The 117,675-nt window shown below is 41.6% G+C and overlaps 5 protein-coding genes across 9 annotated transcripts in view; 4 read left to right on the top strand and 1 right to left on the bottom strand.

Moving 5' to 3' along the window:
- Positions 1–5,387: 5,387 nt before the first annotated feature.
- Positions 5,388–11,364, top strand: rx1 (retinal homeobox gene 1; the record flags this gene model as incomplete). Its single annotated transcript, XM_083767018.1, has 3 exons — positions 5,388–5,697; positions 8,628–8,881; positions 10,016–11,364. 3 exons carry the CDS (start codon positions 5,388–5,390, stop codon positions 10,499–10,501), a joined length of 1,050 nt encoding a protein of 349 aa, XP_083623144.1. The 3' UTR covers positions 10,502–11,364.
- A 9,024-nt stretch (positions 11,365–20,388) lies between these two features.
- fzr1a (fizzy/cell division cycle 20 related 1a) lies at positions 20,389–29,435 on the top strand. 3 transcript variants are annotated; one of them, XM_083766348.1, is made up of 14 exons: positions 20,389–20,538; positions 22,466–22,535; positions 22,698–22,829; positions 23,021–23,084; positions 23,213–23,343; positions 23,696–23,778; positions 23,943–24,126; positions 24,419–24,484; positions 24,587–24,689; positions 25,179–25,363; positions 26,104–26,337; positions 27,834–27,938; positions 28,575–28,667; positions 28,785–29,435. In XM_083766348.1, the coding sequence occupies exons 2-14, from the start codon at positions 22,467–22,469 to the stop codon at positions 28,824–28,826; spliced, it is 1,491 nt and encodes a 496-aa protein (XP_083622474.1). In that variant the 5' UTR covers positions 20,389–20,538; position 22,466; the 3' UTR covers positions 28,827–29,435. The 3 variants fall into 3 exon arrangements, with proteins under 3 accessions (XP_083622474.1, XP_083622473.1, XP_083622475.1); XM_083766347.1 differs by having other exon boundaries at positions 22,440–22,535; XM_083766349.1 differs by lacking the exon at positions 22,698–22,829 and having other exon boundaries at positions 22,440–22,535.
- An 18,280-nt stretch (positions 29,436–47,715) lies between these two features.
- Positions 47,716–56,313, top strand: haus5 (HAUS augmin-like complex, subunit 5). 2 transcript variants are annotated; one of them, XM_083768182.1, is made up of 20 exons: positions 47,716–47,730; positions 48,152–48,250; positions 48,507–48,569; positions 48,926–48,958; positions 49,342–49,366; positions 49,660–49,801; positions 49,941–50,100; positions 50,186–50,282; positions 50,378–50,469; positions 50,961–51,015; positions 51,103–51,230; positions 52,385–52,466; positions 52,993–53,144; positions 53,330–53,492; positions 54,319–54,399; positions 54,517–54,662; positions 54,786–54,882; positions 55,078–55,216; positions 55,381–55,513; positions 55,789–56,313. In XM_083768182.1, the coding sequence occupies exons 1-20, from the start codon at positions 47,717–47,719 to the stop codon at positions 55,889–55,891; spliced, it is 2,004 nt and encodes a 667-aa protein (XP_083624308.1). In that variant the 5' UTR covers position 47,716; the 3' UTR covers positions 55,892–56,313. The 2 variants fall into 2 exon arrangements, with proteins under 2 accessions (XP_083624308.1, XP_083624309.1); XM_083768183.1 differs by lacking the exon at positions 47,716–47,730 and having other exon boundaries at positions 48,149–48,250; positions 48,926–48,945.
- A 429-nt stretch (positions 56,314–56,742) lies between these two features.
- On the top strand, positions 56,743–85,752 carry sin3b (SIN3 transcription regulator family member B). 2 transcript variants are annotated; one of them, XM_083767724.1, is made up of 19 exons: positions 56,743–57,246; positions 58,628–58,734; positions 58,991–59,144; positions 59,415–59,777; positions 63,660–63,815; positions 64,186–64,314; positions 64,544–64,633; positions 64,762–64,880; positions 65,295–65,508; positions 65,665–65,781; positions 65,881–66,119; positions 69,612–69,795; positions 71,591–72,482; positions 74,361–74,530; positions 75,041–75,214; positions 77,381–77,473; positions 77,557–77,651; positions 81,283–81,481; positions 84,355–85,752. In XM_083767724.1, exons 1-19 carry the CDS (start codon positions 57,136–57,138, stop codon positions 84,589–84,591), a joined length of 3,843 nt encoding a protein of 1,280 aa, XP_083623850.1. In that variant the 5' UTR covers positions 56,743–57,135; the 3' UTR covers positions 84,592–85,752. The 2 variants fall into 2 exon arrangements, with proteins under 2 accessions (XP_083623850.1, XP_083623851.1); XM_083767725.1 differs by lacking the exon at positions 64,544–64,633.
- Positions 85,753–99,494: 13,742 nt separating this feature from the next.
- xpr1a (xenotropic and polytropic retrovirus receptor 1a) overlaps positions 99,495–117,675 on the bottom strand; it is a 99,114-nt gene continuing 80,933 nt past the window's right edge. The window contains exons 12-15 of the mRNA XM_083767780.1: positions 107,142–107,308; positions 106,624–106,763; positions 105,538–105,759; positions 99,495–103,484 (exon numbers count right to left, since the gene is read on the bottom strand). Of these exons, the coding sequence (XP_083623906.1) occupies positions 103,427–103,484; positions 105,538–105,759; positions 106,624–106,763; positions 107,142–107,308 (587 nt within the window). The 3' untranslated portion in view covers positions 99,495–103,426. The remainder of the gene's footprint in view (positions 103,485–105,537; positions 105,760–106,623; positions 106,764–107,141; positions 107,309–117,675) is intronic.

Genomic DNA, 117,675 nt, shown 5'->3' with positions numbered 1-117,675 from the left:
AGGTTAACACAGACATTGCTGTTCCTTGGAGTGGTTGCACCACTCAAAAATAGGGTTTTTTGGGGGTTTGGTTAACTTTTTTACAGGGGCCAGTTTCGAATTGCAGCCCGCAAGTGCTCTTTGAAAGCGGTTTTGAAGGAGTCTAGGGATTCACGGTCGGCTCATCGGTCTCCCGTTCGCCGTTGTTTGTTTGTTTTTTTCCAAGTGTGCCCTTGTGTGCAAACTGAGAGGGAGAAGAGGATCACAAGAATATTCTTTCTTCATCTCACAATATTTCACCTTGCCATTCCACACACAAAAACACAAAAACCTTGAGTATTAATTTAACTCAGAAACTGTAAAAACACCACTAATTTTACGGTGCTCCCCTCCCCCATCACTGTCTTTAGCTCTCTCTACTTGTCTTACCATTGCTGATTGCTCTCTCTTTCTACCCCAGCCTTCCCCACCTGCCTCAGTAAGCTGACACAGCGCATTTACACGTTAGCTGCTTTCGTCTCTAATAGGATCAGGGGGACTTAAATTGTCATCTGATAAAACTAAGCAGCTTGATAACTGAACTGTTCCTTCTTAACCAATTTATACTCAATTAGGATAATGGAGAAACAACAGTAGAAGTACAAAAATGAGGAGAGGATATACGCTATGATCACCTTCTAAGCCAGTTGGCAGTGAGAGTCTTTTACAGTCAAACTTTGACTAGAGGGTGGCACAGTCGGTAGCAGTCGATTCCCGCCAGGTACGCTGTGGGCGCTGGGGGGCGTGTTCTCTCATCAGCGTCCATACCCTAGGTGGGTTGGCGAAAGGGCCTTTCTGTGTGGAGTTAGCATGTTCTTCCCTCACGAAACATGCTGTAATCCTGGTCTCTGTACTGCCTCCCCCTGGTCAGCCGAGGCACCTGATGGAAGGGAAAGGAACTGAATGGAACAACGTGTTCCACTACTTCCATGCGCTACATCCTACCAGGGAAAATACTTTCTAATTTCTATGCTTTAAGTAGCATGTGCCGTTTCAAACTAGGGGTTATTCATGATTCTGAATCCATTTCAAGCATTCGTTTTGCACGAAAAACACTCCTTGGGGTAAAAACGGCATAATTTAGCCCAAGGAGTGTTTTTCGTGCATAACCCCTAGTTTGACACGTCACATGCTACTTAAAGCATAATTAAAATTTTATTTATTTTACTTTTAGGTTTTTAATGGTACCCCAACTTTCAACCCCTGAATTTACCATGGTCCCAAAAAATTCGATCCATCAATTTTTTATGTTATTTGGATGACCCTAAGGATCACAAAAAACCTTGAACGATTACTATTACAATTTCTTTCGGGTCACGCCTCTTTTTAGCTTAGATTGACTGGCCTAGAGAGTAGCACCCATGATTGCAGTTTAGGCATTGGCCCCAGATGAAAAAAGGGTTACGATGTCGTGACTCGTGGGATATATATATATTTTTAACTTTGACTACAGTATATACAGTACGTTATAATATTTTGCTCCGGTTTATGGGTCTCAAAGGATACATTTGCATGCCACCCTGAGGCAAGTCTGACAGTTTTACATGAGTCCTCAACCCATTCCAGTCCGGTCCTTACCTGAATACATTCATACAAACCCAAAAGAGATACAATTTCTCGCCAATATAATCTTTCAAAGTTTCACAGTCTTGCTGGGAAAATGGGAAATTATTGGGAGTAGATTTTGAACAATAAATAATTGGCTAAGAGTTGTGCATAGTTGAACCAGAACACCCTCTGGTGGACAGATCTGTGGACAGAGTGACATGCATATATGCAGACAAACAGGCAGACTGACAGCCTCATTACCATAGTTCACCAGCAATAGAGCGGTAGAAAGTAGAAAGTAGAAAAACAACAACAAAAGTGTTGTAACCTGCCGTTTTTTTCTACTTTCTAATTCTTTGTTTGGCCCGAAATATTGTGTGTGTTGTCATGATTTGTCACGACAAGAGTTGGCTTCGTACGACGCTTAAAAGGTCTTTAAATAAATTAAATAAAAACTGCCTATGGGGAAATGCATTGCGTTTTCATTTCCTGGGCCGTTCGTTGTTCTGAAAGGGGGAGGGACTGCGCCGCTCTATAGCTGCATCTAACCCATGACCAGTTTAGGCCTATAAAAGCAAAAATCTATTAAGGTATTAAATTAATCTGGTAAAAATTGCAGTACCTTTTCCTCCTAGAAATGAAGACCACGACTGAATCAACCTGCTGTTTCTAACACGATCTGTTTGTATTGAGGCCAGAGGAAATCTCTTTAACATAATTAGATACATGCTTGATCTCTGTCATTTACCTCACTAAGCCAGGATGAACCTTGGTCTATGGCCTTGACCGACTGTAAGCTCCCAGCTGACATTTCTGTGCCCCAACATAAAACTCTATGAACAACTGTATACTGTACATCGTGTTGCACGATGTATACAGTTTAAATTGGATTCTAATTCAAATAAATCAAGGATCATAATGGAAATGTCTATAATATAATTTTTATTACATAATTCAGTCAAAGCTAGAGCGGGTGAGCTAAGCTTATAACAGGTTTAAAGTTAAAAGGATCCATAACCATATTGAGTTCTGACGTATGATATTGTAGAGCTGCTATTTTCACAGAATGATTCCTAATATGAGGTGACCACAACAGGGACGCTAGGGTTCGTGTTGTTGAAGTTTAGATCTTTCAAATTAAGATGAATAAAGTTTGCTCTTGTAGTTGTAACCCAATTTTCCAAGTTATTTTGTAAAGGATTACCTAAAAAACGTGTAGTCCAGAAATGGCTAAACGTGACCACCTCAATGTGTCAAAAATGTAAAATGTATTGAGTTAAATATTACTGTTAAATACTGACGTTTTTGGCACAAATTATCATGGATGTTTTAAAAAACAAGTTTTGTGTAACCAATGACAGCACTTGAAACATTAAGGCAGCCTGTTGAGTCTTGCATTAGGTCCTAACTTGTGGCTATCTCTACATAGTTCTGTTGAGTCTTGCATTAGGTCCTAACTTGTGGCTATCTCTACATAGTTCTGTCGAGTCTTGCATTAGGTCCTAACTTGTGGCTATCTATACATAGTTGGTGATTTTCATGGTGGTATTGTCCTCACATGAATGATGGGGGGATTAGTGAAAACTTTCAGTGGTGCTTTTGTCTCTAAAACAATAAATATATGAAAGAAAGATTTGTTGAGGCTTCATTAGCCCGGGCCTCCTCCTGTGGGTGTGAGTGGAAACCCACATTTAAAACAATTACTTGACCAGAAAACAACTGCCAATCATTCTTAAAGGGGAAGGATTCCAATTAATAAACCTCTGCTAATCCCTTCATTTTCCTTCCATTCCCCAGTCTTGTCGCGTCTCTCTCTCTCTCTCTCTCTCTCTCTCTCTCTCTCTCTCTCTCTCTCTCTCTCTCTCCCTCTCCCTCTCCCTCTTCCTCTCCCTCTCCTCTCTCTCTCTCTCTCTCTCTCTCTCTCTCTCTCTCTCTCTCTCTCTCTCTCTCTCTCTCTCTCGTCCCACTCACTTCTTCCTCTTCTTCCTCCTGTCTCTCTGTGTGTGGCATGTGAACTTATGCTTGTAAAGTGTGTTTGCATTTGTCTGGGTTATTGTGCACTTATTATACAAAGGTTTTCTATGCAGATTGATCCATCATTGCATCAAGATATAACTTAAAGACATGCATAGTAAGCAAAGCCAGCTGAGCGGGTGCGAGCGGTGCACATAGAGGACCGGGGCGGGTGCACACGGGTTACTGTACCACAGCAGTCACAGAGCAATCTGCTGAGAGGAACAGGTGGAATACTGGCATCAGCAACTTCAACAGCTCAACTCATTCATTCTGTAAAGGTAGGCTCCTTTTATTTAGTTTATCATACTTAATAGTGAAGGCAAATGATATGTCCTTCATGATGCTGCATGTGAAATTAAATAAAGTTTTGTCAGTTACTCAACCAGTCTATGAAGACATCGCAGGGCCTTATTGCTATCATGTTTATTATGTTGTTGTTGGACATTCTGTGGTACATTTTGCTGCACATAATTTCATTTGGATAATATTTGTTTTCAATAGTAACATATTACAATAACTTATATCTGATATATTTAATGAGGAACTTAGACAACTTGTTGAATTTAAGTAAAAGCCCATACACCACAGTGTGTCAGTATCATTGCCAAACGTATTGATCTCCATATGCTATCTAGTTCTTACATTATAATAAGCAGCTGGTTCATTAATTTGGTTTTACTTAATTGAATGATCAACCATGTCTGTTTAATGAGTGTAATATACATTTAGCAGAGATGAAAATCCCTTATCTCAAACACGTTTAGCAAATGTTTAACCATACAAACTCTAGCATCCCTATTCTGGGGAGAACATTCGGAAGAAATAGCAGATTCTCACAACACATCATGTTGTGACAGGTTATGATCTTGTAGATTGGCTATTTTCAGTGAAGCAACTTGGTGTAGAGAGAAAAAAGGAGCGTAGAGTGTAGACAGAGGCCTTGAACTCAGAAACGTGATTATTATTATTATTTTTTTTGATAACCATAAAGCAGTGGTTCCCAAACTTTTTCATGTCAAGGACCCCCAAATTGACACTAATTAGCCTGCGGACCCCCCATTTGAAAAGACACGCCAGGGACCCCCATAAGAGAAGATCTTTATGTCTCTAGCAGTGATTTTCAACCCGTTTAATTTCAAGGACCCCCAGTTTGACATGAATTAGTCTACGGACCCCCATTTAATAGCATTTATATCTCTGGGACCCCAATTTATATTGTAAAGTCAATGCTAATTTAACTCTGAGAGTGTACAAATGGAACCAAATGGGTTCCATTTGTACACTCTGAGTTACAGACCCACAAGGGTCCATTTGGTTCCAAATTATCATTTAGCTGGGTCCCCCCTGGAACTCCCTCAAGTACCCCTGGGGGTCCCCGGGCCCCACTTTGGGAAGCACTGCCATAAAGAATACTAACAGTGATCTGTGTATTTTGAATTGTTGGTTCTCACTGATAACCTAAGCTATGAATAGTCCTCATGCTTATCAATTGTGAAATTGCCATTGTTTTGGGTCGTTGAAAAGGGGAGATTTTCCCTGTATAGATTAGATTTACAACAAAGTCTCAAACTACTGTGAGATTTTCTGTTCCTGTATTACATTTTATTAAAGCGTCTCAAGACACTTTACATGTAGAGCAGAGACCTGACATTGTCCCACCCTAGGTTAGGACAATGACAACTATGTGCTACAGAGGAATCAGCAGACTGCCATCTATGAAATTCTCTGACCTCCTCTTGTATCCCTTCTCCCTCACTTGAACACTTTCCCCTGCTTTAGGACAGGCCGGGTGCCCAGACGCTCTAATGCATTTATCACTGGATACCATGAACATGGTGGACGACAGCTGCCTCTCGCCCAGCAACTTCCACGAAATGGGGAAAGGCGGAGGGGCAGCTTCAGGGGGCCGCGTCCACAGCATTGATGTCATTCTGGGTTTCAGTAAAGACCAGGAAACCCTGCTCAGTTCGGCCGGCGATCCGGGGCCCCACAAGGTGGGCATGGACAGCCTTGGAGAGCCTGGTAAGCAGCAGGAGCCCTCATCAAACGCCTCGTATGGTGGCCACCTTTCCTCTCTGAGAGACAGCAGCTCAGAGCAGCAGCCAGCATATCATGGTATGTCATCGACCAGACTGTCAGTGGTGTTCAGAATGAATAAATACTTGATCACTAACCATGAATTCATCCAGGCACGTGCATTTGACATTAACACTTGACAGCACTCGTTTGCCCCTCAAAAAAGATGTTACAGTGCATGCAGATCTCACAGGTGTGGTTATTATAACCTTTCATAACATTTCTTGACTTAAATTCTTAACTTCAAAGGCAGTAAATGATGCTGATGCTGAATGAAGTGAATAGTTTGGAGCTTTTAAGATGGTGCACACCTTAATCATAAGATGATTGTACACAGGCTCAGGCTGGGTGTTATCACCAGTCTCTAGCAAATACAATAGGCTACTGTTTCCATGATTAGAACCATAGCCACTTAAATCCTATACTTTGTTGACTGAAGTCCACCAAGGAGTATTTGATTGATTGATTGATTACTTTATTAACAGTTTGAGAGAAGAAAAAAGCATAGAATAATACAAATACAATTATAAAAGGATTGAACACAAGAAAGCACTATGGCTTGTTTCCATTGGGATCCTGAATATTTCATAGAATTCTATCTACGTTTTTCACCAAATGTTTGCCTATTCTGAACTGCCCAGAAAAGGCACGTTCATGTGGTTAAACATCATTTTATTGTGAACTGTGTGGGCTGAGATTGAGAGAAAGATAACAGAACAAGATAGTGTGAAATTCCCCCAAATAGTCTCTTCACTGCAACCTAGCCTGTAGCACTTGCCCTAGCATCGACGACCTTCCAGGCTTATGCAAAGGCTAAAAATGTCATTTAGATAACATGTTATGTAGACATATGCCAGGTCATTATTGATCTGGTATCCTATAGTGTTTATAGTTTCAATGTATGCCGCATATTCTACGGATGATAGGTTCTTATGATCCTAGATGACTATTTCTATGCAATTGATACCTTATCTTGTTCTTGCTTACTGTAAATCGCTCTGGATTAAGAGCATAGATGCTAAATGCCTAAATTGAAAATTGTAACCTAGATTGATTGTGGCGTTAACTGTCATTCTTCAATTCCATTCCATTCTCCACATCTAATTTATCATGTGTAATCTGTAGTTAGCAGAAGCCCTGTGACAAACCCATATTTACACACACATAAAGTCATTCAGGAGGATCCAGTCACTGCATCCGAAAAGGACGATATGTGTTGTTGAGTCAACATAAATCACCACATATGTCAATTCTCTTTTGTAGATGTCTATGCTGTTAAGTCAGGCTTGTTCTCCCTGAATGGACACTACCTTGCGCATGGCGTCACTCATGTCCCCCACACCCCACCCGACTCCCCCTGTATTGAGAACCGGTGCTGGCCAGTGAACAGTGGCAGCCTTCAGATCGGTGGATGTGACGGGCTGACAGGCAGAGAGCTGGTCACTGAACCAGGCTTGACCTCTGCCATTGTGAAAGCCTAGGCTTTGTCATAGTTGCTTAATGAGAGGTAGATAAATGAACCCCCAAAATCCTCCTCTGCCCTAGCTTCTGCTCATGTTTGGTAATTGAAAGACTTGCACCCCTCCTTCTCCTCCATGTGCACACATGGACGCATGGGCACACTCTGTCCCCAGTTACACTGAAGCATTAAGTGGAACATAAAGTTTTGGAGTCCTTGGCAATTGGCATCATCATCATGTGTTGACAACCGTTGTCAAATCTTGGATCCCAAATGAGTTGACATACCCTCTCTATGAGGTGAAATGGCCTAAAATTAGAAAAACTCAGTAATCTTACAAGTCGTTCTTCTTTTTTATGCTGTTTATACTACTAAGTATAGCATTTTATCCTGTACTGTTATGAAATCCAAAGTCATGGCCAAAACTTGTCCAAACTGTAGTTTCCAATACTTTTTGTAATCCTCAAAAAGTATATCAGATGCCAGATGAGTGTAATTTGCCACAAACATGGGATATATATATACAGTATATATATATATATATGCGCATATAATATATTGTATATTTCATAGTATGTTTAGCTTGCCTTTCTGTGTGGCTGAGAACTTACCTGACACCATGTGATTTGCACAGACACAATAAAGGGCTACTAATTGAGTCTGATCATGACAGAGACACATACTGGTGTGATCTAATCATCATCTTTGTACTTAAATTAATTAAATTACTTGCTAGTTAGTTAGGCAAAGGCTAATTCATCCAACGGGCTGACAGTGTTAAGGACTTTCCCTCAGGGTTTCTGTAGGCCTATTTCTTTGCTGCTGCACGTATTACACACACACATTAGCTTGTTAGCCTATAGGTAGATTAGAAATATGAGGAAGGCAAGGAGGGCTTATCAGGTTGGCATCTGTGCCTTCAGAGATTTAAAGTATATACCTGCCGTGGAGCACAATATGGCCTGTCACAGTGTCTGCTAAAATACAATGTTCACAACAATATAATACACTAGCAAGAAAGGATTATTATATGCATTAAATACATGAAATGGATAACAATCATATTAAATAAAACTATACTAAGATTATAGACATATTCTCAGAGCATGGTATTATTTTGAATACTCACTACAATGAGGTAAAGTATGTAATGTAACTTACAGTTTGAGTGACACAAATCATCTCCCTGAAGTCCTCTTTCTGAGGATTGCTTATATATGCAGTTGCAAAATTATATTAAAAACCTCTCAAAGTGAGAGTAGGGGTGTTTTCAATTTCAAGCTTCAAGCTTCAGGAGTCTAATGTTGCAGGTGTCTCTACTGGAAAGTGGCCGTTGCATTACTGTAAGTCAATGCAAGACTTCATTTCACCTTTGTGCTGCCTTTTGTTTATGTTCTAAAATGTGTTATTTCTCACAGATTTCATCTAGCCATACAATATTATGTTCAGGACAAAAAGCCAAACAAACACAACACATTGATCTCTCTCTCTCTCTTTCAATGTTGGACAGAAGTGGGCCTATTCACAAACAAGTGTGATGGGGAACTAAGTGAACTGACAAAGAGTATAGACAGCGATGAAGGCAAGTCCCCAGAGCTATGCAAGGACGATCAGCCCAAGAAGAAGCACAGACGCAACCGAACCACCTTCACCACCTACCAGCTTCATGAGCTGGAGCGTGCCTTTGAGAAGTCTCACTACCCCGACGTGTATAGCCGCGAAGAGTTAGCTATGAAGGTTAACCTCCCAGAGGTCCGGGTTCAGGTAGGCTAGACCTTGGCATCAGAAAGCCATTTCCTAATGTGAGCCTAAGCACGTTATTGTATTCTATGTTGGATTCTCAATAGAGAGCTACAGGGGTCAGGGATGATGTATTTTTCTATGCCAAACTAATTGACTATGGGAGGGAAGCCAGGTGGGGAGGCCGATCTTTCACTGCACGTACTCCTCCGGACTAGGGTGGCACCTGTCAACAGGGAATGTTGAACGGGAGGAGTAGGATGGAGGTGCTAAGCTATGTTTATGTTAACCACACGCCTTGTAGTTTGGAAGTACTTTTCCAAAAGGTTTTAGGACTGCAAACTCGCTGGCACTCTTTTTCCAGTTTTTCCAATAACATACAGGTGTAACAGGTAGAACAAGTGAACAACTACTTAAAACATCAGTTAGAAAGAAAACCCCTTTGAAATGAGAAAAATGATATTGTGTCTTGATATTCTTCTAGCAAAGCATATTGGTGAAGTTAAAGGTATATTCAGTGATTTCACTCAAAAAACCTTAGGTTTCGTTTTTGGCTGTGGGACCCAGCCTTTCGTCCAATCAGGATAGAGAGTCAAAAACGAAACCTAAGGTTTTTTGACCCCCAGGGGTTAACTGGGGACAGGGAGGAACTCCTTATATGGCCAGCACACTCTATAGTAGGGAGGATTATCACAACAAAACAAAAAAATAAGTGATATTTGAATTAAGTGAAATCACTGAATATACCTTTAAGTAAGCAAGTGCCCAAAATGTTATTTCTGGGGATAGGCTTAGACTTAGACTTTTTACAGGGGCCAGTTCCGAATTGCAGCCACATGTAAGTTCTCTTTTAGAGCAGTTTTGAAGGAGAGTAAGGAGTCACACCTTTTTATGACTGTTGTTGGTATAGATTTACATAAGTGAATGTATTAATTTCCCAGATTATGGCATACCCTCAACAGATTCCAAGCCACCGGCTTGGCTTTCTCACTATTCAGGTTGTGAGATTATTCAAGACAATTACGATAGCAAACCCTGTGATGCACAGTAAAGTAGCGGGAGGGCACAGCTTTAAAATAGGACAGGCCCTTTCGAGGGATAGGTTACCAACTTACCATATGACAAGCTTACCACTAATAACTTTGTTTTATTATCTAGGTGTGGTTCCAGAACCGCAGAGCTAAATGGCGTCGCCAAGAGAAGATGGATGCCAGCAGCATGAAGCTCCACGACTCCCCAATGCTTTCCTTCAACCGGCCACCACCTGTGCACACTAATGTAGGACCAATGGCCAACTCCCTTCCTTTGGATCCCTGGCTGACGTCTCCTCTGTCCAGTGCCACACCGGTCCACAGTATCCCTGGCTTCATGCAGGGACCGGCCCAGGGCCTCCAGCCCAGCTACCCCAGCCACAGCTTCCTAACCTCCTCTCCCCATCCTACCCATCCTCCTCATCCTCATCCTCACCCCTCCATGGCCCAGGGGATGCAGAGTATGGCTCCTCCTCCGTACCAGTGTTCAGCTCCTTTTCCTGAGAAATACCCTTTGGAGGATGTGAACCAACGCAGCTCCAGTATTGCTGCGCTGAGAATGAAAGCCAAGGAACACATTCAGTCTATGGACAAGACATGGCACCCAATGTGACTATGCCATCCTGGCCACCCATGTGATTAACAATTGACAAAGGGAGATGTTCAAGTTGTGTTGCAATCCTCATTCTATCGGACAACGTAGATGACATTACGTTCATGTCCTTGTTCTACAGCACATAAAGGACATGGAGGTTAAACAAACTGGAAAACAAAATGAACACTGGAGATAGGATACATGGTTTGTTTTTCTACAAACACTTTTTCACCGAAGACAGCAAGTAAACAGATTGAGTCAACAGCCTGGTTAAATTAATTGTGTTTCTGCTGAATAGCAATCTTGTGGTCAACAGATAGTTGATGATGCCTTGGCTGCTATTTAAGGGATATTTCACTTTCACAAAAACTTTTGCTCATTTTATCATCTACTCAGGCTGTGAGCACCCAGACAGTTTTTAAGTTGCTCGATTCAATATTTATATATTCGATATTCAATCAAACTCAATTTTAACCATGATAGATTCATCAAAAACACCCGTCCTACTACTGTTTTCATTTATTTTTTATAATTATTTTCGATTTTTTTGTCTCATCCGGCCTCCTCCTGGAGGAGGTTCTTTACCAAAATAATTAAATGAAAACAGTAATTGACAAAACACAGCCCCCTCACGTATTAGAAGGACAATATCAGTCACCAGAAGAAAAGAAAACGGGCGTTTTTGATGAATCTATCATGGTTCATCAAGGGGGCGGGGTAGCTAAAATGAATATCAAATATCTAAATACTGAATCAAGCAACTTAAAAACTGTCTGGGGTGTTCACACAAGCCTGAGTAGAAGATAAAATGAGCAAAAGCTTTTTTGAAAGTGACAAAATATCAACACACATCATCAGCTTATACCCCAGGAGCTACTAAAAACTCCTGTGCTCCATTGATCGTGTTCCACTGATTAATGAAACTTTTCAATAGAGTTCAAACTTCAAATGATCATAATATCACAATACCCTAAAACAAGCATTCCTTTTGATCTATTTTTGTTTTCTGTCCCCATTATTTTACTTTTGAAGAAAGTAATTTTGTTTGCATTGCAATTTGCATTGCATTGCAATTTAAAAATGCCTGAATGCTGTGCTGATTTATGCCAGACACAGACATAAGCACAGCTTATGTCAGCTTAATGTTTTAAGGTGAAATCTTGTTTTAATTGTTGTTAGGGTTTTCTCCTCTATCACCCAATGATGATCACACATTTAAGTGTACACTCATTACCCTTCCATTTTCTTCCTTAAGTTTGTGATCTTACTAATTAATCCAATTGTCCCACTTTCATGGGTCAGCTAATCAGTAGCTCCACATATTTTGTGATGAGGGGCTGATCTTACTTTCACGTGACAGGAGCTTTTTTAATTAAATGAAGGATGAAGTGAGTCTCTGTGTAAATGCAATCTATCTTATTGATTTAAAATTGTCATGTACAATTTGCTCATATCTCCTGTTTTCATACATAATTGTAGAATGGGCTAGACTAGAGTACCCATTCTCTTTACTTAATTCACAGACACATGAGCTGTTACTTTAGATTTCATCCTGATTCAAGTTCTTAGCTGACGACCAGTAAACCTAGTTGCTGCCTATCATGAGTTTGACTGTGAATCAGCTGTGAATACACAACTGTAAACTGCACCGTCTTTGCGGATTATGGCTGAATTGATAAAAGACACTCTTTACTCCATTGTGTTCTGTAAACCTGTTCATGACGAGATGCTTATATTTTATACAATGTATGAGAAGTAGCCAGTACTAATGAACAGGGCTTCACTACAGGGACTTACATTTGTCACATGGAATTGAGAGGAAGAGAGATGTTATGAGTGAAGTTACGTTTTTTTCCTTTTTTTTGCTTCAACGACTCTGAGAGTAGAAGAGCTGCGAGCAGCTCAGTGCTGGGTAGCTGTGGTTACGTGCAGAGCAGCAGAAGGTAGTCCTGTCTAATGTGTCACCCCCTATAGTTTAGTCTTTGTTCAGCACAATTGATCCAAGCCTATCCTCTTTGTCTAAAGTTTAAAGAGGGGAAACGGTCACAGGCTGCACTAAATAGGCCCTTGTAACCATCTTTGTTGCAGACGTCTTTTTCCACTCTGTGTCAAAAGCAAGGAGACATGGGCTGTAGCTACTCAGGTCATCTGGTACAGTATCGGTAATTTAGGGTCTGTTGTGGAGTCTGTTCTAAGTAGGCGTGTCAACTATAAAGAAAAGTGCAGATAAACTTCTTTTGATATTGAAAATGGCAAGTAGGGATGGAGCTCGATAACCGATACCTGAAAAATCTGATAACAATTAAGCTTATTGAGTACCCGGTATCAATAAGCTTTGGGTTTATCAAGCCTGTTATCGAGCATAGTATGGCCCATGATGTCATGTTTAAACAATCAAGACAAGGCGATCAAGAAACAAATGTAATCATCCATGGTGGCACAAACATTTCGGTCTAAAAGTGTATTGATACCTGCCAACCAGCGCTGCTCGGGTAAACAAAATTACGCTTTAAAAGTGACGGTACACATATTAACCAGTTAACAGTTTCTATAATATTATTTTATTGGTAAAAAGGTAAATTACCTTCCATCTAGTAGTCCCTAGTAAAAGATACTGGTTCTCTTCCGAATGTATGTCATCTCCCGTCTTTCCACAAAATAATAGAAAATGCTCGATAGTGGGCTCGATAAGCCTGATCGATAAGGTGATCGTTATCAATAAAATGTAACAAGCTCCATCCCTAATGGTGAGAGTCAGACAAAATGTACTATTGCAACTTTGCAAGTTAACTGTGACGCGTGGATCAGTATTTGTATTGCCTATAACATCAAAACATCTCACCAATACACAGCATCTGCTGATGGAATAGAATTGAATGTGTTCAAAAAGGATGGTATGTATGGCAATCCATTTGATTAACCCTGAAGGTGGATTCCTTCAACAAAAAAGTGCAATTACAGCATTCTCTACAGTTTGTTTCTCTGTAACTGTCAATGTCATTGTACTGTTTAATTTAAATGTCATGCAATAGTTCACTCTTATCTCCTGTTGTTTAGTTATATGCGCTCAACGATAACCATAATTGCTGTCATGAGAACAGCAGCAACAATAATCAGTTATGTGGTTATTGATATAGTTCAAAATACTTTGCATCTTCTGATCGCATCTGTGTTATGTTGTGGGTTCGTGGTGTTTAGCTATAGAATTATATAGTTTTTAAATCAAATTAAATCTTGGAGGACCTCAAACAGTACAAAAAGAATGCTGCACAAAGGTGTTGTTTATAAATGTGATTTTGGATCAAGAATAAGCCAAAGGTTATAGATAATGAGCAGAAATGCACTAGAAGCAAGACACATTTTTAGAATTTATTTTAAATGTGAAAATGTACAGGATTCACCTTGTTTTCTTTTTCCTGTACAGCCATTTTGTTTATTATGTTCTAGTTCTGTCATTGTTTTCTTTTATCTCTTTTATCAGAACCATGATGGATATTCTGGAAAAATGAATACTGATAATAAACACATCTAGTTTAATAGAATAATCATCTCCTTATCCTTACTATCTTCCACATGTACACTTGCAGACAACAAAATCCTGAGTATTATATTATAACTCTGACAGCATTTGTTGCGTGGCCTTCACACTCATTCCTGCAGAATAGTTGTTTTTTAACCCAAATAATAAAATGAAACAAAGTTACTACACAGTTAAAACCACAATGTTTTATTTATCTATTCAACTCAGAGTGTAATGGACCTGTAATGATTTTATAGAGTACATTATAGAATTTACAATTAACAAGATAGGCATTTAGCAGATGCTTTTATCCAGACTTACAAGTGCAAGAGCATGAACCGTAGTCAACAAAAGGCACAGTAAATGGTCACATAAGTAGAGTGCAGACTGCAGAGAGAAGAATGCAGTGTCTCAAAGAAACTACGGTACCAGGTAAATGAATCTAGCATCTGTCTATAACAACATGCAATCTAAATCATTCTAGCATTTATGGTCAAGCAATAATGTCTATAATATCATATAATATATGATGTTATAGACATTATTGCTTGACCACATATTATGTGAACAACATATATAAGCATCTATCAAAAAACGAGAAGGGACAGAAGGAAATGGTGAATTCTGAAGAGGTGAGTGCTAAGGTGAGGTAGAGTCTGAAGAGGTGGGTTTTTGGACTGCAACGAAAAGTAGGGACTGAGTCTGCAATCCTGACTGAATCGTTATAATCTGATATACATGGACACTTTTCTCGCTAGTTCCCCATTACTTTCTGGCCTTGATGTAAGCACTCTTTCTCGCACTCTACCCCTCCCTTTCCTCTCTCCCAGTTCCATGGCTGGTGGCAGGGTGCCAGCCTGTTAGGAAGATGAGACTCCAATCAATCAGGGCTTCCCAGGGGGGCCTCGGACCACAGGGCCCAGCTCCTTAATTGCCCCCAGGCAGGCAGGCACGGCCGCTGCAGCACATGTTCACAGAAAGGCCGGTGGTGCCGCTGTGCTAGCTGGTCTCCTCAGCATGTGAACCACTTTTTCTTGGACAGATGGAGGCCTGGACGGACCGCACTACATGGGGCCACATGGGTAGAGCAGAGAATCTAACAGGGAGGCATTGTAGTCATGGTTGGTTTTTATTCTACATGCTGGAACTGTGTGGAAAGCTGCCGCAAATTGATGGTAGAATTTTTCTTTTAATTCTTGTAATTTACATTCAGACATGAGCCTGTGAGAATACAAACAAAATAATGATGAGTTCAGTTACCTTTTCACCATGAATGTGTTACTACAGAATATGTGAATATGTACACTATACTGTAGTGTGTCAGTGTCACAAGTGGACTGGTGAGGCTGGACAGCTTTTCAGAACCTTGATCAGATGCTCATTTGGGGTTTCCATGTCACTAATAACACAGTGTGTTAGATAAGATGAAAGAGAAACTACAGTCAGACGATGGGAGGAAGAACGACTAACGACGATATAACTTAGTAAGGAGAGAGAAAGTAACATATATATATACATAACATGTAAGTAAGATGAGAGAGCGAGGAGATGAAAATGGGAGAGGGGGAAACAGTGATGAGAGGGATTAATAAGGAAAAGTGTGGGAGAGGAAGGGAGAGCAAGAGAAGAAAGGATAGAGAGTAGCAGTGGAGAGAGAAATAGGAGTGTGAGAGGCAGAGAGAGGAGGGGTTAGAATGGCTGCTCATCAGAATTAATGATGTAGAAAATCCCCCAATTAGAGCATTTTCCTGCGTTGCAGGATGAGTTCAGAGCAGGGTCCCCTGACAGCCTGGGGATTAGTGCCTAGGCTGGACTAGGCCAGGCTGAGCTGAGCTGGGCCGGGCCTAAAAATACATTTTGTGACTGCTACACAGCTTGGCACAGCTCAGTCAGCGCTAGGATGGGTCCCTGGCCACAGCCAGGGGCCGGGGTAGGCATGCGTTGAGTCGGAGTAAGTGGTACAAAGCAAAAGCATGGGAAAAAGAGCAGCAGATCAACAGGAGAAAAAAAACGTTTTGTTGGGGAATTTTGCTCTACTGTGCGAAATCTTTTGTTTTGAGAATAGGTCATACGAGTTAGCCACCATACCTTTGTACAGAAACGTACTCTTTTGCTGATGATTAACTGACTGAACATCTAAAAGACTCAATTAATAGACTTAAATTATTGAATTCCAAAGCAAAACCATGTGTTAGGGTGTGAAACTACTGCCATTCTATTCGACTGTTGATTGGAACAACATTTCTGGTGCAGCACTATTACACATGTGTTCTTTCAAAAACAAAACCTAATCTAGTTCGGACATATGGATTGTTGAGAAAATCAATCTTGTCCACATGCTACTTTGCCTTCAACCATGGATAGAAAGTTGGCATGCAAGCATGGTGTGTTCTCTTGCTGGTGGTAAGAGACAGGAACAGGAGTTAATCCTACAAACCTGGCAACCAGGGACATTGGAGATTAATATCTCATGGCCTCCTCAACAATGACAGGATTATTACTTGCAAAAAGTTAAAAAAGTTGCAAAATTATTATAAAATGACTTAGATGTTGAATAAAGATCTATATAAAGAGATAATCTATTCAATAACTAGACTAACGAGAACACAACTGCCTCACATGAGAAAGAAAGGTAGCAGAACTCAAAGCCACAGGTTGCTGAGTAGCTGAATACCCACTAAAGCAAAGACAAATGATTTAGAGAGAACCTCTAACTCACTACAACCCCGTGGTTATTGTCTTCATTAAGAACAATTAAGTTACTAACGACTAATTGATTAATTGTGTGATCTATTATTTCGCTCCCGCAGCCCAGTGAATCTGAAAGGGCCACGGCTGGAGTTAACAGTCTTAATGGAAAGACGCGTTCCTTTCTGAGGATAATAAGGGAAAAGAGCGGAATTAATTGGTTTTGATTAAGAGAGCTTTTCAATGGGACACAGCTTTTTCGCATGACATAATTGGAGGTCAGTGAGTGAGGGGGTTGTGAGAGGGGGATTTGCTGGCTGGCGCCACTGTTGGTGTGTGTGTGTGTGTGTGTGTGTGTGTGTGTGTGTGTGTGTGTGTGTGTGTGTGTGTGTGTGTGTGTGTGTGTGTGAGAGAGAGAAAGAGAGAGAGAGAGAGACTAAAAGCAAGAAAGATAGAGATAGAGGAACTCTCCACTGCACTCTTGTATAGTATAATAATTGAACAGAAGACATAGTGAACTTCATTGTCAGTGCATAGCATATCCTGTCAAACACACCTGGTATTCAGAACATTTCACGGTTTCGCATAATAAATGTATAATAACTAAAACCATTGTAAATCTGTAATTATTTCAATTAGTTCATGACAAATTAAATTTATTTATTTATTTTTCCATCTGTAGTCCCTGAGCAGGCTCTTAAAAATAAAACTATCCATCCATACAAAAACACGTACAATACAATACAATGAAAATACATTGCATGGATGCACCTGGGACGTATCCTCAGTGATGTATCCCAAGGTCATTGGGGTTTCGGGTCTCGCGAACATCATACCCCTCACTCGGGTAGCTACCCTCGATCAGACCCTATAGCGAAAGACCAGGGCCACACAATCCATTAGAACCACTCCGGAACTACTCTGCTGGACTGGGAGGCACAATTCTGGCATGTGGAGGGACTAGGCTCTGTGAGTTGACTCATGTCCAGGCCCCTCCTACGTCTCACCAGGTCCACTCCTGCTCTCACCAGGAGTACAGCCAGGACCTGTGCGTTGCACCAGACTCCCAGCACCAGACAATTTAAAATTTAGGCATTTAGCAGACGCTCTTAATCCAGAGCGATTTACATTAAGCAGTAACAAAAAGCATGGCATACATCACAAATACATGATGGCATACATCACTTCATTCAGGAGTGGTGGATTCTTGAGCCGCAATGGTTTGGCAGGCTCCACCTGGGCAACGGTGGTACTGCATGGAGTGCAGGCTCCACTTGCGGCTCGAATGGCCCTCCTAAAGGCATCACCGAAGGTATTTTGGGCTTCCTCCTCACGGAGGATGCAGGCCAACCCATACTGCTCCCGGGGTGCCGTCTACATTCCGGCTGTCACCCGTCTCTCCGGTGGTCACCAGACTATACCTGTTGTCACATAGTCTATTCCTATGAGTCACTATAAATAGTATACCTCAGAACGAAAATACATCGCATGGATGCACCTTGGACGTATCCTCAGTGATGTATCCCAGGGTTTCGGGTCTGGCAAACATCATACCCCTCACTCGGGTGACCCAGCCGGGGTGATCAAGTCCCGACTATACAATAATACAAGAACAAATAAACATGGTACCGCAGAGTGGTGTGAGAAGTGACTCCAGTGATAAATAGAGCTGAAAATTACTCATGATTACAAATTTGATCTGTTTTTAGCCACCTCTTAAGGTTGAATTTGAAGGTCAAATAGTTGGAGGTCTCTCTTACTTCTGTACGGAGACTGGTCCAGTGATGGGAGGCTCTAACAGAGAATGCTGTTTTAATACCAAACACACTACATCTGGTTGGCACTTCGCAGTCCCCTCTGGTAGTGGCTCTTGTTGCTCTGTCACCACTGTCCCTTCCATCTATGAATCAACGATCAATTAATAAAATAAAACATACTGTACAAAGAACAGAATAAACTACCAACCCACATAAAATACACAGCATTTATAAACCCCATTCATACACACATGACGATATAGCATTCCTGACCTCACACACCAAAACAGCAACGCACGCACGCACGCACGGTCGCACGCAGACGCACACACGCACGCACGCACGCACGCACGCACGCACACACACACACACACACACACACACACACACACACACACACACACACACACACACACACACACACTTTTGTGAGTCTGATGAGAGGTTTGATTGGCAGTGAGAAGTTCAAAGATGTATTCATGGAGCTGCTGCACGCCATTATCAATAAGTAGTAGCCTATACTTTGGAACGGATTATTTCAGGAGCCAGTGAAGTAACCTAGTACAGTCATTTGTTGCTTTTCTTGTCCTAGTGAGCACTCTGACTGGAGAATTTTGAATGAGCTGGATCCAGCCTATCTAAAATAGGAGTAGCCTATGAATCGGCCCTTTGGCATGAGGGGATCAGATCAACATATGGAATGAATTCTGTACTGGAGTCAGTGTACAGGGTTTGATGAGGTCAACATGTGGAATGTCAGAACAGAGGTCAGATGTAGAGTTGCTGGCCGGCTCCATATATATGCAGATCTAGGTGATGATCCAGTCTTCTCCATTTATGGTAGTGATGGGAGATTAATCGGCAAACACATCGGTATCGGCCGATATTGGCCTTAAACCAATTAATCGGGAATCGGTATCGGTAAAATAATATATCGGATTTAGCAGATATTTAATTTTATTATAATTATGTTGAAAAATACATTTAAAAAAGCCTGAAAAAGTATTTTGTGATGATGAAGGCTGCAAATTATATCAGCGTTTTCTGGGGAAGCTTTCGAAAGAGTCAACAGTTGGAACATTATTGGAGTTTATGTTGGGATATGAGCAAACATTTCCCTAGTTTTGGAATAAAGAGGCATTGCTTTTTTCAAATTCAGCTTTTTTTCAGAATGGACAAAATAATTATATATTTTTAATACAGAATGTATTCGACATCGGTTATCGGCAATACTAGCAATGAATTATATCGGATATCGGCCAAATTGTCTTACATATACATCCCTAATTTATGGTTATCCAGGGTTAGATGAGGTCAGTGTCGTGATCTTCATATGGCCATATATGGTGCCGTGATGTGTCAAGACTCACGTGGCGTGATGTCACGAGGCGTGACGGTGACCATATATATATGGAGCCCGACGTGGAGATGCAGGATTTCATAGTAAATGCGAGTCTGCGACCTCTGGTCCTCTGGTTGCATTTACATTTATACGCGCGCACACACACACTCACACACTCACACACACACACACACACACACACACACACACACACACACACACACACACACACACACACACACACACACACACACACACACTCACACAACATCACTGGAAATAGAGCTATCACGCCATCTATGTTTGGCACGTATAACTTTCTATTACTATACTTCTATCTTCAATTTTCGCTATTCCGGAAGGTGATTATAATAATAAACCTAAACTTACGGGAAGCCTTATGGTTGATCAAAGACATAAAAGTGTGTTTCTAGAGTTGACCACGCAACGTGTTAGGTTTGCACTGCAGCTCCTTGTTCCCTTGGCAACAAAAAGTGGCATTTCCTTGTTTTGATTATAAAAGCACGTCACGGATGTTCTCAAAGAATGTCCCACAATGCATTGCGTAATTTTGTCAATAACCAGTCAGCCCCTCAGATATTAAAGCTACTACTTTATTTCCAGCAGTGATTAAACACGCTGTTTGTCATCCATACATTTTCCAGCTAGTACCGTTCTCTTGCGACAATTTGGTGTCTGCTGTTGGTTGGCGGTATTCGTATTCTGGGTGCCACCCTGCTTGCTGGAGGTATGTAGTATGCAACTATGCAGATCCCTTGCCAAACATTAGCTACAGTTTGCTAACGCCAGTAAGGCTGCCATAGCCCAAGATTTAGACTCTTCTGATCGTCAGAATCTAAAAAAACTCTACGAGAGTCTAAATCTTGGGCTAAGGCTGCCATAGGGCCAGGCTATCTATCAGCCACTTGCCCACTTATCTACTGTACTCAGTGTACTGTCTGTACTGGCATTTCTTACCATGACGATAAGTATTTACACAGTGTCAAAGTGGTGTTCCTAATAGCACAAACGTTTCTGTGAAGTGGAGTCTATGGGGAACACTATCTGTACTCACTGTGAGTCTAGCCCCTTTCGGGACCCTACGTAAAACTTTTCTGATATTTTGTTGAGCTTTACGTTGGGTCCCTGCTCACTACTGTATTTTCGTATGGAAATTCCTATATGCGGATGTGGAGATTCTCTCTAAAATAGGACCCGCGGCATGTGACGCCATTATTTTCCTTGAGTTATTCTGAATTCGGTAACTTTAAGTAGCTATACATCCAGCTGCGAATATCTCCTGTGGCGCGGAAGCCGTTAAGTATTTTTAATCTTTGTTTGACCGATTTGGTCGCTTTATTTCTTCTTGTTTGTTTACCGTTTATTGTACCGCCTCCCGGTGTGCGGTTGGCTTGTGAGGCTACGTCCCTGCCTCTGATCTGCTGTGTCATAGCTATAGCGCCACTAGCTAGCCAGATAGGCGGTACAATGAGGTGTCAATAAACAAGGAAGGAAAAGAAGAATCCAAGCTTCCAAATCGGGCAAACATATATTAAAAATACTTAACGGCTTCCGCGCCACAGGAGATATTCGCAGCGGCATGTATGGGTACTTATACTTTACATATTCAGAAAGCCTCATACTGAAGAATATCGTCAAAGAGCGCGGGGAGGCGGTAAACATGTAAACATGAGCCAGTAAATGTTTTAATCAGGTGGCATGGACGACGTGGAACAGGACCCAATGCACTGGGTCGAACAAATGTCAGAAACTTCAGTAGCATTTGGGTTCTGCTTGGAGGGCTACTGTGAGTCCTGCATCATCAACATATGGTTTCATTTCACCTAAAGTTAAGTCAAACAGACAGCACACGATTCTTGACTGTAATGTACCCAATATTGTTGCATCGAATCAATATCATTCTTGTGTAATCAGTTAACACCTAGCTGCAAGCAACAGTTTCAACTATTTTGACAGCCCATTAATTGAAACCAAAAAGTCCTATCAACACTATCAAGACCTGACAACACTCACTAAGATTGCAGCTGTAGTGCTGTATGAAAAGCTTGGGTTATTCTCTTTCACTTTTTATCTCTCAAGTCTTTTTTATTTTCATACAAATCCACCGTAGACATCTTGAGAGTAATAAGGTGGCTTACAATGATGCTCTCAGGATTCTCCTGAAGAAGCCTAGTAGTCAGCTATTGATGATATGCACACGGCTGCCATCTTTCCAGCAAGGTGCTACCTACCCCCTTTCGGGACCCTTGGTTACCTTTTCTGACTTTTGTACGGCGGTACCCTAGGGTCCCTGATCGGTTATATTCCACTCTCCATAGGACGCAGATTTACATAACCGCTTTAGGAGACCGCCACAACATGTGCAAAACGGCATTAACCGCCGTTGCGTTAAAAGTTTTAAAAGTTTAAAAGTTTTGCTTCGCTGAAATTCTCTCTTCTTCACTTCCCATGTCCCGCCTCCCACGACAGCATAATTCACATTTTTCATATGTTTTGTGTGTGCAAAGCTTTCCATACAGCTGCAATATTAGATAGGACTTTTTGGTTTCAGTGAATGGGCTGTCAGTGTCTTCGATGCCAGATAGCATTAACATCTAAGTTGCTTGCGGCTAGCTAACACTGTCCCAGCCTGTGTCTGTGTGATCCAAACATAGCATGGATCCAGAATATGAACGGCGCCTCCTTCGACAGATCAACATTCAGAATGACAACTCAAGTCCCACTGTGAGTCCTAGTTTACTGTTCCACTCTTCTCATTTTGCTTTTGTCTAAATTTAAAGGAATGCTTTTCACTGAAGTATTATAGTGATTAATGTTGAGCTCATCGATTGACTAATGATAACAAAGAGAGAATAGTTTAACAGCCTATGCCTTTCTATGACGCAGAAAATGACCAACGTGGTGCGTGGTGGTCTCACACCAACTAGCTCCCCCCTGTCATCCCCAAGTAAACACGGAGACAGGTTCATCCCAGCAAGAGCAGGGGCCAACTGGAATATCAACTTCCACAGAATCAATGTATGAACACGTTACAAATGAATGGGTGCCGGTATGTGCGTTTGAGAGAGAGAGAGAGAGAGAGAGAGAGATGCCCTCCACCTAACATGCATCATCTTGGTGCTTACATTTTGTTACAGTATTGTTGTTTTGTTTGGAACAAGTCTCCTATTGTCAGACTTCTAATGTCGTTTTTGTGATTTTTCAAATAGGAAAATGAGAAATCACCAAGTCAAAATAGAAAAACAAAGGATGCATCTTCTGATAATAGCAAAGGTGAATTAACAGTTTCAAAATAAGTTTTAATAACATTAACAAGTAGATTGAAACAACACCTAGTCTGCTGTCCTCTGAACAGATCCTAGTAACCCAACTTTATCAATATGTCAAATGTCTGTGTGCAGCGGATGGGCTGGCCTACTCAGCTTTGCTGAAGAATGAGCTGCTGGGAGCAGGCATAGAGAAGGTCCAGGACCCACAGACGGAGGACAGGCGGCTGCAACCGTCCACCCCTGAAAGGAGGAGTCTTTTTCATGTAAGAACCCTAGCAGATGGCATACCAGACGAGATAAATTGTCAGTCAGAGAAAATTGTAATTTTAATTAACTGATCTGAACTCTGCTCTTAAATAGATGATACTTGAATAGATTAGCTACTTCTACCTTTATAATTTTTGTCATTTTAATCAAGCTTCGCTCAGAGAGTAGCCTCTCTATCTAATAAAGTTCCTATTGGGAGCTGTTATACAGTGTGCTGACTTCCCTTCCTCTTTTTATGTATGTATTTTGTATATTTGACTGTGCTGTTGATGAACATTAATGGTACTGCCTACAGCTAGAGGCCAGTATATCTTATGTCATTGGTCTATACTTTTGTAATATTTGCAGTACTCCCTCAGTGCCAAGAGGTCCTCACCAGATGATGGAAACAGCATCTCTCCCTACTCTTTATCACCTGTCAGTAGTAAAAGGTACAAAATAAGACAATCGATTGCACAGATTTAATTTATTATAATGTCAAAACTACTTGAGTTAGTTGACGGAGTAAAAAAGTGTTGTGTGTAATTCTTCACTTTGATATCTGGAAGGAGGCAATATTTCATGACATCTGAGTATCTGACCCCCTCTCATTTAGTCAAAAATTGCTGCGTTCGCCAAGGAAACCAACCCGTAAGATCTCAAAGATTCCCTTTAAGGTTCTGGATGCTCCTGAACTGCAGGATGACTTCTACCTCAATTTGGTCGACTGGTCCTCTCTTAATGTGCTCAGTGTTGGCCTGGGCACTTGTGTCTACCTCTGGAGTGCCTGCACCAGCCAGGTATGGTTTGTTTGTGTACATGCATGTGTGTGTCCATAATGTGTGTTTGTTTGTACCAGGATGTTTTTTTTAATAATATGCCAACGTGCTGTCAAACTATGGGATATATGTACATTTATTTGAGGTGTTTTCTATTTTTGATTGGCCAATAAAAGGCCTTATGGTGTGTTCACACGGGCAGACGCAATGATGCATGTAGCTGCTCCAAATGATACTCCCATTCGTCTTTGCAACTGCCCATGTGAACGCAACATTACAAGAGAAACTCTTACTTTTCTGGCCTTTTCCTTAGGTAACAAGGTTGTGTGACTTATCAGTGGAGGGAGACTCGGTCACGTCAGTTGGCTGGTCAGAAAGGGTGAGTACTGATCCTGTGCCGTGTCTTCATGTCTACAACGGTACATGATGTGATATGGGTTTAGACAGACATTTTGGTTGTTGTTGTTGTGTTTGTCTCTAGGGTAACCTGGTGGCAGTGGGAACTCATAAAGGATATGTACAGATTTGGGACGCTGGTGCTGGGAAGAAACTCTTTGCCCTGGAAGGACACACAGCCAGAGTTGGTGAGGCAGTTTCCAGTAGTAACACATTTGACATGGCCTACATTTCATATAAATATATTTTACAGAAATGCTCATTTCATTTTCCTCTCTCTCACTAAAACACAGTCTCTTTCTCTCTCTCTCTCTCTCTCGCTCTTTCTGCCAAACCCCCTCTCTCGGTGTGTACTCAGCACAAGGTTGAGTAATGTGTGTCACTTTGTTTAATTAATTAATTAATTAATTAATTATTATTACTGCAATTCACATTATAGACACTATCGCTTCTTACTATTCCAAAAATTGCCCACAAATGAGCTGCTGGGAGCAGGCAGTATAACGCCAAATACTAGGGTTGACCCTGCCTTGATTACAGAAATGTTCACAGTCTTAAAGACACAATGATAATTTTTTACTTATTTTATTTATTTTTATTGGCATTTATGTCTGTCTTTTATTCTATGTTTTATTGCTATGTTATTAAATAAAGCAAACTTGTGTATCCGTCTGCAGGAGCGCTGGCGTGGAATGCAGACCAGTTGTCGTCAGGTAGCCGCGATCGTATGATTGTTCAGAGAGACGTGCGGACCCCTCCGTTACAGTCGGAAAGGCGGTTGCAGGGACACCGACAGGAAGTGTGCGGCCTGAAGTGGAGCACTGATCACCAGCTGCTTGCCTCGGGAGGGAACGACAACAAGGTAGAGTCATTGGTGGAAAGGAATTTCCCTGTTATTTAATTGTGTTCAGTGGTGTGGAAAAGAGTTAAGCTCATCATATATATATATTATCATTATCATGGAGGGAAATTACATGACATTTGTTGCAGGGCGAGGCCTGCAACAAATGTCATATCATATTGATATTTTTTATTTTCAAATCTTTCAAATACCTTGATATTGAGATTATAACAATGTTATTGTATTCGTGAGAATATCAATTATCTTTTTAATTTTAAAAGAAAATAACCGATCAAAATGTCTGTAACAGTACACAATATAATAATATTGCCGAGCTTATAGCTCGGCAATATTATTATATCGTTTTTTTATATAAAGGTTGTGATTGAAGCCAAGAAAAGACAACACTTATGCCATAACATGACATAATATCCAAAATCCCAGACAATATGCTTTTTTACTTTACTCTATTGGTTTATTTAGATTGGACAATGCACATTGACTACTGAAGGCAGTAGTCCCGTAACACGTAGGTGCATTTTAATTGGTGCATTAGCCACTTTATTAAAGGATTTTTGCTTTTTTATAAGAGTGCCTTGGTCTCATCCTTTTTCTTTTCATCAATTGTCACCCAGCTGTACCAAGAGCACCATGTTGTAGATTTTTACTTCGGCCAAACTGATGCCCTCCTTCCTCTCTCTCTTTTTTCCACATCGATATAATATTGATACAACACCTGTCTGTGCTCTTAACCGTCTCAGTTACTGGTATGGAACCACTCTGCACTGAGTCCAGTGCAAACGTATATGGACCACCTGGCTGCTGTGAAGGCCATTGCTTGGTCGCCACACCAGCATGGCCTGCTGGCATCTGGGGGCGGCACTGCCGACCGCTGCATTCGCTTCTGGAACACTCTAACCTCACAACCTCTGCAGTGTATGGACACAGGCTCACAGGTCTGCAACTTGGCCTGGTCCAAGCATGCTAATGAGCTGGTGAGTGCCTTCACAAACATCACATCTTGAGGAACAGCATTTAAGCACTTCTGTCCCAATACATTTTTTTCCTATTTGAAAATAGCATATCTACACATTGCGACGTGTTGTGAGCTTGTATATTTTTTTATAATGTTTGACTTGATTTTTGAACAATGCTGACAAATATTGACAAATCATCTCTTATGGGGTTTGCTGGCACAAAAGCTTCTTAAACGATGGTCCAGTAAACGGATGCATATACATTTGGGGGTAAACAAATGGATCTACATCCTTGACATGAGAATGCTTCAGAACCACATACTAAATTACATTACATTCTTGTAGTTGGTGTTTGCACACAGTGAGAATGCTCTGGATTAAGAGCGTCTGCTAAATGCCGAAATTGTATTGGTAGTTAGAGAAAATTAGCGAAATATGTGGCAAATCTGCAAAAGAAATGCTTACCGCTAGCTTTCTTCACAAATGTGTTCATAAAGGTGGCTACTATAACATATACATTTGTTCCAACCCAACTCCCTTGTGAAACTTTGACAGCTGCTGAAAGTTGGTGTACCATTAACAACCAATATAAGGCATGTCCATAGCCACTTGCCCAAATGTGCCCAAATGTGCTGACCTCATCACATTTGTGATGACGGCTATGGCCATTTTTAGACGAAGGAGTGTTTTTTTGTGCAAAACTAATGCTTGAAATGGATTCAGAATCATGAAAACCCCCTACTTTGACATGTCGCATGCAACTTCAAGTATAATGAGTTGTTCAATGGTACCCCAACTTTCAGCAGCTGTCACAAAGTTTCCCAAGGGAGTTGGGTTGGAACAAATGTATATGTGATTGTAGACACCTTTTATGAACACATCTGTGAAGAAAGCTAGTGGTAAGCATTTCTTTGCAGATTAGCCACACATTTAGCTAATTTTCCCTTATTATGGAGGCGACCAGGCTTTTCCTCCCCGATATCACACACAATTGGCGACGCCCCCTTCTGTGCCTGTGTGGTACATAACTCGAACGGCGTTGAGTCTGCTCTAGCGTTCAGTATGGCCACTCGCTCGTCTAACGGTTCGCTCGGCAGTGCCTCTCGTTGCTCAAGCCCGCAAGAGAACTGTTTTTTTGCTACTGCTAAGTGCTAACTGCTGTAGTCTTTTCTCACTAAGTGAGCCGAGTGGCATTAAGTGGCATATGCCTAAACCTAACCTTAAAAAAAAAACACTGCGATGAGTGAGAAGAAGGATTCGAACCTGAGGCACTGGGATTGAAAGGATAATGATTAACGGCGATTCCACAGTGCCATCTGGTTTAGCAGTGGTTTTGGGAGTTATTTAATGTAATCTACTCATGTGAGAGGCAGTTCGCGTACATCACAGAAGGTGGCGTTGCCAATTATCGCTGAGGAAAGGCCAATTCATGTATCTGAGACAAAGTTATTATCATAATCGTGAAGTTTCTGTTGACAAAGGCTGTCTGTCTCAAACACACTTTCTCTTTCAAGGTGAGCACCCATGGCTACTCTCAGAACCAGATCCTAGTGTGGAAATATCCAGCCCTCACTCAGGTGGCCAAGCTCACGGGACACTCCTACAGAGTTCTCTACTTGGTCAGTGTTTTCATATTTACAGTGGTGAAAAGTACATTTACTCAAGTATTTTGAGCAATTTTCAATACTTGCACTTCCACTACATCTCAGAGACAAATATACTTTTTATTCCACTATAATTATTTGACAGCTTTAGTCATAGTTACTTTGTAGATTTAGATTATTATCACAAAGCATTTTCCACTTCAGCCATATATACATTTTGGCCATTTGAAAGTAGCTGATCTATATGTCACAAGCTCACAATGTTTTGCATTGGGAATTATTTGTGAGCTTGTAGATCTGCTATTTTCAAAATATTTTTATACATGATATAAATTTGAAAACTTGTGAAATGGGACATTCTGCATAATTAATGAGTACTTTTACTTTTGACACTTGTATATTTTGATGCCAATGCCTCAAGTAGATTTTGAATAGTGAACTTGTACTTGTAACAGACTATTTCTACAATGGCGTATTGATACTTTTACTTGAGTCTGTTTTATTTGTATCTTGCTTAAAGGAAATGCTACCTGTTCATACTTTGGGAAGAGCGCAAGCTTTGGTGCGTGTCATATTGTGCACTGCTTAGTTTTCACACCACTCCTGCAGTTTGCAGCATTATAAATTAAACGGCATATATTTTTTCTTAAGGCCATGTCTCCTGATGGTGAGGCCATCGTCACAGGGGCGGGAGATGAGACCTTACGTTTCTGGAATGTATTCAGCAAAACACGATCGACCAAGGTAAGAACGCTAGTTGATAATGAGAGGTAGTTAGAGAAAACTTAATTGATGTAACGTAATTGAAAATTTATCAATTAATGTTTTTTTCCAATGTTTCTTTTCCTTCTTGTCCCCCAGGAGTCTGTGTCAGTTTTAAACCTCTTTACCAGGATAAGGTAATTGAGCAAATAAAATGCTTTGTTGTTGACAGACACAGTAAATCCCAATGTTAGCTTGGATATTCAGGATGGTGCTAAAGACATGCAATCCATGCAATCTCTTGATACGTTTTACAGAGAACAATGAGCAATGACAGTAATGTTTACTTTTACTTGCTTACAGCTGATGGTAGAGGAATTCTTTGTGTGTACCTTCAAAATGAATGTATTTTCTACATTTATTTTTTAAATGTATGTATTTTCATGTGTTTTGATGTTGTACTCGGTACTATAAGAAATCATACGCCTTACTTACAATATATTTTACTGTATGCCATTTACATTAATGTGGAGTTTGAAATGTGGAGCCAGTGTTGTTACTATAGTTTGTTATTCTCAGGTCTAAGTTATTTGCAACATTTATAACATGATCAAACTGGGGCAAGATCAATGTGATAGTTATTCCTAATCCAAGGTTTTGTGGCTTCAAAACACAAAATCAAAGATATAAATGCCATACATGCCATGTTTTCCTAACTAGAATGACTTATTGGGATGCAGCACTGTAACCATCGGGAGACTACACTGAGTGTAGGGTAGCTGAAACATTGCGAGAGTCTAATGCTGTGCATCTAGACATCTTCACTGTGTAGTGAACAAATTAATAAAAAGTGATGGAACTGAAGAACCAGCAGTTCAATTGATTTATGTGTCCTGTTAGGCCAGTGTTTCTCAACCTATGTACCGCTGCACTTTACTATGCCGTTTGATATGTCCAGTGTGCTGCCTGATTTGTCAGAAAGTAACACTAAGTTAGTGTTACTTTCTGTCAAAATCAGGCGGCACACTAACCCTCCCCCGAAAGCAATATTATAGCTACTGGGCTGCAGGCTTCCTATTGTTGCGTTGTCACACGTCTAACCATTAGACGTGCGATAACAACAACACTGAACAATAGACTTTAATGACCCTCGGCCATTGAAATGTTAATGCTTAGATGCATGCAGAAGAGGCTACATTACGCTCCCTCCAGAAAGACTGGAGCGCGCAGAGCGCATATGCAATAGACAGCAGACACATACAGTCCTACATGCCTAACAGTTAGGCAATGTTACTCTGGGGAGAAGGAAAGTCATCATTGTCTCCCTCTAGTGGTTGGTTTCATGATCATCAAAGGGCATTGAATTAAATGTGAAGGGATGGATTCCATTGCCATCCAGAGCTATTACTCATTAGAGTCCTTGCCATTTGGTGTAAAAAGTAAGTAGCCTTGCTGAGCCTGTTTCTGTCCTGTTTCTGGGTCCGTCTTTAGTATGACCCGGCCGGGGATTGAACCTCGACCTCCCATTCTCGCACACTAACCACAAGTCCACTGAGATGGCAATTTGGTGTGGTTTAATAAAAAAATAAATGTATAGACATTTTATTGCTAGAAATGATAAACATTGCACCTATATGTTGTTACAAACTGTCTCACGAGAAAGGGAGAGTAACAAAATATAAATCTAATTTAGAATAAAGCCGAACCAAAATATCAGTCAATGTAGACGAGGAACATGTGTGTGGGTGGGTTTAAGTTTTTGTGCACGTTAATGTAAACATTACTCGGTGTTGTAATGTGTAAACCTAAAAGAAGGCCTTTGAAACAAACACATCTCGGGGTGAAGAGATAGAATGAAGGGGCTTTATACGCTGGATACACTGTGCCCAGCTATGTCCCATTCTCCCTGACAATCCCTCTGCCCACCCTGGATACACTGTGCCCAGCTACGTTCCATTCTCCCTGACAATCCCTCTGCCCACCCTGCCCTCGCCAACCAGACCCAGCAGCATCAACCTCAACAGGCAAGGTGGGAGAGGGTTGGCACAGAATTTGTAGGTTTAGTTCATGATCATCAAATGTTTAATCACACTTCATAGTAGACGAGTCATGTCTGTTTAAAAAATAAAATAATCATAATCTGTAGCAGGTTTAAAGGTTATAGGCCTACACTGGAGTATGGTGGAAATTGACATAATTGTATGTATTTGATTAACTTTTCTAAAAACCTAGCACAGTGGTTTTCAACCAGTGGTCCGGGGACCACCAGTGGTCCTTGGGGGGTTGTTCCAGGTGGTCCCCAGCTATAATGATGGAAAGTTGGTAACCATTGGTTTCATTTAACACTCTCAATTAAGAGTTAAGTCTACAGTACACAATTAGAGAATGTAGAAGAGTTGTTATTTTGACCAATGTTTGCCTGTTATCTCTCCTAATGTCACCATACCGAGTACAGACATCAATACAGCATGGAATTGTGGACAAAATCTTATCCAACAGCAAAATATATTTTAGTTTTGGGTCTTGGAGACTACATCAAATGGTGGTCCGTACGTGGATCAAATGCCGAATAAATAATGAGCCTTGAATTGATATGAAAAGGGTTGAAAACCACGCACTGTCCTAGCAGACTGGACATTGTAGGAGTTCAATGGCTCCAGAAGGTGGCAGTAATGCAACATTATGGAGGAGCCTACTACTTTGAACAGCGGAAGAACGTGACCTGACCGGACATTGAGGGCTCCGTCTTTTGAGCTAATTTAGAACTTCCTGTCTGAGAGCTAGCTAATTTAAGACATCCGGTTGCCTTCAGAATAAAATAAGGCTATTTAATTAATAATTATTACATTACATTATTAGTATTATTATTACATTACAGTTATTGTAAAGACACACATTATGTTTCTGTGTAAAAATAAGTAATTAAATAACATCAAAAAGTTATCTAAATGGATAAATGCTATTCACTGGAGTGAATATTCTATTATATTCTAAAAACGACTTATAAATCCTAAAGCCTTGTTTATACTTCACTGTGCAACGGTCCTATGCTGGACAATAGCAGATATGCAAACTCACAGCACATCTCATTCAAGACACTGAACTTGCAGATCTGCCATTTTTGAACACACTATAAAGTTAACCATTTATCATGCTGCTCTACGTGGCACTGCATTCTGTGACATTAAACCAAATGGCATTTTCCACTCTATGACACTACTGTTCTACATTTTTGTCTAATAAAATAGGCTATTAATTTAATCAATCAAACTGCATTAACTAACAGAGATACTACTAACCAAGCTATCCATGTCAACATGCTCTATAGGAGTCTCAATAACAGGTATAAGTAACGTTTAATGTTTAGTAATTTTTAATGTAGCAGAAGAGGCCATTCATTGAACAGAGTTTTGCACAATTTTAACATCCCAGATCGATTGAAATATGAATCTACTGTGCTGTGCTACACCATGATATATTAAGAGTACAATAACATTCCATTGTGAATAAAAACGTATTAACCACAGTGTAATGCTAAAGGTTTCATCACAGGGCTGTCTGCTTCATGTAATATCATTAAAAGTGTTGTTGGTGACAGTTATATGAGTTGGAAGCATTAAGACCCATTTTAACCCTCAATGGCTTCCTTTCTGACAAATAACGTTATTGTAAAAAAAAAAAAAAAAAAAAAGATTCATATGTAGTTATTTTGCATTAGAAGCGGATGGGACCAAGGGACCCGGATGTAACGTAGGAGGACTACAAATTATGACTACAATAGATTCGCGGTTAAATCTCGCGGGCGTGGCCTCACACCGGAAGGAAGTGCCGCCGTCCTCAAATACGGAAGAGACGCGTGGAGGTCGGCTTGGTCAGTGTTTGTTTGGAAGTGCCACGTCACCATCTTCCGGGTCCGTCTTCGGAGCAAGTAAGTGATTAAATGTTATTTAATACTTAACGCTGTTGTTGTATGTGTGTTCAAACGTCTATCACTTGAAGTTACTTGTTATGATGTTTATATATGATGTTTGTACATTACTGTTGAAGGTTTATAAACAACGGCCCGTCGATGACCGAGTGTTTTTCCTTCTTACCAAAACAAACACAATTGTTTTTCCATCTAGTCGAGGTCCATTATTCATTAAGTATTTGAGCCACGGACCACCATGTTACATTTATAGACTCACATTAGAAATGAGCGAGTTATGATTAAAAGAACGTATAAGACGTATGATCTTGGCTCTTTGCTCTTTAACACACGACACAGACGGCTAGCTAACTAGGCTAGCTAGCTTCTAGCCTGTTGTTTGTTGGTGAAAGACTCCAAGCTGGGAAGTGTATTTCAGCGAGTAGCTATACGTGGTTTTGTTTATTTTCTGTAAAGTATAACCCTCGCTGCTACTCGCTGAAATACACTTCCCAGCTTGGAGTAAATAAACAAAACCACGTATAGCTACTCGCTGAAATACACTTCCCAACTTGGAGTCTTTCACCAACAAACAACAGGCTAGAAGCTAGCTAGCCGTCTGTGTCGCTCATTTCTTGCTCAGTTATATACTATGTAAACTATGAAATGCAGGCTTTCATTTGGTATATAGAACGTTTGTGTAGGCCGTCTCTATGAAACGGTATCAATTGAAAAGGAAATGTCGGGAAATCGCTTGATTTTTTCCCTCGCGCACCCAGCGCCAAGATCACGCGTCGTGTAGGCCGTCTCTACGAAACGGTATCAATTGACTAATGATCATTATGACTTGCTGTTTGCTGTATCTGTTTTTTTTTAAATAGCAAAATACTGGGTCAATTGTCTGACTTTGATTGCTTAAAGTAGACCTGCATAAAATTCTGTACTGCAGCTATTTACAACCAGGTAGTGTATAAGTTAAATTGAATTGTTGTACTTTCAAAAGGGTTTATTGGGGCACCTAAGGTGTTAGATCTCATTCTTCTGCCCTTTGTTTCATTGCACACATGTTAAAGCATTGGTCTAAAACTACATAGCCTATATCCATTGAAAACTCTGTTAGCCTACTAGTTACTTTTTAGATTGTATTATTACAAAATATACACTAAACAACTTCAGTCCTATATTTCTTTACTTTTACTTACTTTTACTTTAACCTAGTGGGGGAGTGGTTAGTGGGTGGGGGAGTGATTATGCAAGAAATTAGGGTTGTGGACAAGTATCTATTGTCACACCCATTCAAGTGGTGCTAAAATTTCAGGATTCTTTGCATGGCTTATTCTCTGCTTTGGGGTTTCTGTTTCAACAAGTTTTAGATGGTCATATCTCCTTCAATTATTGTCCAATTTCATTGAATGATACATCATATGAAAGCTTACATTCTGTACTTTAATAATTTACTGTAATCTGTAAAAATCGAGTTGAGGCATATTCTGCTGGCACTGGTCACAGATTCTAAACACAATAAGTAACTTAAAAAGTGATAACATGTTTGAGCCACGGACCACCATTTCACATTAATAGACTCTCAATGGTGGTCAGTGGCTCAAATGGGTCTGAGAGACTAGATGGCGTCAAATGTTGGTCCGTGGTTCAAACGCTGAATAAATAATCGACTAGAGGTGAGAAGAGTATTGTTTGGTAGGTAAAGGACACACATTCTGTGAAAATTGGCGCGAAGCAACAAACATTCTTTGAAATTGGTGGGAAACGATCCCGGGCACTCATGTTAACAAAGCTCAGTCACTAACCACTATGCTACAATCAGCATTATATAATTAAAGGATCAAAAGTAGCAATCTTCTACATTCTCTAATTGTGTAGTTTTTTGGAAATTAAGCAGATGCTTAACAACAATTGAACTATTGAGAGTGTAAAGATCTACTATTGGGGTCAATTTGGTTACCTAAATTAAATTGCTCTGTATTGTGACAGTAATCATTGCTATAGAGTGTGTTCAGTAACAGTGTTAAATAGCTCTATAGTGTGACAGAAATCATTGCTATAGTGTGTGTTCAGTAACAGTGTTAAATAGATATTGTGACAGTAATCATTGCTATAGTGTGTGTTCAGTAACAGTGTTAAATAGCTCTATATTGTGACAGTAATCATTGCTATAGTGTTTGTTCAGTAACAGAGGTCTCCCGGTCTCTCCAGCTTTTTGTTAAACACAGTCCCATAGTCACAGTACCTCCCATTCACTCCCACTCAGTCCCATTCACTCCCATTCACTTTTATTCACTCCCATTCAGTCACATAGTAACAGTACATCCCATTCAGTCCCATTCACTCCCATAGTATCAGTCCCATAGTAACAATACCTCCCATTCACTCCCATCCACTCCCATGCACTCCCATAGTATCAGTCCCATAGTAACAGTACCTCCCTTTCACTCCCATTCAGTCCCATAGTATCAGTAACTCCCATTATCTTGCAACACAGCAGCCAAGTATATGCAGAACACGTATACACGCATTTGACATAACACAAACAACAAGACAATTTACATACATAAAGACATGAAGACAAGAGCAATATCCACCGCTTTGATTATCCTGTGGCTACTACAACTCCTGATTAAACCCTTTTCTATTTATTAAAGAGCTGGAGAGACAGGAATATTCCTGTTACTGAACACACACTATAGCAATTATTACTGTCACAATAACTTTGTACTTTTGCTACTGATGTTTGTGTGCAACATTTGAGCTGGTGTCAAGTCACCTTAATTCAAGTGATAGATTATATACAGGGGCATGCCATATGGTCTACCTGCACAGCCTTTGTGATTACTGGTAGATCACGATGTACCTTTTGGGCACCCCTGCAATACAGGATTCCTGTCCAGAATTGTTTTTTATTAAATATAGAGGGTTTAAGTGTAGGGTTTGTCATGTTGGTGTTCTCTATAACTTTTCGTCCTGGGCATGACGTTAAACTGTCCAGTGTAACTCCAAGTTATATGGGGTGGGTATGGTTTGAGAGTTTGTGATGCTCAGTTCTTTTTTTGCGTCTCGGTTCCTCAGGTGGAAGCGGCATAGTTGGGTTTTTGATGGGTTGGGTTTCAAGTGGCTGGTCGTTTGTTTAGATATTGAAAAGGAGGGGGGCGAGCGCGCTACCTTGTGGGAGGCCGTTCTTTTCGGCTTTCCATTTACTCCTCTGGTCATTTAACTGAACATAGAAGCGCCTGTTGTTGAGGAGGCTTTTCCTGACCATTGTGCGGTGTTGGACAGTGTCGTAGGCAGCAGAGAGATCTCTGAATGCTGCTCCAGTTATTTGTTTCCCCTCAAACCCATCCTCAATGTGTTGGGTGAGGTTGAGCTCTGTCCAGCACAGGAGCGGCTGGGACGGAAACCAGCTTGGTCTTTAGTCAGCTTGGTATCTATGAGTGGCAACAAGGCGTTGGAGTAGCAGCTTCTCATATAGCCTTGTAGGTGATGCAGAGGGAAATGGGTCGGTAGCTCTTTGTGGATAATGGGTCTATGCCAGGTTTAGGGATTGCAACCACGTTGGCCTTTTCCCAGACAGAAGGGATGGTTTTCTGTGCTATGCATGTGTTCAGCATCCCCACAAGCCAGGTCTTTGCGTTGGGTCCCAGGTGCTGTAACATTTCTGCCAGTAGGTCATCAATCCCTGCTGCTTTTCCGGGTTTCAACTTTCCCATTGCAGTTTCAAGTTCTTCTAGGTCGAAGGGTTTGGTTTGAGGGCTGGCTGATTGTGGTTGGTCTGATACCACTGTGCGATGGTATTCTCCTGTGGGTCGGTGGCGGTCTTGGTCACAACTGGTGGCCAACAGTTGTAACCAACACCGCCACCGACCCACATAGAATACCATCGCACAGTGGTATCAGACCAACCACAATCAGCCAGCCCTCAAACCAAACCCTTCGACTTAGAAGAACGTGAAACTGCAATGGGAAAGTTGAAACCCGGAAAAGCAGCAGGGATTGATGGCATACTGGCAGAAATGATACAGCACCTGGGACCTATCGCAAGGACCTGGCTTGTGGGGATGCTGAACACATGCATAGCACAGAAAACCATCCCTTCTGTTTGGAAAAAGGCTGGAGTAGTTGCAATCCCTAAACCTGGCAAAGACCCATTATCCCCGAAGAGCTACCGACCCATTTCCCTCCTCTGCATCACCTACAAGCTCTATGAGAGGCACTACAATTTCTGAACAGACTATATTTACATCAATATGTCTGGGTCCCCACCTACTCACTCAGGGTTGACGTGTCACACCTGCAGTGATGGGAGGGGCACCAAAATGTGGTATTTTGATTGTTTAATGGGGGCACTCCCTTAGTATAAAAGTGTATGTTTTGTGTACACATGACCTGATGAAGATCAAATGGATCGAAACGCTGTCAGTATTTCAACAAAGAACGTCTTTCTTATACCTGTGGTGTGCGGGCTCCATCCAATACCTACACCAGTTGTGATGCAACAGAGTTTGCTGTGACCGTTGTGAATTATGGGTGGTGTGGTTTTTGCCAAGACGGTGGATTGTGGCCCATGCCTTCCTGCTGTTATTTGACATGTTGGTGTTCTCTATATCTTTTCGTCCTGGGCATGACGTTAAACTGTTCCGTTCGAGAGGACCAGCGACCCTCGAATGTAAACGGCCACGAAAGGAAATTATGTGTGTGTGAGGTGTTCTCTATAGGTTGGGTTTCAGGTGGTTGTATTGTAGTAGCTTGACATTTCTTGGAGGGCACTTTCAAGGACAGACTCAATCTTCTGGAAGTCTGCTTGTTGGGTCGTAATGCAGAGGTTGTCGGCGTAGATGAAACGCTGGCATTAGGCATTGGGTAGTGGCTGGTCGTTTGTGTAGATATTGAAAAGGAGGGGGGCGAGCACGCTACCTTGTTGGAGGCCGTTCTTTTGGGCTTTCCATTTACTCCTCTGGTCATTTAACTGGACATAGAAGCGCCTGTTGTTGAGGCTTTTCCTGACCATTGTGCGGTGTTGGACAGTGTCGTAGGCAGCAGAGAGATCTCTGAATGCTGCTCCAGTTATTTGTTTCCCCTCAAACCCATCCTCAATGTGTTGGGTGAGGTTGAGCTCTGTCCAGCACAGGAGCGGCTGGGACGGAAACCAGCTTGGTCTTTAGTCAGCTTGGTATCTATGAGTGGCAACAAGGCGTTGGAGTAGCAGCTTCTCATATAGCCTTGTAGGTGATGCAGAGGGAAATGGGTCGGTAGCTCTTTGTGGATAATGGGTCTTTGCCAGGTTTAGGGATTGCAACCACTTTGGCCTTTTCCCAGATAGAAGGGATGGTTTTCTGTGCTATGCATGTGTTCAGCATCCCCACAAGCCAGGTCTTTGCGTTGGGTCCCAGGTGCTGTAACATTTCTGCCAGTAGGTCATCAATCCCTGCTGCTTTTCCGGGTTTCAACTTTCCCATTGCAGTTTCACGTTCTTCTAAGTCGAAGGGTTTGGTTTGAGGGCTGGCTGATTGTGGTTGGTCTGATACCACTGTGCGATGGTATTCTCCTGTGGGTCGGTGGCGGTCTTGGTCACAACTGGTGGCCAACAGTTGTAACCAACACCGCCACCGACCCACATAGAATACCATCGCACAGTGGTATCAGACCAACCACAATCAGCCAGCCCTCAAACCAAACCCTTCGACTTAGAAGAACGTGAAACTGCAATGGGAAAGTTGAAACCCGGAAAAGCAGCAGGGATTGATGGCATACTGGCAGAAATGATACAGCACCTGGGACCTATCGCAAGGACCTGGCTTGTGGGGATGCTGAACACATGCATAGCACAGAAAACCATCCCTTCTGTTTGGAAAAAGGCTGGAGTAGTTGCAATCCCTAAACCTGGCAAAGACCCATTATCCCCGAAGAGCTACCGACCCATTTCCCTCCTCTGCATCACGTCTTTCTTATACCTGTGGTGTGCGGGCTCCATCCAATACCTACACCAGTTGTGATGCAACAGAGTTTGCTGTGACCGTTGTGAATTATGGGTGGTGTGGTCTTTGCCAAGACGGTGGATTGTGGCCCATGCCTTCCTGCTGTTATTTGTCATTATGGTGTTCTCTATATCTTTTCGTCCTGGGCATGACGTTAAACTGTTCCGTTCGAGAGGACCGGCGACCCTCGAATGTAAACGGCCACGAAAGGAAACTGTGTGTGTGAGGTGTTCTCTATCATTTCATTCCAGACTTCACTGTGTTTTCCATTCATCTTGAGCGTTACACAGTCGTCTGATGTGCGGGGGGAGGTGCCGGCTAGCGCATAAAGGCACGGACGGGACAGGTGTTGTCTTGACCCATCCCGTGATGATGCGACAGGTGTCATTTAGGGCTGTGTCGACCAATTTGGTGTGACGTGATCGGCTCCAGCTTGAGCAGGCATACTCTGCTGTAGAGAAAGACAGGGCCATGGCAGTTGCACGGATTGTTTGTGGGTCTGCGCCCCACTTGGGAGTTCACTAGTTTTCACAGGATGTTATTGTGGGTGTTGACCGTGGCTTTTGTGTTCTCCAGGTGTTTTTTTGAAGAAGAGTGTCCTGTCCAGTGTAACGCCAAGATACATGGGGTGGGTATGGTTGGAGAGTTTGTGACCATCCCAAGTGACGCTCAGTTCTTTTCTCGCGTCTCGGTTCCTCAGGTGGAAGCTGCATAGTTGGGTTTGTGTGTCTTTCTTTTTCTGTCTTTCTTTCTTAGGACGGAGATCAAGGTAGACGCCATAGGAAGGCTCAACACTAGCCGATGCCCCTAGAGATCCATCCCAAAGCTTCCCTCAGGGAGCACAGCAAGCCAGCTAGCCAGCAAGCCTGCCCAGTCAGCCAACGCAGCCAGTCAGCTCCGCCAGTCAGCCAGTGTAGAAAGTCAGGCTGCCAAGCCAGAGCATATCAGCCCTTGCAGTCAGCCATTGCAGCCATACCAGCCTTGCTCAGTCAACTCAGCCAGGCCTCTCTTGAGGCCTGGCTCTCTGTCTGCCTGGCCCGGTCTGCCCTGCCCTGCCTTGCAGCAACAGAACCAGCCTTTCTGGAAAGCCAGCCAGCTCAGAATGCGAGCTGAGCAAGCCAGTGCAGCAGCAAGCCCAGACTAGGTTACCGCAGCCTTACTGTGCAGCCACAGCCACTCAGTCTAGACCAGCAGGAGCTGGCCAGGCTCCAACCCTTGCAGCGCAGCCTTAGGCCGGACAGTCCCCCTGCCTGCACTTTGTTGCCTTCCTGGCCTGTCTGCCTGCCTAGGCGCCTCGGTCTTCCTGTCTGTCTGCCTTGGCCTGCCAGTCTGAAACTGGTTTAGACTAACTGCGTGCTTGCCAGCTGCGCTGGCTTGCTGAGCTCGTATTCTGAGCTGGCTGGCTTGCCAGCAAGGCTGGTTCTGTTGCTGCAAGGCAGGGCGGGGCAGACCGGGCCAGGCAGACAGAGAGCCAGGCCTCGAGAGAGGCCTGGCTGAGCTGACTGAGCAAGGCTGGTATGGCTACAATGGTTGACTGCAAGGGCTGATGTGCGCTGGCTTGGCAGCCTGACTTTCTACACTGGCTGACTGGCGGAGCTGGCTGGCTGCGTTGGCTGACTGGGCGGGCTTGCTGGCTAGCTGGCTTGCTGGACTCCCTGAGGGAAGCTTTGGGATGGATCTCTAGGGGCATCGGCTTGTGTTGAGCCTTCCAACGGCGTCTACCTTGATCTTCGTCCTAAGAAAGAAAGACAGAAAAAGAAACACACACACAAACTCAACTATGCAGCTTCCACATGAGGAAGGCAGGCAGGCACGCAGGCAGGCACAAGCTGCCTGCGTGCTTGCTTCGCCCTCCAGTTGCTGCTCCAGTTATTTGTTTTCCCTCAAACCCATCCTCAATGTGTTGGGTGAGGTTGAGCTCTGTCCAGCACAGGACGGGACGGAAACCAGCTTGGTCTTTAGTCAGCTTGGTGTCTATGAGTGGTATGAGGCGTTGGAGTAGCAGCCTCTCTTGTAGGTGATGCAGAGGAGGGAAATGGGTCAGTAGCTCTTTGAGGATGATGGGTCTTTGCCAGGTTTGGGGATTGCAACCACTTTGGCTTTTCTCCAGACAGAAGGGATGGTTTTCTGTGCCATGCATGTGTTCAGCATCCCCACGAGCCAGGTCTTTGCGTTAGGTTCCAGGTGCTGTATAATTTCTGCCAGTATGTCATCAATCCCTGCTGCTTTTCCGGGTTTCAACTTTCCCATTGCAGTTTTGAGTTCTTCTAGGTCGAAGGGTTTGGTTTGAGGGCTGGCTGATTGTGGTTGGTCTGATACCACTGTGCGATGGTATTCTCCTGTGGGTCGTGGCGGTGTTGGTTACGACTGTTGGCCACCAGTTGTGATGCAACAGAGTTCGCTGTGACCGTTGTGAATTATGGGTGGCTCCCTGAGGTCCATTGGGTCCAACAGTGGTCATTGAAGCGTGCACACACATGCACACATGCACCTACACACACAGGGGCACATGCGTATGCACACCTGGACCTTTAAATGAACAACAACACAAAAACTACGGCACTGGTGTCGGACTTCTGGTTTACCGGAACGGGGTTCAACTCCCTGCAGTGCCCTGCTCAATGTGTTGTATTTCATTCATTGGTCCATGGTCTCAGGTCATTGAGCGGCGCGCTATAGTGTGCGATTCTTCATCATTGTTGAGGATTTTTTAAAGGTGAAAATCAAGGAAAAGCAAAAGGCTATAGTCCATGGTCACGGACCGCATACTGGTCAAGGTCATTTATACTGGTGAAGATCATTTACTAGTCTTCTAAAGGTCATTTATACTGGTCAAGGTCAATTACTAGTCTCATGAAGGTAATTTATACTGGTCACAGTCATATACTGGTCACGGTCATTTCTACTGGTGAAGGTCATTTATACTGGTCAAGGTCATTTGTACTTGTCAAGGTCATTTATACTGGTCAAGGTCATTTACTAGTCTTATTGAAGGTAATTTATACTGCTCAAGGTCATTGATATTGGTCAAGGTCATTAAGTGGCACGCTATAGTGCGCGATTCTTCATCATTGTTGAGGATTTGAAAAAAGGTTAAATTGCAGAAAAGCGAAAGGCTAAAGTCCATGGTCACGGAGGGCATACTATAGTATGTTGTTTTTCTTTTTTTTGGTGGTGTGCGGGCTCCATCCAATAACTACACCAGTTGTGATGCAATAGAGTTTGCTGTGACCGTTGTGAATTATGGGTGGTGTGGTCTTTGCCAAGACGGTGGATTGTGTCCCATGCCTTCCTGCTGTTATTTGTCATGTTGGTGTTCTCTATATCTTTTCGTCCTGGGCATGACGTTAAACTGTTCCGTTCGAGAGGACCGGCGACCCTCGAATGTAAACAGGTGTTGGGACAGGGTCAGGTGTTGTCTTGATGCATCCTATGATGATGCCACAGGTGTCATTTAGGGCTGTGTCGACCAATTTGGTGTGACGGGATAGGCTTGTAGGTGATGCAGAGGAGGGAAATGGGTCGGTAGCTCTTTGGGGATAATGGGTCTTTGCCAGGTTTAGGGATTGCAACCACTTTGGCCTTTTTCCAGACAGAAGGGATGGTTTTCTGTGCTATGCATGTGTTCAGCATCCCCACAAGCCAGGTCTTTCCGTTAGGTCCCAGGTGCTGTATCATTTCTGCTAGTAGGTCATCAATCCCTGCTGCTTTTCCGGGTTTCAACTTTCCCATTGCAGTTTCACGTTCTTCTAGGTCGAAGGGTTTGGTTTGAAGGCTGGCTGATTGTGGTTGGTCTGATACCACTGTGCGATGGTATTCTCCTGTGGGTTGGTGGCGGTCTTGGTCACAACTGGTGGCCAACAGTTGTAACCAACACCGCCACCGACCCACATAGAATACCATCGCACAGTGGTATCAGACCAACCATAATCAGCCATCACTCAAACCAAACCCTTCGACCTAGAAGAACTTGAAACTGCAATGGGAAAGTTGAAACCCGGAAAAGCAGCAGGGATTGATGACCTACTGGCAGAAATGATACAGCACCTGGGACCTAACTCAAGGCCCTGGCTTGTGGGGATGCTGAACACATGCACAGCACAGAAAACCACCCCTTCTGTCTGGAAAAAGGCCAAAGTGGTTGCATTCCCTAAACCTGGCAAAGACCCATTATCCCCGAAGAGCTACCGACCCATTTCCCTCCTCTGCATCACGTCTTTCTTATACCTGTGGTGTGCGGGCTCCATCCAATACCTACACTAGTTGTGATGCAACAGAATTTGCTGTGACCGTTGTGAATTATGGGTGGTGTGGTCTTTGCCAAGACGGTGGATTGTGGCCCATGCCTTCCTGCTGTTATTTGTCATTTGTCATTATGGTGTTCTCTATATCTTTTCGTCCTGGGCATGACGTTAAACTGTTCCGTTTGAGAGGACCGGCGACCCTCGAATGTAAACAGCCACGAAAGGAAACTGTGTGTGTGAGGTGTTCTCTATCATTTCATTCCAGACTTCACTGTCTATCTCCTGTGTTTTCCATTCATCTTGAGCGTTACAGCGTTCAGCCAGGCCTCGAGAGAGGCCTGGCTGAGCTGACTGAGCAAGGCTGGTATGGCTACAATGGTTGACTGCAAGGGCTGATGTGCGCTGGCTTGGCAGCCTGACTTTCTACACTGGCTGACTGGCGGAGCTGGCTGGCTGCGTTGGCTGACTGGGCGGGCTTGCTGGCTAGCTGGCTTGCTGGACTCCCTGAGGGAAGCTTTGGGATGGATCTCTAGGGGCATCGGCTTGTGTTGAGCCTTCCAACGGCGTCTACCTTGATCTTCGTCCTAAGAAAGAAAGAAAGAAAAAGAGAAAAAGAAACACACACACAAACTCAACTATGCAGCTTCCACATGAGGAAGGCAGGCAGGCACGCAGGCAGGCAGGCACAAGCTGCCTGCGTGCTTGCTTCGCCCTCCAGTTGCTGCTCCAGTTATTTGTTTTCCCTCAAACCCATCCTCAATGTGTTGGGTGAGGTTGAGCTCTGTCCAGCACAGGACAGGACGGAAACCAGCTTGGTCTTTAGTCAGCTTGGTGTCTATGAGTGGTATGAGGCGTTGGAGTAGCAGCCTATCTTGTAGGTGATGCAGAGGAGGGAAATGGGTCGGTAGCTCTTTGAGGATGATGGGTCTTTGCCAGGTTTGGGGATTGCAACCACTTTGGCCTTTCTCCAGACAGAAGGGATGGTTTTCTGTGCCATGCATGTGTTCAGCATCCCCACGAGCCAGGTCTTTGCGTTAGGTTCCAGGTGCTGTATAATTTCTGCCAGTATGTCATCAATCCCTGCTGCTTTTCCGGGTTTCAACTTTCCCATTGCAGTTTTGAGTTCTTCTAGGTCGAAGGGTTTGGTTTGAGGGCTGGCTGATTGTGGTTGGTCTGATACCACTGTGCGATGGTATTCTCCTGTGGGTCGTGGCGGTGTTGGTTACGACTGTTGGCCACCAGTTGTGATGCAACAGAGTTCGCTGTGACCGTTGTGAATTATGGGTGGCTCCCTGAGGTCCTTGATCCCCATGGGGTCCAACAGTGGTCATTGAAGCGTGCACACACATGCACAAATGCACCTACACACACACAGGCGCACATGTGTATGCACACCTGGACCTGTAAATGAACAACAACACAAAAACTAAGGCACTGGTGTCGGACTTCTGGTTTACCTGAACGGGGTTCAACTCCCTGCAGTGCCCTGATCAATGTGTTGTATTTACATGGTTCATCGGTCCATGGTCTCAGGTCATTGAGCGGCGCGCTATTGTGTGCGATTCTTCATCATTGTTGAGGATTTAAAAAAAAGGTGAAAATCAAGGAAAAGCAAAAGGCTATAATCCATGGTCACAGACTGCATACTGGTCAAGGTCATTTATACTGGTGAAGATCATTTACTAGTCTTATGAAGGTTATTTATACTGGTCAAGGTCATTTACTAGTCTCATGAAGGTAATTTATACTGGTCAGTCATATACTGGTCACGGTCATTCATACTGGTCAAGGTCATTTGTACTTGTCAAGGTCATTTATACTGGTCAAGGTCATTTACTAGTCTTATTGAAGGTCATTTATACTGCTCAAGGTCATTGATCAATATCAATGACCTTGATGACCCCAAGGTCATTAAGTGGCATGCTATAGTGCGCGATTCTTCATCATTGTTTACGATTTGAAAAAAGGTAAAATTGCGGAAAAGCGAAAGGCTATAGTCCATGGTCACGGAGGGCATACTATAGTATGTTGTCTTTCAAGATTTCGGAGGATTTGAAAAAAAGGTGAAAATCACGGAAAAGCTAAAGGCTATAGTCCATAGTCTCGGAAAGCATACAAAAATGTGTGGTGCTATACAGGCCGTTCTGGAAAATTTGGGACAGAGGTTCATCGTTGGCATCCAGGGAGTGTGTGTGCAAAATTTGGCATCGACCGGGTTAATGGTGCTGGAGATTAGCTGTTAACAAACTGACGGACACACACACACACACACACACACACACACACACACACACACACACTCACTCAGAGTGCAAAACATACTCTATCCCCATGGCTTTGGCCTGGTGCCATACCGTTATTAATTATTGCCTACAATGTCAATTGTGAAATTACTTTACCGTTGCAATGCAAAATTTACATTTCAACGAATGGACCTCGTAAAACAAAACAAAAACCAAGGCACTGGTTGTGGTACTTCTGGTTTACCGGAATGGGGTTCAACTCCCTGCAGTGCTCTGCTCAATTTGTTGTATTTACATGGTTCATTTTTATTTTCTGCTCATTGTGTTGCCTTTTCATAGATGATAACCCCCAGGTTCTTTAATGTGTTTGCACTCCCTACAGTTAGGTTACCAAGTCTATTTATTTATTATTTCTGTTCACTAGAACTAGAACCAATTACCAAAGTAGGCTTTCTAATGACACAACTCGCCTTTGTTTTTATGTGTAGCAAAAACGTTATTTTTATTTACGCCAAAGAGTAGAGGCTGGTCTGCATTCATGCGAGCGGGGAAGTTTAGAGTAACATAGCTCTAAATGAAACGCATTAGAGCTATGGACCAGAGCTAGTAGTCATAGCACTTCATGGTATATGCATAGTTTATATAGTTTCATTATAGATATATTAAACAGAGAGGACTGGAGTCAATTGGGTTATATTATGTTTAACACTAATTTGAAGCTGTCAAAATCTGACAGACTTCTGGCGGCCATGGCCACGCCCACCTTTTGGTAACGCCCACTTTCGGCCAAGCCCACAAAAAGGACCCCCCATGTCATTTGCCAGGCAGGCTCCACTCTCAGACAGATATTTGGCTCCGTCTTATGAGCTAATTTAGAATTTCCTGTCTGAGAGCTAGCTAATTTAAGACATCCGGTTGCCTTCAGAATAAAATAAGGTTATTTAATTCGTTAATTAAATAATTGTCAATGCCCCAAGGCACAGCACTTTTTTCAGCGTTGACCACAGTAGAAGGTCTGCTGCTGTGAATTTTACACCTCTCCCGCTTAGCGAAGAGTGTGGTGTGGTAGAGGACATCTCCCCGAACGTGTGGGTATGTCCAGATAGTTGCCTCGCGGAGGCCTCTTTGTCCAGTGTCCATTCTGGGTCCGGAAACGGTACTTTTTTCAGCGTTGACCACAGTAGAAGGTCTGCTGCTGTGAATTTTACACCTCTCCCGCTTAGCGGAGAGTGGGGTGTGGTACAGGACATCTCCCCGAACGCGTGGGTATGTCCAGATAGTTGCCTCGCGGAGCCGTCTTTTGTCCAGTGTCCATTCTGGGTCCGGAAACGGTACTTTTTGTCAGCCTTGACCCCAGTAGAAGGTCTGCTGCTGTGAATTTTACACCTCTCCCGCTTAGCGGAGAGTGTGGTGTGGTAGAGGACATCTTCCCGAACGTGTGGGTATGTCCAGATAGTTGCCTCGCGGAGGCCTCTTTGTCCAGTGTCCATTCTGGGTCCGGAAACGGTACTTTTTGTCAGCATTGACCCCAGTAGAAGGTCTGCTGCTGTGAATTTTACACCTCTCCCGCTTAGCGGAGAGTGGGGTGTGGTACAGGACATCTCCCCGAACGCGTGGGTATGTCCAGATAGTTGCCTCGCGGAGCCGTCTTTTGTCCAGTGTCCATTCTGGGTCCGGAAACGGTACTTTTTGTCAGCCTTGACCCCAGTAGAAGGTCTGCTGCTGTGAATTTTACACCTCTCCCGCTTAGCGGAGAGTGTGGTGTGGTAGAGGACATCTCCCCGAACGTGTGGGTATGTCCAGATAGTTGCCTCGCGGAGGCCTCTTTGTCCAGTGTCCATTCTGGGTCCGGAAACGGTACTTTTTGTCAGCATTGACCCCAGTAGAAGGTCTGCTGCTGTGAATTTTACACCTCTCCCGCTTAGCGGAGAGTGTGGTGTGGTAGAGGACATCTCCCCGAACGTGTGGGTATGTCCAGATAGTTGCCTCGCGGAGGCCTCTTTGTCCAGTGTCCATTCTGGGTCCGGAAACGGTACTTTTTTCAGCGTTGACCACAGTAGAAGGTCTGCTGCTGTGAATTTTACACCTCTCCCGCTTAGCGGAGAGTGGGGTGTGGTACAGGACATCTCCCCGAACGCGTGGGTATGTCCAGATAGTTGCCTCGCGGAGCCGTCTTTTGTCCAGTGTCCATTCTGGGTCCGGAAACGGTACTTTTTGTCAGCCTTGACCCCAGTAGAAGGTCTGCTGCTGTGAATTTTACACCTCTCCCGCTTAGCGGAGAGTGGGGTGTGGTATAGGACATCTCCCCGAACGCGTGGGTATGTCCAGATAGTTGCCTTGCGGAGCCGTCTTTTGTCCAGTGTCCACTTTATAAAGTCCATGCACTCCAGTGAATAGCATTTATCCATTTAGATAACTTTATTATTATTATTATAAGGATTTAATTACTTATTCTTACACAGAAACATAATGTGTGTCTTATAGCATCATATAGCATCATTTAAATGCTTAATTTGTCGTTTTAATGTGCAAATTAAACTTTTTTTTCAATACTCTAGAGGGTACTCTTATTTTGAAGAGATCGTCCACCGGAAGTCTTAAATTAGCTCACTAGATTAGCTCACTAGACGCTGCCGACATTGAGAGGAGCGGGAAGTTGGAATTTTGACAACAAAACAAGGCTAGCTCTACCTACAAAGACAGCTACACCATGGCTACACCAAGGTAACGTAAAACGTACAATACAATCCTCTTAAATATAAAAAAAAAGAGCCATAACATTCGTACAAGCAACAAATTAAGCAAGTCCGTTTAGTCAGTAACGGCACGCATTAAGGCTATGTCAGTAATTAAACGTCAACGCACACACAGACTGCAGTCATGTTTTATCTACACAAGTGGTTTCCAGATAGCTTAGCCTAAGATTTAGACTCTCGTAGATATATTTATTTAATCGATTCTGACCTTTTCAATCAATGTCAGAATCAATAAAAATACATCTACGAGAGTCTACATCTAAGGCTAGCTATAGCTAACGTTAGATGTATCCGGTCGCGAATATTGTGTCCATAGGAGTCCGAGAAAGAATTACACGATTATTGTTGAACTTGAAACATTTGTGTGTTTTGCTGTCCACTGTGTCCAGAATGAGGGACGGGAACCTTGTCCGTGAGTTGAAGCGGTGGGCGACAGAGGAGTTCAACCTGCCTCCCCAGTCTCTGCCACATGACAGCTATTTGAAAACGTATGTGTTTATTATTCCTGTCTGTGCATTGATTGACATATATTTAACAGTTTGCAGAATTACAGTACATTTCAAGCACAAACTCAATACAAAGACTGTTAACTGTGAGTGGACGACCCAATTAAGCATTACACTTGTTTACAACAGTCAGGGTCCACCATGTTCAATTCATCACAACAACTCATTCGGTCTTCAGAACGAATCCTTATTTTTCCACCGTAATATATACATAATGAATGTTCTATATTTGTTTTAGGCTGTGTGTAGGCAAAGGTTCATCCATATGGAAATATGTTATCCAACATGTTTTTCAACAGCGGTGAGTCTTCTACATAGTACCGCTTTTGATTGATTGATTTGAAGTATTTATTAACAGTTATTTGCTTGAACAGTACATTTCAAGCACAACTCCATACAAAAACTGTTAAAAGGGCATTCCACTCATTTTCATTTTTTCCCCACAATTACAGTTCTAGGAAACATATAATGGGGGGTCTTTTTATAATTTCCACACAACAGCTCTAAGGTATATAATATAGTAAAATGTTGAAAATGAGTGGAATGCCCCTTTAACTGTGGGACGACACCACAAAGCATTACACTTGTTTACAATAGGGTCCACCATTTTCAATTCATCTTGATGATAATCCCCTGCCTGTATTTCTGTTCTTGCAGGAAAGTCAAGATCATACGTGGTAACCTTCAGTGGTATCCTTTTTTTGTTTCACTAGTCACTACTCACAACGTTCTTGTTTGAACTTTGAAAGCTTGATGAGCTTGATTTGCTGAAATATCTCCCGTTTTTATGTTTTGACTTGTACTGTATAGTTTGGTACTGTAAATACAAATGTCAAAATAATGTTTATAAACTGGATTATTTCCTTGCCAGTGTGCAGATTCACTTTCTAAGCACCTAGTGTATATGCTATTTCTAAGTGCAAAATGTTTACATGTAATAATAATAATAAAACTTTATTTGTCATTTGTCATGAAAGGTGCTATACCTTTCATGACATGAAATGCAGCTCAAAGTGCTTTACAGAGCAATGGAGAAGGGAAAAAAAGCCATTTCCTTCACACTGTGATCTCAGGTACAAAGGGGTGCAAGCCAAGGAGGTACAACTTGTTTTTTAACTACAGAATTACTACAGAATTAGACTCACTAAGAAATATAGACAATAGATTCGTCAGAATAACCCGTTTAGAGCAGACATAGTGGGTCGTGTCATGTGATAATCCTGTTGACATGTTGGTCATGTATTTGTACTGCGATTGATACATTCTGACAAATGATGACGGTAATAATAGTGAACTGTGCACTGTAGAATATCTATTCTTCATGATAACTTTACCTGAGCCACTCGGATGATATTATGCATTCTATCCCCCCTGCATTTGTTCATCCTCAGTTGAAGCAGGCTGAAGGCCAGAGTGAGGCTGTGAAGCGGAGAGAGCTCCAGGAGAAGATCGAACACCTTAGAGCTGAGATCAGTCACCTGGACACTCAGATCAGTGGGGGCTGTGGGGCAGAGGACCAACTCGCCACAGAAGGTTAGGTTATCCTACATCATCTTCTCCACTGTTTTTGTTTGTTAAAGCATTAAAAGGACATGTCGTTCTTCTACATTTTACATTAATGTGTTTTGTTATTACCCACGTCTTGTGTTTTCTACTTCTCTCGGAACAACAGAGCAGTCCATCAGCCGTACCTGGGCCCAGGTTGAAGACAGCCAGCGCAGGGAGCTGTTGCTTCAGGCCTTCAAGCAGCACTGCTCTGTGGGCCATCAGGCTCTGCGTGAAGACACATGCAAAATCAGGAGACAATGCCAGAATGTCGAACAACTGGCGAGGTAAGGGAGAGACACACGTGCATGAAACATGTAGCAGTTTTATTCTGTGATAACTGCAATGTACTGACGAAGCCTTGCACTGCAGGAAGGCAGAGGTCAATGTTTTGTTTGAGAATGAACCTTCCAGCAACAGTGGTGGAGTCCAACCCAACTTCACCATGGCAACAGAGCCTCAGATCCTGGTAAATGCTCCCGATCTATTTCTATTAGCATTTTATTTGCATCATTTTTCAATTGCAAACAACTTTTCCTATTTGTTGTGGTGTTTCTGCAACAGCGTGAGGTGAGAGACCTGTGTGATGAGCGAGTCCACTTCTTCCAGTCTTTACAAGAGAGTGAACAGAAGACGGCTCCCTCTGCAGCCTTGCAGTAAGGATTTAATGCATGTAGCTCATCACTGATCATTTCTATTGTTCAAGGAACAATTCACCTTTTTCCAATGCTATCGTTGGTAATCAAATCAAATTGGTAATCAATAATGCTCACTATAGGACATTACAATTAAATGGCTCAAATGTACTGGCCAATGGCCAATGCCGCCATTGGCAGGGATTTCAAACGATTTCATTTTATTATTAATTCAACAACTGTGCCTGTGGCTACTATTTTAACTACTATTCAACACGCTAGTAAGAGAAAGGCTGCAACATGTCTTCCTGGCTGTGACAACCTTTCTTTGTTAGCTTGATGATGTCAGATAAACTGGCACATTCGGCAGGGACATCTTTTAGCTATCCACAGCCTGAGACAAAGAGCAAGTAAACAGAAATACAAGCGTCTAAAAGTGAGCAAAAGGACTTTCATGTGCTCAAGATCACCTTATGATATTTAATCCTTTACCACCTCTGTCTCTTTCTCAGCATAACCCGTGAACAAAGAGCTGCCATGTTTAAATATTGGTTAAGTGCTGTGGAGGTTGGTACCATTTATTGGCATTTATATACGATAGCTGATATGGTTTGATTTTCACACCATATCATGACAATGTGTTTGTCTCATCAGGATCTGCTATGTGGCAATCCTCCAAACCAAATCCTTTCAGCCTTGCAGTATTTAGCTTTTAGACAACAGAGGGACATGGAGGAAAAACTAACCTCTCTGGATGTGACTCAGGATGTGACAGCATTACGGTATGATTAACTCCAATGCATTTATGGCCATCTTGTTTCTAGGAGGAATAGGAACTCTGTGGGCATGAGTTGTGATTTAACATGTAGAATTTATCTTAAAAAATCACACCCGTGTGAAGTGAGGGGCGCTTTACCAACCCTTATCATCTTACATCATCGCGATATAACATCATATGCTGATTTGCTCAGTGACAGACAAAACAAACATTAAACTGTTCATTGTTAATGGAATTTAATGTTTGTGTTAGTGACAAAACAAACATTAAACTGTCCATTTTCAATGGCATTTTTAATGTTTGTCTAGGAAAGACAAACATTGGGCTGGCGCCCCTCAAAAATACCACACACCCACACAATCTATCCTATGACCCAAATAATAATTACCAAACACAATTAATGGGTATAGATGTTTCCAAATTTTCCTTTTTAGGAATACTGTGTGGAGTTTGCATGTTCTCCCCGTGTCCCCTAGGGTAGGTACCCTCACAAAAACATGCAGTAATCCTGGTCTCTAAACTGCCTCGCCCTGGCCAGCCGGGACGCCTGATGGAGGGGAAAGGAACTGGTTGGAATAACGTGCTCCTTCCACGCGCTACGTCCAACCAGGGAAACTCCCCCCTGTCAGGTGTAAAGGAGCAACTTGGACACTCAAGCATGAAGGAAGCATGAGTTAAGTCCGTTGCTCTCCCTAGGTTGGCGGAGGGTGTGTAGAGTCCAGGATCACATCACAGGATGATTGACACAGGGGTGAAAAATGGGTTACAAAATTGTGGGACAAAAAAAAAAAAAAAAAAAAAAAGGAATACTGTTCAGTCTTAATGTAAATTGCCACTGTTTACGGCTGTTCTCTTTTAAGGGAAATTGAGTCCCTATTTATTACAATGGAGGGGGTGTAATCGCCACTTTGGAATACTTTTGGACACTATATGACAAGCAGTTACTGTTACACCGTTTTAAAGTGGATTTTCATGACAAGAAACGAAGCGGTCTGCGCAGTGGCTGTTCAAAGCTAACTTTAAACATAGCCAGTGAAGCCTGAAACACGATCCCAGGGTGATGAAACTGTTAATATACTGCAGCTTGTTTTGTCATCCTCATTTCACCTCACACCCCTCATCATTTTCAAGCAAGTATTTATTCAATGTTTATTGCAGGTTTCGCTATGAGAGCAATCACCTACTGGACATCAGCAGAGAAGAGGAAAAGGAGTTGCCACCTGTGAAGCATCTACTACAAGTATTGCAGTGCACACACACACACACACATTTCGATTTCTTTATTTGAATCCACAAATTACAATTAATTTTTACAAGGAAACAAATATAACTGGGTTGACAGTTCATGTTCACTTAAGGATACACATGGCACCTCCTTCTCCACACAGACAAACTGCCTATAACAGCCGAAACAGAACAGTATTTGGCAAGTTGTTTGGCTTTGCTTTTTGTCATGCCAGCTATTCTTAGGCCACTCATGGTCAATTTATGCACAAATTGCACATGGCCCAGGCTTCCGAATATCAGTATCTACAGTGATCTACAGCGATACCCCAAGTTTGTTATACTTCCAAGTAATGGTTGATACTTAATATTTATCTTGGAATGCCTGGTCCATGTACAAATCAAAGACACACACACACACACACACACACACACACACACACACACACACTTTAATTAAAGACAAATCTTTATTTATCAATAGCTCAATTTCTTACACAATTGTCATTTGAATTACTTCACATGTGTTTGTGCTGTTCCAGTGTGCGTGGGAAGTGGTGGAGCAGAGTATGGTGGAGTTGAACCAGACCCGCTCCAGGGTTCAGCAGCTCCAAAGTGAGCTGCAAGCCCGCAAGGAGGACTCAATGCAGGATGTGTCTTTGAAGGGGAATGAACACAACGATACTTTGGCTTTGTAAGTAAACTCTTTTTTATCTTAAATCTCCTTTGGGCCATTCTCAAAGTTTGAATCACTTATACAGATTTATAATCACTTTGTTCAAGTCGTTCTAGATGTACTGTATGTACATGTACATGTTTTTTTCTTTTTTTAACTGTCTGCTCTGTGATACTCATTTTCTCTGTCTACATCCCTCCCAGATCAGTGTTAGAGCTGGAACTTCAGTGTGTGAAGCAGGTAGCAGTGAGAGACCATATTGGAGAACAGTGTCTCCATTTTAATCAGGAAGCTAAAAGCCAGCAGCAGGCACTTCGGAACCTGCACAACCAATGGCAGAGCATCCTGGACTTTAGACAGCTTGTGGTAAGCATGTCTGTTTTCTTTCTCCAAGTCAGCTGATTCGTGATTCCTTACAGTAAACGTATTAAGATTGAATGTCACATGCATGAATCGCCAGTCTGTGCAGCTATAGAATATATTATAATCATGCTGAGGAACATTCATGAACATAAAATTAAACATTGAAACATAATAATAATCATACTGATCATCATTATGGAAAGTTTGGAAACAATTCAGAAAATAGGGCCCAGTTGAAATACATCAGTGTATTACAATCAGTGTTTTCCTTTGCCCTGTTTCGCTCTAGTTCTTATCAGTTCGTTCATGTATCTGATTGTTCGGGGAAAGAAGTCTATTTCCAGTGACTTTGAGACTGCGAAAACATTTTCCATGCGGCAGCATCTCAAACAGTCTGCGGTTGGGATGGCTTCATAATTCCACAAGCTTTGCTGACATAATGTCATACAGGGCTTCGATGGGGGGGATATCACATCCGCTGATGCGTTCGGCTGTCTGCACAACCCTCTGCGTTGCTTTCGGTTGAGGTTGGTGCAGCAGGTAGTGAAGCAGCCAGTCAGGATGCTCTCTGTGGTGCCAGGTTCTCCTTCTCTCCTGTAGGCTGATTCATCATCGTCTGTGATCAAGCCTATGACTGTGGTGTCATAGAGATATTTGAGGACATCATCTTTCGGAAAGCTCATTTTCTAAACAACTAATTAACGATTAACCCAGATTTATTTCATTATTTGACAATGATAATTTGTTAGTTGCAGCCATAGAACTTATACTTGCTGTCATTCCATCTACATCTGTATTAGTAACATTTTGTTGTATTGTTTTTCTCTAGGATGTCAGGCAGGAGCAGATCAGGGGCCTTATTAAAGGGAATTCCTCAGCCAAGACTGAGCTCACCCGTTTGCACAGAGAGGTGTGGATGTCCTCTTGTGTTGTACTTGTTTTACAGTGAATGGAAGTTGAATACCGTATGTCGCAAAGGCTTTTTCCCCCCTTTTTTACAATTACTGTACTGTCTCTCTGTATTTAGTTAGTGCAGTTTGTCCAGGGAAAGCTTGTGCCGCAATTCGGAGAAGTCATCGCAGCAACAAACCACCTACGAAACTCGGTTTCCCAGGAGGCCAGACATTTTGGAACCGTTTCACTCTTGTCTCTGGACCGTAGAACTGTTGAAGGGTAAGAGATAGTTTCATGCATTTGTTTATTAAGCTTTCTCATTTTTACTTTTAGGAATGACTTTGTATTGAATTTGTATTTTTTCCATTTTATTTGGGTAATCAAGTTTGTCTATTATTTCAGAGTGCAAAGAATACCAGCATCATGGCTGTCCATCCATCGTTTGCAGTCTTCTTGCTTCTACAACTTGTGTCAAAGCCTGGCTTTTCCACTGTACAGGGTAAGCCTGCCTATGCATATTTTACAAGGATCTGCTCAAATCTAACAATCGAGGCTGTGAGCCTCAATGTGTGTGTTTGTGTGTATGTATAATAACGCCATGCCAGGTTATAAATAAGACGCAGACGTCTACAGTTTTTTCCCATCCCTAATATATATATTCTACTGCTTGTCTCACTCCCTATCCCTCCTACAGGCTCCAGAGGAATTGTACTCCCAGACTCGCTCCCAGCTACTTGAGTTGTGTTTTCTCCGTCGCCTGCTGCAGCTCCATACCACCACTTTACAGAAAGTACAGCAGCAGAGAGAGCTGCTACATGAACCTGACCTGAAAGGTAAAATGAGGCTTCAGCTCATTATTTGTAAAGGGGTCAGAAACGGGTCTCGTATGGAGAGCTGGTTGCACACTATGCAAGAATAAGCATGTTTGGTGTTATAATCTGTCTATGTACAGTATGTAACAACAGACCTCGCTCATCCTCTTTGTTGTGCTTGGAAGCCATTCTGTCCAGAGTTGCGGAGGAAGATCAGAAGCTTCTTAAGTCTCTGATACCAAGAGTCAGACAGCTCTCCAAGCATGTTGCACAGGGTCAGTCTTATGGCGAACAAGTCAAAACTGCAGTCTCTCACTGGTGAGTCAATATTATGATTTGAAACTTTGGGTTTTATAGATGACTTAAAGGAATGCAGGCCATTAACTACTGTGAACCACTTGCAATAGATTAAACGACACTAACTTTATTGTAATTTGCATTACCTATTCTCAGCATTTGTGATTTCCAGTCAACATACACTGAGGGACTCCTGACTTATTCATTTGTTAAATTACAATAAGTCATTTTTGTGATCTTGGCCATTAATAAACAGTCTTTGTTATTTCCCCATGTGTATTTGTTCCGATTTACAGGTGGGATCAACCAGCCCAGCATGCCCTTCCTGAGATCAATAAAGGAGGACTGACTTTTCAGCAGTGGTTACAGAGGTGGAAACAAGCTGCCAAGACTTTATAATAAACTACTAGTACTAAAAACTACGAGTAGCCCTAGAATGTCTCTGATGTTGCATAATACAGAGCTATAGATCGATGCCGTCGGCATTGCGATAGTTGGGGTAATTAATCACACCATCTGCCAATTGTGTGCCTATACATTTGTGTTGTGTTTCTCTGGTCAATTGGTGATGACGTCTGTGCTTCCCAAAAGGAAGTTATAATAAACAACTAAATAGAGTATTGACTGTTTCATTAACGGTTTTCAAAAAGTAGTTCTACAATATGGGTATTATGCTTTTGCACACTTTTTTTTTAATGACTAAACTCATCTTACTTAGTGTATATTATTTTTTAACCATAGGGGTATGTACCCTGTACTGTATATACTTGTAACTAATGCATGTGACTGCCCAATTTACCATTTTATTTTAATAAAACGTTTTAAAATCAATTGTCATTTGCCTTCCCTGAAATGCACTCAACGAGTAGAAAATCACGTAGGCCTACGTCGTACAGTGCAAGGTGCAGGGTTGTATTGTACATAGCTGCACGATGTGTTTTTCTCATAGTAGAATTCCATTACTTGCCCTGTTTCCCTTTTTTGTTATCGTGTTGCGAGTGTACCAACTAAAACCTAGGGTTACTGGAACTTACGGATACGAACACGTATGTTTGTAGCCATTGCACTACAACATCTATGACTGTAATATACACAGTAGTAGGTTGTTTCTTTGTAGCATTGGGGGTGTTGAATAATGTGAAAATGTCTTGTGAAGTGGACTCCGCCTCTCTATGCGGCTGCGCACTTGAGTTTTTCACTCCTACTCTGGCTTCCGGACGCCAAGAGAGGCTGCTGCCGCCGAATTTAAAGAGACAGGCGATACTTATTTTAAAATAACATAATCGGGCAACCATTGTTTCAAAGCTTATTTTCCGTGCATTCGCGTTATCACAGCTAGCCATTACTTGTTCGTTAAAAAATCCATAATGGCGGGTAATTGCATTCGCATCGAATAAGCGGCTCGGCTTGTCATTCCGCTCCACTCGGGTGGATTTTCCTTATTTTGCGTTGAGGAGACTGGCCAGCCAAGGGATAGACTAGACTAGCCAAGGGAGGGAAGTAACGTTAAACGTTGCTTGCAAGGCTGGCAACCCCGAGCAGGAGGAAGATTCTGTCGGATATCCAACAAGCGGAGACACCGAAGCTTCCTCGTTAAGTTGTGGACTGGTAGTGTGGCTTCAAGCCTCCCCGTCGCCGGGATAATGGCGAAGATCCAGGCGCACAGCAACACGAAGCAAATAAACCAAATCCAAGACAAGCCTTACGTTGTAACGCAAAAGCAAGTGCAACAACAGCACTTCCAGAAACTGAAGGTAAGACAACGGAATACGAGAGGGAGAGAGAGAGGGGAAAGTCGTTCTCCCAGTCAGTCACAACCATTTTGTTCGTCATCCTATTGCATGGGATTTTAGGGCTTTCTCTCCTGTCTAATGTAAAGTGAAAGAAACGAACCAGTAGTTAGCTCCCTGGCCTTATTAAAAGTATGTGGTGGTTAGATAGACAGATGGACATGGCGTTTACGGTTTGACTCTTGATGCGACGTTTCGGTAGTAGTAAGTTGGTGGAGGGAGGAATGTCCACAACACACAGTAGTGTCAATAATGAAAGCAGCTAACAACGACCTCGGCTGTTGGAAGTTCCTCCTTGTTCCTTTTTTAAACGCTACTTTATACTTTGTCGCATGAGCCGTTCGCCCCGACGGAAAATGACGTTTTCAACTGAAAAAAGTGTCGACGCGACGCCCGTCGACACTTTTTCCAGTTGAAAATACCGTATATTTGGTTGAAAATAACGTCATTTTCCTATCGAGGAGTGATACGGTGGCGCCACGAACTATAAATTAGCCTTTACGCTAATACGGTCTCGTCCAGTTGCTTTGCTTCTTCATTGAAAAAAAGGAGAAGGAAAAAAAGCATTCTTTGTTGCACTGTAACGTTATTATGTGACAGTGGATGGGTTTCCACAGCATCGTAATTCGCCACGGTTTGGCGATGTTGTAGCATCAACAATAGCCAGCTGTAGTGTGTGACTGTACTGAGTGTACTCGTCGTATTTGTGTTATTTGACTTGTGTTACCTGCATAGTTGTGGTTTTGTCATATCACCGGGTTGTTGGCTAATATTAGCCAGGGCTACCGAGCTGCTACCGCAGTCATGGATTAATTGTTACAATGCTTTGTGCGAACAAATTGTCCCGTTTTCCTTATTGTGGCAGCGTTGAGGATTTTTGGCAGCTATCTGGTTGCCAAAGCACGTTGTTAATGTATACACTCATTTATTGTTGTTTGTTTAGTTATTTGATTTGTATTGGTGTATTTGTTTATATGGCACTTGTCAGTGAAATCGGCTAACGTTGGCTATCTAACGTTACGCGTTTGCCCCTTTTTTGCACGGATGGCATTGAGAAAACCCTGCAGTGCTCATTTTTCGTATGTTTATGTTGTAGGGTTTGACTGTAGTAGTAACACAGGTTGATAACACGTCCAGCGATAACAGCTTGGGCATGTAGTGATGTGTAAAAAAAAAACCCAGACGATCCGTGTTGGATTTGCTTCATGAATTGAACAGTAAGACATTTCTCTCATTTAGTGATGTTATCTTACGTTGCATTGGATTTTTGTGTGTGTGTGTGTGTGTGTGTGTGTGTGTGTGTGTGCGCGCGCGTGTGTGTGCGCGTGTATGTGTGTGCGCTCAGGTTGAAGATGCCTTGTCATACCTGGACCAAGTCAAAATACGATTTGGAAATGACCCTGGAATATACAACAAGTTTCTCGACATCATGAAAGAGTTCAAGTCACAGAGGTATAGCTATGGCAATTTTTCTTTTTCACCATTGATTTAGCAGAGATGACAGAGAGATTGACTTTATTAGCCGGGTCTCTTAACTCTTATAACTTTCTAATCTCTACAATTGGTCTTTTCTTAGAAAGAAAAGTTGCCTCTTTCTGGGGATCCATTATTTCCATTACAATTCTCCCATGTGTTTACTATTTAGCAAATAATGTCAATAGGAAATTGCATTATAAAACTAAAACTATATGCATGTTCTTTCAAATAGCATCGACACACCAGGAGTTATAAACCGTGTATCACAACTCTTCCATGGGCACCCAGACCTGGTCTTAGGTTTCAATGCCTTCTTACCACCGGGGTATCGAATCGAAATCCCTAAGAATGGAATGGTTTTCCTCCAGTCTCCGTTCTCTACCCAGGTGAGACACTGATTTTACAGATGCAAAGGCAAAATGTTCAGAGGCAAAGATTGTAATGTTTCTATAGCAACATTTAACCCCTCAGACTTGTACTTTACCACATTCACCCTGTGTTCTGGGTTGTCCCAGATATTAATGAGTGCTCTTGAATTCTCCCAGATATTTCATTTTCAGTTACACTATTTTGTATTGTGTGCAAAGAGAAGTTGGCCCTAAAATATTGTTACCTACCTAATTTCTGTTGAACATCACTCTCTGCATGATACCCAGGTGTCCCCAGGCCAGCAGGGAAAGAGCCAAGCCCCTCCTGCGGTGGCAGCCACTTCAAGTAGTACCTCATCTAGTCATCCAGAGGCCGGCCCTGCCCCGAGCAGTGAAACTGTGGCGGCGACATCAGAGACGTCTTCCTCGACCACCACAGGACCTCCCGAACCACCCAGTAGACTTTCCCTTCCCCTCTCTAACAGGGAGAGTCAGAATCAGGCACCCACGTCCTCTGTATCGCCCCCTGCCTCGGAGCCCAGCCCTGTAGAGTTTGACAGTGCTATCAGCTATGTGAACAAGATCAAGAACCGTTTCCTCGACCATCCAGAGATCTATAGAGCCTTCCTGGAGATCCTGCATACATACCAGGTACGATGGAGCTAACGTGCATGAAACGGCTGGTTGCAATTCAAAAGTTGCCTGCCAATTATGACATTTCTTGATGAGCACTGTGATATTCCATGCCTCATTGGTTTTGTCATTGTCCTTATAGTTTTACAATTTTTTATCTCAGCTTTTGTTGTCTCAAAGATTGGATTCAGGTTTCTCTGAAAATCTGGTGAAAAAACCTGTGGTGTGCTTGAAAACCTGAGGGTATTCTACTACCAAAATAATAATTTCTGTATCATTTACTATAGATTTGATCGGAGATTTTTTTTAATAGCAAATTGACATACTTCCATAAGAAATTCTCAAACTACTCCGGCAGTATAATCCAAGTCAGAGGTTTGCAATTGTTAAATTGTACGATGATCACAGCTATTTTCACTAAAGTATCGCTAAATAAACAATTTCTGTCAAATTTCATACATGAAGGCGACTACACTGGCCCGTTCATTGGTCAGGAGTTCTGCTCAGTCAGCCTTCAGAGTCCAGACCAATGAACGACAACATGCTAGAGGCGGGTCTTCAGTTCAACAGAGGTTTGCATCAGAGGATTTGCCGGAAATGGTTTATTATGCAATATTTGAGTGAAAATAGAAACAATTGGATATCTGAGAATATTCTACATGAGTACTAGTTTAAGAATTTGTTACAGATGTTTTGACATTGTTAAAAATAATCAAAAGCTATTGTATCTGAAATGGCTACGGTCTGTACTCTCTGATCTCTGAAAACATGCAGACATATTCCACAGCATGTATTTGGCCACGGACCCTTTCGGAAATTATGTTGTGCCAGGGGCCCCCATAAGAGAGAAATCTGGGGTGCTGTAGTTAAAGGACAACTTTAGTTTTTTTTCAACCAAGGGTCATGTTATAGGTTATTAGAGGAAGTAAAAGATGATAATGTTAATGTTAATTATTTTCCATTTGCTGCTTTCTTTCACTTTAGCGATTTTAGCTATTTTCGTCAGGGGGGCGGAGGCATTCGAACATGGGGCTAAATATGTAATTTTTTACACAATTTTATAGCGATTTAAAAAAAATGATTTACTATAGTCTTACTAGACCCTATAAAATCTGGCCACAAAAGATCACAGGATCTACTGAATGTGAAGGGCGGTACTATAGGGGGAAGCCATACTGTGTTGTAGGCTCAACATGTCAGTTTTTCACCCCCTTCACATTCAGTAGATCCTGTGATCTTTTGTGGCCATATTTCCCGGGGTCTAGTAGGACTATCGCTATAAAATTGTCTATCGCTATAAAATTGTCTAAAAAATACATATTTAGCCCCATGTTCGAATGCCCCCGCCCCCCTGTAAAGAATAGCTAAAATTGCTTAAACGAAAGAAAGCAGCACATGGAAAAGAAATTAACACTTATCTTTTTCTTTCTCTAATAACAACCTAAAACATGAACCTTGGTTGAAAAAAACTAAAGTTGTCCCCACTTTGAGAACAAATAATTCATACAAACATGGTCATTAAAATGGGTCTGGTATTCCTTTAACATTTTTGAAGAACAAATATATACATTATACAAGTGTATTTTGACAGCAGCTTTAGCACCACACAGCACTACACCACACCACACCGCATCAAAATATCTACCGTTTCCATTCAAATAAAGTACCCCCTCGCAATAGCCCAGATAACTGTAATAACTAGAACTGCACTCTGTCGAGTGCCTACTTGCTTGTTGCACACAAGTAGTGTGCAAGCAGAGCGACGTATATGTCGATCAGTGTCGGGTGGATTAAAGGAAATGCCTCTATGTATATGTAATTTGTATATTGATTAGCAGTATACTGTGGTTACTTTGCGTATGCGTATGTATCGTAGAAGCATATGACGTCAGGGTATAACTGGTATAACTAGCTCTCAATGATGACGTAATAAAGATGTGGATTAAAGGACCCAATGCCAGGGTGTAATTGGTTTTCAATGGTGACGTAATGACGATATCCTTTAGTGTCGGGAGGATTAAAGGTAATGCCGTGTGTATACATGTATGTAATCTGACACCACTGCCATATAAAGCACAAGTAGTCATTACGTCATACGCTGGCATGACGCATACGCATCAAACATCGCCCTGGACGAAAACTATTACTTACGCGCTCTGCTTGCACAAGTAATAATTCAATATAAAGTATTATGATGTGTTATTACAACTACGATAATACACTATGACCCCTTTTCCACCGGTTGGGAACCGCAGTTCAGAACCAGTTTTTAGTCCATGAGCCTGACCTCCAAAATTGGAACGTTAATTATGAATTGAGTGGGCAAAAGAATACCTATATTAAATTGTCAATTTAAGTAAATTAATATATGATAACCCTTCCATAGTAGTAGATTTTTCATATTTTCTAATTTTTGCACATTTTCCTACATAATGCCTAATTTGCATATGTAACCCCTTAAGTAAGATCTGAGGCCGATTCTACAAAGGTCTTCTAAATCCTAAAAGTTTTCTGAAAAATATGTTGCTATATCAGTGGTTCTCATACATTTTGGGGCTCCATGGCATGAAAAGGTTTATGTATTTGGGCGCAGACCCACATCTCAAAATATTTTGTTCCAGGGACCCTGAAGCAAAGATTTGAGTTGAGTTTAGATTTTTCAAGAAGAGCAGATCTACAAGCTCATAACGCGGCACAAAGTGACACACTATGGCTATGAGCTTGTATATCTGCTTTTTGAAATTTTAAATAGACATAGACCGAGTACACAATAGTGGAATCTCAAATGACATGGAGGCTTTCCTGGTTTTTGGGTTAAAGCACAAGGACACTTTGGTTTGGGTTGTTTGGGTTGTTCTTCCTACTACAAATGGCTAATCAACATGAAGTTGGCATTTCTTTGTATTTAAAAATAATGCTGTATTGGGCTTTGTAATGTTATACAGGTACAGTATATAGAGGCTATGCGCGTGACATCATCAATCATACCCGTAAGTTAACGGGAACGCAAAAAACTACTTTCTGGCCTTGACAGCCCATACATCCAAACTGAAAGGTCCTATCTGATTGCATTGAAAGACGTTAAACAACACCACTGCACCACTCAATTTGCCACTCGCTTTATGTATACCCTCTTTTGTCAGAATCAACTTTGTTTGCATTAATTTACTAAAATATTTTGTTTCACCACACAATGTAAGTCAATGAGGAGGCTATTTTTGGATTGTCAATGCAAGTCAATGAGTAGGCTATTTTGGGATTATTAATTTATAATTAACGATGCTAAGGAGCAAGATTTATTTTGCCATTTGGACTAGTTGGGCTACTAACTACACAACCTACAACTCTACCAAAGTGTTTTTGTGCTTTTACAGTATGTACTGATCTATCATGGTATTGTTGCTCTATATTGTCCTATTGTTTGTATTTTGTGCTACTTGCATTTCTTTTTGGTTCATTGTACACTTGTATAAGTGATATTGTTTTTTTAATATCTTGGGTGGTAAACTAGCTGCCCACTACCCCAGAGTCTGGGGATTTTAACCCACTGCGGAGCATCCAGCTTTGTCGAGCGTCTATTCTATACAAACACAATGGTCCGTGTTCGCGGGAAGGTAGCCGAGAGGGCCCAGCGGGGTGGGTGATATTTGTCACTGCACATGAATAATCTTACGGGCTGGGGCGGCACCTGTCAGCAGGGTATGTTGGGTAGGAGGCTCCATGTTCTCCTGCTGGGGGCTCCTCAACTGGCAGGTGAGTCGGTAGGATACAACAGCCGTGACATACAGAAATGTGTGTGGGGAGGAATTAATTCGCATAACTAATAAATTGGGGGAGATAACTGGTTAAAACAAATTTATCCCAGGGAAAACAATTTTATTCCTCTTTCACACCATTCAGAAGGAGCAGCTGGAGGTGAAGGAGAGCCGGGGAGGCAGAGGCAGCAGTGGGATGACGGAGGATGAGGTGTTTTCCAAGGTTGCCAGTCTCTTCAAGGGACAGGAAGACCTGCTGGCTGAGTTTGGGCAGTTTTTGCCTGATGCCAAAAGATCATTGGTCAGTCTCTAAATCAACTTAGCAAATGGACCATGATGTGTATTATGCAGCTGTTGTGCCACACAAAAAGAACACTTGCTGAAAAGAACACAGCACAGTAAAGATCAATCAAATTCTCCCTAGGTTTCTATTGGACACGAACCCCCTATTAATTTCTTAATTTCTAATGATCTGGTTTTATTGCTTTTACGCAGATATTATTGTGTTTTATGTGGTTAATGTAAAAGTAAGGACATTCATATAAATTGTCTTGAAATATGGACACATTTTAAGCAAATGTATATTTTATAGCACATGTGCTATTTTGAAATGTGGACCTTGTAAGTGCTTTATGTCATCTGTCTATAAATGGTCCACTTTCCTCCTGCAGTTCACAGGCAGTTCTCTGACTGGGGGGAAAGAGCAGCTGAAGAGGTCGGATGAAGAGGACATGATGAGCAAACAGAACAAGAAGAGACCCAGGCCCATGCTGCTGCCTCATATGACCCCTCTACTTAAGGTACTGACATTACAGCGCACACTGTGTAGCTTAGACCAATGAGTTGAGTCATTTCAGATCAATCATTGTAGTTTAATTGTTAAACTCAACAAGATTAATTTGTACGATAACTTATACTATTGTTTTATATTATTGCCTTTGATTGGAGAATGAAACTGAACGCCTCATTTGTTATACATATTTCTGTGTTGAAAATAAAGGGATCTAACTGTTGTTTTTTCTAACTTAGAAAAAGATGAAGTATTCATGCACCAAAGATCAGTCTTTTGCTGCAGTTGGTAAACATGGAGTTTTACGAGAGTTTAATTTCTTTGATAAGGTAATTGCTTTCTGCTACCTTCCCTCATCCTGTAGCCAGATCTCTATAAATGTCGTCCTGGCGAAATTTAGCTTCCATGTGGCACCTGCAATCCTGATTGTTTCCGTCTCTGTTTTCTTTCAATTAAGGTTCGTCGCCTTTTCAAAAGCCAAGAAGTATATGAGAACTTCCTGCGCTGTATCGCCTTGTTTAACCAGGAAGTTGTTTCTGGAGCTGAGTTGCTGCAGCTAGTCACTCCTTTCCTGGGGTGAGTCGACTGAAAGATGAGATGGATGGTCATATGCAGAGATGATCTTGGTCAATTAAAGAGGATATTAACAGTATAGTTGGCAACGCTCACATTTAGGCATACAAACTGTGCATAATAGAAATATAGATATATAGATATTGCTGCAGGGAACTGCTAAGCGTTCTGGTGTGTCAGAAACATCAATCTTTTTTCAAATTCCCCAGTTGAGCAGTCCTTACAATATATCTAAATTGAATACTGATAGTTTTATAATGTATATAAGTGTATATAATGCTGTTTAGCACAGTATGTGGCATTTTTACAGATGACCTACTGAGATTTGGCTTATTTATCAAGTGCTGAAACGTGTGATCAATATCCATTGTGCTTTGCATTCATGTCATTCATCTTCATGTTTTCTTCCTATTTCAGGAAGTTCCCGGAACTGTACACACAGTTCAAGTCGTTTCTGGGGGACAAAGAGCTCTCTCATGTAGTGTCGGGACTGTCGGATCGCTACATGGAGGGGGGAGGGGGCCGGGAGGTGGATTATGCTTCTTGCAAACGGCTGGGGTCCAGCTACAGAGCACTGCCCAAGACCTACCAGCAACCTAAATGCAGCGGACGCACTGCCATCTGCAAGGAGGTAAACCTTTTGTATAGACTTAGCGTATGTGTTCAATTGGTTGCATAAGTATTATGAAAGTAATACTAAAACATGTACTTTATTGTATTTTCTTCCCTGATATAGTTTTCCCCCATTGACAAATTGTGTATGTGTGTGTATGCATTTGTACTTTAGGTATTGAATGACACCTGGGTGTCCTTCCCCTCGTGGTCAGAGGACTCCACCTTTGTTAGCTCCAAGAAAACCCCCTATGAGGAACAATTACACCGCTGTGAGGATGAAAGGTTTGAGGTAGGTAGGCTAGGTACATCCACACAGTACAGCTTTTTATCTTTCTGTTTTCAATATAATTGATCTTTATGCCTCTGTGTCCACGATTTCTCTCCCCAGCTGGACGTTGTCTTGGAAACCAACCTGGCAACCATCCGGGTTCTCGAGAGCGTCCAGAAGAAACTTTCCCGCCTTTCTCCGGAGGATCAGGACCGTTTCCGATTGGATGACTGTTTGGGCGGCACATCTGAGGTCATCCAGCGACGCGCTGTTTACCGTATCTATGGTGACAAGGCCCCGGAGATCATCGAGGGGCTGAAGAGGAGTCCCGCCACCGCTGTGCCTGTGGTGCTAAAAAGGTGAGCTTACCTTTTTTTCATTCTTTTTTTAACAAATGCTCAAAAGAAGGGAACCCACCTCTTATGACAAGGTGTCAAGATTGGCATTTCAGTTCCTCTGTTGGCTTCACCGTTCTTTTAAAGATATTTTTTGTATGGGCAAAGCATTGCTGCCACCATTGACTCGGCGCTGCAACTTAAGTGCTGTAGGATGCAGCACATCTTTTTTTTTAAGACTCCAAAATTCACCCCAAAATAATAGGCTAAAGTTAATCTGACAAGTGTAAAAGTCATCAGAAGCGTTAATATTGTAAACGCGAGGTAACAAGGATTTAGTAATGAGCCCCTAACATCAACGTTCTGTTCAAACACCACAATCTAGAAAAAAGCGTCTTTAAGACGCTTTTTTGTAATGGTGGCGTAAGGTGGGGAATCACTTCATTGACGGACCACAGGTTAGCCAAGCGTTACCTAGCGACGAGATAGACGGTGTATATCTGCGAGACCATTCTGAATCAATAAATATAAAAAGCAATATATTTTGCTTTAATTCACAAGTAATCTATTGGCTCTGCATTAAGAACTAAGAACAGGGATTTAAATAAAAATATAGAAACAATAGGACAGTGTGTTTGTACAAATGGGGAGCTCACTCAACCACTGCTACTCTTCCTCTGCAATGCCAGTTTAAAGTTAAACCCTTTCATCCTTATACACCGCTTTCCCAAGAAGCTTACTGTGGAAAAACCATAGAGTATTAAAAGGATAGAGACCGAACCGGAGCGACAGCCCCGCCCCCCGCTGCTCATGTCGATGGAAGTTGCTCAGTGGCGTTTTGAAGCACCCGGAAGAACGGTCTACTACCACATTGTTTTTCTCAATTTCCTCAAAATGCGGAAGTGCAAACGAGCCCTCAATGTTAAACCGCAGCTGCACAGGGTTTCCTCGTCATAAATCCATGGGTCCCCCTGCAGTCCACGCTCTTACCAGTAGGGACGAGCGCTTCAATGTTGTAGAGCAACGTTGGGCTTCACTTCCTCCACACAGGTGATTCAAATCACTTAACAAGCACCATGTAATTCCCATGCAGAGATTCAGGCGTCACAGCCAGTGTTGCCATATATGCTTATTATAAGCAACATTGGGCTTTTTTTTCTGTAAAGTCTCTTGTAAACATTGGTAGTTGCTGGCTGTGTTTTCTTTTGGGCTCGTTTCCTAGTTGCTTATTTCATAATGTTTAAACCAGTGGTTGCCAAATTCTTTCACGTCAAGGACCCCCAGATTAATATGTAATTGTCCACGGACCTTAGAGATCAGCTATTTTCAAACAGCTGATGTAAAGTGGTAAAACACAGCCTAGTGCGTTACCGTTACCTGGCCGTCTCAGTCTATGGATTTATCTAGTCGAATTGGAGTCGGTTCTACCCTCAACCTGACTCCGCCAGATTGCGGCAGTATTGAGTTCACAAGTTCCCTCCTCCTGCCTGGATCTGGGCTTTCAAAAGCAGAAATGATAGACCGGAAGCAGCGGGATAAAAATGAGGATATCTCCATAATAATTTCGACTTTCGAGTTGTAGTCTTGTTAGGTTGTGTTTACATTTGCACCGTGGCAGAACTTCAATACGTAACGTCATCAGTATCTCATTGATCCCGCCTCTAGCGGCCGCATAGGGCCGCATATCTCTCCGGTCAGAAATGGCTCGGAGTACATCGTCTCTGCCCGAGAGGGACCAGATGGGAGCAGGAGGAGGAACTCAACTGCTACCACCAGCTGACGGAGTCGGGTTAAGTCGGGTCAGCTTTAGCACCACACCACACTGCATCAAAATATCTACCGTTTCCATTAAAATAAAGTACCCCCTCGCAGTACCCGCCTCCCCTCCTGGAGATAATTGACGCCCCCTTTGTAATGTAAGGACATACAGTAGGTGGAGTTCCTGTGCAGGAGTCTTTTATTGCCATGCTTATTGCCATCTACGCTTATAAACGTAGACAACCGTTTCATCGATATATGAAAGTGCCGTCCGTTTGTTTACCTTTTAGCATTGCTCCGGGTAGTATAGACCTCCTCCGACACAGCAGCCATGGGATTTTTAAATCCAGCTCTGTTGAGCCTCCATTATAACCGTATTTTCCAAGCGTCGTATCTCCAAAGGTTCGAGAGCTGTCTCAAGGTGAGCGGCGCTCACCCGACGATCGTAAATCATTTGTGAGTTTGTATCGTATCGCTGAAAAAATGTAGCTGCTTGTACTGCTAGCTAAAAGCTGTGGGCTGTGTTGTGTGGTGGTGTTCCCCTTCCGGGGGGCCCCCACCTTCCTGTTTAACCCGGAAGGACAACAAGCTCCGTACAGTGGGCCTGGTTGGGTGGCCCATGGGGCAGTAACAGCATGATGACACTAGGGGCAGAAAATGAATTAACAAGAAGAATGTTATCTCTCTCCCCATTTCCTGTCGGTCTACTGTCCTATCAATAAAGGCATAAAAGCAATAAAATCAATGACATTTGTTGAACAGTACGGCACAAAGATCGTGACACCTCTGTATCGTATTAAACCGTGAATAGGGTGAACCGTTACATACCCCCCACCCCCTTGAAGAAACAAAATATATATTTTGTTCATCCAAACGTATCTATAGAAAGTTTGCAGAGGATCAATACACTCTCACTCACTCCAGCAGACACAACAGATTAAATTCTCCCAGTCATGCTGCATGCCTTGTACGTTGATGAGTGTGAAATATCTACATCCCGGATATCCTCCTCTTGGGGTGCGTAGCGTTAGTCCGACATCCCAATAATCCGACGTTACTAACCCTAAGACAAAGAAACAACCAGGTGCTCACTGAAGACGTATACATCAATAATGTTAAAATATTAACAAGGTGCTCCTGGATTCATCGGGATAAAACAACAGATATAAAAAGGGGAGATCCAGGCACTCCAGTTAAAAAAGGGAAAAGACTTTATTCAACCAACATGTTTCGACCGGTAACGGTCTTCATCAGGGCCCTGATGAAGACCCGATGAATTCCCTTTTGTTATTAATTATTTAAGTGCCTTCTACGTTTATAAACGTAGCTAGGCTAATGGGACCTATTTATGCCAGCTATGCGTATAAGTGTAGACGACCATTTACTCCATATTTGAAAGCGCTGTCATTTAAAAATATATATATTTGTGGGTTTGTACTGCATCGCTGAGAAAATGTAGCTGGTTGTACTGTTAGCTAAAGGCTGTGAGCTGATGCCAGTGGTGTTTATCTCCTTCCGGAGGCCCACGCCTTCCTGTTTAACCCGGAAGGGAAACAAGCTCCGTAGAATGGGAGCAGACAGGTGGCATATCGGCAGTGACAGCATGTTAACGCTAGATGGCGCTAAATTAGTTTTAACCCTACCCTACCTCTAACCCTAACGGCACGTGGAAGCCACGGTGAGTCTTAACCAGCCACGTATGTTGGACTAACGGCATGTCGGACTAACGCTTGCCTCCCCCCTCCCTCTCTTATACAGGTTGAAAGCCAAGGAGGAGGAGTGGAGGGAAGCCCAGCAGGGTTTCAATAAAATCTGGAGGGAGCAGTATGAGAAGGCCTACCTCAAGTCCCTGGATCACCAGGGGGTGAACTTCAAACAGAATGACATGAAGGCCCTGCGCTCCAAGAGCCTTCTCAATGAGATTGAGAGTGTCTATGATGAGGTAAATATTCAAATGTGAGAACATGTGGCCTCTTACAAGGACGTCACACTGTACAATATTGGCAGTCTTGTCTGGGTGTTGTCCCAGACAAAATGTCCATGTTGACTGTTAAATTGTTCTGTTAAATGTAAGCGTCTTGGATAGTGCAGTGTGATGGGGTCAGGGACGGCCACACACAAGCCGAAACACACTCGTAGGCTACGATGGAGTTCTGTCTGTGTCCAATATTGTGGCTGCATTGGTGCTACAATGGTCAATACCAAACCGTTCAGAACAATTATTAGAGTGAAAATTTGACGTTTAAGGGTCACTTCTGCAACCAGAATTTTAATGATTTTTAGGACACAAGTAATATGTAGTTTTAGATATTTTAGTCATGACGCCATGTTCCATGCCATGTTAAATTTGTCATTCACTTCCTTCCTGGACTAAAAGTCACACCTCCACACAGCCTCCCCCTTTCCACAAGGAGGGGGAGTGAACTAATAAAGCATTGTGATCATTGTATGAATTCAGCAATCCAGTCAAACCCTAGTGAAACACACAGACTTCATTATTTTTCTAGCCATAGGGTGCAAATTTGAAATTGTGCTACTATTATCTACTACGAATACTATTAACATTGAGTCACTGCAGCTTCTTGCTTCTTCCAGTGGTGACATGTCCCTTTAAGGGTCCAGTTTGTCAACCTTTTTTTTTTTAAAGTAAATTTTATTCAAAGAGTTGGATCATGTTCAGTTTACACATAAAAAGAATACGACTCTTCGTTTTTTTACATTTTCTCCCACAACTCCCCTCCCAGTCCTCCCCACCCACCCACCATCTTACCCCACGAGGCCAGACATACAAACAACATACAGTTTGTCAACCTTGTTTAATTTCATGGCCCCCACGTTGAAAACCACCACTAATTTGTGAATTTGTGAAAAATAACATTGAGATATTATCAGCTCCCTTTAGAGAATTGCCAACCCATGCCTCTTCTGGCAAGCCAGGACAGGGTCCACGTTTCCCTTGGTTTTGTTTTGTTTTGCCTCAGCATACGTTGACTGAAGTAGGTCATAGTCACGTCACAAAATGTGACAGGTAGACTCAATTTAACATGCACAGTCTGTCGAGGAGCATAACACGTTTACTACCCTTTTCATGTGTGACACTGACATAGTGTACTGAAGGTATACGACAGCCAAGATCATACGGTATACATGCACCTTTAGTCCTTTACACAACACCTGCTATAACAGCCACTCTTAGCCACTAAGACAATCAGAAGATGTTGTAAATTAGCATAATTGTCAGCATTATTATGTCTTTGTACTTTTCATTACCTGTGTTTTGATCTAGTAGTAGTAGAAATATTCTGCACGTTTATTTTTGAGTGGTACAACCACTCCATTACGGAGCTTTGTGTGTCCCTGGGTCCGTCCCTGGCTGGCTGCGTCTGTCCGAGCACGAAAATAGCGTTTGGTTGGTTTTCACAACAAGTGTAACTGTTGCGCAGCCTAACATACACACACATATTAACTGTATATATGATGATTTCGGGTGTGACAGTACAGTACAGTGACAGTACGGTACAGTAGACAGAGGGACCCCCTGGGAACCGGCCGGGCCCCCTGGGCGCGTTCCTGGGGGTCTGGATGTTCCGGTTTGACCTAGTTTCTTTGCTGCTGGGCAGAACCAATTGCATGTCTGTTCTTAATGTGAATGAATCCCATTCAAAACTAATAAATAAATGAAACTGTCAATGTCAACCATTTTGCAACCCCCCCCCCCCCCCCCCCTTCTATCCCAGCGGCAGGAGCAAAGCACAGAGGAGGCGGGTGTGGGCCAGCAGGGCCGCAACGGCTCCAGCACGGGCTCCGCCACAGAGCCTCACATGGTGTTCACGTACGAGGACAAGCAGATCCTGGAGGACGCCGCGTCTCTCATCATCTACCACGTCAAGCGGCAGCCTGCCATCCACAAAGACGACAAGGACCACATAAAACGTATCATCCAGCACTTTGTCCCTGACCTGTTCTTCGCTCGCCGCGGTGAGCTCAGCGACACCGAGGAGTGGACGGACGAGGAGGTCGACCCTGAGGATGGGGGAGAGCGAGGAGGAGGCGCGGCATCGTCTTCATCGGGGGGTGGAAGTAGTAATTCTAATAACACGGCGGGAGCAGCGGTATCCACAGGTGGTCAGTCTCAATCCCAACAACCCCAGGCCCAGTCTCAGCCCCAACCCCAACCCCAGCCGCAGCAGCTGAACGGCGAGTCCAGACGGAGACGCTGCAGCCCTCCTCAGCCTGCAGACACGGAAGCCTCCACCACCTCCAGCAGCACCACCGTTGTACAGGCTGGGCCCTCCCCGGCGGTGGCGACAGCTGCTCCAGCGACCACCCCCACCCCTATGGAGATGAGCTCGGTGGCAGCCGGGGAGAAGGTGGACCTGCGCGACCCCGAGGCCGAGCACCAGAAGGAGCTAGACGGCGTATATAACCTGTTCTTTGTAAACAACAACTGGTATTTCTTCCTGCGCCTGCACCAGACGCTCTGCTCGCGGCTACTGCGGGTGTACCGGCAGGCGGAGCGGCAGCTGCTCGAGCACCGGGCGGAGCAGAGCCGGGAGAGGCTGCTGCTGGCAGAGGGACGGCGGGACAAGGCCTGTGACCTGGCCATGGAGCTGCGCCTCAAACAGCCTAGTAGGTTACACGGGCAGATGCAAATGATACAAAGGTGCAAAGCGACACAGCGTATTTGTAGCTTTGTGACTTTGTATCTGAAGTTTAATCCAGCTCAACGTTTTTGTAGCTTTTGCAGCAGCTACAAACGTTGGATGCATATTTGCATCTTCATGTCGTTACTGCGTAACCCGTGTTCCCCGCTATTTAATCCAATATCCAACGCTGCGGGGATCGATTTATTACCTTTGGAGCATACGCCGAAGTATTTGCAGCTTTGATCGGCGAAAATCCGGAAAATTGTCCGCCATTACAATGCGAAACAGCAACAGCCTCCACAGCATGTTGTAGTCCAAACAAACCGCTCGTTCACTTGCATTGAGCTCATTTTTCCAGAAGCCCTAGCAGCCCAGAGCATGGCTTGATTTCCGGTTTTGTCATCATAACGCGACGGCCTCGTCACCAGGTCCGCGACAAATCTGCTCTTTTTAATTATAAAAAACAGCTAATTAAACACATTAAACAAATGGCGGGTTTAGCGTATTAAGCGTGGTGGAACCATAGATTAAATAATTCAAATCCCTCAAAGTGTTAATTAACAATGATTGGTAGACTGTATCCTTGCATCTGCTGTGTGAACGCAGCATTATGGTTAAATGATGCCATTCTGAGGTATTATTGTCAAAATCTTTGGGTACACCTAAATGATGTGCTGGTGCACCTAAATGAAGTATAAACAATCAGTCAGATTGCAACAGACTAGCATTTTTAATCAGTACATACCAGTCGGCCGATGAAACATTATTTTTCCCATGCAAAGTAGCCTGCAGTGCTGGTTTGCAGTGTTGCCAGTTCTGCATATTATAAGCGACCTTGGGCTAGTTTTCCTGTTAAATATTCATAGTGTTGCTTTAGTTTGGGCTTGTTTCTGAAGTGTAGTTGCTTATTTGGGCTTGCTTTCACGGTTCTTTTTTAAGATACCTGATGTAATTGTGGTGAAACTGGTTGCTTCTTTTGGGCTTGTTTTCATAAACCTGGTCGCTTATTTCACTCACAGAATCGCCAACCCTCTGGATCCCGCAACAAACAAAACACACATACTGGTAGCATTTTTTTTGCTAGCTTTGCTTTGGAGTTGATCGATTGGTATATTGAGAGTTGAGATTGAGAATATGGTATTTAGTTCACACTACACCAGTAGTCAGCCCAGGCTGAAACATGACGAGCAGACTAGATAGAGATCCACTCATACACATACAGTGGAGTATTTACCCCACTCATCACTACAACACCAGATAGCGACTGCTCACGAGGTCGGCAACAGACCGAACTTGCTCGTTTCTTCATCAACGGGCTCTGACCTGTCTGGAAGGCGATATCGACAGCAAGCAACGGGAGCTTGTCGGCAGGAGATAGATAGATAGATAGATAGATAGATAGATAGATAGATAGTTGGCTCCTATGATAGTACCCCTCGCACTGTTCTTGTGGTACCTCTACGTCACAATTCATTCATAAATTTAACCTGGGCCCAGCCCGCATGCAGTTCCAGTTTTGACCAGTACCGTTGGTGGCTTCAAGGTTGAACAGCCATTCTGGGGGCTTGAGGGCAGCGGTGGCCGAACGGTTTGCGGAGCGGTCTTGATATCGGAAGGTCGCTAGTTCGTATCCCCGGACCGGCACGTTGAAATTACCACCGCTGAAGTGCCCTTGAACAAGGCATTGAACCCCTACCATGAAATGTTCTATGAGCAGGGCCTGGCTGTAAACAAGTTCTTGAGCTTAGTCCAGTTACCCTAGGTAAACTTTCTTTCTTTGAGTAGAATAGACCGGTGATAATGATGATGTGCAAAGAGTGAAGACAGGAAATCAAAGTGAATGTTGTTTTCCCCTCTACAGGCGAGGTGGAGCTAGAAGAATACTACCCAGCCTTCCTAGACATGGTGCGCAGCCTGCTGGACGGTAACCTGGAGTCCACACAGTACGAAGACACCCTGCGAGAGATGTTCACCATCCATGCCTACATAGGCTTCACTATCGACAAGCTCATCCACAACATCATTCGACAGGTCAGTTAATCATAACAACCCATTAAAACCCATTAAGACCTGGAACGCATCTGTGTCACCTTAGCTTTGAACCATTTTGTTTATACTTTAGCCATTGAAAAATAGCAGATATACAAGCTCGGTGCCGCACTACGAGCTTGTAGATCTGCTATTTTAGAAAAATCTTGAAATGTGTGCAAGTCTTTGAATACGGTATATATTCTTTCACAGGGAATGTTTTTAACTCGGATATTTGCTTCTTGGGGAGTGTCCCTGGAACAAAATATTTTCAGATGGGCGTCTGCGCTCTGCGGCGAAATACAGAAAATTCTGGGGGTCCTTGACATGAAAAAGTTTGAGCACCACTCATACGTTTTTCAGAAAACTGTCAGGATTTAGAAGACATTTTGTAGAATCTAGTCTTAGGACTTAATGGGTTCACTTTCCCTTCAAACATGTAAAACTCTGTTCGCTAATTTATCTCCTCGTCTCCCTCGCTGTCTCCGACCTTTTCCCCTGATCTCTCTGTAGCTGCAGCACCTGGTCAGTGACGAGGTGTGCCTACAGGTGGCTGACCTGTACCTGGCTGAGAGGAAGAGGGGGGCAGCGGGGGGCAACCTGTCCTCTCAGTGTGTCAGGGCGGCCTGGGAGACCAGCTACCAGTGGAAAGGAGAGAGGGTCATGGCTGAGGAGAACTGCTTCAAGGTGAGCAGCATGCAAAGTCTGTCCTGTTTCCCCCACCATTTTACTTTGGCACTGGGGGGTGGCGACTGAAATTCAATGCCAAACGAACCGGAAGTAAAAATTGTCCATAACTGATCTGCCGATCGTTACTTTTCACTTTCATCAGAATATTGTAACTGCGTTACCGCGACATAGCGCCCATTTCTTAATAAGCTCCTAACATCAACGTTCTGTTCAATCACCTCAATTTGAGCCTCAATTCCAAGAAAAACGCTAAAGATGGAGGCCATTACAGCAATCTATGCAGTGGCCATCTTGGTCCAGTCAAATACACCAAGCGGAACGTTGCCTAGCGACGGGGAACGCTGCTTTACGGTAGATATATTAGTCTGCCCTTTCATCTCTCTCTTCCTCCTTCATCACTCTCTCAATGTCCTGCCTTAACAATGACTGAGGTCAAACATGTACAGGTATATAAAGTAAATTAAATAGCACCAAAATAAATTAAATAAGTAAATTAAATACTTTGTGTGAGCTAAATAAAGTGTATATGCACAGCTCAATTAAAGTCTCTCATTTGTCATTAGACCATATGGCCGTTGGCCGTTTTAAGCCAAAATGCACAGATCTACATGCTCGGAAAAACACTTAGGCACGCAGGTGTCCCCGCAGAGGTCCACGGTAGTCGGCGCAGGTGTCCGTGGTACTCTGCAACTTTTTCTACTTGGATTTTATTGTTTATAATGTAGCCATGCAAAATTATTGTGTCCATGGATTTCTTTTTTAACGTGGATACTTGTTAAGGTGCCTCCAGACCAAACAAACTTGTTCAGACTAATTAAAGACTACTTAAAACTGTCAGATTGCAACAGACAAAAATCTGGCCACAAAAGATCACAGGATCTACTGAATGTGACAAACCTTCACATTCAGTAGATCATGTGATCTTCTGTGGCCAGATGTAATTTCCTGGGGTTTCTTAGGACTATAGTAAATAATAAATAAATAAATCACCATCAAATTTGGTAAAAAAATACATATTTAGCCCCATGCTCGAATGCCCCCGCCCCCCTGTCAAAAACTGCTAAAATCCCCAAAACGAAAGAAAGCAGCAAATGAAAGAAAATTAACACTCACTTATTTTTTTAAATAGCTGATGTAATGGGGCTCAAGTGGTGAAACTGCCTGCTTATTTTGGGTTTGTTTTATGGGTTCATTGGGTTTATTGCATATAGGGACGCAAAACGAAGCCTATTTGCAATACTGCAATCTCACACTCTGCCATTGAAATGTCTTTGTCTTCTTTGATCAACATTGACTGTGTCAGTTCTTTCACTTTAGTGAAGGCATCGTCCACTATCTGTCCAGTTATTTCAGTACAACTCTCATATTGTCTTAGGCAGAGGTTGACACTAAGGTCTCTTGCACTTTCCCAAGTACAGGTCACTTGTTCACTTGCCCAAAAATACACCTTTTACAGAGGGGCCCGCAACCACATAATTATGTGCATACATACACATTTGTGAATGTTCTAAATGCTGTAAGTATTGTCTATACTCTTTATCTCAAAATCACACTTAAAGAACAAACGAATCGAAGTGGATTTTGTTAACATAAACAATTGACTCATGAGTCCTGCTATGATATCTAATATAATAATATATCTAATATCTTGAAGCTACAGTGCACACAGACAGCCAAGATGAGGCAGACACACACGCAGCAGATCAGGGTCACACTCGCTCACCTACACGAACAATTATTAGCCACCCGGACATTAAATATTTCTATGGGAAACACTGAGCTTCCTAAAGCCAAGTAACCACACCACAGTAATCGCAACTGATAGAAAACGAAAATATTTTCTTATGTTTCACAGTAGACGAATGTTGCGCATAAGCCTATTTGGCTCGATGGGATGTTTCTTTTTTTCCCACATTTACGTGAAGAGATTAATTAATAATGGGGTCACATGTTGCAATCAATGTCATTGGTAGGCAGGTTTCTGAACTGTCGACAGCCCACCAATGAGACATCTTATAATGATCAATTAGTGAGGAACAATTGAAGATAACAAATATCAAACATGGGTCAAGTTCTTCTTTAACACTTTTAACCATACCATATTGCCGTAAATCCCAGTCTTGTTTGCTTGAGGTTTACGTTTGTTGTCATCTACTTTAACAGGTGATGTTTATCCAGAACAAGGGTCATGTGACCCTGACCATCGAGCTCCTGGACACTGAGGAGGCCCAGGCAGATGACCCACTAGATCTACAGGTAACACACACACACACCATAGAAAAGGTTCCCTTCACTGTAAATGATTATTCCATCATAAAGTGTTGTTTTTGTTACCGTAGTGCCTGTCCAGCTACATGGAGCATTTTGCCGGGTCAGAGTCCAGTCTGTGCGCTCAGGCAGATGGCTACTTCTTCAAACCTGTTTTCCTGCCTAGGTAAGAAAGAGTTAAACACGTATGTAGGACAGTGAGGTGTAATTTTTAACTACAACTACACTGAGATTTTAGCTACTGCTGTTTGCTTATTCGCCTGCTTTTGCTGTGCCTGTCATTCAGAATACAGATTACTCCTCTGTGAAATGAAGTTGGTACTAACTTCTTAGCCTGCTGTATCCTCCTTGGGTCTCTGTTTATCTACTAATACATTTTGTATACACATTACGTGCCTTTTGAATGATACATTAAGGCAGGGGTGCCCACACTTTTGGCTACTTTCAAAATGACCAGCTAAATAAAATAAAATAATATATATCCCATTGGTGAAAATAGTTAAACAATTTACCTGAGGGGGCGTTACATATAAGAGGATTTGAGCTGACAGGCCCCTTTGATGTCAATCAAACAAGTCACCTTAATAGAAAATTATAATTATATATATATGGTTGTGGTTGGTCGGTTTAAATTTAAAACCAAAACAGTTTCCGGTTTTACCGTGGCCATGCGTTCACATTATTTCATTTTATTAATCAGAGACTGCTATTACAGTCTATCGCCAGAAGATGGCCCCTTTCGCTATTGTAATGCATCGTCAGTCATGTTCACCTGTCTTGTCCCTCTCTGCCTACTGTAGTGTAGTGAGCTCCATATGTCTATGAGCTCCCAGGCTCAGGCAAGCAGTGTTGACTGGCTGCCTGCTCCTAGTCTGACTCTGATCCATCATCTACTAGTTAGATCTCAGTGATTATTTGACTAATGTGACAGAAACGAGTCATGAACGCATCCATAAACGATGCTCGAAGACGCGCTGTAAGCTTGTAACGTATAATTACTTGCGCAAGCAGAGCGCGCAAGTAATAATTTCGTCTGGTCTTCGTTCACCATGACAGCCAACCCGCCATTTGATGTGTATGCAAAAAAAACAGCAAATCCGTGCCTGGTTTGCTGGGACCAGATTACATAAATGACCATATGTCTTACGTCATCATTTAAAGCTAGTCATACGTATACTATATACATAATCAGTAAAATAAAATAGCAAATTGTGCCTGATCTGCTGGGACCAGAGTACGTGGTGTGTATATGTATGACTAGCTCTCAATGATGACGTAAGAAATATGGTCATTTGTGTAATCTGGTCCCAGCAAACCAGGCACAAATCTGCTGTTTTATTTGCATACGCATCAAATGGCGGGTTGGCTGTCACGGCTTTTGGCGCAAAGTAACCACAGTATACCGCTAATCAACTTACAACTACATACTCTATATAGTATATGTATATGTATACGTATGTCTTACGTCATCATTTAGAGTTAGTCATACGTATACTATATACATAATCAGTAAAATAAAATAGCAAATTGTGCCTGATCTGCTGGGACCAGAGTACGTGGTGTGTATATGTGTGACTAGCTCTCAATGATGACTTAAGAAATATGGTCATTTATGTAATCTGGTCCCAGCAAACCAGGCACAAATCTGCTGTTTTATTTGCATACGCATCAAATGGCGGGTTGGCTGTCGCGGTTTTTGGCGCAAAGTAACCACAGTATACCGCTAATCAACTTACAACTACATACTCTATATAGTATATGTATACGTATGTCTTAATCTTACGTCATCATTTAGAGCTAGTCATACGTATACTATATACATAATCAGTAAAATAAAATAGCAAATTGTACCTGATCTGCTGTGACCAGAGTACGTGGTGTGTATATGTATGACTAGCTCTCAATGATGACGTAAGAAATATGGTCATTTATGTAATCTGGTCCCAGCAAACCAGGCACAAATCTGCTCTTTTATTTGCATACGCATCAAATGGCGGGTTGGCTGGCACAGTTTTTGGCGCAAAGTAACCACAGTATACCGCTAATCAACTTACAACTACATACTCTATATAGTATATGTATATGTATACGTATGTCTTACGTCATCATTTAAACAATTAAATACAAATCCAACTACAGATTACGGAAGTATTTTAGATCATGTATATTTTAACAAATGTGAAAGTATTATTACAGAAATTGAATTTAGAGACACATATTACTCTGATCATGATTTAGTATTAATATCACTATAGTCTAAGATGAAATACATTTAAAACAATTGACGATTTACAATAAATAATAAAATAATTATACTGTATAATATATTTTAATTCAGTTTATATACCTTTTTTTTCATCACATATCAATGATTTATTTTTCTTTGAAAAACTAAAAAGTTATCTAGAATATATCTACATCGATAAAACTGTATTTCTTATATAGATAGAAACTTGAACCATACTTAATAATACTAGGTGTTTACATGCATAAAGTAGATAGGTAGCAAATAGTTACACCTAATAATTAGACATTTCAAACGTTCCTTCACAGAGATACTGAGATTCCACAGTTTACAGAATAATTATACTGTATAACATATTTTAATTCAGTTTATATACCTTTTTTTTCATCACATATCAATGATTTATTTTTCTTTGAAAAACTAAAAAGGGATCCAGAATATATCTACATCGATAAAAGTGTATTTCTTATATAGATAGAAACTTGAACCATACTTAATAATACTAGGTGTTTACATGCATAAAGTAGATAGGTAGCAAATAGTTACACCTAATAATTAGACATTTCAAACGTTCCTTCACAGAGATACTGAGATTTGACAGTTTACAGCAGTCGAAAGCACTTGCACGCTCTGCTTGCGCACTAGTTGGCCATTTATGGCCTACTAGTGTGCAACAAGCAAGTATGCACTCGACAGAGTGCAGTTCTAGTTAATTCTAGATTGGAAGTGGAGGCTCAGCTGTACAACTCTCATCCGATTATTTCAGCATGATCCACTGAGTTTAGTTTATGCCTGACAGAGAGTGGGCCAGTTGCTGATAGGAATATTTTGGCAATGCTGAGCCGCAAAAGAATCTGTTCTGTGACTGTCCACAGAATTTTGTGACTTGACGTAAACGACACAGACACCGCATACAGCACACACACACACACACACGGCTAGCTTATTATTTAGCACTTGTTTGCTGCTTGGCTTCAGCGTTGCCTGTCATGGTGCACGTTCATTTTCTTCTCACTCCGCTCGACCAGAGAAGGGCGAGGTGGGCGGGGGAGAGCACGTCAACTGGCACAGACGGACGGATTAGCGTTATTTGATGATGTGCGTGTCCATTCAATATGCATAGATACAGTATACAATTCATTGTTCTGTCATTCTCTCTAAAATGTCACACCCGTGTGAAGTGAGGGGCGCTCTTATCATCGTACACAAGACGCGCAAACACGGGAAGCGAATGCAGCTCGTAAATTGCAATAACATTTTTTTTGTTTTTGTTTTTACTAGTTTTACTAGTTCAAGTTTTTACTGTGTATTTTTTGTGTGTGATACAGCTGTGCCCTCTGGTGGCGGGCGGGTAGTGTCACAGCGTGACACACAGACAGTTCTGCCTGAGTTACATAGTAATGGCTCATTGCTTCGCAATCATGACGTAAAATACACTAAATGCTGGATATAGGAGGGGCTAGTGCCACTCAAATACAAAACATATTTTCTTTTCCACAAGTACATAAGCAGTTTGTTTGGATCAACAGTCTCAATCGTTGCTTTCATTCAGGAATCTACGGCGTTTCCGTCGCTGGCAGGTCCGGCAAGTTGAGGCCATGCGCTGCAGGAGAGAGTGGCACCGTCAGCTGGGCGTAGAGAGTGCCGGCAGCCTGGACTGTCGCTTCAAGCTCAACACCCACAAGATGGTGTTTGTCATGAACTCTGAGGACTACATGTACCGCAGAGGAGCCCTGGTGAAGGCCAGAAAGGTACTGGGTGGGAATTAAACTTTATTAATTTTTATTTTCAAAATAAAATCAACCCTTGCCCCAATGAAAATTATTGAACTCTTGTTCAAAAGTTGCTTTTTCATTTTACCTTTAATATGATACCAAATATAAGGTAGAGGAGTAAAATCGTTCACAGCCCAAACAAGGCGACGCACATGCGTAGTGATGGAGGTTGGTGCTTTTGCCATCACTCGACAGAACTTGTAAGGCTGTCTAACGCTGGCATAAGCCCATTGCACACATGAAAATGTAAATATTAAAAAAGTTATATTTTAATTATGCACATGCAAGTCCAATGCTATACAGATTTATTGCCATTTTCCATATTCTATCTTAAAATGTCCTTTATTAATGCTGTTTAATGGCTGAATATCCACCACCAAATGGAGTCACCAAGTTCAAGCAGCAGCAACAATGAGCTTTTGTTCAGCTTTGAATGAAACTGGTATTCAAACGTAAACGGAAAACCTTCATAGACTAGACTCTCTCCTTCAGTAGTTTGGACTGTGTTGCATAAAGTATTTATGTACAGCAATGATGACCATTATCCAATTGAATTCAAAGCGTGCAATTAGCCCTTTGCTAAGTCCCTCCCCAACCCGTCCTTGTCCAATAGGCACGTTAGCAGTTAAAAAATCATTACCATCACATCTTGATGACATCATCATTTTCATACAGTTCTAGGAAGCACAGAATGGGGGGGACTTTTTTATTTTTATTAACAGCTCAAAGGTATATTAATGACATAGTACAATGTTGAAAATGAGTGGTGAGGGAGGGCGCATCTTTATTATAGGCTATTATTTATTACTGTGTTCGGCTTGAAGCTGAATGTCCCTTAAATAGAAAGTCAGGAAATTACTTTAATATTTAGGCTACAATCTAGTCTTACCAGGCTAGGCTTCTTATAGTTTAATAGTTAATTAAATTTAGAGGAGCCGATGGTCTCATTGGTTACAAAAAACTGTCCCTGGACAGCCTCTGCACAGCATAAAGGACTTAAAGACTCACTTTACTGTCAAAATAGTGCCACCTACTGCTTATTTCATGAACTTATTTCATTTCTCCCATGAGGCGCAATTTATCAGTGGATGGAAACGGCGTACAATACGCTTTTCTTTTTTCGACTTAATGAACACAGGCTTAATGGAAACGTACCTACTGACAGCTATGAGGTGACAAAAGATTGTCCTGCATAGCAACAGTTTCTAAACTATTTGGATAGGCATTGGACAATTGCCTTTTGGGGTGGGGTTTAGCGAAGGGCTAATTGTGTATATACTTCTGTAAAAAGAAATGGCATTAATTCACACGAGTCTCCTGACCAAGGGACGGCAGCGGCAAATTAAAACTACTAGTCCTTACCCGTTCGAAGGTGATTTGCAGACCCCCAAGTGGTCCACGAAGCATGCAAAGCACTGTCTTTGCCTCTCTGTCTCTCTCTCTCTCACACACACACGCACGCGCACACACACACACACACACACACACACACACACACACACACACACACACCAGATCCTTGAGCGAGAGAGAGGGAAGCTCATTCTCAAGAGATCAGTAATCATAACACGATTAGCATCAATAGCCGACATTTGTCCCGTCGGCGTGACAATGCACGTCACACGTGCATCCTGTCGTTGCACACACCCGTGTCCTGACTCCTGCTCCATTTGTAAACAACACGCTGCTAGTGCTAACGTTGAGGCTGAGCTATACGTTGAGTTGCTAATACTCCTGTGGGGCCGCGTGTTGCAATGAAATGTACCCTTTTCTGCTGAAGCTGAGCGTACGCTTAATTGTCGAGAGATGTGGTTTTGGAGGTGTCGTGTCCATGACAAATACTATAAACAGGATGTAATCGTGACAACGGCGCAAATGCGCAGTGATGTTAGCCCATAGAGTTTCCAAAAAACACTAATAAACAGTATACAATTGATAAAGTGAAAAAGGGCTTCGATAAGACCTCCATGTGTGGAAATTCAGAGCCATTGGTCCAGCCAGTGAGTAACGGCGACATTGCCTCAGACAGACAAACTTCAAGTTGTCTGTGGATTGTCTGACATTGCTGTTGTTAGGCTAAGGATTCTGTTGTGGATGCAGTTGGAGATGCAGAGCACAATGAGTGAAAGAGGAGGGGCTAGGGAGGTAGAGATGGATAGAGAGCCTATTCCTGCGCAATGAACTCTAATCAATGTAGAGTGACAGGAAACATGGAGAGTAGCGAAGTGACATGCATGCAGCAAATGGTCTGGCTGGCCAGAAATCGAACCAGTAAATGTAATGTTCCACAAATAATTAACAGACGACAACCTTTCAGTTTGTGTGTAAGCGATAATATATATTGGTGTGCATATATATATATATATGTGCAATATTTTCAGATGGAAATAATGTGCTTGTTGTGCAAAGGGCTTCATCTATTTAAAGTAGGATTTAGAGGAGCCGTTCCCATCTGTGGTCTTTTGGAATGTATATTACTTTTAGTTGTTCATGATGAATTGGCTGTCTGTGTATGGAGAATTCTCAATCCCTGGCTATGCTTAGCTAGCCAAATTGGCAAACTATTGTCCGGTATTTTATCTTTCTGTATATTTGGCTAATGGATTAGAATCTCATATACCTCCTGCAAACAAAGTCTGATCCATCCATGTTTGTCTGTTTCAACAACATTGTCACGTTTTGTATTGGTTCCCATTTTATTTGTTTTGCATGTATTATGTTATACGTATACATCACTGTTGTTTCCCTCTCCTGTAATGACGGGGTTCTTTAAAAAAATAGAAAAAGAAGTTGGTCACAAAAAAAAAAGAATCTCATATACCTTCTTCTGTCTCTCCCTCTTATCACAGTCACAACACAGAGTGGCCGCAAACCAGCACGATCGCTTTGACAAGTGGCACCAGGGATGGTTGGCCAATCACGTGACCGCGTCAGCCGAGCGCTCGGTCCAGGATTGGCTAATGGGCGAAGAGGAAGAGGACATGATCCCCTGCAAGACCACCTGTTTGTCCACTGAGGTCAAAGGCCAAACGGTTAACAGATACCAAGTTCATTACAGTAGTAGCAAACCACCTGTCTCACCTTAGAGAACGGAGAGAGATGGACATACACACATGGATAAATGCATGGACAATACATTCTTACACTAAATAATATACAGTCTAAGGCTGCAGTCCCAATTCTCTACCCACCTCCACAACGCAGTCACTCATTCACCCCCGTCGTTGTCTGCACATGGCCAGGCCACTGTGTGGCCTGTCGGTGAATGAGTGCACAGTAAGAAGGAGAACTGTGGGGATGGAAGGGGGCTAAGAAAGACGCTGTGCCTGAACTCTAGTGAACCTGGCCCTAATTGATATATTGGGGCTGTGATGGGTTTGATGTGGCACCCAGGAGCTATTCATCAATCCTCAGCACTACACCATCACCCTTGCTTCTCTGGTGGCAATCAGCACTGCAAGCTGATCAGACTGATGGACAGACACACAGTTGGTCAGTTGGGAGATTATGAAATCATGTTTGTTTGAGAAATGTGAATGTCTCTTTTCTTTTTTTTTAAAGCCCATTGTAGTTTTTAGCTTCAAAAGCCAGAGAGCCTTTTGCCTGTTGGTTGGTTTGTGTGTTTATACAGAGAGGTGTGTGTGTGTGTGTGTGTGTGTGTGTGTGTGTGTGTGTGTGTGTGTGTGTGTGTGTGTGTGTGTGTGTGTGTGTGTGTGTGTGTGTGTGTGTGTGTGTGTGTGTGTGTGTGTGTGTGTGTGTGTGTGTGTGTGTGTGTGCGCTCTCTTCATTTTGTCTTTTTGTATGCACCGTACAGACTCTACAACTGTAGTAATTACATTACAGTATGTGCATATATACAATGGTGATTATGTATTTTATATATGCATTTACGTGAGTATGTTGAATGATGCATCTGAAGATCATGGTTCTTTACAGTGTTTGCTGTCAGCCAATTCTTGATGTTTTCATATTGTTTGTCATTTGTTTTCTTCATTCTTCATCCTAGCTAATCTAAAACTAGCACCAGGGTGATGCAAAGTCCTCACAATTAAGATTGGTTTAATATTCTAAAGCATCACCTAAAGCATCTGGAATCATGTTCATGATTTCACCAAATCTTTACGTTGGATTGTTGTCTTTTTTGCATACTGACATTGAAAATAAAAGCAAAATATCAGTGTTTAAAAAAAAAAAAAAGAATGTATAACATTTATCCTGTATCAGTTATCATGAAATAAACAACATAGTTGTGACCTTCTTAAATCCTGACCCTTGTTTTTCCCCCCCTTTTCACAGTTTCAGTTATTTTTGTTATAGAACAGTGTGTCTATATTCCACTCATGTTATATATTGATTTTAGTAATATCCAGGTCTAGATGAGTATGGGGTGGAAAAAATATATAATGTATTCATTCACATTTTTATATACAAATAGTTTTTGGGTGCTAACATAGGCAACTGCTTAGAACTAGTAGGGTGTGGTTGGGGGTATTGGAACTTTCATATGAACTGCTTTAGAAAGTTTAGATGCTCCGGGTCTGAAATGGCATGCATAAAAGCTTAGTCACTACTATATAGTGCATGGGGAAACTGGAAAGTTAGTCCATCCTACATTCTGGCTATTTGTAGTATTCAAGCTCCTCACTCTATGACGGTGGTTTTCAACCCTTTTCATATCAAGGACCATTGTTTATCCTGCATTTGAGCAGGACCAACTTTTGACGAGATTTAGTCTCTCAGAGTCAGAACCCAAACTTAGAATATGTTGTTGTTGGATAGAATTTTGTCCACAATTCCATGCTGTATGGATGTTGCTTCTATTAGGAGAGAGAACATGAAATGTTGATCAAAATAACAATTCTTCTACATTCTCTAATTGTAGAATGAACTGATGCAGATGTTTAACAATAATTTAACTCCTGAGTTAATGATCTATAACTTATTGATCTTTAGGTAGTCTTATAGACTATAAGGGTCCATTTGGTTATACAAACTCCATTTATAGCTGGGGACCACCTAGGCTGGAACCCCTTCAAGGACCACAGTGAAAACCATAGTTATATAAATTAATTTAATTTATACATTGCTTATCCACTGTTTAATTTAATTAAACAGTGGACAACAATGCAATGTGATAAGCAATGGCCGACTCCGAGGAACAACAGACTCCTCCATAATTATAACTCCCAATATTTGTGCTGCCATGGGGATGTGGGGGGGGGGGGGGATATATGTGAATAATAGCTTTGAAATTACTATGTTGTAAAGAAGAATCAATAAACGTATGTTTAAAAAATAAATTTAAAAGTGATGAGACATTTTAGCCACATCAGGTGATTTGTGTAGTAGCCTACCTGTACTTTGCCACTAGATGGGGTACTTTCCTAACTGAAACCGAATCGAAAGCTGTTGTAATTAGGTTTTTCATCGTTTTTTATCATCTAAAATCATGAAAGATATATTATAGTCACAATATAGTCATTTTTCATGATCTTTTTAAACAATGAAAACAAAAGATAATCATGATTCAGTATTTTCATTTTTTTTAATCATGAAAACCATGTATAAAGTACCTCGGCTGGGAGGCGAACCCCGGACTTCATATCAACAAGGCGCATAGCCTACCAGTGGACTAAAGAGCCAGACCTGATGAATAACCAAACCTAAAGCCACCAAGTAGGCTACAGACAAAGAAATGTGTCACGTTTTAAGCTATTTTAATATAAATGTTTATTTACATTTTACTTCTTTACTAAAGACATTTAGTTATAATTATTAATTCCATCACTTAATTGTATCAAATAAATCCACTAAAGACTAGGCCTAGTTGGTCCACCGTCCATCTGTTAAATCCATTAAAGATATAGCTGTGAGGGACGTCCATACGCCATTACTACGCTGTCCAAGAGAGAGACGGCGTATCAACGTCGTATGCACGGCGTGCCGGCGTAGTTCATTTTTCAGTTCACTTTCAACTGTCTGAAAACACAAAAATAGTCAAAAACAGTCCGACGGCGTGAGCGGACGTTGATACGCCGTTGATACGCCGTCCAGAGAGAGGTCGGCGTATCAACGTCGTATGGATGGCGTGTCGGCGTAGTTCATTTTCAACTGGACAACGTTGGCGCTGTTCCCTTTCAACAATTTTTGCTATGATTGATTTTTCATTGATTATTTTATTTTCGTGTTCTGCACACAAAGTGCCCAACCCCCATCGGTTTATAAGACACATTTACATTTCATTATATTCATTCATAAGACATTGAATTATAGTGAGCTGAGTCAGCTGAGACTGCTTGAGTGAGTGTTTGACACATTGACACTTTTTATTATTCAGCTTACTGTGGAGACACATGCTGGAACTTTTTACTTTGAAATGTTTTGTAGTTTTTGTCCACAATTCCATGCTGTATGGATGTTGCTTCTATTAGGAGAGAGAACAGGAAATGTTGATCAAAATAACAATTCTTCTACATTCTCTAATTGTAGAATGAACTGATGCAGATGTTTAACAATAATTTAACTCCTGAGTTAATGATCTATAACTTATTGATCTTTAGGTAGTCTTATAGACTATAAGGGTCCATTTGGTAATATACAAACTCCATTTATAGCTGGGGACCACCTAGGCTGGAACCCCTTCAAGGACCACAGTGAAAACCATAGTTATATAAATTAATTTAATTTATACATTGCTTATCGCATTACATTGTTGTCCACTGTTTAATTTAATTAAACAGTGGACAACAATGCAATGTGATAAGCAATGGCCGACTCCGAGGAACAACAGACTCCTCCATAATTATAACTCCCAATATTTGTGCTGCCATGGGGATGTGGGGGGGGGGGGGGATATATGTGAATAATAGCTTTGAAATTACTATGTTGTAAAGAAGAATCAATAAACGTATGTTTAAAAAATAAATTTAAAAGTGATGAGACATTTTAGCCACATCAGGTGATTTGTGTAGTAGCCTACCTGTAGGGGAGACGGGGGTAATGTGAGACACTGGGTAATGTGAGACACCCCCTGTATCACATGACCACAAGACATTTGTGTCATGTGACCATTATATGTTGAAGCCCCTCCCATTTCCTACCTGCCATGGAGGAGAGGACCTTATTGTGCTGTGGTAAGCATGTTTTTTTCACAAAAATATGTTTTTTGCATGTAAAAGTTAATTTTCTTGTCGTCAACATAATCAGCTGTTGTGTCAAAGCAAATTAATTCAGGTAGAAAAACTTAAATCATACACGTTGATGAACTACCATCATATACATCCATGAGATTGCTGCTAGCTGAAGATTAACCTGTATTGCTAAAAGAGGTCCTGTTTACCAAAATGTGGGTGTGGGGTAAAGTGAGACAAATGCTCTGGGGTAAAGCGAGACACTGTCTCACATTACCCCACCATGAGGCACAAGTTAAGTTCAGTTTTAAACATATTTTAATCTAATATTACATTGCATATGTTTTATTTTCTATGTCATAAACATTGTAGAAAATGCCAAGATACACCAGAAAGACAACCTGTGGTGGAACCGCCCTTGTAGAGATGGAGAAGGCAGCCGCTGAGAGCAAGGCAGAAAAGAAGATAATTCACCAGAAATATATGCACAATTGCACAAATTATCAGAAGAATCCTGGGAAACACGAAAGCATGGGAGAGACCCACATTTGCTATAAAGGAAAACGATGTGGCACATGTTCTGAAATGTGATGTGGCGAAGAAGCTGCCACAACCTAAACAGCGTGGAGGAACCACACAGAGAGAGCAAATCCTCACCTTTAGAAACCAGTGACTTCCAGGAAAGTCTGGATGGCAACCGAGGAAGGTCAGTGACGCTGGAGAGACAGCTGACCTCCAGGAAAGACTGGCGGGGTAACAGGGGCCAGCAACCCCTGTCGCAGCACTCGCAAGAGGGCACCAAGCAAGCTACAGAACGTACAAATAAGCAATACCCCCAGAGTCTCCCGAGAGGAGGGGAGGAAGGGAGACTCGATAGGACAGATTCAACGACAACAACAATGCCAGTGACACCGACTCAGAGAAGGCTTCTTTGACTCAAATACACCAGAGTAAGGCTAAGTGTGGACACTGGACAAGGATGGACACATGCACATTGCACAGACGAACAGTCTGGTGAGATGTAGGAGAACCCTAGGCATGAGGCAAACCATAGTCCTAGAGACCTCAGTGCCTGTAGTCCCCCAAGAACACACAAGGCCGAGGGAGCCTCCTGTTGGTTCAGGCATGACAGAAAGGACAGTGGGCGGATCTTCGGGGGGTTCCCTGGGCGAGCTGGTCGCTGGGGTGTGGTCAGCACTGGTTTGCTGCACCTGGCCAGCAGGTCACTGCGTTCCCTGTTGGCCGGGTGTGGCCAATGCTATAGCTGGTTTCACCTCAGTGATGGCTGTGCCCGGGGCGCCCCTCCACAGATTTGTCTATAGCTGGGTGCATGGAGGAGAGGGGCAGTGACTTGGCCAAATCACTGCTGACCCGCCAACTGGAGAGTGTAGTTGTTGAGGGTTGAAACACTCTAAGACGTTTGGAGACCACCTGATAACCTCTCTTCCAGGCCAAGGCTTCATCCATTAGAAATGGATTATAATCACATCGTTGATGTATTTACAAACTGTAACCTTGGCTGGAATGTAGAGTAGACCTAGTTGTAGCTGTAGCTGTTCTAGCTGGTTCTGATGGTGCTGAGCCCCTACTAGCCTGCTCTAAGGGTCAAGTCACGTGTTCCGAACCCAATTGCTGTCTACTATGCTAAAGTGACACAGATACATTCCCGGTCTTAATGGGTTAAATGGGGGGAAACTTCGACCGAGAGAAACGTTTATCTCTTTTAGCAAGTGTTGCTTTTTGTAGAGATGTGAATTGTGTGCGTGTGTGTTGTGTTCTAATCATTTGAATGTTAATTAAAACATTTTGAATTACAGAATGTTGTCTTTGATTCTGTTCAGACTTACTTTCAAGTGTTTAGAAAGAAAATGTGGTTAATGACCAATTCCCATGATTCTGTTACTAGTCTGACATTAGTTTTGGAATGTGTGGTTGTCAAGCTAGCTGTCAGTGTTCTAACTGTTAAAACAAGTGTTTTTATGGTAGTTTTAAAGTGAAAAGAATAAGTGGTTCACTTTACCCCATTGATTTTGATGGTCTGTCTCACTTTACCCCAGCCCTGGGGTAAAGTGAGACACCTGACCACTTTTTTTAAAACAATCATTATGTTCACTGCCCTTTGTCTTGGATTCATTCTAATCATTTCCATTTTTAGGAAACATCCCAAATGAATGGGAAATATGTAAATGTGACTGATATATCATTTTAGCTCGCCTACAGGGGAGCAAATGTAAAAAGTGTCTCACATTACCCCCGTCTCCCCTACTTTGCCACTAGATGGGGTACTTTCCTAACTGAAACCGAATCGAAAGCTGTTGTAATTAGGTTTTTCATCGTTTTTTATCATCTAAAATCATGAAAGATATATTATAGTCACAATATAGTCATTTTTCATGATCTTTTTAAACAATGAAAACAAAAGATAATCATGATTCAGTATTTTCATTTTTTTTAATCATGAAAACCATGTATAAAGTACCTCGGCTGGGAGGCGAACCCCGGACTTCATATCAACAAGGCGCATAGCCTACCAGTGGACTAAAGAGCCAGACCTGATGAATAACCAAACCTAAAGCCACCAAGTAGGCTACAGACAAAGAAATGTGTCACGTTTTAAGCTATTTTAATATAAATGTTTATTTACATTTTACTTCTTTACTAAAGACATTTAGTTATAATTATTAATTCCATCACTTAATTGTATCAAATAAATCCACTAAAGACTAGGCCTAGTTGGTCCACCGTCCATCTGTTAAATCCATTAAAGATATAGCTGTGAGGGACGTCCATACGCCATTACTACGCTGTCCAAGAGAGAGACGGCGTATCAACGTCGTATGCACGGCGTGCCGGCGTAGTTCATTTTTCAGTTCACTTTCAACTGTCTGAAAACACAAAAATAGTCAAAAACAGTCCGACGGCGTGAGCGGACGTTGATACGCCGTTGATACGCCGTCCAGAGAGAGGTCGGCGTATCAACGTCGTATGGATGGCGTGTCGGCGTAGTTCATTTTCAACTGGACAACGTTGGCGCTGTTCCCTTTCAACAATTTTTGCTATGATTGATTTTTCATTGATTATTTTATTTTCGTGTTCTGCACACAAAGTGCCCAACCCCCATCGGTTTATAAGACACATTTACATTTCATTATATTCATTCATAAGACATTGAATTATAGTGAGCTGAGTCAGCTGAGACTGCTTGAGTGAGTGTTTGACACATTGACACTTTTTATTATTCAGCTTACTGTGGAGACACATGCTGGAACTTTTTACTTTGAAATGTTTTGTAGTTTTTGTCCACAATTCCATGCTGTATGGATGTTGCTTCTATTAGGAGAGAGAACAGGAAATGTTGATCAAAATAACAATTCTTCTACATTCTCTAATTGTAGAATGAACTGATGCAGATGTTTAACAATAATTTAACTCCTGAGTTAATGATCTATAACTTATTGATCTTTAGGTAGTCTTATAGACTATAAGGGTCCATTTGGTAATATACAAACTCCATTTATAGCTGGGGACCACCTAGGCTGGAACCCCTTCAAGGACCACAGTGAAAACCATAGTTATATAAATTAATTTAATTTATACATTGCTTATCGCATTACATTGTTGTCCACTGTTTAATTTAATTAAACAGTGGACAACAATGCAATGTGATAAGCAATGGCCGACTCCGAGGAACAACAGACTCCTCCATAATTATAACTCCCAATATTTGTGCTGCCATGGGGATGTGGGGGGGGGGGGGGATATATGTGAATAATAGCTTTGAAATTACTATGTTGTAAAGAAGAATCAATAAACGTATGTTTAAAAAATAAATTTAAAAGTGATGAGACATTTTAGCCACATCAGGTGATTTGTGTAGTAGCCTACCTGTACTTTGCCACTAGATGGGGTACTTTCCTAACTGAAACCGAATCGAAAGCTGTTGTAATTAGGTTTTTCATCGTTTTTTATCATCTAAAATCATGAAAGATATATTATAGTCACAATATAGTCATTTTTCATGATCTTTTTAAACAATGAAAACAAAAGATAATCATGATTCAGTATTTTCATTTTTTTTAATCATGAAAACCATGTATAAAGTACCTCGGCTGGGAGGCGAACCCCGGACTTCATATCAACAAGGCGCATAGCCTACCAGTGGACTAAAGAGCCAGACCTGATGAATAACCAAACCTAAAGCCACCAAGTAGGCTACAGACAAAGAAATGTGTCACGTTTTAAGCTATTTTAATATAAATGTTTATTTACATTTTACTTCTTTACTAAAGACATTTAGTTATAATTATTAATTCCATCACTTAATTGTATCAAATAAATCCACTAAAGACTAGGCCTAGTTGGTCCACCGTCCATCTGTTAAATCCATTAAAGATATAGCTGTGAGGGACGTCCATACGCCATTACTACGCTGTCCAAGAGAGAGACGGCGTATCAACGTCGTATGCACGGCGTGCCGGCGTAGTTCATTTTTCAGTTCACTTTCAACTGTCTGAAAACACAAAAATAGTCAAAAACAGTCCGACGGCGTGAGCGGACGTTGATACGCCGTTGATACGCCGTCCAGAGAGAGGTCGGCGTATCAACGTCGTATGGATGGCGTGTCGGCGTAGTTCATTTTCAACTGGACAACGTTGGCGCTGTTCCCTTTCAACAATTTTTGCTATGATTGATTTTTCATTGATTATTTTATTTTCGTGTTCTGCACACAAAGTGCCCAACCCCCATCGGTTTATAAGACACATTTACATTTCATTATATTCATTCATAAGACATTGAATTATAGTGAGCTGAGTCAGCTGAGACTGCTTGAGTGAGTGTTTGACACATTGACACTTTTTATTATTCAGCTTACTGTGGAGACACATGCTGGAACTTTTTACTTTGAAATGTTTTGTAGTTTTTGTCCACAATTCCATGCTGTATGGATGTTGCTTCTATTAGGAGAGAGAACAGGAAATGTTGATCAAAATAACAATTCTTCTACATTCTCTAATTGTAGAATGAACTGATGCAGATGTTTAACAATAATTTAACTCCTGAGTTAATGATCTATAACTTATTGATCTTTAGGTAGTCTTATAGACTATAAGGGTCCATTTGGTAATATACAAACTCCATTTATAGCTGGGGACCACCTAGGCTGGAACCCCTTCAAGGACCACAGTGAAAACCATAGTTATATAAATTAATTTAATTTATACATTGCTTATCGCATTACATTGTTGTCCACTGTTTAATTTAATTAAACAGTGGACAACAATGCAATGTGATAAGCAATGGCCGACTCCGAGGAACAACAGACTCCTCCATAATTATAACTCCCAATATTTGTGCTGCCATGGGGATGTGGGGGGGGGGGGGGATATATGTGAATAATAGCTTTGAAATTACTATGTTGTAAAGAAGAATCAATAAACGTATGTTTAAAAAATAAATTTAAAAGTGATGAGACATTTTAGCCACATCAGGTGATTTGTGTAGTAGCCTACCTGTACTTTGCCACTAGATGGGGTACTTTCCTAACTGAAACCGAATCGAAAGCTGTTGTAATTAGGTTTTTCATCGTTTTTTATCATCTAAAATCATGAAAGATATATTATAGTCACAATATAGTCATTTTTCATGATCTTTTTAAACAATGAAAACAAAAGATAATCATGATTCAGTATTTTCATTTTTTTTAATCATGAAAACCATGTATAAAGTACCTCGGCTGGGAGGCGAACCCCGGACTTCATATCAACAAGGCGCATAGCCTACCAGTGGACTAAAGAGCCAGACCTGATGAATAACCAAACCTAAAGCCACCAAGTAGGCTACAGACAAAGAAATGTGTCACGTTTTAAGCTATTTTAATATAAATGTTTATTTACATTTTACTTCTTTACTAAAGACATTTAGTTATAATTATTAATTCCATCACTTAATTGTATCAAATAAATCCACTAAAGACTAGGCCTAGTTGGTCCACCGTCCATCTGTTAAATCCATTAAAGATATAGCTGTGAGGGACGTCCATACGCCATTACTACGCTGTCCAAGAGAGAGACGGCGTATCAACGTCGTATGCACGGCGTGCCGGCGTAGTTCATTTTTCAGTTCACTTTCAACTGTCTGAAAACACAAAAATAGTCAAAAACAGTCCGACGGCGTGAGCGGACGTTGATACGCCGTTGATACGCCGTCCAGAGAGAGGTCGGCGTATCAACGTCGTATGGATGGCGTGTCGGCGTAGTTCATTTTCAACTGGACAACGTTGGCGCTGTTCCCTTTCAACAATTTTTGCTATGATTGATTTTTCATTGATTATTTTATTTTCGTGTTCTGCACACAAAGTGCCCAACCCCCATCGGTTTATAAGACACATTTACATTTCATTATATTCATTCATAAGACATTGAATTATAGTGAGCTGAGTCAGCTGAGACTGCTTGAGTGAGTGTTTGACACATTGACACTTTTTATTATTCAGCTTACTGTGGAGACACATGCTGGAACTTTTTACTTTGAAATGTTTTGTAGTTTTTGTCCACAATTCCATGCTGTATGGATGTTGCTTCTATTAGGAGAGAGAACAGGAAATGTTGATCAAAATAACAATTCTTCTACATTCTCTAATTGTAGAATGAACTGATGCAGATGTTTAACAATAATTTAACTCCTGAGTTAATGATCTATAACTTATTGATCTTTAGGTAGTCTTATAGACTATAAGGGTCCATTTGGTAATATACAAACTCCATTTATAGCTGGGGACCACCTAGGCTGGAACCCCTTCAAGGACCACAGTGAAAACCATAGTTATATAAATTTATTTAATTTATACATTGCTTATCGCATTACATTGTTGTCCACTGTTTAATTTAATTAAACAGTGGACAACAATGCAATGTGATAAGCAATGGCCGACTCCGAGGAACAACAGACTCCTCCATAATTATAACTCCCAATATTTGTGCTGCCATGGGGATGTGGGGGGGGGGGGGGATATATGTGAATAATAGCTTTGAAATTACTATGTTGTAAAGAAGAATCAATAAACGTATGTTTAAAAAATAAATTTAAAAGTGATGAGACATTTTAGCCACATCAGGTGATTTGTGTAGTAGCCTACCTGTACTTTGCCACTAGATGGGGTACTTTCCTAACTGAAACCGAATCGAAAGCTGTTGTAATTAGGTTTTTCATCGTTTTTTATCATCTAAAATCATGAAAGATATATTATAGTCACAATATAGTCATTTTTCATGATCTTTTTAAACAATGAAAACAAAAGATAATCATGATTCAGTATTTTCATTTTTTTTAATCATGAAAACCATGTATAAAGTACCTCGGCTGGGAGGCGAACCCCGGACTTCATATCAACAAGGCGCATAGCCTACCAGTGGACTAAAGAGCCAGACCTGATGAATAACCAAACCTAAAGCCACCAAGTAGGCTACAGACAAAGAAATGTGTCACGTTTTAAGCTATTTTAATATAAATGTTTATTTACATTTTACTTCTTTACTAAAGACATTTAGTTATAATTATTAATTCCATCACTTAATTGTATCAAATAAATCCACTAAAGACTAGGCCTAGTTGGTCCACCGTCCATCTGTTAAATCCATTAAAGATATAGCTGTGAGGGACGTCCATACGCCATTACTACGCTGTCCAAGAGAGAGACGGCGTATCAACGTCGTATGCACGGCGTGCCGGCGTAGTTCATTTTTCAGTTCACTTTCAACTGTCTGAAAACACAAAAATAGTCAAAAACAGTCCGACGGCGTGAGCGGACGTTGATACGCCGTTGATACGCCGTCCAGAGAGAGGTCGGCGTATCAACGTCGTATGGATGGCGTGTCGGCGTAGTTCATTTTCAACTGGACAACGTTGGCGCTGTTCCCTTTCAACAATTTTTGCTATGATTGATTTTTCATTGATTATTTTATTTTCGTGTTCTGCACACAAAGTGCCCAACCCCCATCGGTTTATAAGACACATTTACATTTCATTATATTCATTCATAAGACATTGAATTATAGTGAGCTGAGTCAGCTGAGACTGCTTGAGTGAGTGTTTGACACATTGACACTTTTTATTATTCAGCTTACTGTGGAGACACATGCTGGAACTTTTTACTTTGAAATGTTTTGTAGTTTTTGTCCACAATTCCATGCTGTATGGATGTTGCTTCTATTAGGAGAGAGAACAGGAAATGTTGATCAAAATAACAATTCTTCTACATTCTCTAATTGTAGAATGAACTGATGCAGATGTTTAACAATAATTTAACTCCTGAGTTAATGATCTATAACTTATTGATCTTTAGGTAGTCTTATAGACTATAAGGGTCCATTTGGTAATATACAAACTCCATTTATAGCTGGGGACCACCTAGGCTGGAACCCCTTCAAGGACCACAGTGAAAACCATAGTTATATAAATTAATTTAATTTATACATTGCTTATCGCATTACATTGTTGTCCACTGTTTAATTTAATTAAACAGTGGACAACAATGCAATGTGATAAGCAATGGCCGACTCCGAGGAACAACAGACTCCTCCATAATTATAACTCCCAATATTTGTGCTGCCATGGGGATGTGGGGGGGGGGGGGATATATGTGAATAATAGCTTTGAAATTACTATGTTGTAAAGAAGAATCAATAAACGTATGTTTAAAAAATAAATTTAAAAGTGATGAGACATTTTAGCCACATCAGGTGATTTGTGTAGTAGCCTACCTGTACTTTGCCACTAGATGGGGTACTTTCCTAACTGAAACCGAATCGAAAGCTGTTGTAATTAGGTTTTTCATCGTTTTTTATCATCTAAAATCATGAAAGATATATTATAGTCACAATATAGTCATTTTTCATGATCTTTTTAAACAATGAAAACAAAAGATAATCATGATTCAGTATTTTCATTTTTTTTAATCATGAAAACCATGTATAAAGTACCTCGGCTGGGAGGCGAACCCCGGACTTCATATCAACAAGGCGCATAGCCTACCAGTGGACTAAAGAGCCAGACCTGATGAATAACCAAACCTAAAGCCACCAAGTAGGCTACAGACAAAGAAATGTGTCACGTTTTAAGCTATTTTAATATAAATGTTTATTTACATTTTACTTCTTTACTAAAGACATTTAGTTATAATTATTAATTCCATCACTTAATTGTATCAAATAAATCCACTAAAGACTAGGCCTAGTTGGTCCACCGTCCATCTGTTAAATCCATTAAAGATATAGCTGTGAGGGACGTCCATACGCCATTACTACGCTGTCCAAGAGAGAGACGGCGTATCAACGTCGTATGCACGGCGTGCCGGCGTAGTTCATTTTCAGTTCACTTTCAACTGTCCGAAAACACAAAAATAGTCAAAAACAGTCCGACGGCGTGAGCGGACGTTGATACGCCGTTGATACGCCGTCCAGAGAGAGGTCGGCGTATCAACGTCGTATGGATGGCGTGTCGGCGTAGTTCATTTTCAACTGGACAACGTTGGCGCTGTTCACTTTCAACTATTTTTGCTATGATTGATTTTTCATTGATTATTTTATTTTCGTGTTCTGCACACAAAGTGCCCAACCCCCATCGGTTTATAAGACACTACATTTCATTATATTCATTCATAAGACATTGAATTATAGTGAGCTGAGTCAGCTGAGACTGCTTGAGTGAGTGTTTGACACATTCACACTTTTTATTATTCAGCTTACTGTGGAGACACATGCTGGAACTTTTTACTTTGAAATGTTTTGTAGTTTCTGAGTTATTTAACTTAAATGCCCAATGCATTCTCTATGCCTCTAAGGTATCTGTTATGATATGCCCAAGATATTTTGTAATTTTGGACACATTCATAATTTGACCAGACAGATGAAAGGCAGGAAACTTAAGTTCTAGATCTTCTTTAGTTCTACATATAAGTACCATGCTCTTCTTGGCATTATAGTGAATATTAGACAACTATACCATCCCTGAGCGATGTTTCTTAGTAGGCTAGCCTACTCTATAGAAGTGTAGTGTTCATTCCCCAAAAATTATTTGTTCAAAATGTGGAGCAATCCTGCAAACTTTGGAAGTCAATCTTAGCCAATCAGGATGGAATATGGGAAAGCGGACAGATTTGTGTTGATCGCATGACTATGGAGATAGTGTAGGCCTATACTGTATATCAATTTGCGTGAAAAATGGCTACTATGTAGTACCCATTCCAACATAGTCATGCGATCAACACAAATCTGTCCGCTTTCCCATATTCTCTCATCACAGATATTTCATGTTCAAATCCCAGTCCACTAATACTTTTCAACTTTACCTAATACAAAAAAACACTACAACAACTATGAGAGATGGTGTACTGGTCTGATGATCAGGCTCTCAACACAGAGGTTCCATGTTCAAGTCCCAGATCTCCTAGTTCAATTCTGGAGAACTTTGAAATATATATATTTCTAGTAAAGTGCACGAGCCAAGTATAAATTCAACATTGCACAAAGAAGTTAATATCACTTTTCTCTCTGCACAATTAGCCACACAATGTCCAAGTCAGACTCATGCCAAACACTCACTCAGCAGTCTCAGCTCACTCTAATTCAATGTCTTATGATTATGAATATAATGAAATGTAAATGTGTCTTAATTTAAGAGTACAATAACTTTGCATTGTGAATAAAAAGGTAGCCACAGTGTGGTTGCAGTGTAATGCTGAAGGTTTAATCACAGGGCTGTCTGCTTTATGTATTATGATTAAACGTGCATTAATGGTTCACAGTAGGCTAGTCATTCTTATCAGGAAAAAAAAACAGGTCAGACACAGGGCGAGAGTTTTAAAAATAAGCGTGGTTTATAAAACCCAGACAGAATCACCAAAGTGTATACAGAAATACAAATATCATCAGGAAAACCATCATAGCACAGTGTTATACACTCAACATTTACAAACTACTCCATAAAAGGGAACTCAGTCAGAGGTTGGGTCGGAGTGTAAGACTTTTCCTTTCTTTTAGTGTTATCTATCTTAAAATCACATTTAACCACGTAACATATTTGTAAATTTGTATCTTGTTTCTCTATCTTATCAAAGTACAACCTAGCAAACTACAGGTACTATTACGTTCCCCTACATAAGTCAGAGAAAGGTTACAACATTGAGAGATTGGACAGAGGAAGATGCAGAGATATCTAGGACTTTTACATCATGAGGTTTCAGCAAGCAGTAAAAACGAGTGGATATCAGTTATCACCCATGAGAAAATGTGATATCAGGGCTTGCGTTATCATCGTCGTCATCGTCATCGTCATCATCATCATCATCATCATCATAACAATCAAACTGTACAAAGTAACCCTATTATTGTCAGTGGGTTATACATACTAGTGTATCTCCATGACCATGTCTACAAATAACAGACATCAGTCAATTGAAGATAATTTTGTTTTAGTTTTGACCTCCATACACTTGAAGGCATATTAAAAAGATCCCCCAGTGTGTACATATAGATCCTAGATCTGTGACATAATCAACTTACTTTCACTATTACTGACAGCAAAAGTAGTTGGCTACAGCTCAATGAGACCATCAGTCAGGAGTTGTTTCTCCAACAGTATCTTGTTGTCTGTACTCTGGACTGGGGTCAGTTCCTGTGTCATACTCCTCAACCAAGGGAATGATTGAAGGGACGTACATTATGCTCACGTGTTTTCTCTCCCTTGGACTCATATCGTTGTCGTCGGCCAGACACCTTTATTTTTGTTTACATAAATTAATGCATTAGTTCATCATACAAGAGTGTCGCACAGAGTAGTGAAAATAGCCGATCTACAAGCTCACAATGCGTTGCAATGTGACTTGCCTTGTAGACCTGCAATAAAATAAATAATAATAAAAAAGGAACAATTTTGGACATACAAGGTTTCCACCCGACAGCAACGATATACTCATATACAAGAGTAGAAGTGTAGGCTACAGAAACTGCCCTTGCCTCCTCTCCCCCATCTCCTCCACAAGCCCTGGACGCAAACCCCGGGGATGATGGAGCCCGGAAATAAGGTAGAATCACCAACAAGGTACACACAATCACAATCCAGAATCAGTTTCTTCGTTTCTATGTATATTTTTTCTATGGTCTATTCTTTTTTTACAAACACATTTGGATTGATTTACACATGAAAAAAAGAGTGCAGGATTGTGAACAATCAAAAAAGCCCCTCAAAAAATACTGCTTGTTTTAGAGCAAAAAACAAAAACAAAGAACATTTAAATGTATGAAACCAGCCATTGTCTCAGAAGATACAATGATCGTTAATATACACGTAATGTAAAATAAATTAAGTCTATGTACATTGTTAAACTAAAGCAGCATGCAGGCAAGACAACAGATACATACAGCCTTACTACAAAACAATCTGCTGTAGGGTTGTGCTGCTGTCACATACACAAGCAACACAGTCAGAGAGAGACTGACAATGATGTGTGTGTGTGTGTGTGTGTGTGTGTGTGTGTGCGTGCGTGCGTGCGTGCGTGCGTGCGTGCGTGCGTGCGTGTCTCTGACAGTAAGTGAAGTTATTACCTGGATAGGCAAGCTATCTTCCAAAAGGCCATAAATGCAAACCTTTAAGCAGGGATTGTACTGTACAAACAGGATTGTGCAACCATTAAGCATCTTCTCTTTTACCAACAATGGGAAAACAGAAGCAGAGGAAAAAATTAAGTTCCTTCTTGTGGGTAATAAACACCATAGTGTCTCTGCTCTCTGGGTTTGGGATAATGGTTAAAGAGGAAGAGAGAGCATGAATGGAAACTATTACATCTAAAGAGAATTATTTCCTTCTGAAAGACAGTGGCCAAAGACCCCTGAGACAGGAGCTGGCAACCAACCTTCAAAGTTACAACCGATAACGATTGTTGCTCACAACATATTGTTCAGTCTGCAAGGCATGCAGCCACACCAAGTAGGGGCATCTGTGTGAGCAATTGAGCATGTATACTGTACAGTATGTGTTTGTGTATAGTACTATTAGTACATGAGGAGTTGAAGATTAAAAAAAAATAAAACAGAAAAAAGGCTGATGATGGATGTCAGATGTATTTTTTTTTATCCCTGGTGTTGCTCATTCAAAACACAATTATACATGAACGAAATTCACAACAGTACAAGTATTTAAAAAAAAAGGTGCTAAAATGAACAAGGCAACAGTGAACATTACGGCACACAATGACGTGATGAGTGCATCACATTGCACCTGTTCTGTGTAGAAATAACTCAACATGCAACTCTGTTGAACACCTGAACATTACTGTTACATTCAACATAACATTTATAATAATAATAATAATAATAATAATAACAACAACAATACAAGCAATACTAATCATATATCAACTGGGCTTCCAGCAGTAGATTAAAAACCTACAAAGACCAAAACTGTCCCCATCAAACAGTTCAATCAATTACGTATTCAAAACAATTACAGAATCACGCCATTCGTGTTACTTTCCCTTGGGCTCCCACTCTTGCACCCTTTAAGCAGGTTAAATGGAGGAAGCAAGTTTAGACAGAGACACATTCATGGAACTAAAGCTTTGGCAGTTATAGCAATGCACATTGGGCACTTTGAGATAAATGACTACATTAACATGGTGGCGTTTGATTGGAGTTTTGTTGAAACTCTTATGTTTACCCTAATTTCAGGCCTAGACAGGTGAGAACGACGACATTAGTAGGAAAGTCTTTGTCCTGAAGTCCACAGAAGGTGTTCAAGACATTAGCTTTGTAAAGCCAGTATTACAAACATTAGAAAATACAGGAACAAAAATTGCACAAATGCTCGAGCTATTTCCATTCTTATAAATAACACATAGTAGTACATAACTATGATATCAGAGTAATAATGCACATTAAAAAATATATTACAAAGCAACTTCACAGACTAGAAACATATTTGAATCAAAACATATTCAGATTTTTTTTTAAATGTTTTCTTTATGTATTAAATGCACTTTTCCGGCAAGTGCTTCCAGGGTTGCTGTTGTACACTGACTTTATTAAAACTCAATAAACAAAATCAACCAACCGAAAGTGGTGGAGTAGAAAATATAAACCAACAAGTTGAAACCAGTTGATTTTTCTTGATATGTTTGAGAATTGTTGAGTCCTTCCTCATGTTTCTGTTATTATTGTTTAGTATAAGTCTCTTGATTGGCTTGTTTTCTCCCTGTCAATCCTGGTGTAGTAAAAAATAAGCATGTAAACAACAGTCCTCTATAACTAATCTATGCAGCCCTCCAAAATAATTCCATGGAAAAGATGAAATAAATTTAAACAAATAATACAAATGTCTCAAAATGAAGACAACAACCTAAAAAGCTTGTTTAGAAAAGAGCAAAGACGTTGGTGTCCTTCCAGATATGTGCCATTCCTGTGCAGTAGTAGCCTGGGTTCCAGCCTGCTTCGCGGCGTTCCGTGATTTGTTTTGTCTCGCTGGAGAGACAAAACAAATCACGGAATGCAGCGAAGCAGGCTGGAAACCAGGCTAGTGCGGTAGCCTCTCACGCCTTCTGTATAACATGGAAAAAGTGGAACTGCTAACCCCTAAAACTGTAGCAATACTCAACTATGCTTGTTGTGCTTCAGTATGTCTATGTTGCTCAAGTGTTTTCTTTTGCATTATGTGGTTGTTTTTGTGTACAGTATGTGCATGCATTTGTGTGTGTGTGTGTGTGTGTGTGCGCGCACGTGTGTGCATGTGCGACACCCTGGACTCAGCTGAAAGCTTCGTCATCCGTGTCCTCAATCAGAACCTTGGTGTCCTTCTTGGATCTAGAGAGAAGGATGGACAGAATGACACATGCTGTTAATGTTTCCTAGTTCTGACTGTACACATCAATGTATTGTACACTAACAACAAATGCACAGTTAAAATAGGCGAAAAGCACACAGACTTTTTCCCCCAAAGCCGAGAAGTTAGACAGAGATGCAGCCTGAGTCCAACACTCTTCAACATATATATCAACGAATTGGCAAAAATGTTAGAACAGTCTACAGCTCCAGGCATCCTCTTGGCAAACACAGAAATCAAATGCTTACTTTTCGCAGATGACCTGCTGCTGCTGTCTCCAACCAAGGAAGGACTACAGCCACAACTTGATCTCCTACACAAATTCTCCCAGACATGGGCCCTGACAGTGAACCTATAACTAAGACTAAAATCATGATATTTCAAAAAAGATCCAGCTGCCAAAACCATACATTTTTCCCAAATACAATCCCACTAGAACAAACAAAAAACTATACATACCTCGGCCTAAACATCAGCAGCACAGGGAACTACAACCAAGCTGTAAAGGACCTGAGAGACGAGGCAAGAAGGGCATTCTATGCCATCAAAATAAACACCAAAATAGACATCCATTCAAACCTGGCTGTGATAGAACCAATTTCCCTCTATGCTTGCGAGATCTGGGGACCATTAGCAAACCATGACCTTGAAAAATGGGATGAACACCAAACCGAGACCCTAAACACAGAATTCTGCAAATCCATTCTCCGTACCCAGCGAAAAACACCCAAATAATGCATGCAGGGCAGAATTAGGACGATACTCGTAATCAAAATAAAAAAAGAGAGCACTTAAGTTCTACAACCACCTAAAAGAAAGTGACCCAGATGCACTCCATAACAAGGCACTCACACACAGCAAAACTCTAGAGATGCCCCCTCAGCCAGCTGGCCCTGGAACTCTGGGCACAAACACAAACAGAGCCACGAGATAGAAAACCCATTGGACTAAACCAAATTATAAAACAGCAAAAGGAAAACTATCACATTGGAAAGAAGCAACACAAAAGCAGAGTAAACTATAATACTATCTGGCCCAAAACAGAGAATACACAGTGGCAGAATACCTGAGCACCGTGACCGACCCAAAACAAAGAAAAATCTTAACTAGGTAGACTCAGTGAGCACAGTCTTGCGATCGAGAAAGACTGTCATAGGCAGACCTGTATCCCGAGAGAAGACAGACTATGCACCCACTGCACACAAAATGAAGTGGAAACCGAGCTACACTTCCTAACCATCTGTCCATTGTACCAAGACATCAGAGACACATACTACCACGGATTACAACCACACACGGAGATTTCGAAAACATGACTAATGGAACACAACCACCCTAAAGACTAGGTACATAGAAATTGATCTATTGAAGATAGTGGGCTGTATTTTGCGTGTCTTAAGTACCAGGTCTTATTACTTAACTTAAGACCTGGAGGCGTGGTCAATGCTCTTTGGCCACTCAGAAATTGGAATAGCCAAATGGCATTGATCACGCCTCCAGGTCTTAAGTTAAGTAATAAGACCTGGTACTTAAGACACGCAAAATACAGCCCTCTGACTCAAATGTACATAATGTTTGTTTTGATTGTATTATTGTATTGTTGTATTGTGCTTTTTGCTTTGGCAATGTAAACGTATGTTTACTCATGCCAACAAAGCCCTTTGAATTGAATTGTACTACATTATGCTGTGCACAGTGTGCTATGTGCACTGATTCTCAACCTGTGGGCTGTGAGGATATTGCAAGTGGGCCTCCAAATAAAATAGCAGATGTACAAGCTCACAACGCGTTGTAGCTATTTTCAGCATGCAACCAAGTGTAAAATCAGGCATCAGCCATCAAGGCCCCCCAAAATATGTTTTTGTAGACAAAATCAACTGTAAATGTAGTCGACTAAAATCTTATATTTACTCGACTAAAAGTAAACCAAAACTAAAGTGTTTCAGATGACTAAAATATGACTAAAACTAAAATAAATTTTATTCAAAAGACTATGACTAAACGATATAAAGACGGTGCAGTTTGTTTCCTTACTGTGAGGACAGCAGGGGGCGCCGCAGCGACAGGCTGTAGGACCTCTTCCTGGCCTTCTTGCCGGCGCGGTTCCGCACACCGTCCTCCTGGTCCATCATCTGCTCCAGCAGAGTCTGGTCGTCGGCGTTGAGTGGAGCCACAGAGATGTCCCTCACCGCACGGAACTCACCACAGTTGTTCAGGTGCTCGTTCTCCAAGCGGAAGAAGTTCCACACGAAACGCCTGCAAACAGCCAACACAAGTTGGGTGATGTTGACTCTGACACTGTGGTGCTGTAAAGCAGTGGTTCTCGACAAGTTCATGTGTAATTGGCTGTGGACACCCCCCCCCCCCCCCCCCCAAATGAAAATATTGTGCGCCAGGAGCCCAGGATTATGTTTCCTAAAATTTCTGAGATTGTAGATCGGCTATTTTCAAATTTGCGCTCGATATATGAGCATAAAAGGGACACAGACAGATAGATAGTCTTCTTACAACGGTGGGGGGGGGCATGCATTTCCAATTCGTTCCCAATTTGTTCGCAGATTTCAATTATCATCAGTAAACATTCCATAACAAATGAATCCCTATTTTATAGTTAATCTCTAAAATAGCACATAATGTGACCACATTTGACTGAGGGACTGCCATTGGATTTTTTTGAATGAAAGCAGGGAATCATCGCTTCAAATTGACATATTGGTTGTTCAGTTTGACCCACCAGTTTTGGAGATATGGCTTATAGAAGTTGAGAAAACAGGCTTGAAAGGTTCACTGTGGTCTCTAACGTTACACCTAGCTACAGTACATGTTTAAGCATTTATTTCATATTTACATTTCAGCTCTGACACTTATTTCAGAGATGCTCTAGTATGTGAAGAGTCTGCCTGTGCTATTAACTCATTTTGAAGGGAAAAAAAAGTTTTTCTCCTCTGGTGAAAAGCTGGACTTTGCGTGATGGCAGGCTCTCAGTCAAATCTGGTCACATATATACTGTAAGATCACATGTTGCGATGTAACGCATGTGAGATCATAGATCTTCTATTTTGGGAACATTTTAGTATTTACTTTAGTAAAGTAACATTTGATGAGTATTTCGGGACCTACCTGAAAACTTCCAGAGGAGCCAGCACAGTAGCTACCATGTCTCCCACATGGGGGATGTTGGTCATGGTGGTCAGAGAGAGAGAGATGGTCCAAGCAAAACGCAGGATCACATCTTCCAGGATTGCACAATAGTAATACGCCTGGACACACATTTAGAGAGGGAGAGACATGTTATGTGTGCCTGTCAAGTGTTGCCACAGTGTTTCTGAAAAGTCGCTTGTAAATATGGTTGTATATACGGTAGGTTGCGTTTATTTGGTCTTGTTTATAAAGTGTAGTTGATTTTTTGGGCTTGTTTTCTAATGTTGTTTAAACCAGTGGTTCTCAAACATTAATGGACACATTAATCTGTATTTTTCCACCAACAAACATTGATTTGTCTAAAATATTTTGTGCCAGGGACCCCCATACCAGATTTGTGTCACTTGCGTGCGTGTGTGCGTGAGTGCGTGTGTGCATGCGTGCGTGCGTGTGTGCGTGCGTGTTGTATGGATACTTAAACATATACGTAGCTCTACCTTGTGTGGATAAACGATCTCCTCCCTGAGGAAGGTGTTCTCTCCAGCTCCCCTATCAAACAGACCCCAGTCCATGCGCAGGTCCCAGATCAGCGTGTAGACAGAACTAATGGCCGAGAACCCAATCAGCAAGTAGAAGAACATGTCAGCGTCCCCATGCCCCTGCTCTGGAACGCACAAAGACAAACATATGCCATGGCAGTTTCACTGCAACGTTTGAATTGCAACAATAGTGAACCAGGAGTCTCTGTGGTATAATGACCTGAACCACTAGAGGGAGCCTCATTACCATCAATATACCTCAGCAATAATCTACTGCTGCTTTTATGAGCGCCTCTCATTAATATTCATTAACACATGTCCTTGTTAAAACTTGTTCTACTTATGTAGAATGTTAGACTATTTAGACCTGAGGCCGATTAAAAAAACATGTTTCTATGTCCAGTGGTGCTCAGCCAAGCCTTTTCATGTCAAGAACCCCCAGAATGATCTGAATTTGGCTGCGGACCCCCATCTGAAAATATGTAGTTCCAGGGACCCCCCCAGAAGAAAAGATTTGAGTTAGAATATATATTCAAAGATTTGCAACACATTTTCACGATTTTTCAATAATATCAGATCTACAAGCTTGTAGCTTGTAGATCTGCTATTTTTCAATAGCTAAAGTACAACATAAAGCTTAAAACACCAAGAGGGGTTCCCATCCTGGATGGGTTAAACTTAAATGACTGCAATATATGTGGAGGGTTCAACTCTCAGAGCCATGAATGCCACTCAGACACGCATCACCCACCACAGACACAAGCATTGATTGATCACAAGTTAAGTGGACACTCTGGACTTCACTGTGTATACTAAGAAGGACCATGCTGATCATATAGGCTGAGTTTGGCCAATCATGGTGAATAATAGGCTATAGATAGTGCATATTTGAATGGCTTTTTAAAGTTTTATAGGGCATCAGAGGGTATTTGACATTGTCAAACTACTGTGTGCTCAGTTGAGCAGCTGCACATTTCTGGCATGTTGATCTCACCTTTTCATCCTGTGGGTTTTCACTGGTACAGTAGCTGTCATTCATGCGTGTGTGTGCATCATTCTGAGTTAGCTCCAACATCAGAGGTATCATAATAATGCTATTTATAACGCACTTATCAAAACTGGTTTAGCGCTTTCCATAAAACCGAAGATGTTGAATCAAATCAAATCAGCAATAGAATAAAATAAAATGTTGTACAATTTGTGTCCGTCTGTGATTGATAAATATGTATTTATTGATCTGATAAAATATCTTCATTTGTATCTGTCAGTATGGTTCGAATTGCCTTCTCTGTGTCAACAATTAGAGAGCAGGGTAACCTCGCGATTGTTTACAGGGAACAATTTCAGTGAAACAGGGAGAGAGAGTCGCTGAGTGACACGCAAGCAAAGGCCGCTGGGCTTGGGAATCGAACCTGTGACTGGCGGCTCACGTCTTTTATTCCACCAGAATCACCTCTCCACCTGACCTCATACAGCCCAGTGGGCACATGCACCCACCTTGAACAGCCAATATAATCTACACACATTGTTGCACTTTTCAGCTGCATTCTCAGCTACAACTAGAAAAAGTGCCCTTCTGGGCACAGGTCTCCACCAGGTTATCCACAGATCCGTGCAGTTAGAGGTAAAAACACTTTTGGGCCAGTTATAGCGCCACCTTGAGGCTGAGTTGAAATTGTTCATGTGGCATTTCGTCCTCGGCCTAGTGGGAATGTGCGTGCACAATTTCACGGAAATCACGCGATGTGTTCATGATTTGCAGCATTTTGTTTGAAACTGAGCACTCCTGTGAACTTTGGAAGCCAATCTTAACCAATCAGGATGGAGTCTGAGAAATCTGATAGACCCGTTTCGTTGAATGGCTCTAGAGAGACTGTGTACTAATTTGCGTGATGTTTGGACAAAATCTGTAGGTGTACTGTGAAAAAACTTGTTTTGCACAAAGCGGCCTCCTGGTGGCGCTATAACAGGCCGTTCTGGAAAGTTTGGGGCAGAGGTTCATCGTTGGCATCCAGGGAGTGTGTGTGCAAAATTTGGCATCGACCGGGTTAACGGTGGCCGAGATTAGCTGTTCACGGACACACGGACGGACACACACACGGACGGACGGACACACACACGGACGGACGGACACACGGACGGACGAAGTGCAAAACATACTCTCCCCACATGCCTTCGGCCTGGTGGAGACAATAAAACACAATTTTTTTAGACACTAATCATTCTGATTAGTGGGGGAAACTTCAGAATCCCCCCCCCCCCCTTTTTTAGGGCCCCCTGGTGCCCAAGGGCCCATATGGTATAGATCCAGCAAAGGTAATTAAGTGTAAAACTATAAGGGCAATGTGGTGCAATCATCTCAGTCATTTCCCATTTAGTCCCAGAGGTAGTGAAGTTGCATGTTGTAGTTAGCAAATATTCAGAAATAAACACATTTCCTTGTCTTTCTATCTCTATATTAAGTTTGCCTTAATTTCCTGCAAATGATTGGAGCTTTTACAACAAATAATTTCACTCGCTTTAGTTGTTTTCTATAAACCTGTGATGTGACAATATCTTGCTTATTCTCTGCGAGAAAAAGATTTGCCACCTACAGTCTAACATAGTGACCAACAGCGACCCACACCACAGCTAGCAGACAGAGACGGGGCTAGTTCCCATCCATCATGGTCACTGCCTCCACCTAATGAGAGCCAAAGAGACGCCAGGGAGCAGACCAAGGACATTTCTAACAGACAATTACCACTAAGGTCCCTCCGTCGTGCTCTGTTAACCGCTGTGTCTCCACGTTGACATGGCTCTTTTCCTCCTAAGTGGAAAGATTAGGTAGACAGACGTACAGTAGTTCCCATTCTGTGTTAGGGACATAAAGTCCACAGTGAGATTCCCCACACACAGATTAAGTAAGCACAAACCTAGTTTGTACTTTGTAGTATGGCTGTGTTTCTCTCCGAGCAACTTTTGTTCAAAATCCATTATATACTCGAATACTATGTAACTTGTCAATTAAACAAAAGCACATTTTTTAATAATATTTCACTGGTAAAATTTTTCTATTTCTTTTTTTACATTTTCTTTACAACTTCAATAAGTTACTATGAAGTCACTATAATATAATATAGTGTCTGCCACAACACAAATTGACGTAGTTTTAATTTATTTAAGTGCAAGAACGAAGTGAACAGCATAAAACCTAGTTGATTAACAACAGGGTACGCAGTGGAGTAAGTTTAAGTAAGAGTGCTAAGAAAACAAGCAGGTGCTACAAGTTAACTAGGATACGAGGTCGACATCAAACCTAGCATCTATCTAAATGACAAACACCTGTAGACAAGCAAGCAGCACAAGCAAACACCATATATCTATTTAAATCATGTACAAAGCATAAATAGCATCTGTGAATAAGCAAACATCATATATCCAGTTCAATAATGTAGATGTGCATCTGTGAACAAGCAAATAACATCTGAATAACAAAACTATCATCTATCTATCACTGGGTAATTGCCTGTGATGTGGTTTTCTAGGATCCCAATGTTGAGGCATTCAACCCTTCAGTTTCTGTTACGGCTGAGGGCTTGCTGATGCATTGCATTAGGCTGGTTGTATCCACCAGGGCTATTAGAAGGGTTAAAGTGTTGAGATGGCCATTGATCTGATGCTCAATACAGCTAACTTCTGACACTCATGCATGCACACACACACACACACACACACACACACACACACACACACACACACACACACACACACACACACACACACACACACACACACACACACACACACACACACACACAACTTTGACAGACCCACATCCCACTAATAACAAACAACTGCACAGGAATGATAATAACAACAACATATTTCTACTATAAGGACGATTACCTTGTATCCACCATATGGCTCTCTTGCTCTGCAAAACACTGAATGCAAAAACCCCTCACCTGAAACCCACCAATAAACAGGACTGATCACCAATCACTTTCACTCCTATTGTCAATGCTGAATCTGATCAGCACTCTTATAATTTTCAAAGTGAATGCCCCTTTATTTCATGCTAACTTCAGCATGTATCATCATGTGATACAAGCTGAAGCTGATGTAATGCAATGTAAACGTATGTTTTCTCATGCCAATAAAGCCCTTTGAATTGAATTGAATTGAATACACTGGCAGTAGAAGAATAGGAGTTGACAGGACCTTAGTAGGGGTTAACTAGAGTTCATGAATGCAGGGCAGATAAATAATTGACTGGGGCGAGCGACATCCCTACAATAATGTGTGTGTGTAAGTGGGCAGCGGTGGCCGAACGGTTTGCAGAGCGGTCTTGATATCGGAAGGTCGCTAGTTCGTATCCCCGGACCGGCACGTTAAAAAATACCACCGCTGAAGTGCCCTTGAACAAGGCATTGAACCCCTACCATGAAATGTTCTATGAGCAGGGTCTGGCTGTAAACAAGTTCTTGAGCTTAGTCCAGTAACCCTGGGTAAACATAGTGCGTGCGTGCGTGCGTGAGTGTGAGTGTGTGTGATAATTTCTTCTCCAACCTGATAATAATTTGCCCAGTATATGAAATGAAGTTATAAAAGCTGACAGCTCTCTGGCCTCATCTCTATTCCAGTGCTGTCCAGAAGACATGTGTTCAGCCCCAGGGTGGTAATTACAACTCCTCTCCTCTCATCTCCTTCAAAATCGTGTTCACTCCTCTTTCTATATTCCCCAAAGTTGTCAAAGTTTAAATGCATGTCAGATTCAGTCTAATGGTTCATTTAATATCTAGATCAGTGGTTCTCAAATAGCGTGATCCATTCGGGATGCCATTATGTGGTCCACGCCCTGTCCTCCGGACGCCCTTTCTGGTCAGCCATTGATGTCAGCGATCGGTACACCACTGCATTTGTGCATGTTTACACAAATTTGTTTCCTATACATCAGACTCCAATGTGCCCTAGTCTTGGCAAGTATATGAAAGCATTCCTTGGGGCTTGAATTAGCATTATGTCTGCATTAGCCCTGCATCTAAAACAGCAGTTTGTCAGGTCACTGTACATAAAACTGAGCTTGTATTGATCCAGAATTAAGTAACGGTCTCACTGTCAGGCCCTGTATCTTATAGCTTCTTGGAACTGAGCCTAACGCTGAAGATCCTTCATCATCTCCATGCACCAGAGTCCTCTGAACATCAAAATATGTTCTCTTCATCACACTCCATTAAAGGAGAATTCCATACTAGAAGGCTTTCTTACCTTTATTTGTAGTTGTTACGTCCTGACCAAAGAGGTCCAGGTGTTATTTTGTGCAAAAGTGCATTATTGGCTATTTCCCCTACCATAAGCCCTCAATGGGGGTTGGGTTTTTGTGCTAATTCGCTTATTTCCATCGAAATAAGTAGTAAAGTGTGCCGCTTGGCTTGGGATACTATTTACATTATGAAGAGAGGATATATATACAAAAGAAAAATAAAACAATAAAAAAATAATGATTTACACTTTCGCCTATGATTGTGATATGATAGTGTATTTATATAGGTGTATAGGATATAGAATTTGCCTCTATATCGGGAAATATGTGCGCACAAATGCATACTGATTTAGTAAGCAAAAATGTATTCATAACTTCGCTATCGGGATGAAACCACCTAACTCCATTTTTTTTTTTTTTTTTTTTTCCATAAATCAATGCTATTGAACACCTCTGTGTGTGTTGGTTAAAAATATATATTGAACCAATAAAAAGTATTAAAAAGCGCTTTGGACATAACCTCTTAACTCCATTAACCTTCAAACTGACTACTAAAGCAGCTGCCTGCACCACCTCTCCCCATCTCATGCAAGTAATTGACAATATATAAAGTCACAATACCAACTTTGATGAGGCAGTATTGCATTGCAATTGCATTGTTTTAAAAAAATCAATATATAAGGTTTTCATCATTTCCTGAAGAAGGTATATCTTTTTTTGGTGTTAGGTGGTTTCTCCCCGACAGCAGAAATATGCAGTATTAATGTTTGATTAATAAATGTGTGGTTCTCACAAAATCCCAAAGCACTGCAGTTGTCTCGGTAGTGTGCCTCTGCACAGCGTTTGGGAACCACTGATCAAAAACCATTCAGTGGTTTAATGAAAACATCCAGCCAATGTCAGCCAGAAATATCATTCATTATGATGCGTCATGATGCTTAACCTTTTCCCGGAGGTAAAAAGAAAAAAAGGGAAAAAAGGGAAAACAAGCCATTCCAGGAATGTGCAGTGAGTGAGGTCACACAGGAAGCATCATAGCTCTGTGACAATAAGAGTGACACATCCATGAAGCGATGCTGGGAGCTCTGCCAGCCACTCACTGACATGCCATCAATCTCCCACTACTCGGCCTGCTGGTGTGAACATGGTGACACACTGAGCTGTGAGGACGCTGTCTGACAGATGTTGTGTGTTACGACGATGGCACACTGGCTGCTGAAGTTAAAGGACAACTTGGTTGTTATTAGAGAAAGTAAAAGATGTGTGTTATTTCTTTTCCATTTGCTGCTTTCTTTTGTTTTAGCGATTTTAGCTGTTTTTGACGGGGTGGGGGCATTCGAGCATGGGGCTGAATATGTATTTTTTTACAACATTTTATAGCAATTAATTTTTTAATTATTTACTATAGTCCTAATAAACCCCAGGAAATTTCATCTGGCCACAAAAGATCACGAGTTCTACTGAATGTGTCAAAGTGACATATTGAGCCTATGACACACAGTGTGGCTTCCCCCCAGTAGGCTACCTTCACATTCAGTAGATCCTGGGATTTTTGTGGCCAGATGTAATTTCCTGGGGTTTATTAGGACTATAGTAAATAATAAAAAATAATAATATTTTTTATTATTTACTGTATTTTGTAAAAAAAATACATGTTTAGCCCCATGCTCGAATGCCCCCGCCCCCCTATCAAAAATAGCTAAAATCCCAAAAATGAAAGAAAGCAGCAAATGAAAGAAAAAAAGAACACTCATCTTTTAGTTTCTCTAATAACATCCTAAAACATGAAGCTTGGTTGAAAAAAACTAAAGTTGTCCTTTAAGGCCCCGTAATCTGTATTAAGTATTAACACTAAACCTGTCCTAATACGGCTCTAACTGAACAAGGATTTGAGCTTACTCACAGTTCTTATTTCCATCATCAGGTCAATGGATAAGTTGCTGCCCATAATATTATGAATCCCCAAAGGATATTTAAAGATGGAGTGCCGTGATTTCCCCCCCAACCTAAAACATGATCATCAGGTCTTATTGTAAGGAGGTATAATATTTTTCAAAAAAGTGTACAATATTTGTTAAAATGTTTCTTTTATGTGGGCACGCTCACCAGTTCATTAAAGGACCACTTCACCACTTTTCAACCTATCTTCATATAATAGGTCCTCACTAATAATCATGATAAAATGGAACGATTTTTTTCTACTCAGTCTGTGTCTCATAGGAGGGCTGTGGGCACTTTAGAAACCGTCTTCCAGTGACATCATCATTAGGCAGATTATTTTTTAAACAATATTTTTTTACAAAAATATTTAGATTTTCATTATCATGAGAACGATGGCTTCCATTTTCGCATTGCAACTTTTCAGGACTAGAAAGCCTGCAGTTTTTATTAGCTTGTATTCCCCATCGATGATGTCACTGGAAGACGGTTTCTGAACTGCCCACAGCCCTCCTATGAGACACAGACCGAGTAGAAAAGAATTGCGCCATTTTTTCAAGATTATTAGTGAGGACCTATTATATGAAGATATGTTGAAAAGTGGTGAAGTGGTCCTTTAAGTAAGCCTGGTTTGCCTGGTGCGTGGTGATCCACCTGAACTGAAGCCGCACCCACAGCTGTAGTATGATAAAGGGGATGGGTTAGGGGAGGGGCTGATAGTGTGATGTCACTATATTACTGTTTATTTCATTGGCCTGTTTGACTGTCAAGGGTTCAGCCTCCAGGAAGAAACCCTAAATACAAAGTTAATACACCATTGCACATGAAAACGACTCCAGTGTGTCTAATGAAGTAGACACATGAAAAACTGGAAAAAAAAAAAAAAAATGGCATTCCCTCATTAATCAATGGATTAAAGATAATTACGCTGTTTCTACAGATACAATAATTTCCCTTAATGACAACCGGAGCATTAATGCCAGTGAGTGTAGTAGAGGTACTGGGTTAAGTCTCTACGTGTGCGCGCGTGTGTGTGTATCCTTGTCATATGCGAATCTGTGTCTGTACTCTGTATACAAAATGTGCATCCATGCATGTGCATGTTTGTGTTCATGCATATGTGTGTATTCCCTCCTTATTCAATTAAAGATGGAGTGCCACAATTTTTTTATTTTTCCAGCTTTTCATGTGTCTATGGGGTGACAGTACTTCATTAGACACCCTGGAGTCGTTTTTATGTGCAATGGTGTAATAACTTTGTATTTAGGGTTTCTTCCTGGAAGCTGAACACTTGACGGTCAAACGGGCCAATGAAGTAAACACGGATAGTGTGACGTAAAAAAAAATGCACGCACACACGCACCTCCCCCTCTATATATTTACAGTTACAGTTTGCTGCTGTGCCTAACTGTGTGGTAGATTTTCAAACAGTCATTTCACACATTACCAGTTCACAGCAGAGCAGACTGTTTTCCGTTAGATTGGAAGCAAGTAAATGTTCACGTCGGGTCCTCAGGATAATCAAGGAAACCACAACAAACCTATAGCCTACCTGGGGCCTGTTCCACGAAACTTGGATTAGAGATTAAGCCGGGCTTTAACACATATCCTGGCTTAATATATCCTGGATCAGTGATTAACCGGTTTCATGAAAGCTGGTTGATCTTGTCAGATTAATTTAACCAGTTAACCTGGATATGTTGAGGCTTGATTCGGTTTCATGAAAGTGATGCTACATTAGTTACCATGGAAACTAATGCTTTGGACTTAGCCTGCTCCGGACCAGGCTACCAGCCATGTTTAATCCTGATGTCTTTACTGTTCATTAAGCAGTCAAACTGATCACAAACCAATGATGTTTTCCAGATTTATTCAATTATTATGGGTTTATGTTGCCTTATTTGTATCGGTCTGCATTAAAGGACTAATTTAAGCACTATATAAAATCAAATAACCAAAATATATAGGCTGCACAACATCATGACAGCTTGTGAGCTTGTAGATCAGCTGCTTTTGGTGAATGTTCCCCATGAATAGGTTTGCTGTCGTGCAAATGCAGTGCACGGTTAAGAATAATAATTATATTATATTATTATTATTTTTTTGTAAAAGTGAAAACCACTAAATATTACCATTACTCATTGTTTTACAACAAATTACCATTGTAACATTTCACCCACTACTAGTCCTACATACTTACACCTAGAAACCCCATTCAAACCTATTTAGGTTCATCCTACGGTGGACATGTGTGCCTGAAAAGGAATCTTTGAAATGTTTCATAGTTTTAGAAATATAGTGCTTTCAAATTTGAGACATTTATAGGCAGATAGTGGCACTTCAAAAAAATCACTTTCACCTAGAAACTCCATTCACACTTTGTAAAATTCAGCTTACTGTGGAGACACATGCTGGAACTTTTTACTTTGAAATGTTTTGTAGTTTCTGAGTTATTTAACTTAAACGCCCAATGCATTCTCAATGGCAATAGCACAAACTTTGGCATGCTCCCATGACCCTCACCAGTCTGGCCCCTGTCTGGACAACAACCCCCTTCCCCAAAGGTAGCTCCCTCAGTTATGGCCAAATATCACAATGCGACAATATCATTATGCTTACAATATTAAGAATTCTGTTTCAAGTTAATAGTAGTGGTAAAATGTAAACTATATTTTTGGGGTAGTTAATCATTCAGTCTATCCACTATTGAGAGTATGTTCTCTCTTTAATTACAGCAGCAGTATTTATTTTAGAAGCTTAAGTCCTTGTATCAGTAAGTCTTGAATAGATTAGTAAAGATAATGAGATATACAGAAGGGGGCTGTAATGCAACTATTAAGGATGCAAACTGCCTTAATACCCCATGAAGAAGAATGATCTGTAAATCTGTGTTCTACAGAATGGGTCTAGAGACAAAAAGCCAGACTGTCTATTAAGCCAGGCTTGCTGATCCCGGCTCGCCAAATCCACCAATTCTGAGCCTCGCTTGGCTTTAGTGGAACGGAATAAACCAGGCTGTAAAGATCAGGATTTAAAAAGCCTGGCTTTGGCCTAAATCCTGGATTAGTTAATCCAAGTTTCGTGAAACAGGCCCCTGCTCTGCTGTATAGTTGCTCTTGTTGTTCTCAAGGAGTAGGTTGTTTCTTTTATAATCACAGTGGTCGGGCTTTGATACAGAGTGTAGTGTCACAGTGCATGTGCATTCTTGTTGGCTGTTGTAGTCAATATGTAGGTCCTATACTTATACGAGGCTGTAAAGTCAAGAATTAGAATCTGTTGTTGTGTCGCGCTGGAAGTCATGTTGCCATG

Source organism: Protomyctophum parallelum, assembly GCF_964188405.1.
Source record: "Protomyctophum parallelum genome assembly, chromosome: 6".
NCBI lineage: Eukaryota > Metazoa > Chordata > Actinopteri > Myctophiformes > Myctophidae > Protomyctophum > Protomyctophum parallelum.
Note: the sequence above shows the minus strand (reverse complement) of the source record. Positions and strands in the feature narration are given on the sequence as shown.

Coding starts and splice junctions, on each gene's coding strand:
- fzr1a (XM_083766348.1), top strand. CDS start 22,467: ATGGATCCAGAATATGAACGGCGCCTCCTTCGACAGATCAACATTCAG. Junction 22,830..23,020: donor TCAACTTCCACAGAATCAAT/GTATGAACACGT, acceptor TTTTTCAAATAG/GAAAATGAGAAATCACCAAG. Junction 27,939..28,574: donor CCTACAGAGTTCTCTACTTG/GTCAGTGTTTTC, acceptor TTTTTTCTTAAG/GCCATGTCTCCTGATGGTGA.
- sin3b (XM_083767724.1), top strand. CDS start 57,136: ATGGCGAAGATCCAGGCGCACAGCAACACGAAGCAAATAAACCAAATC. Junction 64,315..64,543: donor ATATGACCCCTCTACTTAAG/GTACTGACATTA, acceptor TTTCTAACTTAG/AAAAAGATGAAGTATTCATG. Junction 74,531..75,040: donor TCCACAACATCATTCGACAG/GTCAGTTAATCA, acceptor ATCTCTCTGTAG/CTGCAGCACCTGGTCAGTGA.
- haus5 (XM_083768182.1), top strand. Junction 51,016..51,102: donor ATTGGTTAAGTGCTGTGGAG/GTTGGTACCATT, acceptor TTGTCTCATCAG/GATCTGCTATGTGGCAATCC. Junction 55,514..55,788: donor AAAACTGCAGTCTCTCACTG/GTGAGTCAATAT, acceptor TCCGATTTACAG/GTGGGATCAACCAGCCCAGC.